The sequence below is a fragment of the Crinia signifera genome, chromosome 19 (assembly GCF_055691185.1).
Source record: "Crinia signifera chromosome 19, ASM5569118v1, whole genome shotgun sequence".
Taxonomy (NCBI): domain Eukaryota; kingdom Metazoa; phylum Chordata; class Amphibia; order Anura; family Myobatrachidae; genus Crinia; species Crinia signifera.
Genome location: NC_139226.1, coordinates 15,435,670 through 15,579,848, shown reverse-complemented (window position 1 = coordinate 15,579,848; position 144,179 = coordinate 15,435,670). Strand labels below are relative to the sequence as shown.

At 46.9% G+C, this 144,179-nt stretch overlaps 4 protein-coding genes across 6 annotated transcripts in view; all 4 read left to right on the top strand.

Moving 5' to 3' along the window:
• The first annotated feature begins 47,772 nt into the window (after positions 1-47,772).
• On the top strand, positions 47,773-77,673 carry LOC146042179 (uncharacterized). Of its 3 annotated transcripts, none has more exons than XM_083162106.1 (6): positions 47,773-48,010; positions 65,059-65,193; positions 69,756-69,902; positions 71,796-71,954; positions 75,390-75,446; positions 77,295-77,431. In XM_083162106.1, exons 1-5 carry the CDS (start codon positions 47,959-47,961, stop codon positions 75,431-75,433), a joined length of 537 nt encoding a protein of 178 aa, XP_083018232.1. In that variant the 5' UTR covers positions 47,773-47,958; the 3' UTR covers positions 75,434-75,446; positions 77,295-77,431. The 3 variants fall into 3 exon arrangements, 2 of the variants coding, with proteins under 2 accessions (XP_083018232.1, XP_083018231.1); XR_014463776.1 differs by having other exon boundaries at positions 47,775-48,010; positions 75,327-75,446; positions 77,295-77,380; XM_083162105.1 differs by lacking the exon at positions 75,390-75,446 and having other exon boundaries at positions 47,775-48,010; positions 77,295-77,673.
• A 1,573-nt stretch (positions 77,674-79,246) lies between these two features.
• LOC146042178 (uncharacterized) lies at positions 79,247-95,721 on the top strand. Its single transcript, XM_083162104.1, has 5 exons — positions 79,247-79,440; positions 86,805-86,924; positions 88,662-88,808; positions 93,311-93,448; positions 93,858-95,721. Exons 1-5 carry the CDS (start codon positions 79,386-79,388, stop codon positions 94,040-94,042), a joined length of 645 nt encoding a protein of 214 aa, XP_083018230.1. The 5' UTR covers positions 79,247-79,385; the 3' UTR covers positions 94,043-95,721.
• Positions 95,722-98,162: 2,441 nt separating this feature from the next.
• Positions 98,163-128,368, top strand: LOC146042172 (phospholipase A2 inhibitor NAI-like). The gene is made up of 5 exons (XM_083162097.1): positions 98,163-98,274; positions 112,377-112,496; positions 114,002-114,151; positions 117,223-117,363; positions 126,278-128,368. Exons 1-5 carry the CDS (start codon positions 98,178-98,180, stop codon positions 126,469-126,471), a joined length of 702 nt encoding a protein of 233 aa, XP_083018223.1. The 5' UTR covers positions 98,163-98,177; the 3' UTR covers positions 126,472-128,368.
• Positions 128,369-138,179: 9,811 nt separating this feature from the next.
• LOC146042174 (phospholipase A2 inhibitor and Ly6/PLAUR domain-containing protein-like) overlaps positions 138,180-144,179 on the top strand; it is a 7,597-nt gene continuing 1,597 nt past the window's right edge. Inside the window, exons 1-4 of the mRNA XM_083162100.1 lie at positions 138,180-138,244; positions 139,869-139,988; positions 141,072-141,221; positions 143,521-143,661. Of these exons, the coding sequence (XP_083018226.1) occupies positions 138,190-138,244; positions 139,869-139,988; positions 141,072-141,221; positions 143,521-143,661 (466 nt within the window). The 5' untranslated portion in view covers positions 138,180-138,189. The remainder of the gene's footprint in view (positions 138,245-139,868; positions 139,989-141,071; positions 141,222-143,520; positions 143,662-144,179) is intronic.

Sequence of the window (144,179 nt, the reverse complement as noted above, 5' to 3'; positions counted from 1 at the left end):
CCAGTGGCCGTGTCTGAAATAGGGCAACAGAGGAACCAACCACCAGAAACATGGCATTCGAAGCGCAGGAGCTTGCCATTCTGGTGCCCCGCGCACGGGATTGGATCGAGTGTCCACAGGACCGGTTGACACACACAAGGAGATGGAAGATCTGGGAGGACATAATGGCGGAGATTAATGCAGTGGCTCCATAAGTTCGTGAGACGGAGCACGTTAAGAAGAGGCAAGTTCATGTGTGTTACATTTGAGCAGTACAAGACCAGTAATGTTTACATTAGATGTTAGATGGAGTTGGTCAATGGGCGGTCACGTTGCTTGGAGGCACAGACATGTTTGCCATGTAATTTAATTGCTAGTTATTGTAGGGTGAGTGTGAGTGTATCTTCTAAGGGTTGGTTTTCAAATATAATATAATGTAAGTTTGGTGTAATGAGGCACATGTTGTAATCTGTTGCAGATTGCAATGGGTGCTACAGCAAACATGAGGAGTCACATGTATTAATATGTAAACTTTGATTGCAGGTGGCACAACTTCAAAACGAACCTCAAGAAGAAATTGACCCAGCGGTGGGAACACAGCCACACCTCTGGGGCTGGCCCCATGCCATCAAAGCTGAAGATCACCCCCCTGGAAGAGATGGCAGAGTGCTGCATTGCAGTCGAGGAGGTCCGGGGGGTGAGCACCATGGACAGCGAGTCCCCAGCGGAAGTCATGGCTTCTTTGCTTGAAGGTAATTATTTGCCATGCCATAAGTAGCTGGTTCTAATTTTGCATGGAATGTGTTGTAATTGTAATGTTCTCTTTCACCAGCATCCCCACCGCTTGGTCAAGAATCTCTTGAGGAGGTTGAGGAGTCTGTGCCACCTGCCACCAGTACCAGGCCCGTGCAGCAGCAGCAGCCACTGACCGAGGCTGAATCGACCAGGTGGGTGCAGGTGCTTTCCCATATTCAGCAGCAGGGAGAGTCGGCATCAGAGCGGGTGCGTAGGACCGAGGAGGTCTTGCAGGGTTTGGGGTTTGGTCAGCAGCCACCAGAGTATCGCTGGGAGCCTGCAGGCTATGGCTGCCACCCAGCAATCAATTGCTGCTAGCCTGCAGGTGCTGGCTGATCAAGCCCTGCCGCAAAATGACCTCCTCCTCCACCATAATGAGCTTATGGTGGAGCTAGTTGCCAGCAATAGGGTCCTAATGTCATCTGTTTCTGGTGCATTCCCACCATCAGCACTCCCTGCTGCCAGAGGGGGAAGACCATCCACCCCCTCACCAGCATCTGCTCCACCTGGGCCACCATCTGACCGTGGCCGTGGTCGTGGCCAAAGAGCTGCTGCACGTGGCAAGGAGCCTGCCAGGGGCAAACGTGCCCGCAAATGAACTTCCCAAATCTTTCATTGAGCTGTGTGTGTCAGCTTCCTGTGTCCAATTCCGTGCAGAGGGTACCCACATTTGCCCTCGTTTCGAATGTCATGTTTGGTTCCCCTGTTGGCCTCTTTTTGGCTACCATTACTGTCTGCTGTACTTGAATTGTTGGTGCTATACTTTTGTTGTGAAGCCACCTGAAGTGTTCCTAATGATTCTGCTGTGGCTATGTATGTCAAAAAATCATGTCTTTATGATATTTTTTATAATTTTATTCCTGGCATGGTACCTTTTAATTTGTTACGGTTTCCATTTTATTTGTTAAGTTCATGTAATAAATATTTTTTTGTTTCCCCCAAATGTGTGGTTTAATTGATACATGTAGAAGTGACATGTGTATTTCTAATATTAATATTAAGTTGTGTTCATTATTTGCAGTGTAAAGGGTGTGAAAAGTGCAGCATATATGTGTGTGCTTACTAATGGTCCATTTAAGCTGCAATGGTTCCAATTGAAGCAGTGACAAGCGTGTTATTAACAAGTAATGAGTAAAAGAGTGGATTGTATTGTGTTCAGCTGACAATGGTTTTAGTGATTAGGCGTAGCGATTGCCTAGCGCATGACCGAGTGGTGTCCGCAAAGCAATACTTGCTTATGGACACCGCATATTTCTTGCCTTTTTGTTCGCGTGCATTCGGCGTGCTATCCGAATGCACGCCTACCAAAATAAGTGCACTCCCCCGTGTCCGCCCATGTTTCCGCCCTGTTTAGCCCACTTTGAAAGTACGCCCCTGTGTATTTCCGAATGAGGCCCATAATACGCCCATATTTCACGAGTGTTTGCGGTGCACATTTCTGTACGGTATTAGTGAGAACAAGTACGGAGACCATGCGTGGCACATGCGCATAGCGTTCCCCACGCATGCGCAGACGGCTAAAAAACGCCATCCGTAAGAATTTGGAAATATACGCACCAACCAGAATAAGGCCCAGAGTCTGCCCTAAACTGATAACAATAAGCAGCTGGAAGTTGCATCAGGTGCACTTTTAATGACTGTTCCCTGCGGCTGCCTGGCGTCCCCGTTGCCTAGGCCACCGCTGGGAAGAGGAGGTCCTGGCGGGGGGAGGCGTCCTGAATGCCAGTCGAGGCGATGCCGTCCCTCACAGGAAGTTTGGGACCGGAAGTGCTGCGTCGTCCCTGCTGCCTAGCGACAGCCGGGACTTGCGCTCCAGGACCCGGCTGAGGCAGGTTAACGCCGTCAGTGCGGCCTCTAACAGTTATATGGTTTAAAATCATTACACATAGTAATAATGGTAAAACATGTTCTCCCTTGGACATATTTAGTATCTGTGTATTCTATCTCTCAACCGCAGTGCTCCGGTGTTTGTTTGAAGTGCGCAACATTTACCAGTCAAGAGTTATGGACCAAATACATATGTTTTACATTGCCATGAGGATGGTATAACTGAAAGATCCAGTTGAAACCGGAAGCACAGCATAGAAACATAGAAACATAGCAACATAGAATTTGATGGCAGATAAGAACCATTTGGCCCATCTAGTCTGCCCCTTTATTTACCCTTCAGGTAATCTCAACCCTTTTTAATCCTTATTTCTTTGTAAGGATATTCATATGCCTATCCCAAGCATGTTTAAATTGTTCTACTGTCTTAGCCTCTACCACCTCTGATGGGAGGCTATTTCACTTATCCACTACCCTTTCTGTGAAGCAATTTTTCTAACATTTCCCCTGAACCTACCTCCCTCCAGTTTCAGTGCATGTCCTCGTGTTCTATTACTTCTTTTCATTTGAAGAAAATTTCCCTCCTGTACTATGTTAAAACCCTTCATATATTTGAAGATTTCTATCATGTCCCCCTTTTCCTTCTCTGCTCCAAACTATACATGTTAAGATCTTTTAGTCTATCCAGGTAAGTTTTGTGATGTAGGCCATGCACCATTTAAGTTGCCCTTCCTTGTACACTCTCTAATGTATTTATATCCTTCTGAAGATATGGTCTCCAGAACTGGACACAGTATTCCAGATGGGGCCGTACCAATGACCTATAAAGTGGCATTATTACGTCTTTTTTTCTGCTACTGATTCCTCTCCCTATGCAACCAAGCATCTGACTAGCCTTCCTTATTGCTTTGCTACATTGCTTTCCTGCCTTTAAGTCACTTGAAATAGTGACTCCTAGATCGCTTTCCTCCTCAGTAGTTTCCATTATAGTACCCTTGATACTATATTGAGCCTTTGGGTTTTTGAGTCCCAAGTGCATAATTTTACATTTTTTTAGCATTAAACTGTAGTTGCCATGCTTTTGACCAATTCTCAAGTTTACTTAGATTATCAGTCATTTGATTTACCCCTCCTGGTGTGTCTACTCTGTTGCATATCTTTGTGTCATCTGCAAAAAGGCATACTTTCCCTTCAATACCATTTGCAATGTCACTAACAAAGATATTAAAGAGCACTGGTCCAAGTACAGATCCCTGGGGTACTACACTGGTAACATGTCCCTCCATAGAATGCACTCCATTTACTACAACTGTCTGTTTCCTATCCTGCAACCAGGTTTTTATCCATTTAATTGTTTTATAATCCAATCCCACACTTTCAAGTTTATTTAGCAGCCTGCGATGTGGGACAGTGTCAAATGCCTTACTAAAGTGTAGATATGCCACATCTACAGCCCCCCCCTTCATCTAGTATTTTGATCACGGAGTCAAAAAAGTCAATGAGACTTGTTTGGCATGATCTCCCTGCAGTAAAACCATGCTGTTTTGGATCCTGTAAGTTGTTTAATTTAAGATATTCCACTATTCTTTCTTTTAATAGTGTTTCCATTAATTTCCCTACTACTGATGTAAGGCTCACTGGTCTGTAGTTACTTGCTTCTTCTTTGCTTCCGCTTTTGTGCAGTGGAACTACATTTGCTCTTCTCCAATCCTCTGGAACTGCACCTGTATCTAGTGACTGGTTGAATAAATCTGTTAATGGCGCTACCAACACATCTTTTAGTTCTTTTAGTATCCTTGGATGCACTCTGTCTGGCCCCATTGATTTATCCACTTTCAGTCTTGAAAGTTCTGTTAGGACTTTCTCCCTAGTAAATGTACTTCCATCTACCTTATTTTTATGAATGTCCTTGCAACTTAACTGTGGTCCCTTCCCTTCTCCTTCTATAGTGAATACAGAGCAAAAGTAATTATTTAGATGATCTGCAATTGCCTCCACCAAATTCTCAGTGTCTGTCCGCAGTCTTATTATTTCTCCATTTGATTTTCTCCTTTCACGTATATACTTAAAAAAAGTTTTGGTTCCTTTATCTACTGACTGAGCCATTTTCTCCTCAGCTTGTGCCTTGGCAAGCCTAATCACGTTCTTAGCCTCTTTGCGTCTGGCAAGATACACTTCTTTGTCATTATTATTTTGAGTCTGCTTGTATGTCCTAAACGCCATCTTTTTTGCTTTTACACTAGTTGATACCTCTTTAGTAAACCACACTGGCTTCCTTTTCCTGATACTTTTCTTAACCCTTTTGATACAAAGGTCCGTTGCCTTTAGTATTGTACTTTTTATTTTTTTCCACCTCTCCTGCACTCCTTTCAAGCTCCTCCAATCCGCTAATGAGTCACTTAAACATCTCCCCATTTTTGCAGTCAGCCTTCCTAAAATCCAACACCTTAGTTTTTGTGTGACTGGAGTTGGACCCTGCCTTGATACTAAACCATACTGCTTGATGATCACTGGATCCCAGGTTCTCATCCACATATATGTCTGATATCCTGTCACCATTTGTGAGTATAAAATCTAATATTGAGTCTTTGCGAGTATGCTCCCTCACCAATTGCTTGAGAGATGCTCCCTGTAGGGAATTTAGAAATTTTCCACTTGTAGATGATCTTGCAAAAGACTCCTCCCAATTCACATCAGGTAGATTAAAGTCTCCCATGATTATGACTTCTCCCTTTAAAGCCATTTTAGTGACATCAAGCAATAGGCTCCTGTCCAAATCCTGCCCCTGGCCTGGTGGCCTATAGATGACACCAGTATGAATAATGTCCTTCTCCCCCATTTCTATAGTCACCCAAATGGCCTCAGTTTTTTCTTCAATGTTTTGTATTAAAGTAGCATTTATGCTTTTCTTTACATACATTGCTACCCCTCCTCCGATTCTTCCCATTCTGTCCTTCCTAAATGAATTGTATCCTGGTATAGCTATGTCCCAGCCATGGTTCTCATTACACCATGTCTCTGTGATAGCCACAATGTCTAGGTCATCCCTGGTCATTATTGCAATTAGATCAGGAATTTTGTCTCCTAGGCTTCTAGCGTTTGCACATATAGTTTTAAAAATTTAGCCTGTGCATCTGTTATTCCTAGCCATGTTCAGACAGTACAAAATCGAAGTCTAAAGTTGAAATTACCTGTTTGATGATGTTGTTCAATGTCTGTTTTTCTTTTTTTTACAGTTCAGAAAAGCTGCAGGTCACTAATTCTAAGAATATAGTGAGTATGTTCAGGTCAGGCTACACCTGAACACTAATGGCCAAATAGTCAAAGGAGATCATTTGCACTGTGTTTGAGTAGACATCAGGCAGAATGCAACACTAAACTATGCTTCACTGAACAACTTCCCCAAACAAGTAATAACAATTACAATCAATTCATTACATGAGAACTTTTCAAAACATACAAGAGTTTGCATAACACAGAAATGAAGAGAGCATATTGGAGATGAATTACATACTCTTGAGGTATCAATGCAGTCCATGTGTGTTTTTGTTGATTTGTAGTAGTTTGCCTTCAGTTTTCCTTCGGTGTAACGCAGGTATAATGCTCATATTTGTGACTCCGTTTTCCCACTTTAAAACGGCCGACTTCATTACAGGGCCACAGTTAAGCTATGGCCACAGCCTATCAGGCCACAGCATGAGCCCTAGACCTATGCTTTGGACAAAGACACAGCTGTACATCTTTACTGTACCAATCAGGAGAAGCTAAATCTAACCTCTTGGCCAATGGAGAACTTTACTGTACCCTATTGTCTGGACCCTATATAATGTTGTGCACAGGATAAGGACTCTCTCTATTTTCTATCTTCTATTTTGGACTGTGCTCTGGATAGAATACAGATACTTGGACCGAGTAGCGCCTGCGTGTTGAGAGATGGTAAATGTTCTTTTCTTTTGTATTTGTAGTTGTACTGTGGCTGATTGTATTTATATCTGTTTTTCCCCTATTTATTAGACATTGTTTGTATTGTAATGTGATTTGTATATTCTGTTATTGCTTTCTTATTTCCGTTACCCCCTTTGTCCATCAGGGACTCAAAATATACGGCTAAGGACTTTGTACCCTTACTCCGGAATTTATACCAAGTCTCATGTTATTAGTCGCAATAAGCTGAAGAGTAAAAAAGTGAATTATACCTGGTGTATTTACGTGTGTTCAAGTACTTAGTACTGCGAAATTATATCGACATTAGAGTATCGGTTTAGTGTGTGAGATACACAGATCAGGTTCACTACGTGGCGCTACACTTTAGTTGGCCCATAGTTAGGAATGAAGGTCATAAGTTTACAAACACAGTACGTAAACTGCGCACTTCACTTATTTTTCCATCAGTTTGGTATTAATTGGACATTAACAATTGGTGTGCTCATCCGGTCGTTTCATACTTTAAAGCGGTCGTTCCATACTTTAAATACTTTAAATGTGCAGGACTTGAGTTTACCAGTAAAAGGGTGGAGAGCAGGGGCGGTGCAAGGCTTGTAGATGCCCTAGGCAAAGCTGCCCCTGCCGCCGCCCCCCCCCCCCCCCAAAGAAATCTGAAGGAAGCAATTGGGTGGGGTGCCGAGTCGCGTGTACAGTAGAAGTGCTTCATTGACAGGGGCATTGACAGGGGCTGCTGTGATTGGACAGCAGATCCAGCTGCTGTCCAATCACAGCAGCCTCTGTCAATTAAGCTTTTGGAAGTGCCGGTTTGTCTACCCCTTCACCGGCTTTCCCATCCCCGTGTCCCGTCCCGGCTCCCCACTCCCCTAGTGAGGTTAGTGTAATGTAATTTTTTTTTGTCGGAAAGGGGGGGCGGAGGTTAGGACGTCAGCTGCCATGCCCTTCGGCAGTGGTCAGACTCAGGTGTTGCTAGCGGCTGGGGTGGGGGTGCAGTGGTGGCTGTGACAGTGACTCTTAGAGCCACCTCCGCACATCACTGGGTGTGTGTAATAACACGGAGCCCAGACTCACAGAGATAGCAGCACTCCCCAACTCCATCCACGCCTTGGCCCACCACCCTGTCACCAGTCCCCGCTCTTCCAGCCTTACCTATCAGCCTCCTTTGCAGCCAGCACTGGCTAGGGGCTGGCGTGATTGCCGTGGCTCCCCTCCATCAGTACCCCAATAAATTCCCCGATGCTGGGCTCAGGCTGTTCACACAGGGCGACTGCCGCTGCTTCATTCCTGCTCCTCACTCCTTGGCAGCGTGCGGTGCCGCCCTCCAGTGGCCGGCGCCCTAGGCAAATGCCTAAGGCTGCCTAGTGGTGGTGCCGGCCCTGGTGGAGAGTGATGTCATTTAACCCTTGCTGGAAAAGTGAAGTCTGCGTCGGTACAGAGCTTGAAAGGTGCTAATGTGAACATGCGAAAAATAAGTAAAGTTCCAAAGAGAAATACATGTGGTTAAGTATATGCTGTGATAACATTGGGTTTGTTACACTTCTGTTTGCCACAAGTAATTTAATGGGGTATAGTGTTTGAAATGCTTGAAGTTGCTAGTACATGCCCACGAGCGACATCTCTGCACACGTGTAGGCAAAATCCTGTTTTTTTGTTTTTTTTTAACATTAAATTTTTATTGTGAATTTTTCAAGAACATAAACAGTGTAGCAGGGGAGTACAGAAAGAAAAAAAGGGGGGGGAAGAACAGGAGAAATAATACATAGCAAACGTCATTGTCTCACTGCGAACTACAAGTCAGAATAATACGCCGATATTATAGCCTGCATCTGTTTTAGCCGGAAAACATCTCTAGACAAATTATCAGGGAGCTACTGGGAATTTAGCACAGATAAATCTAGGGTGCTGCTGTGTATGTTCGGATGGTCCATCCCTTCTAGGAAGACAGACCAACCGAGCCACTTCATGCATATTGAATTTGTAGAGGAGGAGTACTTGGCGTTGGTTGTTTCATAAATAAAATGTTTGTGCACCTTGTTTTGAATACATTCTATAGACGGTAAAACCTCTGATTTCCACCCTTTAGCTATACAGGCCTTGGTTGCTATTAGGACGTGTCCCAGGATATACCTGTCTGCAGCAGAAAGTTGTAATGGGAAAACATGAAGAAGCGCAATAGATGGGTCAGGAAGAATGGGTTGATTCGCAATTGAGCTCATAAGATGAAACACTTCCCCCCAGAGAGACCGCAGTAGAGGGCATGCCCAGAATATGTGGAAAATGTCCCCAATATTACCGCATTTTCTCCAGCATAAGTTAGAGGACGTAGGCCAGCTCTTGTGTAGTCTGGCTGGGGTAAAGTATGCCCTATAAATGAGTTTAAAAAACATTTCGGAGTGGTTAATGCAGCGAGAAATCTTGAAACAGGTTCTAAAAATATTCTCCCAGACCTCTTCATTGAAAGATTTGTTCAAATCTCTCTCCCATAGGATTTGAGGTTTCAATTTGGACTTACTGTCTATGGAGAGTAAGTAAGAGTACCACCATGATATGCCACCTTTATTTGAATAGTCTCAAGTCTTTGTTTTAAGAAAGGCTGGAAAATTTGGCTTTTTAGTAGGTGTACTAAGGTGTGAGTGCAACCAGCTTCTGATTTGTAAATAAATAAAAAAAATCCTGTTTGGGGATATTACATTTCTGTTGTAGGTAACTAAAGGGTACGAAATTATCCTCAACATACAGGTCCCCCACTGAGTTGATTCCTTGGTTAATCCACCTCTGTAGCGGTAGATTGGGAATTAGGGATTTCAGAGCTTTAAAAGATAGAAAGGGAGCCGGAATGGCTATCTTAGCTATGGAGGCTATCATTTTATACCAAACATCTAAGGTCGCTTTGATAGATTTGCATAAAACTGAGGGTTTCCTGGACTCACTTGGCCATAATAGGTCCGCAACAGGGGTAGGGTGGGCGAATGTACTCTCCAGTAGAACCCAGGGTTTGGGCTCTTTAAGATTGAACCAATCCCTAGCCTGGTTTAACACACATGAGGCATAATAAAGTTCAATGTCTGGATACGCCACACCCCCTTCTGTTTTAGACCCAGTTAATACTTTCTTTGCTATTCTAGGTTTTGTCCCTCTCCAGATATATTTAGCTAAGAGTTGATTGAATTTATTAAACCAATTTGGGGGGGGGCTCTCGGGATGGAACAAAATAAATACATCAATTTCGGCAAGAGGACCATCTTGGCTGCAGCAACTCTCCCCAGCCAAGATACATCCTGCATAATCCAGTCTCCAGTCAGCCCTGCAAATGCCCTCAACAGGGGGCCGTAGTTGCAATCAAACAAGTGTCGTTCTGTCGCCAGGTTTATGCCCAGATATTTAAGTGACCGAGTTTGCCACGAGTAATTGTACTTTGCTTTTAATCTGTCTACAGCCTCAGAGGAAAAACTCAGAGGGAGGGCTTCTGTCTTACTAGTATTTAGCTTATAAAATGAAATTTCAGAGTAGTCCTGCAGCACTCCATGAAGAGCTGGCAGGGAGACGTCAGGATCTAAAATATTCAAAAAAACATCATCAGCGAAGAGACTGATTTTATGAGATGAGTTGCCCACTATCGGGCCTTTGATACATCCATTGCACCTAATATGCTCAGCCAGAGGCTCGACCGCCAGTGCAAAGATTAAAGGAGAAAGCAGACATCCCTGTCGGGTACCGTTAGATATCTTGAACCCCGAAGAAGTACAACCATTTGCAAACACCCTGGCTGAAGGAGACGAGTAGAGGGCTAAAATGGAGTCAAGTATCCGGCCATAAAAGCCAAATTTTTCCAAGGTAGCTTTCATGTACCCCCAGTGAAGTCTATCAAACGCCTTTTCGGCATCCAACGATAGGAGTAAGAGGGGAATGTTCTTTGAAGAGCAGAATTCAATGACACCCAACTCCCTGCGTGTATTATCTGGGGCCTGTCTGTCCATGACAAAACCAACCTGGTCATTTTTAATGAGGGAGGGGAGTAGAGGACTAATGCGGTTAGCTACTAATTTGGCATACAGTTTCAGGTCAGAATTAAGAAGTGCAATAGGTCTATAATTCTGAACTGAGGTTGGAGGTTTTCCCGGTTTAGGGATAGTAATGATACGGGATTCTAACATTTCAGGGGGGAAGCTTTTGGCTAAAGAGGCCTCATTAAAGACTTTAAGTAGCACCGGAGCTAATTGGGCTTTAAAATTCTTATAGAAGTTGGAAGGAAACCCATCTGGCCCAGGGGCTTTATCGGATGGAAGGGATTCAATACCGGTTTGGACCTCTTTCAGCGTCCAAGGGGCATTGAGGGACAGATGGGACTCTGGGGATAATCTAGGAAGGTTGATTTTATTCAGAATGGGGCTGGCAGATGGATGGGTCATCTTTCAAGTTATAGTTTTGAATAGTAGTCAGCAAAGGCGTTGGCTATCTCGCTTGGGTCATATATTTTTAATCCCCGATCAGAATGGATCATATGTATTTTTTCCTTTACTCTCTTTCCTCTCAGTTTCCTCGCCAGTAACCTACCTGCCTGATTTCCAAGTTGATAGAATTTCTGGTTTAGCCTGTTTACATTGCGCTGGACTTCTGCCATGTAAAAGCTTTTCACCTTATCTCTTGCTACATTCAATAGCTTACACAAGGCTTTATCTGCTGGGTTAGACTTATGCACAGCCTCTAGAGTAGAAAGCTCAGATTCAGCTTGTGCTAAAGATTTTGCATACTCCCTTTTCAACTTGGCTGCTATTTGTATGGCAGAGCCTCTAACCACCGCCTTAAGGGCACACCAATGAGTGAAGGTTGCAGTGTCCTCGGGGGAATTCTCCTGTAGATAGTAGTCTATTGACGAGCATATAGCCTGTCGAGCCTCTGGCTGAACGAGACACTGACGACCCAGGCGCCACAGGCCCGGGGCAGTTGTCCTACGCATTATTTCCCACTCAATATATATAGGGGAATGATCGGACCAGGATCTGGGAAGAATTCTGATTTTCTTAAAGGAGTCTAGAGAACATTTATCAGACAGGGCTAGATCGATTCTTGAGTAAGTGCCATGCATGTGGGAGTAAAAGGTATAATCCCTTACTGAAGGGTGTCTGACCCGCCATACATCAAAAAGATCATATTCCACCAGAAGCTGGCGAAGACCTTTAGAAGGGCCGCAGGGCTGACTGGAAGACCGAGACACTTTACGTGAGCTATCCAGAGATGGGTCTGGGACCAAGTTGAAGTCACCTAAGAGCAGCAGGGCTCACCTGGCCAGTTGTTGAATTTTGGTACAAAGTTTTCTACAAAATTGGAGTTGCTTAGTATTAGGGGCATAGCACGACACGATAGTCACTTCTCGATTTTCGAGAGAACCAGTTAAAACCAGGTATCTACCTTCAGGGTCCGAGTATTGGGATGAGAGGGAGAAGGCACAGTGCTGCGATATGAGAATCGCAACTCCGGCTTTTTTAGATGGACCGTTAGTCATGTAGCAGTGCGGGTAGTTCCTATCAGAAAATGACAGGGGAGCTGAGTCTAAAAAGTGTGTTTCTTGAACAGCAGCAATTTGAATTTTATGTTTGTGGAAATATCTAAGGGCCAACCTCCTCTTATTGGGAGAATTAAGACCCTTGGCGTTTATAGAGATAACATTAACCATTATCGTCTATTTGGAAAACAGCTTGACACAACAGAGACAGACAGAAAAATGTACTAGAGACAATGCGTGAGAGGATCCAATTATGGCCTGGGGAAAAAACAAGAAAAGGAGATGGGGAAAGGAGAGGGGAAAGAGAGAGGGAGGAAAAGAGTGGACCCCCGTATGGGGGTAAAGTTGGGCGCCGTACCATGACGGCACACTAAGGCAGTGTGGGGGTAGTGGTAACATACTCACACCCGGAACAGTAACCAAACATAACTACAACCCAGGGTAAATAGTATCGATGGCCATTACTCTCAATATTTTGTCCCATTAACCCCCAAGAAAGCCCGGGGGGACAGAACCCAAGAACCTCTCAGCTGATAGTGATTTTTCTAGGCCCGAGAGTACATACAAAGTAAACATACCCACTATTCAAACAGTAGAAAGACTGACAAAACGGTAGGATAGCAACCTGTTAGGGATATATATATATATATATATATATATATATATATATATATATATATATATGGATAACTACAAAAAAAGAACATTTGAGCATCTTCAATAGCGAAAGCCTTAAATACAATTCTCTAGACCGCTTAATATGTCGGTTTAAATCTAGATGATATCATTTAAACTGTAGACAAGCGGTGTAAAGATAAATATAAGTTTTCTAAACATAACAAGATCACTGGTCAGACCCTGATGCAGATCAGTCCCGCTGGAGTCCGCGCTCAGGTGACGGAGCAGTTGAAGAGCTCGCTGAGGTTAGTGTGGACAGGAAGCGTTTCCCTTCGTCGACTGAAGACAATACAATCGTAGAACCCTCTCGATTGATTAACAACTTTGTGGGGAACCCCCATCTGTACAGAATATTTTCTTTACGTAGGGCCGCAGTTATAGGGTAAAAGGAGCGTCTCTTGGCCAAGGTAGCTTGGGATAAGTCACCGTATATTTGGAGCTGACCTAAAATTCTTGATGTATCTTCGGACGGTCTGGCAGCTTTGAGGATCGCCTTTTTCACATGGAAGAAATGTATCCTCATTAGGATATCTCGCGAGGCATCTGTGGGGGCACCGTTGGCCTTGGGCAATCTATGGATCCTGTCTATCAAAAAGTCTGCGGAGGGTCTGTTAGGAAGAAGCTTTTGGAAGATATTTACAGCAAAATCGTTTAGGCTGCTATTTGAGACCGATTCTGGTATTCCCCGCATTTTAACGTTGTTCCGTCTCAATCTGTCCTCCAGGCCTGAGACTTTATCTCGTAAAGCAGCAACTTCCGCTTCCAGGGCCTCGTGAGAAGAGATTAGATGGTTATTAGAGGAGACAACCTCTCCCATCTTGGATTCAATATGACCAGTGCGCTCACCGAGGTCATCTATTGACTTCTGGCAATCCCGAAGCGTCGCTTTAAACTCCTCTGCAACATCCTGTTTAAATTGTGACAGAAGTAGCTTCATAGAACCCACAGTAAGTGCTTGATTATCTTCTACCGTATTAGCGCTTGCTGCAGGACTGTTAGATGGCGATGCCTCTAGCCTCGAGGGGTTAGGCAGGTTCTTCTTGGGTGGCTGTTCACCAACCTCGTCCATTTTTTTGGATCTTGCCTGGGAAGGCTTAAAAAAGGCCACCTGGGGGACTGGTTTGGGAGTTTTGGTGCGTTTAGTAGGAATAATTCGGACAGGAGCCTCGCCAATATCAAAATGCAGATAAATAATTTATGCGGCCAATCAATCGAATGAGGGTATTGTTGTTTTGATAAGTGTCAGTCTGCGCTGGTCACATGTCCAGGTGAATAACGTGGAGTGTGTATGGCTAGAGGCCACAAGATGGAGCCACAGGCGCTGTAATAGTTTATAGGCATGTAAAACTCCTTTGAGTCAGGTCAGGTATTGAAGTGAGTAACAGGGAGCTGGAAATGGCTGCAGCCTTTCTATATCCTCAATTTCACCACAGCTCTAGATGATCTGCTGCAGGGCAGCCCAGCAGGTAATTATTAAATATATTAGAAATAGTAATAATATGGCTGCCTCAGAATTCTCAAGTAGCTGAGGCAGGTCAACTGAGAGCAGTGAATCTTCAGGGGTGCCTGGGTCTGCTAAAGCTGTGACCCCTCTGTTGTGGAGAGCCAGGGGCCCGCAGTCTCAGCCCCGCAGTGCAGCACCCAACTCTTCCCAGGGAATCAGACCCAGTGACAGGCAGACTCCAGGCTACTCAAGGGGAAAGGGGACACTGCTGCAGAGGGACCTCAGATGTTAGTGCACGGGGGTACTTACAGGGTGGGCTGCGGGCAGCGGCTGGCTCCAGACACCCCGCCGGCTTCATCGCAGCTGTCTCTCACTGGGGCTCCGGAGGAGGTAAGATGGCGGGCGCCACTGCCTGAACAGCGGCCAGGGAGTCCGTCCTCCGGCTCCGGGCTGCTGCACGGGAGCGCGTCGGTCGTTCCCCCAGTGGGAAGCCGCCGGATCTGGATGGAGGTCATGCTGCGTCTCGGGAGGTACCGCCCGTATGTGTGGCCGGGGCCGCTAATCAAGGTCCCGGCTTGTAAGGCAGGGACAGGCCGCAACCCGCAAGGAGACCTAATGTCTCCTCCGATTCCGCCGGCTCTGCCCTGTTTGAAGTCGGAGCGTGCCTGGGACTCCGCCGATGCAGTGGGGAGTAAATATTCTGCCAAATAGGGTGGATTTAATCAGGGTAAGGCTGAGGGGTTAGGGAGCTCACAACGAGTGCGTCTTCCACCATTGCCTACCAGGCCACGCCCCCCCAAAATCCTGTTTTTTATAGTGCATGGAGGATTCTTTCTGTGTAAAACTAGGACCTGTATTATTGGTTACTGCAAGGCTAAAGACTCTGCCATGTGGCAACAGGCTTTAGGCCCATACAGTAATGTAAAGAATCTGCAGTGTATTACGTAAAGAACACACACACGTTAAGTCAAGCACACACGTGCTCACGTTGGGCATTTGGGCCTTTGTACGTAATTTACGGAAAAAATACGGGATTCGTTTCACATGTTTTGCAATCGACGCATTCGCGAAACACGATCACAAACTTGAAATACACTGTAGAATACAGGCGGTTGATCATTCGGCGGCCTGTGAAGGGATTAAGTAACAAAAACACGTGAATATATGTGGCTGTTCACAAGCACTGCATACGCAGTGCACATAGTAGCCCAACGGTGGGTGGTATTAATTACAAGCACTATTAAACAGTATACAAGTATACTGTTGATAGGATGGTTAATTAATACAAACATTTAATGTTGTCATTTTCTTTCTTTGGGTTTCAAAGCAAGCAATTCAAACAGTATTTTAGTAAATTCGTGCATTACTATTTCAGGGGTTTCTACTAGAGATGTGCGGGCACGGATTCCTCAGATCCGAGCCAGCACGGACGTCATCAATCCGGGCCCGGATACGAGCAGCGCTCGTCGCTTCCCGCCTGACTCGAATCCGGGCGCACAGGCAAAACGTCATCGCCCGGCGTTGGATTCTCGCGAGATCACGGAACCCTTAAATTCCGCAACCTCGTGCCGCCATCTTCACTCCAATCTCGGAGAAGGGTAGGGAAGGGTGTGCTGCTACTGTGTGTGGTCTCTGCTGGGGCCTGTGCTGCTGTGTACTGTGTCTCTGCTCAGTGATCAAGACATCACCATTGCAAGGATGACTGGTGCTGTGTTCTGTCTCTCCTTTGTGCTGGGGCCTGCCTCTGCTGAGTCTGCTCCTGTTAAGTCAGTCACAGTGTGATAGTCCACTGGTGCTGCTAGTGCCACTGCCTGCCCTGCACTGCCTAGTGTCTGCTGCAGTCTGCTCTCTGCTGTTGCCACTGGCTAGTGCCTACCAGTACCTATTGCAGTATATAATTCCAGTGTGCTGTTGCCCCTGGCTACCAGTACCTATCACAGTATATAATTCCAGTTTGCTGTTGCCACTGGCAGTGGCTACCAGTATTTTATTTATTGCAGTATATAATTCTAGTCTGCTGTTGCCACTGGCTACCAGTATTTATCGCAGTATATAATTCCAGTCTGCTGTTGCCTCTGGCTACCAGTATTATTTATCACAGTATATAAATCCAGTCTGCTGTTTCCACTGGCTACCAGTATTTATCGCAGTATATAATTCCAGTCTGCTGTTGCCGCTGGCTACCAGTATTATTTATCACAGTATATAAATCCAGTCTGCTGTTTCCACTGGCTACCAGTATTTATCGCAGTATATAATTCCAGTCTGCTGTTGCCGCTGGCTACCAGTATTATTTATCACAGTATATAAATCCAGTCTGCTGTTTCCACTGGCTACCAGTATTTATCGCAGTATATAATTCCAGTCTGCTGTTGCCGCTGGCTACCAGTATTATTTATCACAGTATATAAAAATCCAGTCTGCTGTTTCCACTGGCTACCAGTATTTATCGCAGTATATAATTCCAGTCTGTTGCCACTGGCTACCAGTATTTATTGCAGTATATAATTCCAATCTGCTGTTTCCACTGGCTACCAGTACTATCAGTCCAGGGGTGCCCACATGTGTGCTGTATCCATCCAGGGGTGCCCACATGTGTGCTGTATTTGTCCAGGGGTGCCCCCATGTGTCCTGTATCAGTCCTGGGGTGCCTGCATGTGTGCCGTATAATTCCAGGGGTGCCCCATGTGTCCCATATCAGACCAGAGGAGATGCCCTTTTTTTTAATGAAAATAAAATTAAGGTGTTTTTTTTTTTTTTTTTACTGCAAGGGCTGTTAAATGCACTGTAGTCCAGGGGTGAGCCAAGAGTGCTGTATAATTCATGAGGTGTTGCTAAGTAAGGTGTGCTGCTCTTTTTTATAATTAAAAGAATACACATTTTTATTTTTACTGCAGGAATTTGTCTGCCGTATAATTCCATGCCTGCCGCCATGTGTGCCGTAACAGTCCAGGGGTGCCGCCATCTGTGCCGTATAATTCCATGTGTGCTGTATCAGGTCAGGGGTGCCACCATCTGTGCCGTATAATTCCTGGGGTAAGCCAAGTCTGCCGTATAATTCATGGGGTGCTGCCAAGTGTGCTGTATTAGTCCAGGGGTTATGCTAAGCATGCCATATCAGTCCAGGGGTGATGATAGGTGTGCCGTATCAGACTAGGGGCGATGCTAAGTGTTCCATATCAGTCCAGGGGTGATGCTAAATGTGCCGTATCAGTCCAGGGGTGATGCTACCTGTGCCATATCAGTCCAGGGGTAATTCTAGGTGTGCAGTATCAGCCTAGAGGGGATGCTAAGTGTGCCATATCAGTCTAGTGTTTGTGCCGCACACTTGTGTGGCTTATCATAGTTATCCAGCTACCTCGGTGCAACCTTTTGCCCTAAAAACAATATTGTAAGGTGTGAGCTGTTCAGAATAGACTGTAAATGAGTGGAAATGAATGTTATTGAGGTTAATATAGCGTAGGAGCAAAAAAAAAAAAAAATTATGCGATTTTAGCAGTTTTTATGCTTTTTTACCAAAAAAAATCAGAACACAAAACCCAAGAAATCCAAACACAAAACACTTGGCAAAACCCATTAGAACCCAAAACCTCAAGGTAATCAGAACGCAAAACCCGAAAAGTGGCCGGTGCACATCTCTAGTTTATACTCATAGAATGGGTTTTAAGGTGACACTATTTGCGTACTATTTGAGCTATGGAAAGCCCTGCTGCCCTCTGCTGACCAAAGAAAAGAGCAACACTGACTCTTGTAAAATCGACCAAATGTTTTTAGGTTAGCAGCATAGGCAAATCTAGAATTATGGTAATGGTGGTCCTAGATCTAGATATAATAGCAGGGGGACCTTTGCGCGGCGTAGCTGCGCGGCAAAAGGGGCGTGGCCTCATGGGAAGGAGGCGTGGTATCACAAAAAGGGGTGTGGTATTACACTTTAGACCATACACAGTAATGCCCATTACACATTTTAGCAAACTCCGTAATACCCATTACACATAAAGCCACATGCCAATTACACATAAGGCCACACACCATAATGCCCATTACACATTGTGCCACACATCATGATGCCCATTACATACTATATAACAAACCGTAATGCCCATTACATATTTGCCGCATAATTGCTGCTTACCTACGTGCTCGTTGCTAGGGTGTTCTTGCTTGATGGCACCATAGTACCCATTACACATGATGCCGCACATCACATTTTTGCGTTCCAGCGTACTCTTCCTTGCGTTCCAGTATTCTTATTTCCGGAAGAGTATCGGCTAGTACTTCTTTCTTACATGTCAAATGTTGCACTTTTACTTTCACAAAGGGGATCTTCATAGTCGGTATTTATTTGTATTTCTTATGTCATACCATGGTTTTCAATCGTTTTTTCCCCTTTGGGCATATGAGACTTGTTCCGCCATTTTGAAAGAGGGCACATCTGGCTGTATAAAACGGCTTTCAATACAGATGACACAGGGCCTGACAAATAGGATGCCACATCTAAAAACTAAGCCCTACTTTATGTTCAGGCTGTGTCCATCCCTATATGTGGCATCCCCTTTTCCAAGTGGGTTAACTCTTGTATAAAATATATAAAAGAAAGATAAAAGATTGCATTAATAACATGAATAAGAAAAAATATTTTTAAGACAAAAAGAGAATGTTAAACGCATTAAAAATTATTCTAAAAACCATTTGAGTTCAAACTCTATATTTAACCCATTAGGGACCAAACTGTCTAGTGCAAAAATCCAACGCATCTCACTTTGCGCTAAGCGTTTTTCCATTTTCCTATCCTTCCAGTTGTTCTTTATAATTTTAATTCCTAAAAATCTTTTTATGCAATTTTCTTTGCTATTGTGCTTCATTTTAAAGTGCTCCGATACTGAGTGACTAATAAGTCCTTTTCTGATGTTATAAATGTGTTCGGCTAATCTTACTTTTAGGCTTCTTAAAGGTTTTGCCTACATAGATATAGCCGCAGTTACATTCAAGAAAATAGATCACAGTTCTTGAGTGGCACGTGATGAAATCTTCTATTTTATAATTTTTTCCTTTTATCTTAAATTCTGTGCTTTTTCTTTCAATATTAGGTTTTGTTGTTGTTTTGCACATTAAGCATTCTCCACATCTGTGGAAGTCTAGATTTCTGGTGCTGGGTACTTTTTCTTGCAGAGCACTTTTAACTAGTCTATTCTTCAAGGAGTTTGCTCTCCTATAGATGAAGGAAGGCTTTTGAGGTATGATCTTTCCTATTACGGGGTCATCTCTTAATATGTTCCAATTTTTGTGTATAGCATATTCTAGTTTTTTTATAATGACTTCTGTATTGGCTTATGAAAGACCACTCATGTTTTTTACTATTGTTAGTGGTTCTTTCCCTTTCTGTGAGAAGGTGGTCTCTTTCCACTTTTTCCAGTTCTGTGATGGCCATGTTCAGGTTTTGTTCCTTATATCCTTTCTGTTGGAAACACATTTTCATGTCTCCCAACTCTTTCTCTAAAATAGCTGGATCTGCACAGTTCCTTTTGAGTCTCTTGAACTGGCCTAATGGGATGTTGTCCAGCCATCTTTTGTGATGTTCACTTTGAACATCTATATATGAGTTTGAATCTGTAGGCTTTTTATATGTTCTGGTACATATCACATTTTCTTTGATATATATGGAAAGATCTAAAAAATTAATTTCAGTTTGACTGATATTAAAAGTTAAATTGATATTAAAATCATTTTTGTTTATGGTTTCACAGAACATATCCAGACTTGTATTGTCCCCTCCCCAGATAAAAAAGATGTCATCAATGAACCGCCACCAGCACACCAGATTCGCCCCACAAAACCTCAAGAAGCCTAAAAGTAAGATTAGCCGAACACATTTATAACATCAGAAAAGGACTTATTAGTCACTCAGTATCGGAGCACTTTAAAATAAAGAACAACTGGAAGGATAGGAATATGGAAAAATGCTTAGCGCAAAGTGAGATGCGTTGGATTTTTGCACTAGACACTTTGGTCCCTAATGGGTTAAATATAGAGTTGAACTCAAATGGTTTTTAGAATAATTTTTTATGCGTTTAACATTCTCTTTTTGTCTTAAAAATATTTTTTCTTATTCATGTTATTAATGCAATCTTTTATCTTTCTTTTATATATTTTATACAAGAGTTAACCCACTTGGAAAAGGGGATGCCACATATAGGGATGGACACAGCCTGAACTTAAAGTAGGGCTTAGTTTTTAGATGTGGCATCCTATTTGTCAGGCCCTGTATCATCTGTATGGAAAGCCGTTTTATACAGCCAGATGTGCCCTCTTTCAAAATGGCGGAACAAGTCTCATATGCCCGAAGGGGAAAAAACGATTGAAAACCATGGTATGACATAAGAAATACAAATAAATACCGACTATGAAGATCCCCTTTGTGAAAGTTAAAGTGCAACATTTGACATGTAAGAAAGAAGTACTAGCCGATACTCTTCCGGAAATAAGAATACTGGAATGCAAGGAAGAGTTAGATGATCTCCGGAAGGGGAAGACTTTGACGGAGACACTAAAAGAACATCACTTCCGCTGACACGGAAAATGCGGAAGTGTTACACATGTGTATGTAATAGAGATTAATTGAAAGGGTTTAAAAAACAGAATCTTCAGCGTAGTGGCATCCAGCAGTCCGTCTGTCCCACGCCATCGCCATATTTGTTAGTGGCAGCAGGTCCACAATGCATATTTACTGTATGGGCAGGGTTGCCAAGTCTTCAGACAGTTTCATGATCCCTACCAATGCAGCCTAAGGTCAGCTCAGGTGTGCGAGCTGCACTGGCGGTGGCCACCCGGCTAGGACTGACATGTTTATTACTGGCTGCCTGCCTGAGCTGAGATCACTGGGTAGCAGGTAGCACAGTGCACTCAGTATAGCTTATGTTGCATCGGGAGTAAGCGTTGGAGCTAGTGCAAAGGGATCACCTGCACTAGCTCCGGCGCTGCCTCCCGATGCAGTGCAAACATATCTCAACTGTGTGCGCTGCCTCCTGATCTCATCTCAGGTAGGCAGTGCCAGCAGGTGTCCCAAAAACCACTAATATAAAGATGAGCCGGCCCTTAGGTATTGCAAATGCCCTAGGCAATTACTTGGTTTGCCTATGCCTATCCCCAGCACTGAATTTACCCCACACACTGGAGAAGCCCGGAGAGGCAAAAGCTATTTAATCCTTGCACACTTCACCCACAACACTTTCTGCCATAATCATTTTTGCGTTGCCTGTACTGGTAGGAAAGTTGGGCCACTTGCTTGAGTCTGCCCCCAGGCTGAAAGTTGGCAGCTAGCCCCTGGGATGGGTGGTGAGGTAGCTTGCTGGCTGTGAGGAGGCTACTGGCAAAAAATACTTGTGGCAGATTATAGGTTTGGGATTTAGGGGGCCCCAGAAATATTAGCGTACAGGTCCCCAAGATTTCTGTTGCCGGCACTGAGGTCTAAAGGAAAATTTGAAGATCAGAGTGCAAACTTTTTTTCCTAATTGGAGAGGCATGAGAAACTCAGAGAACTGCAGACTAAGAAAATGATGACTGTTAGCATCCAGGCTTTCAGTAGTGCCCCAATCAAACAATACACAACACCTAGGGATTTAGGCCAGAAGCAAATGGTGTGCTTCACCTGCAATAAAGAGAGACACATAGCCAGAAACTGCAGGTCAGGGAACCCCAGTAGAAAAGACACACATAGAAGGGACTGGGAACCACACTGAGGGGAGACACGTAGGTATCCATCACAAAAACAATGGGAGGAGACAGATAGTTTATGCCACATGCCTCTGCCCCCCGCCGCCTCCCCCGCCATCGCCACCGGTCCCCCTCACCACCCGACCCCCCCAAAACTGGGCAGGGAGACGCTGCCCAGCCGCTGTTTACTGGGACATGCATGCGCGTGAGACACATGCACGTCCCAGTCTCTATGGGACAGATGCGCCAAAAGCAAGCAGTTCATACGTGTGTCCTACAACCTGTTAGACTGACTCAGCATCTAAAGGAAGAGCCTCAGGTGCAGGTAAGTGTAGCAGTAAAACAAACATTTAGGTTGATACAGGGGCGGCCAGGTCAGTTCTCAACACTCTTAATTTAGGTTGTACAAATCAAACTGTAGCAGCAATTAGGGTAACAGGAAAAGTGCAGCATTACCCATTGATGAGACCAGCAGAGGTTACCATCGGGCCCTTGCATACCAAATATTCTTTTCTGTTGGCTGCATCAGCTCTGACAAACCTTTTTGGTAGGGACCTGCTCTGTAAGATGGGCTGTGTCATTTACTGTACCCCAGAAGGTGTATTCTTAGATACACCATACATTCTTAGATTCTAATCAATCTAGGGTAGCTGAAATTACAGCTCAAATACCGAGTTCCCTTTGGACTAAAGATGGACAAGATGCTGGGTTGATGGCGAATGTAGCTACAGTAGAAATTTGTTTAAAAGAGGGCAGGATAGTGTCCAAAATACTACAATTCCCTTTAAAACCCGAGGTCAAGCTGGGGGTGTATCCAGTGATACAGCGATTGTTACAAGAAATCCTGGTTCGAACCTCTAGCATGGCCAATAGTCCCATTTTTCATGTTAAGAAGAGTGGGGGGAGGGTCTATAGATTATTGCAGGATTTAAGAGGAGTAAACAAAGTAATTGAGAGCCAATTCCCCATAGTGCCAAACCCAGCTGTCATCCTGACGCAAATTCCGCCTCACTGTACTCATTTCACTGTCATTGACCTATGCTCTGCTTTCTTTTCTGTCCTGTTAGACCCTGACAGCCAATACCTTTTTGCTTTTACATACCAAGGAGTGCAGTACACCTGGACCCGCCTCCCCCAGGGATTCTTAGACAGTCCTAGCATCTTCTCCCAGGCCTTGCATGATTGTTTACAGTCCTTTCAGTCCTCAATACTGATACAATGGGGGAAATTTACTAAGAATACGAAAAATCGTATTCGTATTCTTAATACGAATGAATACGAATGAATACGACTGGTATTTTAATTTATATTCTGGAGGATAATTTACTAATCAGTCGTATTTGATTGACTTGTATTATCTGATGGCATACTGATCCATATTTTTGACAATACGAATTTGTACTTTAAATACATATTCGTATTGGCAGCCTGCACTTAGTCAGATCCGTGCAGGCTTCAGTGTGTAAAAAAAAAGAAAGAAAAATAAATTTAATAAAACTAAAAAAAGTTGTGGTGTGTCTCCCCCCCCCCCCCCCCCACACACACACACACACACACACACACACACACAGCCACAACCAGCACCAGGCTGAAAGAGCCGGGGCTGGTTTTAGAAAACAGAAAACCGGCCAAATAGGGGTTCCCTGTATTTTTTAAAACCAGCCCCAGGCCCAACCAGCCAGCAGGGTAATGCCACAGCCAGGGGGAGACTTTTTATATAAGTCTCCCCCGGCCAAAGCATTCATCCCTCTGACCGGTCAGCCTAGCCAGGGATCCTGGGGAGTGGGCACCCCCAAATAAAGCCCCCCCCCCCTCCAGGACTTACCTGGCCAGGCTGAAGCCTGGTGCTGTCCCCGGTGGCCCTGGAGCGGTGTTCACCGGGCTGATAAAGTGTAAAAGATTGATGAAAACCATTGGGTTTTGTTGTGGAACTATGAGGCCCAGCAAGCCTGGAATGCATACTGGGACTTGGAGAACCACAAGTCCCAGCATGCAGCCCATTAATGGGCTTGCTGGGACTCTTAGTTCCACAACAAAACCAATAGTTGAATTAAAGCACATTGACACATAAGAAAAATAAAACTTTAATACACACAGAGCCCATTAATACATACTTACCTATCTTGAGCCCGTAGTTAGCTCTCGGTCTGGGGTCCGGTGTCCTGGTCCTGGGTCCGGCATCCTGGTCCTGGGTCCAGTGTCCGAAGAAATCCATAGGGGACCTGTGGAAGAAAATTATACTCACGGTCCCCTCCGGCGGAGATCACGTCCTCTTCTTTCCTAAAGTAGTCCCCGGTACTTGGCAAAATAATAAAACGCAGAAACCCGATCCATCACACAGTGACAAGCACTGAATGTTTACAATGCCGCTATTGGCCTCTAGGCGGCCAATCAGGAGCCGGGTTTCCGAAACCTGGCTCCTGATTGGCCGCCTAGTGGCCAATAGCGGCATTCGGAGTGACAAGTACTGTACTGAATGCTTTCTGCTCGGAGACCACTGTGGATTATCTGGTTAGCGATGCATGCTGAATTAAGCCATGTATGCTAATTTAGGAAAAAACTTACCTGCGCAAAAAGAGCTCCAACTGTGATGTCATCGTTTGTGTACTGCACCCATAATTGCCAAAACATCACTAACATTGTCGATCATTGGGTCACCACATAGAGGACCTTATTCTGGTCCATTCAATCCCCTGAATATTCGCACAGGGGACCATTGTTTTGCAACTGCACATAAACTTTAATGTGCATGTGCAGCCGCTTGGTGCAAGCGGGTGCGATAAATTACTTATTCACCGGCCCATTTTACCTCAGGAAAAGCAGAAAAAAAGACCACAGCATGGTATGTAATGTAGAGTAAGTGACCCAGAGGGCTGGATACCAACATTATGTTGTATAATATTACATAGTTATCCTATGCAATTCATTGCCCCAGAGAACCAAAACATGTTCCTTGTTCCACTACTCATCACCCCCCTTATATTCTACTCACATCATCCTGAGGCGTCATAGATGACAGGTAGACAATTACTTACATTCACTGGTGGAATGTAGATGTTTGAAATTAAGAGACCAATTATGTTTTTCCTAGGGGCCAGATTCTCTAAGCTTCAAAAGTGATAAAATGCAGAGTGATAAACAATCAGCCAATCAGCTCCTGTCTGACATTTTTCAAACACAGTCTGTGACATGGCAGGTAAGAGCTGATTTGCTGGCTGTTTATCACTCTCCATTTTATCACTTTTGAAGCTTAGAGAATCTAGACCAAAAACAGTAGAAAAATAACATTGCTCGTCTTACACATTTTTTTAAGATCTCTTTCACAACTCATTGAAAACATCCGCAACACAGAGGAGTGCTGGTGCGACAGCTGTGTCTGAGCACTACACTCATCAGGTGGCTGTGTAGACTAGTTGGGTCTGGAGTGGTCGGTTCATGGCGCCGATACTCATGGCCCAATGGAGATTGCATAATCTCCATCGGTTACATGGTCTGCATTATCATCAGTACCATTATATAGAAACATATATACATAGAATTTGATGGCAGATAAGAACCACTTGGCCCATCTAGTCGGCCCCCTTTTTAAAACATGTTACCTCAAACCATATTTGATCCTTATTTTTTTTGTAAGGATACCAATATGCCTATCCCAAGCATGTTTACATTGATCTACTCTATTTGCCTCTACCACCTGTGATGGGAGGCTATTCCACTTATCTACTACCCTTTCTGTGAAGTAATTCTTCTTCAAATTTCCCCTTTACCTTCCTCCCTCTAGTGTCAGTGCATGTCCTCGTGTTCTGTTGCTCCTCTTCCTGTGACTAATGTCTCCCACCTGTACCTTCCTCCCCCTTGTGTCAGTGCATGTCCTTGTGTTCTGCTGCTCCTCTTCCTGTAACAAATGTCTCCCACCTGTACCTTCCTCCCCCTAGTGTCAGTGCATGTCCTCGTGTTCTGCTGCTCCTCTTCCTGTGACGAATGTCTCCCACCTGTACCTTCCTCCCCCTAGTGTCAGTGCATGTCCTCGTGTTCTAATGCTCCTCTTCCTGTGACAAATGTCTCCCACCTGTACCTTCCTCCCCCTAGTGTCAGTGCATGTCCTCGTGTTCTGTTGCTCCTCTTCCTGTGAACAATGTCTCCCACCTGTACCTTCCTCCCCCCAGTGTCAGTGCATGTCCTCGTCTTCTGCTGTTCCTCTTCCTGTGAAGAATGTCTCCCACCTGTACCTTGTTATAACCCTTGATCTATTTGAAAGTTTCTATCATGTCCCCCCTTTCCCTTCTCTGCTCTAAAGTATACATATTAAGATCTTTTAGTCTTTCCTGGTACGTTTTGTGATGTAGGCCATGCACCATTTTAGTTGCCCTTCTTTGTACAGTCTCTAATGTATTTATATCCTTCTGGAGATATGGCCTCCAGAACTGAACACAATACTCTAGGTGAGGCCGTACCAATGACCTATACAGTGGCATTATTACTTCTTTCTTCCTACAGCTGATATCTCTCCCTATGCAACCAAGCATCTGACTTGCCTTCTTCATTTATTATTTATTTATTAATTAACAGTTTCTTATATACATAACATATTACGCATAGTTATGAGCAAAAACACATACCGAATTACAGTACAAGACAGTTTAGGACAAGTACATGGTAAATATGGATAGTTGCATCAAGGGACATTACACTGAAGCAATCATCAGGGTGGCATACAGGAAGTGGATAGTGGGAGAAAAACCTCTTAGCGCACTTGGTGTCCCTTAAAAAGATTTTTATTTCATCATTATTAAAACATCAAAACATTTTTTAGAAATTTCACAAGCATCAAAAAAATATCTGGGTTTCCTGACAATGAAAAAATAGTACAATCCTCCTTACCCAGATGGCGGGGTGGAGCCAAAGGGATGGTATAACAGGGTGTTTCCATAAACAGAGGGATCACCCTGTAGGCTCCACAAGCTTCTGGGTTGGAGTAAGTCCTCCTGGGTTAGTAGCAATCCTGGGCCAACGTGTTTCGAGTCCTGGAGACTCTTTATCAAGGCTACTGGACTGCTGCCCGATTCCTTTATTTATAGCTGGAAAAGTGCGGGAAAGATGGAGGGGCGGGGAGCGTGTCACCTCCTCCCGCCCCGGAAGTGGTGGTCCGGCACTTTAAACTTCCCCCAGCCAGTCACTATTGTTTACTTCCGATACCGGAAGTGAGCTTCTTCCGGACCCGAAACCGGAAGTACACGTCATCGGCGGCATCTAGGCCGAGTTTGTTGTTTTAGACGGGAGAATGGACGTCACATCCTGTGCTTCGTGCCGGAAGTCAGCGTCCATCATCTGCCGCCATCTTGCGAGAGGAATCGCCGCAATTCGCGGCACTTGGAATTTAATTATATCGGAAGCCTGGGCGGCCATTTTAAGTATGGTATCCGGGCACCTCTTTCCATTCCGCTCTTTTCAATTTGTGCCTCAGATAAAGGAAAAATAGAGGAATTAGAGACATCGTGTATTCCGGACATAATATACCATAAAAACATTATTGGCATCATCATAAATAGTATACATAACATATTATTAAAAAGCAGATAAAAGACAATGAAAAAGGGTAAAGATAAAAGATGATAAAAACATTTCATAGAAAAGTGATCACAGAAACCATTTAAGTTCAAAGTCTTTGTTGAGACCATGCGGTGTTAAAGTCTTTAATTTAAAAATCCATTCCATTTCCTTCTTCGCTAACATGGTCTCAACATCTCTGTGTTTCCAGGTGGTTTTTATACTTTCTATCGCCATGAAATCACGGATAAAATTGCTGGAGCAATTATGTGTTGTACTAAAGTGCTCTGATAAGGAGTGTGTTTGTGCACCGTTTTTTATATTACGCAGATGTTCCATCATCCTTGTTTTCAAGGCTCTGCTAGTCCGTCCAATATAAATCATGCCACACATACACTCAATTAGGTAGATGACATTTGGTGTGTGGCAAGTTATGAACTGTGCAATCTTGTATTTCTTTTTGTTCATTTCAAATGATGTCCTTTTGGACATTTTGGACTTGACTGCTTTGCACATTCCACAGGCACCGCATCTGTGGAAACCCTGTGTTCGTATGCGTGATGTTTCCATGCCTGGGAGGGCACTTTTCACCAACTTTTTCTTTAAATTATCGGATCTCCGGTAAATAAACTTGGGCTGAGTGGGAAGGATATTCACCAGGATGGGATCCTTTCTCAGGAGGGACCAATGTTTTTTGAAGATAGCTTTAATTTTTTGTTGATGGGGACCAAATTGGGTGATGAAGGCAAGGTCTGTGGTACCATTTTTCTCTTTTTCAGGTTTTCCTTCAATCAGGGACTGTCTATCTATGGTGGCAACCTCCTCTCTGGCTATACTGATTTGATTGGACTCGTAGCCACGGGCTCTAAAATTCGTGGCCATTTCTGTTAATTGTTCTTCGCATATCTCCTCTTCCGTGCAATTTCTCTTCACACGTAAAAATTGACTTTTTGGAACACTGTTAAGCCACCTCGGGAGGTGTTGACTTGCTTTGTGAATATAGGAATTTGTATCCGTCGGTTTCTTGAAAGTTTTTGTCTGTATTGCATTATTTTTGATATATATAGTCAAGTCCAAAAAGTGAATTTCTTGTTGACTCCTCATGAAGGAGAAATGGATGTTCAATGAATTTGTGTTGAGGTAGCTGCAGAAAGCATCAAGTTCTTCTTCTGGTCCCTTCCAAAAGAAGAGTACGTCGTCTATATAGCGGTGCCAGGATACCAGGTATTCCCCCCAGCTATGATTGGCCCAGATGTTATCCTCCTCCCACTTGGCCAGGAAGAGGTTGGCATAGCTGGGGGCAAACCTGGTACCCATGGCCGTCCCTACCAATTGTAGGTAGTAATCACCGTTAAAGTAGAAATAGTTGTTTTTTAGAATAAACGACATTCCTTCCATTATGAAATTTTTCTTCAAATCTACTAGTGTGGATTGGTCAAGGAACCACCTGTTTGCCTCTAATCCGTCTTCATGCCGGATAATGGTGTACAGAGAGGTAATGTCTGCAGACACCATGTACATGTTTTCACACCATACCACTTCCTTAATTTTTCCCAAAGTATCAGTTGTGTCTTTTAAGTGGGATTTGGTATTTTTCACTATAGGCTGCAGGTGATGGTCAATATATTGTGACAGGTTGCTTGTTAGGCTGTTCGTTCCTGCCACTATGGGACGTCCGGGAGGATTCGTTGAATCCTTATGCACCTTCGGCAGTACATATATAGTAGGTACTGCAGGATGTGAAGAGTGAAGGAAGGCTTTCTCTTCCTTAGTGATTGTTCCTTTCCCAATGTTCTCGTCCAGCCATTTTTCATAAGCATTGTTAATCCTTACAGTGGGATCATTTTTGAGTTTTTTATAGGTTGCACTTTCTAATTGGTTACAAATTTCCTTCTCATACCAATCTCTGTTCATAATCACGACGCTTCCCCCTTTATCAGAGGGTTTGATGATGATAGTTTTATCGTTTTGTAACTCTTTCAAAGCAGACCTTTCTTTCCGTGTGAGGTTCCATCTACGTATGTACTTACTCTTATTCAGAGTTTCCAGATCGTCCAAAACCAGCCGTGTGAAACTCTCCACATAAGGTCCTTTAAGATGTGCCGGGAAAAATTTTGATTTCCCTCTAAACTTGCTATGCTCTTGGACAGGCTGTTCCTCTTTGTTGTGGAAGAACTTTTTTAGAGTCAATTTCCTTATGTATTTCTGTACATTGATAAAGGATTGGAAATGATCCATCTGGCCTGTTGGTGCAAATTTTAGGCCTCTCTGTAATACTGATTCCTCTTCTTTGGTTAGGACTCTCGAACCTAAATTAAAAACATGGCATGGTTGTTCTGGAATGGGATCATCACCTCCTTCATCTCCAGATGGTTTAGGCCTTTTGTGTTTTCTCCTTCTTTTCCTATTCTTGTTCTTCTTGCCCGCCCTGGTTCCCCTCTTTGTCTTTTTTGCTTTTAGTAGACTTTCCTCTGGGGGCCTCTCTCCCCTAAAACAGAGTGATGTCTTCGATGTGGGATAGAGATATCATCCCTCGGATGTTCATAATGGTCCCTTCTGTCTTTTTCTCTCATAGGTTCATCTCTCTAAAATCTCGGTCTCATGGGTGTTCTATCTTCATGACGCCAATTTCTTTCCGATTGGTTTCCACGGTATCTTGGTTTCTGATAGGGTCTCTCTGTATTCTTTTCCGGTCTTTGTCTTCTGAACCCTGTTTGTGTGGGGCGATGCTGTCTATTCTCATCCTCTCTCCATTGGGTAATATTTTCATATTTTCCCCTATTTTTTATTGTGTTCTTTTTGGGGTTCTTTTTAGAGTTCTTTTTCAAAGGTTTTCCAGCTTTTATAAAATCGGTCTCTTTGGAATTTCCTCCATTTTTTATTGACCAACTTAAGAGTGTTTTTCTCGATCTTATCTTCAATCACTTTCTGTAACTCTATGCACTCCTCTACCTCCTTGAATGGTCCTATCAATCTTTGTAGGATTTGTATCCTTTCATTGAGGACTTTTAGTTCCCTCTGTCTTTCCTTAATAATAAGGTTAATTAAGGACATTGAGCACTGAGTTAGAACTGTATCCCATTCTTTTTTGAAGTCTTCAGAGGCATCAGAAAAGGTGGGTATCTTCTTTATCCTAAGGCCCCTCGGGACGACCTTTTCTGCAGCATACTTCTCTAAGGCTGCAATCTCCCACCAAATCTTATTCTCTTTAAGAAGGCTTTCTTTTAGGGAAGTCATGACGGTCTCTATATTGTCATCTGAAATGTCCTGTTCTTTCGGATTGAAGTCAAAGTAAAAAGCTGATTTGACCATGTCCTCTCGTTCCTTGAAGTGTGTGAACATGGTGCTGCTGGGGACAAAAAGTTTGTGGGAAAGTGGGTGATACCAAAAGGAAAAAATTGAACTTAGAGTGCCCCTGCACACCCCCTTTTGCTGCTAGTGGTTTTTCTACCTGGTGTTTTCCCGAAACACCGAAGATAGATACAGGAATTGGATAGTGGGAGAAAAACCTCTTAGCGCACTTGGTGTCCCTTAAAAAGATTTTTATTTCATCATTATTAAAACATCAAAACATTTTTTAGAAATTTCACAAGCATCAAAAAAATATTGGGGTTTCCTGACAATGAAAAAAATAGTACAATCCTCCTTACCCAGATGGCGGGGTGGAGCCAAAGGGATGGTATAACAGGGTGTTTCCATAAACAGAGGGATCACCCTGTAGGCTCCACAAGCTTCTGTGTTGGAGTAAGTCCTCCTGGGTTAGTAGCAATTCTGGGCCAACGCGTTTCGAGTCCTGGAGACTCTTTATCAAGGCTACTGGACTGCTGCCCGATTCCTTTATTTATAGCTGGAAAAGTGCGGGAAAGATGGAGGGGCGGGGAGCGTGTCACCTCCTCCCGCCCCGGAAGTGGTGGTCCGGCACTTTAAACTTCCCCCAGCCAGTCACTATTGTTTACTTCCGATACCGGAAGTGAGCTTCTTCCGGACCCGAAACCGGAAGTACACGTCATCGGCGGCATCTAGGCCGAGTTTGTTGTTTTAGACGGGAGCAGCAAAAGGGGGTGCGCAGGGGCACTCTAAGTTCAATTTTTTTCCTTTTGGTATCACCCACTTTCCCACAAACTTTTTGTCCCCAGCAGCACCATGTTCACACACTTCAAGGAACGAGAGGACATGGTCAAATCAGCTTTTTACTTTGACTTCAATCCGAAAGAACAGGACATTTCAGATGACAATATAGAGACCGTCATGACTTCCCTAAAAGAAAGCCTTCTTAAAGAGAATAAGATTTGGTGGGAGATTGCAGCCTTAGAGAAGTATGCTGCAGAAAAGGTCGTCCCGAGGGGCCTTAGGATAAAGAAGATACCCACCTTTTCTGATGCCTCTGAAGACTTAAAAAAAGAATGGGATACAGTTCTAACTCAGTGCTCAATGTCCTTAATTAACCTTATTATTAAGGAAAGACAGAGGGAACTAAAAGTCCTCAATGAAAGGATACAAATCCTACAAAGATTGATAGGACCATTCAAGGAGGTAGAGGAGTGCATAGAGTTACAGAAAGTGATTGAAGATAAGATCGAGAAAAACACTCGTAAGTTGGTCAATAAAAAATGGAGGAAATTCCAAAGAGACTTCGATTTTATAAAAGCTGGAAAACCTCTGAAAAAGAACTCTAAAAAGAACCCCAAAAAGAACACAATAAAAAAAATAGGGGAAAATATGAAAATATTACCCAATGGAGAGAGGATGAGAATAGACAGCATCGCCCCACACAAACAGGGTTCAGAAGACAAAGACCGGAAAAGAATACAGAGAGACCCTATCAGAAACCATGATACCGTGGAAACCAATCGGAAAGAAATTGGCGTCATGAAGATAGAACACCCATGAAACCGAGATTTCAGAGAGATGAACCTATGAGAGAAAGAGACAGAAGGGACCATTATGAACATCCAAAGGAATGATATCTCCATCCCACATCGAAGACATCACTCTTTTTTAGGGGAGAGAGGCCCCCAGAGGAGAGTCTACTAAAAGCAAAAAAGACAAAGAGGGGAACCAGGGCAGGCAAGAAGAACAAGAATAGGAAAAGAAGGAGAAAACACAAAAGGCCTAAACCATCTGGAGATGAAGGAGGTTATGATCCCATTCCAGAACAACCATGCCATGTTTTCAATTTAAGTTCGAGAGTCCTATCCAAAGAAGAGGAATCAGTATTACAGAGAGGCCTAAAATTTGCACCAACAGGCCAGATGGATCATTTCCAATCCTTTATCGATGTACAGAAATACATAAGGAAATTGACTCTAAAAAAGTTCTTCCACAACAAAGAGGAACAGCCTGTCCAAGAGCCTAGCAAGTTTAGAGGGAAATCAAAATTTTTCCCGGCACATCTTAAAGGACCTTATGTGGAGAGTTTCACACGGCTGGTTTTGGACGATCTGGAAACTCTGAATAAGAGTAAGTACATACGTAGATGGAACCTCACACGGAAAGAAAGGTCTGCTTTGAAAGAGTTACAAAACGATAAAACTATCATCATCAAACCCTCTGATAAAGGGGGAAGCGTCGTGATTATGAACAGAGATTGGTATGAGAAGGAAATTTTTAACCAATTAGAAAGTGCAACCTATAAAAAACTCAAAAATGATCCCACTGTAAGGATTAACAATGCTTATGAAAAATGGCTGGACGAGAACATTGGGAAAGGAACAATCACTAAGGAAGAGAAAGCCTTCCTTCATTCTTCACATCCTGCAGTACCTACTATATATGTACTGCCGAAGGTGCATAAGGATTCAACGAATCCTCCCGGACGTCCCATAGTGGCAGGAACGAACAGCCTAACAAGCAACCTGTCACAATATATTGACCATCACCTGCAGCCTATAGTGAAAAATACCAAATCCCAATTAAAAGACACAACTGATACTTTGGGAAAAATTAAGGAAGTGGTATGGTGTGAAAACATGTACATGGTGTCTGCAGACATTACCTCTCTGTACACCATTATCCGGCATGAAGACGGATTAGAGGCAAACAGGTGGTTCCTTGACCAATCCACACTAGTAGATTTGAAGAAAAATTTCATAATGGAAGGAATGTCGTTTATTCTAAAAAACAACTATTTCTACTTTAACGGTGATTACTACCTACAATTGGTAGGGACGGCCATGGGTACCAGGTTTGCCCCCAGCTATGCCAACCTCTTCCTGGCCAAGTGGGAGGAGGATAACATCTGGGCCAATCATAGCTGGGGGGAATACCTGATATCCTGGCACCGCTATATAGACGACATACTCTTCTTTTGGAAGGGACCAGAAGAAGAACTTGATGCTTTCTGCAGCTACCTCAACACAAATTCATTGAACATCCATTTCTCCTTCATGAGGAGTCAACAAGAAATTCACTTTTTGGACTTGACTATATATATCAAAAATAATGCAATACAGACAAAAACTTTCAAGAAACCGACGGATACAAATTCCTATATTCACAAAGCAAGTCAACACCTCCCGAGGTGGCTAAACAGTGTTCCAAAAAGTCAATTTTTACGTGTGAAGAGAAATTGCACGGACTAGGAGATATGCGAAGAACAATTAACAGAAATGGCCACGAATTTTAGAGCCCGCGGCTACGAGTCCAATCAAATCAGTATAGCCAGAGAGGAGGTTGCCATCATAGATAGACAGTCCCTGATTGAAGGAAAACCTGAAAAAGAGAAAAATGGTACCACAGACCTTGCCTTCATCACCCAATTTGGTCCCCATCAACAAAAAATTGAAGCTATCTTCAAAAAACATTGGTCCCTCCTGAGAAAGGATCCCATCCTGGTGAATATCCTTCCCACTCAGCCCAAGTTTATTTACCGGAGATCCGATAATTTAAAGAAAAAGTTGGTGAAAAGTGCCCTCCCAGGCACGGAAACATCACGCATACGAACACAGGGTTTCCACAGATGCGGTGCCTGTGGAATGTGCAAAGCAGTCAAGTACAAAATGTCCAAAAGGACATCATTTGAAGTGAACAAAAAGAAATACAAGATTGCACAGTTCATAACTTGCCACACACCAAATGTCATCTACCTAATTGAGTGTATGTGTGGCATGATTTATATTGGATGGACTAGCAGAGCCTTGAAAACAAGGATGATGGAACATCTGCGTAATATAAAAAACGGTGCACAAACACACTCCTTATCAGAGCACTTTAGTACCACACATAATTGCTCCAGCAATTTTATCCGTGATTTCATGGCGATAGAAAGTATAAAAACCACCTGGAAACACAGAGATGTTGAGACCATGTTAGCGAAGAAGGAAATGGAATGGATTTTTAAATTAAAGACTTTAACACCGCATGGTCTCAACAAAGACTTTGAACTTAAATGGTTTCTGTGATCACTTTTCTATGAAATGTTTTTATCATCTTTTATCTTTACCCTTTTTCATTGTCTTTTATCTGCTTTTTAATAATATGTTATGTATACTATTTATGATGATGCCAATAATGTTTTTATGGTATATTATGTCCGGAATACACGATGTCTCTAATTCCTCTATTTTTCCTTTATCTGAGGCACAAATTGAAAAGAGCGGAATGGAAAGAGGTGCCCGGATACCATACTTAAGATGGCCGCCCAGGCTTCCGATATAATTAAATTCCAAGTGCCGCGAATTGCGGCAATTCCTCTCGCAAGATGGCGGCAGATGATGGACGCTGACTTCCGGCACGAAGCACAGGATGTGACGTCCATTCTCCCGTCTAAAACAACAAACTCGGCCTAGATGCCGCCGATGACGTGTACTTCCGGTTTCGGGTCCGGAAGAAGCTCACTTCCGGTATCGGAAGTAAACAATAGTGACTGGCTGGGGGAAGTTTAAAGTGCCGGACCACCACTTCCGGGGCGGGAGGAGGTGACACGCTCCCCGCCCCTCCATCTTTCCCGCACTTTTCCAGCTATAAATAAAGGAATCGGGCAGCAGTCCAGTAGCCTTGATAAAGAGTCTCCAGGACTCAAAACGCGTTGGCCCAGGATTGCTACTAACCCAGGAGGACTTACTCCAACCCAGAAGCTTGTGGAGCCTACAGGGTGATCCCTCTGTTTACGGAAACACCCTGTTATACCATCCCTTTGGCTCCACCCCGCCATCTGGGTAAGGAGGATTGTACTATTTTTTCATTGTCAGGAAACCCCGATATTTTTTTGATGCTTGTGAAATTTCTAAAAAAATTTTTGATGTTTTAATAATGATGAAATAAAAATCTTTTTAAGGGACACCAAGTGCGCTAATAGGTTTTTCTCCCACTATCCACTTCCTGTATCTATCTTCGGTGTTTCGGGAAAACACCAGGTAGAAAAACCACTAGCAGCAAAAGGGGGTGCGCAGGGGCACTCTAAGTTCAATTTTTTTCCTTTTGGTATCAGGGTGGCATACGTTTACATATTCTAAGAAAGGCACATGAGGAGAGAGGGCCCTGCTTGTGAGAGCTGACATTCTAAAGAGGAGGGTTAGACAGACAGACAGGGGTAACACAGAAGGGGAAGAGGTGAGCATAAACAGTAGGTTAGGATGAGAGAAGGTCAGGTTTTATGCAGGAGGGTGGGAAGAGGTCAGCTTAGTCTTTGATATTTTAAGTCTAAAAAGCACTGGGTCATCCAAGAGTAGACAGCAGAGAGACAGTTGGAGATATGAGTGAGGATATAGGGAGAGAGATCAGGAAAGGATCGGTAGATTTTAGAATTATCAGCATAGAGGTGAGAGTGGAAGTCAAGTGAGCAAATAAGCTCACCCAGAGAGGACGTGTAGAGATAGAGAAGAAGAGGGCCAAGAATAAAATGTTGGGGGACACCTACTATCAATGGAAGAGCAGGAGAGGTGAAGTCATTAGAGGTACAGCTGGGCATTTTCAAAACAGACAGTGCATATACACAGTGGCGTAACTAGCTTTTGGGCGCCCCCCCCCCCCCCCCCCCGCCGTTAGGTCGCCCACCCACGCACCCAGCTGCACCAACCCCCGCCCGCACCGCCACACCAACCCTCGCCCACCCCGCCGCACCAACCCCCGCCACGCCGCCCATGCAATCCCCCCCATCCCCCACAGTCTTACCTACGCTCAGTACGCGCTGGTCCCGGCTCCCTTCTTCTGCTATGAGGACCACCACAAAATGTCCGCCCCCATGCAGCAGACAGTTTCACAGAACTGTCTGCTACATGGGGACGGACATTTTGTTGTGGTCCTCACAGCAGAAGAAGGGAGCCGGGACCAGCGCGTACTGAAGAAGACACTGACAGGTAAAGACTGCGGGGGATGGCGGCGGGGCAGCGGGGTGTAACTATAGCACTGCAGCCCCCGGCGCCCGCACATGCACAGCGCCCCCCCACGGTCGCGGGGGCTGCGGTGCTATAGTTACGCCCCTGCATATACAAGCATAGCATAAAGAGTGATATTCAAAGTTTTAGCAGTTGTAGAAATGGTGATATTACAGATTATGCAGCCAGGAGTTGTATGTTGTGAGTATGAAGTGAGCTCACTCAAAGCAGTCCCTTGGTTTTCTGAATTGCTGTTGTTTTCTGTCTTTCTGTGTCACTTTGATACCAAGATGTCAAGTTGGTTGGCAGTTTCTTTCCAGTTGTTCCAGGCTAAGTCCAGGCTTTAAGCTATGTAACTGTTTTCTCCCTACTTATTTTACTTATTTATTTATTTATTTATTTATTAACAGCTTCTTATATAGTGCAGCATATTCCATTGTGCTTTACAAAAGGAGACAGTGCTACAACAAACAGGGTATTTACAGACAGTCAAAAGGTAGGAGGGCCCTGCTCGCAAGCTTACAATCTAAAAATCTACCTACTTTAAAATCTGACAAAATATCAATAGTCAGCTTTCAATGGTCAGCCAGGCTGTGGTCAGCCTGGTATCCTCCACAAATACTGAAAGCTGTTTCTAAGTTAATTGATTGAGACCCCACCCAGCCAGAGCCCCTCTCCCACTAGCAATAAAACTAAAGCTGCGTACACACGGGGGCGATAGGGGCTTAAAGCGCTGGAAATATGGTCGCTGGCGACCATATTGCCAGTGATTGGAGTGTGCCCCAGCTTCCCGTTTTCAGCTAGAGGTTCCTTCTCAGCAGCGACCATCTCTGGTCGCTGATGAAAAGGAGAAACTGAGCAAAACAGTATATTGCTCAGCCATATATTGCTAGCAATATATGGCTGAGCAATATATCTCCCCCGTGTGTACGGGGCTTAAGATAAACAAATGGTAAGAGGTTACATACCATTCCAGCCAATAATATATTCTAACTCACTTTAATTCTTAATACAATTGCACAATTACCTATAATAATGCAGTATGCAAGGCAGAATGAGGGTGACTCAATACTGGCAATGGCATATAAAGTGAAATACCTGTAATGAGATAAATAAGAAGAAGACAGGCGTTACATCACAGTTGTTCCAGGCTAAGTCCAGGCTTTAAGATATGTTTTCTCCCTACTTTAAAATCTAACAAAATATCAATAGTCAGCCAGGCTTTGTTACATTGCCTACCTGCCCTTAAGTCCCCTGAAATAGTGACACTTATGTGGTGCACCGGATTACAAGGGAGGAATTCACCTCTTACCTCGCGTCTTCGGGGCGCTCCAGGTCCGTCGGATCTCTTGTTCTCCCGGGTGGGCAGTAGACGACTCTTCAATGAAGGGGACACTTGTTGATGGATTAACTCAGGTTTATTGCAAGGATGGAAGTCAACGTTACCCACCGACCCTCTCGAGCCACAATAGTGCAAACGTGAAAACACAGCAGTACACAACAATAATTATTCAAGTAGCGGTTATCACTGGACGCCAACTAAACATAAGTACTACCATACACTATCCCTCTGACTATGCAACATAAAGGATCGACTGACCCCAAGGAGTCCGAGCGGCCCTCGGACACTTCTTAGGTTACGAATACCGGGCGGTGTGCTATGGGGCAAAACACCCCCGCTTTATTATGACCAACGGATCGCCACACCGCGCCCGTACTATTAACTCAGAAGTATGCCGTACACTTTACACTAGACTTCACAGCATATGTACATAGCAATAAACATTTATCAGGTCACATAACACATTGACAGAATTTGCATAACAATACGGTTCCCGGCAATGTCCCAGAGAGTTGTGGGGAATAAGTCTACAGGGAGTCCTGAGATGGTGTCCTCTGCACTACCTAACGTGCAATTTCCAATAGCGGCCACAAGATGGCACTGTCTCCCTATTAACGACAGGGTGAATCAAGTGATGCTCCGGGGAGATTATGGCTCCAAATAGGAGCAGTGGCCCCGCAGAAGGGGGGGGGGGTCCAGTTTGGAGATAGGGGTGACTGCTGTTCCTAGAGGGGTCTCCCAGTATGGGGGCTGGCGGTCCGGAGTTTATGTCCCTGCAGACAAGGAGAGGGACGCTGGGGTGAAGCTGCTGGTTGTTTGGGGGGTGGCAGCACTGAAGCCACACTGTGGTGAGCAGGGAGGGTGGCGTTGTGGCCTGGTTCCCCCCTGGGCTGATCAGTAAGGGGGCAGTTCTGGAGCCTGACCTACTCGAGGTCAATATGAGGGGCCGCTCTGGGGCTGGCTGGTGGTGGTCTGGCCTGCGGGAGGGTACCTGACATCAGGATGCCGCTGCAGGCTCCTGCCCGTCACGATCGGCGGCTCCGCTCCTTCACCCCGCTGGCGTCTCTGCTGGGCCGGTCCTCTTCGCCGGGGCACACTAGTGGGGGCACTGCAGGCGCAGCGTTGCCCCACTCCGTGTCCCCGCCGGCTCTCCTGGCTCTGTGCGGCCTGTCACGCTGTCTGCGCTGGGGTCTCTGCAAGCTGGCGGTGATGCTGGCGGGTGCCTTCCCTTTTCCTCAGCCGCCCGGTCTTCTCCGCTCTGCTACACGCTCCGATCTACCGACGGTCACGCTGCTCGGCTCTCTCCCTTCACACACGTGGGGCTTCCCTGTTCTCTCCCTCGTCGTCCTCCAGACTCCTCCTCTCTGCCAATCCCCTGCTTTCCCTGCCTGCCAATCACCTCCTGAGGCGCGAATCCCCGGGGAACAGTTAACCCCTCGCGTCCTGCAGGGGTTTTGAACACAGTTAACCCCTTGCGTCCTGCAGGGGTGTTGGGGCACCACATTCACCCCCGCTTTTCCGGATGCGTGTCCCTGCGCATCATAACACAACGGAGAATTGTCCTCCTTCACTTTACACTTACAATGATAACGACAACAGTACTTTCAGTCTACAACACTTACAAACAATGGGTTACAGGAAAAGATCTAATCCTGGTATCGCCGGGGAAGTGTACCCCGAGTACTCCTCTCGGAGCGTCTTAGCTCGGGCTCGGGGGCCACTTCCACAGCTGCAAAAGGCATGGGTACTTCAACTGGCGGCCTAGGCTGGGTCTGCCGTGGCATAACGGACCAGCCCACCGTCATTAATAGCTCGAGAGGATCAGTGGGCAGCGGAGGCGAGAGGACCGCTTCACTCTTCGGCTCTTCATCCCCACCATCCTTTGGTGCTTCTTTTAGCTTCTGGTCCTGTCTTAGGCGGAGCCTACGCTGACTTCTATGGGCCGATGCTGGATGGGCGCCGTCGAACTCCGAGGTCTGGCCACCCGCCACTATTAACATGGATTCAACTGCGCTCGAGTTCAGCCCCCGTTTTGAGTTCACTTCGGTATGTGACCGCTTCCTCCTCATTGGTTCGCCCTGTACTCGAACCTGTGAACTCTGTTGGCCACATCCGTACGCTTTCCTGTTACTTCTTCCTACCCCATCTTCTGTTCCTTCGGGGTATACACCACTCTGTTGGGGCGGATCTTTCGGGGGGTAGTACCGTCGATGACTTCTGTGGCTTGGGTAATTCCAACGGCGATCTCTTCTCGCGGCATATCGGGTGCCTCTGACTGGAATGCCACCAGGGCCAGTGACGTCGACTGCCCGGAGGCCCTTTCTTCCCCTGATGATGTCGAACTCCACCGGCTCCCCGGCTTCGAGGCTTCTGTAAAGATCTTTCACATTCTTCTTTGGGATAGCTGTGAAGTGGACGAAGACATCCCTTTCTGTATCAGCACAATTGATGAAACCATACCCCCGTCGTACATGGAACCAGACTACCCTTCCCTGGTTCTTTACGCGGGCTGAAGAGTAACGATCCGATGTGGCAGGTGATTCGCTCGCACTGATATAGCATTGTCTGCCATAGCAAGCCTGCCCATCTTCTGGGGCTGGACCTAAGCTTCCCGTGCTCCCCGAGGTTCGGCCCTCGACCTCGGGGTGTCGGTGTTTAAATCTTCGTCCCGGTTGCCGTCTCTCCCTGTGCTTCCGGCCTCCTGGCTTTGGTAGTACGTTGGACGTCCCTGCCCCTCCAACTGGTCGGGAGGCTGCCGCACATACTCTCGGGGCGGTTCCCACCTGCTTCGGGCCGGACTTCGTCTTTCGGTTCTCCATCTTGGTTCTACATAGCTTGGTGCCGGTGCACTTGCCATCCGACGCATTTCTCTCTGCATCTCCGCCATCCCAACGGCCAGTTCCTCCATTTGCTTCTGGAGCGTCTGCATCGCATCTCTGTCGGGCTGCTGGCCACCTTGCGCCGCCAAGCCTTGGGTCCGTTTTGCCCTGTCAGTGGAACTGGCTGTGGCTCCGGTTGAGTTCGCTCCTTCTTTGAAGCCGATCAGTTCTGGATACCCCTCTTCCCTATTTTTAGGGTTACCAATGATAGCGAGGGCCGCCGTCTTGAAGTCCCGGAAGGTCTTGCCAGGTATCTGTGACCTCAGCAGCCGTAACTGGACCTTGACATTTTCTTGGGCCACCCCTTCGACAAATTGAACTGTTAAGGCCTCGTCGGCGTTTCGCACCTCCTCCGGGTCCACTGCTTGGATAGCCTTTAACGTCTCCTGTAGGCTCAGGGCGTAGTCCCGTAGGGACTCATTTGGCTGTTGCTTGCGAGCATACAATTTCATCTTCAGCTCAGGGATGGTCTTCGTTTCAAATGTCGTGAAGATTTTCTTTAGCATGTCTGTCGCACTTTTTCTATCTTCCGTTGACCATGAGGCCACTTCTCTGCGCGCCGATCCAGTCAGCTGCCCCATTAGCATTTCCACCTTCTGCCGTTCGCTAGGCTTATACATCCGGAACGTGGATTCTATGTTGTTCCTGAAGTCCGCAAATGGGGTCTTCTGTAGCTGGTCATCGTCTCCGCTATAGGTCAGGAGCCACGGGGCTCCGAAATAGTACGGTAGGGTGATGGCCGCGGCCGGTGTCGCATCTTCTACATCTTGAACGTCCTGTTCTTGATTCTGTGGGTTTGGCGGCTGTGCCACCCCTCCGCCTTGTTGCTGCTCCATCTTTCCCCGAGCTGTCACTCTCCTGATGCACCCGGATCCTGTTCTGTGTGACGCCAAATGAGATGTGGTGCACCGGATTACAAGGGAGGAATTCACCTCTTACCTCGCGTCTTCGGGGCGCTCCAGGTCCGTCGGATCTCTTGTTCTCCCGGGTGGGCAGTAGACGACTCTTCAATGAAGGGGACACTTGTTGATGGATTAACTCAGGTTTATTGCAAGGATGGAAGTCAACGTTACCCACCGACCCTCTCGAGCCACAATAGTGCAAACGTGAAAACACAGCAGTACACAACAATAATTATTCAAGTAGCGGTTATCACTGGACGCCAACTAAACATAAGTACTACCATACACTATCCCTCTGACTATGCAACATAAAGGATCGACTGACCCCAAGGAGTCCGAGCGGCCCTCGGACACTTCTTAGGTTACGAATACCGGGCGGTGTGCTATGGGGCAAAACACCCCCGCTTTATTATGACCAACGGATCGCCACACCGCGCCCGTACTATTAACTCAGAAGTATGCCGTACACTTTACACTAGACTTCACAGCATATGTACATAGCAATAAACATTTATCAGGTCACATAACACATTGACAGAATTTGCATAACAATACGGTTCCCGGCAATGTCCCAGAGAGTTGTGGGGAATAAGTCTACAGGGAGTCCTGAGATGGTGTCCTCTGCACTACCTAACGTGCAATTTCCAATAGCGGCCACAAGATGGCACTGTCTCCCTATTAACGACAGGGTGAATCAAGTGATGCTCCGGGGAGATTATGGCTCCAAATAGGAGCAGTGGCCCCGCAGAAGGGGGGGGGGTCCAGTTTGGAGATAGGGGTGACTGCTGTTCCTAGAGGGGTCTCCCAGTATGGGGGCTGGCGGTCCGGAGTTTATGTCCCTGCAGACAAGGAGAGGGACGCTGGGGTGAAGCTGCTGGTTGTTTGGGGGGTGGCAGCACTGAAGCCACACTGTGGTGAGCAGGGAGGGTGGCGTTGTGGCCTGGTTCCCCCCTGGGCTGATCAGTAAGGGGGCAGTTCTGGAGCCTGACCTACTCGAGGTCAATATGAGGGGCCGCTCTGGGGCTGGCTGGTGGTGGTCTGGCCTGCGGGAGGGTACCTGACATCAGGATGCCGCTGCAGGCTCCTGCCCGTCACGATCGGCGGCTCCGCTCCTTCACCCCGCTGGCGTCTCTGCTGGGCCGGTCCTCTTCGCCGGGGCACACTAGTGGGGGCACTGCAGGCGCAGCGTTGCCCCACTCCGTGTCCCCGCCGGCTCTCCTGGCTCTGTGCGGCCTGTCACGCTGTCTGCGCTGGGGTCTCTGCAAGCTGGCGGTGATGCTGGCGGGTGCCTTCCCTTTTCCTCAGCCGCCCGGTCTTCTCCGCTCTGCTACACGCTCCGATCTACCGACGGTCACGCTGCTCGGCTCTCTCCCTTCACACACGTGGGGCTTCCCTGTTCTCTCCCTCGTCGTCCTCCAGACTCCTCCTCTCTGCCAATCCCCTGCTTTCCCTGCCTGCCAATCACCTCCTGAGGCGCGAATCCCCGGGGAACAGTTAACCCCTCGCGTCCTGCAGGGGTTTTGAACACAGTTAACCCCTTGCGTCCTGCAGGGGTGTTGGGGCACCACATTTAGACATGGCTGGCAACAGAAATCATGGGGCCCTGTACACTGATATTTCTGGGCCCCCCGCCTAATCCCAAACCCACACAACACTTCTGCAGTAGTACTCAGGAAGAGGCACAGGAATAAATATTGTGGTATACAGGAGGGCACAGGAATACAGACTGGCTTGCTTGTATAGGAGGTGCTGCTGCCGGGCCCTAGCAGGAAGCTACAGATGAATGGGACACAGCGTTAAGTGTGCAAATGTCCCACATTCCTAACGCAGCAATCCTCTCCTCATGCACTATATACAGATGGGGCCCCTCTCATTTACTGCCTGCACTCGCCAGATCTCCCCCCTGGCAAGCGCTGGCAGAGAAGAACTCCATCAGATTGGGACTTGCGTGCGTCTCATAGTGTGTCCCAGGCTCTCGACGGCGGGACCCTGCCCATCTCCGCTTCAGGAAGGTTAGGGGGGTGCGGGGAGGCAACGGGGACCGGCGAGCGTCTTGTGTGTACGCATCCCCTTCTGACAGGTGGCGGGGCTTGACGGCTGGTGAGGGTTGGCAAAATTTATATAATATATCCTGCATTTGTGACACTAAGTTTAATAAAACTTACTTTTTACATGACTGTGGAGTGCTAGTGTCACTGTGTGCCCCCAGGATGCCCTTCCACTTGTGGCTTGGTCATGGATGGTTGTGGCAGTGGGGGATTGAAATCTTCTGCTTGCAGCCATGGAGTTAGACTCTTCAAAGGCCCATGGGAAGAGGAACTGCTGTGTCTGGGCATGTGCAGCAGCTCTCCTTCAGGACCAGCGGCCATATTTGTTAGTGGTAGCCAGCCTGGCCTGGTGGTCTTCTCTCTCCCCCACTGCAATCCAGCAGCCTCAGTGTGATGCTACACCGTTTGGGAGCCCCTGCCCTGCTGTGCACTCAGGTCAGTTTTTTAATTTGCCCTCCTGGCAGGACCTCCAGCGCGGCATGTTTGTGACTGGCAGCAAGCCGGCTGTCAGTCTGTGCAGCCGCAGCGGCCCTCCCATTTGTTCCAGTAATGCTCTGCATGGGGTGGGCTGTGGTGGGTGCCGGCGACTATCATGGCGCGCTGTGTGCTGCCAAAGGGGGTGAAACAGAAGGCACACACAGACAGGGGCGGACGGCGCAGCAGACAGCGCAATGTCCGGGTAGCGGGTGTCACTGACTCACAGTTAATACAGGCGGCCGGGCTGGAGCACAGACATTCTGGGGCACCTCAGATTGCCAGGGCACATCACACTTGTCGCCCTTGACCCCCCCCCCCCCCCCCCCCCCGGGCCTGCACCTAAATCCCTCTCTTCCTCAGTAGTTTCCATTATAGTGCCATTTATACTATATTTAGTCTTTGGATTTTTGAGACCCAAGTGCATGATTTTGCATTTTTTGGCATTAAACTGTAGTTGCCATGATCTTGACCATTCCTCTAATCTACCTAGATAATCAATCATTTGTTTTACCCCTTCTGGTGTGTCTACCCTGTTGCATACCTTTGTGTCATCTGCAAAAAGGCACATTTTACCCTCAATTCCATTTGCAATATCACCAATAAAGATATTAAAAAGCACTGGTCCAAGTACAGATCCCTGGGGTACTCCACTTGTAACCTTTCCCTCCTTTGACTGTACTCTGTTTACTACAACTCTCTGTTTTCTGACCTGCAACCAAGATCTTATCCATTCAACTATCTTAGAATCCAATCCCAAGCTAACAGTCTGCGATGTGGGACAGTGTCAAAAGCCTTACTAAAGTCTAGATAAGCTACATCTACAGCCCCACCTTGATCTATTACTTTAGTCACCCAGTCAAAAAAGTCAATAAGATTTGTTTGACATGATCTTCCATTGATACAATCAGTTACCTGTTCTGCATAACATCAGTAATTGATACCATCAGTCATTCCATTCAACATACAGTACCTTGATACCGCTGTTTGGTCCCGGTTGATCCTGCTCTCCACTGGTCCCAGCCAATCCTGCTCTCTACGGTCCATCTGATCCTGCTCTCTTCGGTCCCATCCGATCCGGCTCACCATCAGTTCCAGCTGACCCTGCTCTCTACGGTCCCATCCAATGCTGCTCACCATCAGTTCCAGCCGACCCTGCTGTGTCTTCCTATCTACTGAACCTAAGTTTTTCGTGGGCTCACCATCAAAGGATTTTTTCCTTCCTTGGTAAATAAAAGTAAGTATTTACTTACTTTTATCCTGGATGGAGACGGCCACGATGGCTGCAGGCTCTGACATCATGTGACATCAGACGCTCACCCCAAGCAGGCATGTACATGCCCGCATTCTGACGAGCCCGCCCAGCCTTTTTATTGGGTGTTCTCACCTTTTTCTTGGGTACGCCCATGAAACGTTGGGTGGACCAGGGCATCCTCCCCCTGCCAACCTATCAGTGAGAAAACACTCTGGCGAGTGTGAAACTCACAGGCGTTCACTTCAGGGGCTTGGACATGCGCATATGGGCACACAACCATTGGCCGGGGTAGCGATTTCGGACCTGAGACCCTATATCACAGGTCTTCAACCTGTGGCCCTCCAGATGTTGTGGAACTACATGTCCCAGCATGCCCTGAGGTTTTTTGGCATGCTCTTATAAAAAAAAATGTGGCAATGCATGTTGGAACATGTAGTTTCACAACATCTGGAGGGCCACAGGTTGAAGACCTATGCATATATACTGAAATAGGCCATATATGTTGTACTGTCACATATAGGACAATGCTGCCTTCCAGTTTCTCGTGTTATTACCATACTGAGATTCCCGATAAAGTGGATGCATCACGATGACTGTCCACTCATTTCCTTCTGTGCATTGTGTGATATTTCTCACTTTGCTGATGGTGTATTTGGCCGGTTTTCTAGAGCTGAATAATTTATTACGTTTTTGAACATTTTATGTGTCTGGAACAAATTTCAAGGGAAGTTTCCTCTGGTGTCATTGGATTGCATGTTTCATTATCACAAATGGCCCTCACTTACTGCAGACTGAAATCCAGCAAAATATGGGACACACTTTGGAGTTGGACAAAATATTTACAAAACTATAGTAGATCAATACTTCTATTACCTAAAACAATTTAGAAAACTTTTATTTCTGGCTCACCTTACACACATGCACATACAGACGCACACACGTACACAGACGCATGCACACACAGACACATGCACATACACACACACACACATACAATATGGGTTTGATTCAGAACATAATTCCGTAATCATAATCTTAAACCAGACCTCCCAACTTTATCTGAATTGTAAGGTTGACACTGCATGTGCCGAAGGCGTGCGGGCAAAATGGGGTGGCGTGGCCTAGCGAAAAGGGTGTGGCATATACTCGTGAGACCACGCACCAGTTTTCGCCGCTGGGGGGCATGGCTAGCGGCTCTATTCACGGTTGACAGGGTGGACTCCCAACTGCTCCCACCCGCAGGACACTGCCAGCCCTGGACGGGATGCGGGTACGTCCCAAAGACCCGGGATGGTCCCGCGAAGGTATACTCAAACTGTTGGGAGGTATGCCTGTTTGCATGGTGTGCATATAACACAAATAATACGATGTATGACAATATAGTAATCAAAATATATGATATCAATGACCCAGAGACCATCTTTTTGCAATTTGGGCCCGAGAAATCATGTGAAATTTTCCCAAACAGCATGTTTCTGATAGCCGATCCGATACGTATCGGATCAGCATTCCTCCCAGCATGCCCTTCTCCAGGAGGGACACAATGCTCTGCTCCTGGACTTCCCTCTTAATGTATGATTACCATCACCTGTGTTGAACAGGTAAATTGCTAAGAAAGGTGTTTCACCACAGGTGCTGGCAATCATACATTAAGAGGAAAGTGCAGGAGCAGAGAATCAAAATAGGGGTATTTATTAAGAAATGTATAAAACGTAACATGGAAGGTTGACACAAGCATTAAGTCGACAATGGGAAGGTCAACAGTCAAAAGGTCTACATTTTATTGTCTCGAATGTCAATGTACATTGACACTATCAGCTCTGCTTCGGGAACATTCTCTTTTTCCCTCCATGCCTCAAAGCTGTACAATAATAGTTAATCTTTGACAGCACTGTAATCACATACTGTATGTATACTGTGCATAAATCTAAGTATTAATGAGAACAGTTTGCAGTACTGTGACCCTCTGAACCCATTTCCAGCAGACGTGTATGACAGAGGACGGATATTCCGACATCCTGCCTATAATTAGCCCTATCAGCGACTATCAGAATCATACAACTGTTGCTGTGATTGTTCTCCTCTCGCCAACAGAGAAATAATCCCAGCACAGTCCATTCGCTGACAGTTCAATCACGTCTGATGTAATACTGAACCTTTCACTGGTCTGTAAGTAGCTCTCATCCACTTCCATTGAATTTATCCCCTCCCTACAGCATTGCCTTATGAAGCCAACGCCCTGTTATAAAGTAAATCCGAACACAGGCTTGGCAATGTATTGTGTATCTCTCAGCATCCTCGAGTAGCCTTGTAATCAGCATGAGCTCATCGCTCCTCTTCACCTGCATCCTATCAGTGATCACAGCTACAGGTGGGTGATTGGCTAGAATTTGTTTTTGGAGAGGTACCTTAATGTTCCAGGACTGCTATAGCACTGTATATACCACTGGGGAGCTTTGGGAGGGATTAGAACAATATTCTGCACAGAAATTAGACAGAATTAGGAAACAAACACAGGAAAAAAATAACAAATAATTCTGAATGCAAAAAATAATTTAATTTGTGCTCCAAAAAAAAAAAAAAAAATCACAATTTTACTAAATTAGATTACATCACAGATCTGGTCCAGTCTTTAGGACAATGTAATATTGTTGCAGATTGCAAGCATGGATAAAATGTATGAAACTATGTCACACATTGTGATATGGCTTTAACCCTTTCAGTGCCAACATCTCAGTGAGAGATGTTTAAAATATCCGCTAAAAATACCCCAGCGTCGCTCACATTTGTTATATAAATTCAAATAAAAAATGTGTTAAAAGATGAAATTTCCCATATAAGGTAACAAGGTCAAATATAGATAAATTACTGTCGGAGATAAATATATTACAGGTTGAGTATCCCTTATCCAAAATGCTCGGGACCAGGAGTATTTTGGATAACTGATTATTCCGTATTTCAGAATATTTTTATATTTCAATGATGTATCTTGAGGTATCTTGCATTTATGTTGTATAAACACATCAAACACATGAAATACACACAAATATATTTTATTTATACATAAAACAAGGTTTCAAAACATGAACCAAAGTTTGTGTACTATCTCAGATACTGAATTTGAATGCCAAGCAATCATTTTCTTGCAGATATTTAGTCCCAGTTACATAGCATGTCCCCAGTAGTGCCAGTTACATATCATGTCCCCAGTAGTGTTAGTTACATATCATGTCCCCAGTAGTGCCAGTTACATATCATGTCCCCAGTAGTGCCAGTTACATATCATGTCCCCAGTAGTACCAGTTACATATCATGTTCCAGTAGTGTCAGTTACATATCATGTCCCCAGTAGTGTTAGTTACATATCATGTCCTCAGTAGTGCCAGTTACATATCATGTCCCCAGTAGTGCCAGTTACATATCATGTCCCCAGTAGTGTTAGTTACATATCATGTCCCCAGTAGTGTTAGTTACATATCATGTCCTCAGTAGTGCCAGTTACATATCATGTCCTCAGTAGTGCCAGTTATATATTACATCCCCAGTAGTGTTAGTTACATATCACGTCCTCAGTAGTGCCAGTTACATATCATGTCCTTAGTAGTGCCAGTTACATATCATGTCCTCAGTAGTGACAGTTACATATCATGTTCTCAGTAGTGCCAGTTACATATCATGTCCCCAGTAATGCCAGTTATATATCACGTCCTCAGTAGTGCTGTTACAGATGTCCCCAGTAGTGCCAGTTACATATCATGTTCTCAGTAGTGCCAGTTACAGATGTCTCCAGTAGTGCCAGTTACATATCATGTTCTCAATAGTGCTGTTACAGATGTCCCCAGTAGCACCAGTTACACATGTCCCCAGTAGTGCCAGTTACATATCATGTCCTCAGTAGTGCTGTTACAGATGTCCCCAGTAGTGCCAGTTATACCATGTTCTCACTGCCAGTAAGAAATACACGGCAGGGACTGACCTCCGTTCTCACTGCAAGGCAAATTACCAGGTGAAGAAGTTCTACCCGGTAATTTGCCTTTTAACGCGGGTTCTTCTGCAGTGTGAACGGGTCAACCCATGTCTGCAAACCCGGATCTCAAACACGGGTAAAAGGAAGGGTTTTACCCGTGTATGAGATCCGGGTATGCGACCCATTCACACTGCAGAAAAACCTGTGTTAAGAGGCAAATTCCCGGGTCGACATGATAGACCCAGGAATTTGCCTGCAGTGAGAACAGGGTATAACATATCATGTCCTCAGTAGTGCTGTTACAGATGTCCCCAGTAGTGCCAGTTACATATGTCCTCAGTAGTGCTGTTCCAGATGTCCCCAGTAGTGCCAGTTACATATCATGGGCAAGATGTATCAAGCTTCAAAAGTGATAAAATGGAGAGTGATAAACAGCCAGCCAATCAGCTCCTACCTGCCATGTTACAGGCTGGGTTTGAAAAATGACAGGTACAGTAGGAGCCGTTTGGCTGGCTGTTTATCACTCTCCATTTGATCACTTTTGAAGTTTGATACTGGCCCCTAGTCCTCAGTAGTGCTGTTATAGATGCCCCCGGTTGTGCTTTTAGCAACCCAACATTTTTTTCCCACTTTCGTATAATGCTGCGTTCTCATTGCCGCCCCTGCAAAATCCTGGGTTTTTGTTCCCGTGTTTTTGGCGGGGCACAGAGCATCTCAGCTCTACAGACCCCATTCATACTGCACCTTAGACCTGGGAAATTCCTGTGTCTGCCCCGTTCACACTGCTTCCCTTGGTATGTCTGCCATCAAGTGTGTGGCATTTATGAGCAGCTTTGATTGGATGTTTAAAAAGTATCTTTGATTGGCTGTTTAAAAAGCAGCTTTAAGCAATGCAATGAACTTGCTTTTTTTGCATTTTGTGAGAAAAACCTGGGTCTAGCCTGTTCACACTGCCACACACCCGTGTATTACCCAGGTAAAACCCTGCAAAAAAAAGTGTGTAATTCCTGGGGCATAACACCCGGGAATTTCACAAAGACCCTTTCACACAGAGACGGACACATTAAATTACTGCTTGCCCTGGCAAATACAAGGGTTTTTGCGCCAATGAGAACAGGGTATAAGGGATACTCAACCTGTATATTCAGTTCTGTAGAAATTTTCAGTCCGCGGTTGGCTCATTCAAAGATGGAAAGTTTGGATTAATTTGGGTCAATTGACTTTAATAGTTAATTTGCATTTCTTGAATCATTAAATATAATTGTAAGTATTACAATTAAAATTGTATAACTTTAGCGTGTGAACTAATACATTTAAGAACTGAGGTGTGAATTTACTAAATCTTCTAAATAATTAAATGGGGTGATGTTTCCAATAGCACAGGGGTTTCCAATCTTTTTTGAATACCCTAGAGCACGGGTGTCAAACACAAGGCCCGCGGGCCAAATCCGGCCCGCCAGACCTCGTCATGTGGCCCGCGCGAGGAGATAGCACGCAGGGCAGTGTGTCCCAGCTCCTGCCTAGGCCACCTCCTCTCACCCACCCCACCGCGGCCGCCTTACCTGTTCCTCCACTGTCGGCGGCCATGTTCCTGTAGGCACATATGTATGCGGCTACAGAAACATGGCCGCCGGCCTCCACGGCTACGTGGAGGAGGGCCCGGCCGCCTGTTCCCTCTGATGCCCGGCAGTGACAGACACTGGGTGGGGACGTCATGACGATGACGCCGCCCGCCCATGCGTCTGTAGCGAAGTAGGAGCAGGCAGGGAAGCTGGACCGGGAGTCGGGGACAGTGTGGCCGCAGCAAGCAGTGAAGAAAAGCTGGAAGCCGCAGCAGCTGCAGGACAGACAGAGAAACAGTAAGTGAGGATGAGGATCACACTCACAATAAAAAAATATATATATCTGCTGTTTCCTGAGGTGTCCCTGTGTATAATAATAATAATGCCATGACACCACAGGCTGCTCCTCCTGTATAATCATTTATGTGTCATGGCATTACTTTTATTATATTATACAGGGGGAGCAGTCTGTGGTGTCATGGCATTATTATTATTATACAGGGGGAGCAGCCTGTGGTGTCATGGCATTCATTTTATATTATACAGGGGGAGCAGCCTGTGGTGTCATGGCATTCATTTTATATTATACAGGGGGAGCAGCCTGTGGTGTCATGGCATTATAATTATACAGGGGGACCTACAGATACAACCGGCCCTTTGAGGGTGACCAAACTGCTGATGCGGCCCCCGATGAATTTGAGTTTGACACCCCTGCCCTAGAGTATCAGAATTTTTGCTTTAGATTCTATGTTAGATTTGATTTTCTATTAGATCTGGCATTAGATCTTCCCATTCAATTTGGCATTAGATCTGTACTTTTGCATTAGATATCGATTTCGATATCGAATTCGATTTACATTCATGGTACGTTGTACACATTCAATTTACCGGATCAAATTCGATATTTCCTTTGCACAGTCTATTTCTCTTTTCGATTTTGTGAAAACGGGAGCGCGCATCGAATCGAATGCAGATCGAAAGTGTCCTAAAAACCATTCGATGTGGATACGATATTGCTTCTGTAAGCAAAATCGAATCGAAAACAGGGAAAAATCGAAACGTGTGAACACAGAGAGGATAATTCCTGGCCCTGTTCATCCAAAGTCAGCGGTAAAGTGACTAAGATGGGAGTTCTATTGTCCATAGCAACCAACCAGATTCTATCTATTATCTTCTAGAAAGTGCTAAAACAATATAAAGTAGAATCTGATTGGTTGCTACGGGCAACATCCCATCTTCAATAGAACTCCCGTCTTATGCTGGCCACACATCAGAGAAACTTTCCTCCAACCATCCAACTAGTTGCTTGGATGGAATAAAAATATGGTACTGGATGGGAGCAAATTTAATATTTACTTCAGAAATTTGCTCCCAAAATCTGGAAAAGGACAAAAACTGTTGATCAGACACGGTACTGTAGTTGATTTAAACAATTTGACTGAATGTTTTTGTCCATTTTCCTGGGTTTCTGAGCACATTTTTTATTGTCCTTTGCTCCTTTCCAGTATCATATTTTTATTCCATCCAAGCAACTAGTTGGATGGTTGGAGGAAAGTTGGTCTGATGTGTGGCCGGCATAAGTCAATTTCAAAATCCTGATGGTCTAGACCAGTGGTTCTCAATCCTCAACAATTTATATTATATTGATTTATTTAATCAAGGACAGGTGAGATAAATCTATGTTGTTGGGTCAGTCATTATCCCACATGTTTCCATGGATGCAGAAACCCTGAAAACATGATCTGTTGGGGATATGAGAGGGTAAAGGTGGCCATACATCAGAAAGATATTGTACCCAATCATACAATCTAAATTGATTGTAAGATGGATTGTATGCACATCTTGTGTACAAAATCATACAATCAATCAGCAGATGGATTGTATGACTGATTGTATTATGGATTGTATGCAGATTGTGTGCACATCTTATGTACACAATCATGCAGCAGATGGATTGTATGATTGATTGTATGATGGATTGCGAGTAGATTGTGTGTCCAAAAACCACCAAGGACTGCCGGGGATTTCAAGGGAAATTGTATACAATCATGAGCGCAATTGATCTTAACCCCTTCACGACATTTGACGTATATATACGTCATGGCCGGGAAGTACTTCCCGACCGTTGACGTATATATACGTCATGGCTTAAAACTGTCACTGCGTCTAGAGACGCAGTGACAGAGGGACGATGTCTGCTGTCCCTGACAGCAGACATGTCCGTGCATGCCCAGGGGGGGCGGCGATGCCGCCCCCCCCGTCGGCGATCGCTGTGATTGGCTGTTCATTGTGAACAGCCATTCACAGCGTTTTCTGTGTCACCGGCGAATAACGTTCGCCGGTGACACGGGATCGGAGGTGATTGGTGCTGTAAAGTACAGCACCAATCACCGCGGGGTGTAAGGGTGACACTGGTGTCACCCCACCTCACCCCTCCCGCCCCCAAAGGCCGTGATTGGTTCGTCGGACCGACGGACCAATCACAGCCATGGAGGGGGGTTTAAACTAACGGTGACTGCACTGCAGACGCCATTCCGGTCTGGAATAGCGTGCAGTGCGGTCACCGTGCCCAGCTGCCGCCTATACTGACCAGAACCCATCCAAAATACTTACCTGATCATTGATATTGCTTATGCTTGTGACATCTTGTGACATCCTGTGACATCTTGTGCTGCTGCGATTTATTAGATAGAGAGAGAGTTAGAGAGAGAGAGATAGAGAGAGATAGAGAGAGATAGAGAGGCCTAGTGCTATATTTTGTGCTGCTGCAGTGTGATAGAGCTATAGATAGAGAGATAGAGAGAGATAGAGAGAGATAGAGAGAGAGAGATAGAGAGAGAGATAGTGACAGATTGTGCTATATATTTTTTATATAACTGAAAGAGATAGAGAGAGATAGAGAGAGATAGAGAGGCCTAGTGCTATATTTTGTGCTGCTGCAGTGTGATAGAGCTATAGATAGATAGAGAGAGATAGAGAGAGAGAGATAGAGAGATAGTGACAGATTGTGCTATATATTTTTTATATAACTGACTGCTGCCCCCCCTTTTGTGCTGATCAGTATAAATTAACTGATCAGCAACTTTTTGGGGGCGCAGGTTTTTTTTTATATATAGATATACCTGTCAGTGCTGCTGCTGCAGTGTCATAGAGTGATAGATAGTGAGAGATAGAGAGATAGAGAGAGATAGTGATAGAGAGTGCTAAATTTTGTGTCTGCTGCCCCCGCCTTTTGTGCTGATCACTATATCTGAGGTGATCAGCAACTTTTTAGGGGTGCAGAGGTTTTTTTTTTTATATATACCTGTCAGTACCACCAAAGGTTGTGCACCTGCTGCCCCTCACTGGTAATCAGTGTCGCATCACTGATCACCTTTTTTTTATTTTTTGTGAGTGCTGTGGGGTCTTTTTTACATTTTTTTTTTTTACACACACTGTGATTTTGTGTGTGTCCTGTGGCCACTGTGCGCTGATCAGTGACGTACATCACTGATCAGCTTTTTCGGCACAGGGTTGATCTATTTTTTTTTTTTTTTGGATCAAATTCCTGTTGCCTTTGAGCGCTGTTCAGTGACGGACGTTACTGACCAACATCTGTGCTCAATTTTTGGCGCAGGACCTTTTTTTTTTTTAACCCCTTCCATTTTTTTTTTTTTTTAACCCCTTCCATTTTTTTTTTTAACCCCTTCCATTTTTTTTTTTAACCCCTTCCATTTTTTTTTTTTTGAACCCTTCAATTTTTTTATTTTTGTATTTTTTTTTTTCTGCACTACATACATACACACTACACACTACATACCCCCCGGGTTGAAATAAAGTTTGTACCCCCCCCTACACTATACACGTGTTGAAACATTTCACTACCAGTAACACAAAAATATAAATGGCATCCCAAATGTCATCCCAAATGTCGTCCCAGTCATCCAGGAGAATGTATTCGGTGGAGGAGGCATATGCCATGCTTGCCTCTGACTCTGACACAGCCAGTGAGGCAAGCGGGGAATTTGAAGGATTTGTCTTAAGCTCCTCTTCCTCCTCTGATGATGAGGGACCCCCTCAAAGACGCCCCCGTAGAGCAGCTGAGACCCCCCCCCCCAATAATTGATCTCGTATGGACCCCACCACCAGATAATTTTGAGCCCCAGGTTCCTGAGTTTTTGGCCATCCCAGGAATCCAATTTGATTCAACAGGTCTCAGAGAAATTGACATTTTTAAATTATTTTTCTCTGATGATTTTATAAATTTAATGGTGGACCAAACTAATTTATATGCCCAGCAGTTTATTGCTCAAAACCCCACGTCATCATTTGCTAGGTGGACCCCTGTAGATGCAGTAGAGATGATGACGTTTTGGGGTCTGGTGTTACATATGGGCATAGTAAAAAAGCCACAAATTAGGCAATATTGGAGTACAGATGTTCTGTACAGCACCCCATTTCACCGTATGACCATGCCCCGGGCTCGTTTTGAGGCAATCCATAAATTTATACATTACACCGATAATGCACAGTGCCCACCCAGAGATGATCCCACCTTTGACAGGCTATTCAAAGTCAGGCCGGTCATTGATCATTTCAGTGCCAAATTTGCAGAGCTATACATCCCTGATAAATGTATTAGTATCGACGAGTCCCTTATACATTTTAAAGGAAGGGTTAAATTCCGCCAGTACCTTCCCAGTAAGAGGGCAAGGTATGGCATAAAAATGTATAAGCTGTGTGAAAGCACCACAGGGTACACCCACAAGTTTAGGGTATATGAAGGGAAGGATTCAAGAATTGAACCACCAGAATGCCCCCCCTCCCTCGTAGGTGTTAGTGGAAAAATTGTCTGGGATTTAATGCACCCCTTCCTGGATAAGGGTTATCACCTCTATGTGGATAACTTTTACACCAGCATCCCCCTGTTTAAGGCCCTTGGTTCAAGAGGTACAGCAGCTTGCGGTACTGTGCGCAAGAACCAAAGAGGCCTCCCCAAAACGCACATTGCCCAAGTAATGAGAAGGGGTGAAAGCAGGGGAATATGCACCGAAAATTTGTTGTTGGTCAAATATAAGGACAAGAGGGATGTCCTTATACTGACAACAATTCATGGAGACAGTACCACCTCCATCCCTGTACGAGGTACCAGTACCCACACCTCAAAACCAAATTGTATCCTAGATTACAATAAGTACATGGGCGGAGTGGATCTTTCAGATCAGGTACTGAAGCCGTACAGTGCCCTGCGGAAAACAAATATCTGGTACAAGAAGCTGGCCGTGTATATCATCCAGATGGCACTGTATAACGCTTACGTGCTATTCCGTTCTACCGGCCAGAGGGGGACATTTATGCACTTTCAAGAGGAAGTCATAAAGAGCCTAACATTTGGGAATCAGCAGGCAGAGGGCCCCAGTACTTCTAGTACTGGCCCCCGTATTGTACCAGGGCAGCATTTTCCCAACGAAATCCCCTCCACTGCAAGAAAGGGCAGGACACAAAAAAGGTGCAAAGTTTGCTATAAAAAGGGAATAAGAAAGGAAACTATTTTCCACTGTGAAACTTGCCCCGACAAACCCGGCCTATGTATAAAGGAGTGTTTCAAAATATACCACACATCTATGGATTATTAGGTTCATCATTTCACCGTGCTTCGGGGGTCTTGCTAATGCCACATAGCACCCACCATTCATTCCACCAGAATCTGAGCTGCAAAAAACAAAAATCACTCCTTCCCTTCTGAGTCCTGCCATGCACCCAACTGGTATTTTTTGGTCACATGTGAGGCATTGCCGTACTCTGGAGAAATGGGGGCACAGATTTCGGGGTGCTTTGTCTCCTTCATTCCTTGTGAAAATGAAAAATTTTGAGCCAGAAGTACATTTTTGTGTAAAAAAATGTATTTTTTTAATTTTCACTGCCCAGTTGTACCAAAATTGATGAAACCCCTGGGGGTTTGAAATGTACACTATACCCCTAGATGAATTCCCTGAGGGGTGTAGTTTGCAAAATGGGGTCACTTGTGGGGGGGTTCCACTGTATTGGTAATGCAACATAGCACCCACCATTCATTCCACCAAAATCTGTGCTGCAAAATCCAAAAATCACTCCTTCCCTTCTGAGTCCTGCCATGCACCCAACTGGTATTTTTTGGTCACATGTGAGGCATTGCCGTACTCTGGAGAAATGGGGGCACAGATTTTGGGGTGCTTTGTCTCCTTCATTCCTTGTGAAAATGAAAAATTTTGAGCCAGAAGTACATTTTTGTGTAAAAAAATGTATTTTTTTCATTTTCACTGCCCAGTTGTACCAAAATTGATGAAACCCCTGGGGGTTTGAAATGTACACTATACCCCTAGATGAATTCCCTGAGGGGTGTAGTTTGCAAAATGGGGTCACTTGTGGGGGGGTTCCACTGTATTGGTAATGCAACATAGCACCCACCATTCATTCCACCAAAATCTGTGCTGCAAAATCCAAAAATCACTCCTTCCCTTCTGAGTCCTGCCATGCACCCAACTGGTATTTTTTGGTCACATGTGAGGCATTGCCGTACTCTGGAGAAATGGGGGCACAGATTTTGGGGTGCTTTGTCTCCTTCATTCCTTGTGAAAATGAAAAATTTTGAGCCAGAAGTACATTTTTGTGTAAAAAAATGTATTTTTTTCATTTTCACTGCCCAGTTGTACCAAAATTGATGAAACCCCTGGGGGTTTGAAATGTACACTATACCCCTAGATGAATTCCCTGAGGGGTGTAGTTTGCAAAATGGGGTCACTTGTGGGGGGGTTCCACTGTATTGGTAATGCAACATAGCACCCACCATTCATTCCACCAAAATCTGTGCTGCAAAATCCAAAAATCACTCCTTCCCTTCTGAGTCCTGCCATGCACCCAACTGGTATTTTTTGGTCACACGTGAGGCATTGCTGTACTCGGGAGAAATTGGGGCACAGATTTTGGGGTGCTTTGTCTCCTTCATTCCTTGTGAAAATGAAAAATTTTGAGCCAGAACTGCATGTTTGTGTAAAAAAATGTAATTTTCCATTTTCACATCCCAGTTGTACCAAAATTGGTGAAACCCCTGGGGGTTTGAAATGTACACTATACCCCTAGATGAATTCCCTGAGGGGTGTACTTTGCAAAATGGGGTGACTTGTGGGGGGGTTCCACTGTATTGGTGCTTTGGGAGTCTTGCTAATGCAACATAGCACCCACCATTCATTCCACCAAAATCTTTGCTGCAAAATCCAAAAATCACTCCTTCCCTTCTGAGTCCTGCCATGCACCCAACTGGTATTTTTTGGTCACATGTGAGGCATTGCCGTACTCGGGAGAAATTGGGGCACAGATTTTGGGGTGCTTTGTCTCCTTCATTCCTTGTGAAAATGAAAAATTTTGAGCCAGAAGTACATTTTTGTGTAAAAAAATGTAATTTTCCATTTTCACATCCCAGTTATACCAAAATTGGTGAAACCCCTGGGGGTTTGAAATGTACACTATACCCCTAGATGAATTCCCTGAGGGGTGTAGTTTGCAAAATGGGTCACTTGTGGGGGGGTTCCACTGTCTTGGTGCTTGGGGGGTCTTGCTAATGCGACATAGCACCCACCAAAATTCCACCAGAATCTGAGCTGCAAAATCCAAAAATCACTCCTTCCCTTCTAAGTCCTGCCATGCACCCAACTGGTATTTTTTGGTCACATGTGAGGCATTGCCGTACTCGGGAGAAATTGGGGCACAGATTTTGGGGTGCTTTGTCTCCTTCATTCCTTGTGAAAATGAAAAATTTTGAGCCAGAACTGCATGTTTGTGTAAAAAAATGTAATTTTCCATTTTCACATCCCAGTTGTACCAAAATTGGTGAAACCCCTGGGGGTTTGAAATGTACACTATACCCCTAGATGAATTCCCTGAGGGGTGTACTTTGCAAAATGGGGTGACTTGTGGGGGGGTTCCACTGTATTGGTGCTTTGGGAGTCTTGCTAATGCAACATAGCACCCACCATTCATTCCACCAAAATCTTTGCTGCAAAATCCAAAAATCACTCCTTCCCTTCTGAGTCCTGCCATGCACCCAACTGGTATTTTTTGGTCACATGTGAGGCATTGCCGTACTCGGGAGAAATTGGGGCACAGATTTTGGGGTGCTTTGTCTCCTTCATTCCTTGTGAAAATGAAAAATTTTGAGCCAGAACTGCATGTTTGTGTAAAAAAATGTAATTTTCCATTTTCACATCCCAGTTGTACCAAAATTGGTGAAACCCCTGGGGGTTTGAAATGTACACTATACCCCTAGATGAATTCCCTGAGGGGTGTACTTTGCAAAATGGGGTGACTTGTGGGGGGGTTCCACTGTATTGGTGCTTTGGGAGTCTTGCTAATGCAACATAGCACCCACCATTCATTCCACCAAAATCTTTGCTGCAAAATCCAAAAATCACTCCTTCCCTTCTGAGTCCTGCCATGCACCCAACTGGTATTTTTTGGTCACATGTGAGGCATTGCCGTACTCGGGAGAAATTGGGGCACAGATTTTGGGGTGCTTTGTCTCCTTCATTCCTTGTGAAAATGAAAAATTTTGAGCCAGAAGTACATTTTTGTGTAAAAAAATGTAATTTTCCATTTTCACATCCCAGTTATACCAAAATTGGTGAAACCCCTGGGGGTTTGAAATGTACACTATACCCCTAGATGAATTCCCTGAGGGGTGTAGTTTGCAAAATGGGGTCACTTGTGGGGGGGTTCCACTGTCTTGGTGCTTGGGGGGTCTTGCTAATGCGACATAGCACCCACCAAAATTCCACCAGAATCTGAGCTGCAAAATCCAAAAATCACTCCTTCCCTTCTAAGTCCTGCCATGCACCCAACTGGTATTTTTTGGTCACATGTGAGGCATTGCCGTACTCGGGAGAAATTGGGGCACAGATTTTGGGGTGCTTTGTCTCCTTCATTCCTTGTGAAAATGAAAAATTTTGAGCCAGAACTGCATGTTTGTGTAAAAAAATGTAATTTTCCATTTTCACATCCCAGTTGTACCAAAATTGGTGAAACCCCTGGGGGTTTGAAATGTACACTATACCCCTAGATGAATTCCCTGAGGGGTGTACTTTGCAAAATGGGGTGACTTGTGGGGGGGTTCCACTGTATTGGTGCTTTGGGAGTCTTGCTAATGCAACATAGCACCCACCATTCATTCCACCAAAATCTTTGCTGCAAAATCCAAAAATCACTCCTTCCCTTCTGAGTCCTGCCATGCACCCAACTGGTATTTTTTGGTCACATGTGAGGCATTGCCGTACTCGGGAGAAATTGGGGCACAGATTTTGGGGTGCTTTGTCTCCTTCATTCCTTGTGAAAATGAAAAATTTTGAGCCAGAAGTACATTTTTGTGTAAAAAAATGTAATTTTCCATTTTCACATCCCAGTTATACCAAAATTGGTGAAACCCCTGGGGGTTTGAAATGTACACTATACCCCTAGATGAATTCCCTGAGGGGTGTAGTTTGCAAAATGGGGTCACTTGTGGGGGGGTTCCACTGTCTTGGTGCTTGGGGGGTCTTGCTAATGCGACATAGCACCCACCAAAATTCCACCAGAATCTGAGCTGCAAAATCCAAAAATCACTCCTTCCCTTCTAAGTCCTGCCATGCACCCAACTGGTATTTTTTGGTCACATGTGAGACATTGCCGTACTCGGGAGAAATTGGGGCACAGATTTTGGGGTGCTTTGTCTCCTTCATTCCTTGTGAAAATGAAAAATTTTGAGCCAGAACTGCATGTTTGTGTAAAAAAATGTAATTTTCCATTTTCACATCCCAGTTGTACCAAAATTGGTGAAACCCCTGGGGGTTTGAAATGTACACTATACCCCTAGATGAATTCCCTGAGGGGTGTAGATTGCAAAATGGGGTGACTTGTGGGGGAGGTTCCTAACTTTTAGCACTTATGGTGCCTAGAAACCTACATGGTGCCTAAAAAAAAATCTCATAAAAAGGAGGCTCCAAAATCAAGTAGGTGCTCCTTCTATTATGAAGCCTGTGGTTTGGTCAACGTGCACACTAGGGCCACATATAGGATATTTTTGAAAACAAAAGAATTGGGGGAATCAATTTTTAGTCACATTTCTCTAGTAAAATCTACTGTATTCGTTAGAAAAATGTATTAAAATTGAAACTCTGCAAAAAAAAAGAAATTTTGAAATTTCACCTACACTTTGTTTTAATTCCTGTGAAACACCTAAAGGGTTAACAAACTTCCAAAATGCTGTTTTGAATACTGTGAGGGGTGCAGTTTTTGAAATGGCATCATTTATGGGGGTGTCTCACATACAAGTCCCTCAAAGTCACATCAGAACTGAACTGGTCCCTAAAAAAATCAGTGTTTGAAATTTTCATGAAAATTTGAGAATTTGCTATTCATATTGTAAGCCTCCTAGTGTCCAAAAAAATTAAAAGGAAGTTGAAATAATGATGGAAACATAAAGTAGACATATGGTCTATGTTAGTTATTAACTATTTTGAGTGGTATGATTATTTGTCTCACAAGCAGAAAATTTAACATTTTGCAAATTGCTAAATTTTCCATTTTTTCACGATATTTTGGTATTTTTCACAAAAAAACACAGACTGTATCGACGAAAATTTACCACTAACTTGAAGTACAATGTGTCACGAGAAAACAATCTCAAAATCACTGGGATAAGTAAAAGCAAAAAAAAGTTATCCCGACTTAAGTGATACATGTCAGATTTGAAAAAAAGGGCTCTGTCAGGAACGCAAAAACTGGCTCTGTCAGGAAGGGGTTAAGATCGATTTTTCTGATGTATGGCCAGCTTTAAGGTTGAGAACCACTGCTGGAGAGGTTATTCCTCTGGACACCATTTATTTATGATTCTCATACACATGGGGGTTATTCTGGTTCACTCGGAAAGGCAGAATCTCTAATGGACACAACCATATGCAGTGCAGGTGGGGCTGATGTAACATGTGCAGAGAGAGTTAGATTTGGGTGGGGTTTGTACTTCAAACTGATATCTATATTGCAGTGAGTGTAAAAATAAAGCAGCCAATAGTTACCCTGCACAGAAAGAAAAACCATAAAGCACCCGAATCTGACTCTCCCTGCACAATTTTACATCTGCCCCCCCCCCCACTACCCCACCCTGCAGTGCATATAGGGCCTTATTCTAGTTCACTCTTAGAGGCAAATTCCTTCTCGGATGGACAAAACCACGTGCACTGCAGGGGGACAGATGTAACAGGTGCAGATAGAATTATATTTTGGTTAGTTATATTGTTTCTGTGCAGGGAAAATACTGACTGCTTTATTTTTACACTGCAATATATATCTCACTTTGAAGAAAAACTCCACCCAAATCTAACTCTCTCTTCACATGTTACATCTACCCCACCTGCAGTGCACATGGTTTTGTCCATTTGAGAAGGAATTTGCCTCTAAGAGTGAACTAGAATAAGGCCCATAGTTTTGTCCATTAGAGAGTGATTGTGCCTTTGCGAGTGAACCAGAATAACCCCCATGGCTTGAGGAAGAATGACCACCAGGGCACCAAAGAAGTCAGACTCTGTTCCATGGCTGAATTCCTCACCCCATTAGGTAATCTTTGCAGAAGCTGCTGCACCAAGGAGCATAGACACCTGATTTAGGATCTCATGTGTATGGGCCCTGATGCTTTGTATCCACAGACCACCGTTTGTCAGTCCTGAGCACTAGAGACCAACAGGTGATTTATTCCCCGTAGTTTGGTTGGTGATGTATTTTGTTGTTGTGCCTTGTACAAGCTCTCTTCCTGAGACCAGCCCATTCATACAATTTCATTTCATTTCATTAAGTCTGAATCAGGTTTAACTGTGTATTATTTGCTTCAATTAATAATACTGTATAAAAAAATTTAAAATTTTTGAAATAAAAAATGTACTATTTGTGCACATCTGACAAGTGAATTTTTGCGGAATAAACGATGCGCAGCATTGTGGCTTTTCCCACAAATCACCATCTCAAGTTCACCTTCACACACTATCATCTAATTGCTTCTATCGTTAAGTTTAAAAAAAAAATTAATAAACAAGATATAGTTAAAAAGTAATAAAAGTAACAATAACATGTACATAAGTATTTTCGGTACTTATATGTTAGTTGGGTGCCCACTAAGCTATTTGCTTATTGGGCTATTCTGCGTAGGAAAATCGCATTGCATCGCATGGGCCATTTTAAGGGCCATGCAATTCGATTTTCCTATGTAATTTATTCACTGCTCTCTTAGCCCTGGGGGATCGCATTGCACCTCCCACAATGCGGTTGTATAGGGTGTGCGATGCCATGACAATAGGTATACAATAATAGCATTGTATGACATACATTTTGTCCCCCCCCCCCCCCCCCACACACACACACACACACACACACTATCCACACCATAGGAGTTGATTTTCTATAGTGTGTTGAGCGCAGCGAGCCACCGAATACATGTACGTGGAATGCATGTAAAGTAATCCGCGTCCGCTCGCCTCGCTGTGCTCGCCACGCTATATAAAATAAACTCCACGCTGACGTGGATAGTGGGGGTATGAAAAGGTCGGAGGATGCGTTCCGCTGCGCTCTCCACGCTTCGGGGGGGCATGGATAGTGGGGGTGCCTAAAACCTCATTGTTTGTCGTACAATGCTATTATTGTATACCTAATGTCATGCATCATACACCCTATAAAATCGCATGCGATTGATGCGATGCGATCCCCCGGGGCTAAGAGAGCAGTGAATAAATGACATAGGAAAATCGCATCGCATGCCCCTTAAAATGGCCCATGCCCTGCGATGCGATTATCGATACCGTACGTATGCTAATTGGGCACCCAACTAACATATAAGTACCGTAATTTCTATTAGATACCAGACATTTTAAAGGTACTTGCGAAGAAAAAAGACTGGTATCTCATTTTAGGAGGTCGGGTATGGGGGTTAGGGTTAGACCAGGGTTGCCGACTTTCGAAAAATCCTCTCCGGGAGAAGCCCGGAGAGGAATCTTGCATTACACTGTTTGGGGGCGGGGCTTAACTGTGACGGCATTAAGCCCCACCCCCATTCCGGCAAATAGCCGCAATAACTGGTAACCATGGAGGGGGCGGGGCTAAAATGACACGATTGTGCCTTTTTAGCTCCGCCCCCTCCCCTGAGACCCGCGGATTGCGGCATATAAATGCCGCGATCGGGGGGCTCAGTGGGGGTCCCCCTGATTCCGGGAGGGTTGCCCACCCTTCCGGGGGCCGGGAGGAAGGACCCGATTTTCGGGAGACTCCCGCAAATTCCGGGAGGGTCAGCAACCCTGGGTTAGACACATTAGTGGGAAGAGTTAGGGTCAGGCAGCAGGGAGGTGGAGGATTATGCTTAGGATGGTGGAGAGAGGATTAGACACTAAGAAGGGGTGATTAGGGTTAGGCTGTGGGGAGAGAGGGTTATGTTTAGGAGGCAGGGAGCAGAGGGTTATGGTTGGTGGGGGGCAAGTGAGTATACTTACCTAACCCCTGTGGGGATTCCCTCCGTCAAAATGCCAGCATCAGTATTGTGACTACCAGTCCGTAAATACCCTTGTTGAAGGGGCCTGGTGGTCCGAGGCCACATACTGAGGTGGACAATTTCCCTATTTTCAGCATGCGGCATTGCACACAGTATTCTATTATGGAGATGTCTGGAATAGGCATGACCACGCCTCCTTGGTTAGGCCACACCCCCTCAGAAACGGCTTCAGTGGCTGCATCAACAGCCCTAAAAAAGGGACATGGGCCATTGGCAACAAAGGGTTAACTTTTTATGTACAACAATAGCTAGAGTGCTTCCTTTATCACATTAATTACAGATTCTTCCAATTCACAGTACCGTATATCTTGTTGTAGGTTTCTCTCTGTCATGCTACAACTGTGCAGTAAAAAATGAGGAGGTGAAGGATTACCACATGTGTAAAGGGGAAGCAGTACAATGCCCGTCTCCGGATGATGTGTGCGTCACAGTGTACGAAAGGACCACAATCGGTAAGTGCATAGATCTGGTATTGGAGTTCACAACCAAGGTTTTTACAGTGGATAGGTTATCTGCTCTGAACCATTGGGGAAATGGTGGCAAAGAATTCAATCATTCGATGTTGAGCGGTTGGAAATGGATTTGCAGCGAATCGCAGGGCTGCAATATTTTTGCAGGATTGCATGGTATCTGGACCGTGGATCGAAGGGTTGGAGCTCGACAATACCATGGTCGACCACTAGAGGTCGACGGCGTCTAGTTAGAGTTCTATACTTGGTCATAGAAACATAGGGTGACATTTAATAAGATGCTAATTTTGATCACTTTCCAAAATCGCACCTTATCGCACTTTTCAAAATTGCATTTTTTTCTGGAATACATATATTTAATGAGATGCGAAATCCAGGCAAAAAGGTGCAATAAGATGCGATTTTTAGTCATGAAAATGTGCGATTTTAGTCATGAAAATGTGCGAATTTGAGGAAATGTGCGATTTTGTGTTTAAAAAATGGGAAAAAAATGGTGTGATGTCCCGACTCTTGAGCATAACCAGCCCCGGGCTCATTGAGCCGGACCTGGTACCAAAAATGTGGGGGACAAAAAGCATACGGGTCCCCCTGTATTTCTGAAACCAGCCCCGGACTCTTGGACCGGTCTTGGTTCCAAAAATACGGGGGACAAAAAATCTGGGGGTCCCCATGTATTTTGCCCGTGGTGTCATGCCACAGCCGGGGGACACTTTTTACATAAGGTCCCCCAGCCATACCATGAGCACCGTGGCTGGTCAGCCTTGGATGGGGGACCCCCCCCCCCCCCCCGTCCCTGGCCATTGGACGTCGGCCTGATAGTGTTAAATCATTCATACATAACATTGCTATATACAGGTGCACTACAAGTACCAGCAGGCCTCCCCTGCATGCTGCGACTTGGCGAACCACAAGTCCCAGCATGCAGGACATTAATGGGCCCACTGGGACTTGTAGTCCACCTGTAAAAAGAATGTTAAAATAAAACACACACACCTCACTTTTACACCAATATACTTACCGAACCAGGGTCCAGTGCTTCTATAGTGCTGTCAGCATAGGTGCCGATTCTGTGGGTGCTCAAGGGCCCGAGCACCCATGGAAATTGATGAGCACCCACGTCGGCGGATAACTCCATGTCGGCGGCGTCTGTGTCGGCGTCCATCCGGGTCCGAAGAAATCCATGGGGGACCTGTGTAAGGAAATCCAACTCACCCAGGTCCTCCTGTGAAGATCTGTAGTCTTGATCCGCCGTAGTCCTGGACTTCGGTCACCTTCTGTGACACGCCGGCGACTCCATCAGCTCCCCGCATCAGACTGTCAGAGTCGCAGAGATGTTTCATCTTCCGCGCCTCTCCATAGAATGATTCTATTGGCCCCGAGGCGGCAAATCAGGAGCTGAGAAAGTCGGCTCCTGATTGGCCGCCTAGCCCTGGAGTGGCCACCGCTCCAGGGCCACCGGGGACAGCACCAGGCTTCAGCCTGGTCAGGTACGTCTTGGAGGGGGGGGCTCTTCATTGGGGGACAGCCCCGGACCTGGAGCCTGGGGCTGGTTTTAAAAAATCGGGTAACCCCTATTTGTCGGTTTCCTGGTTTTTTATTACCGGCCCCGGCTCTTTCAGCCTGGTGCTGGTTACAGCTGTGGGGGGGACCCCACGCTGTTTTTAAAAAAAATGTATTTACTTTACAATTTTTTAATCTCTAAAGCCTGCACGGATCTGACTGATCCGTGCAGGCTAAAGCCGAATACGGCAGGAAAATAAAGTGTATTTTCCTCCCGTATATTCGCGGCCGTTTCACGCCAATTAGCATTAGTATTTTCAATACGGCTGCTTAGTAAATCAGGAACCACCATTCTTTTGAATGGTGATTCCTGTCGTATTCTATCATTGGTGTATGCATTCGTATTTGTAAATACAAATGTCCCATCAATATGAATATGAATATTTGTATTTTTGGCATAGTAAATGCCAAAAATACGAATACACCCCCAAAATTTGTATTTTCCTAGGAAAATATGAATTTTTTCTACGAAATCATATTAGTAAATTTCCCCTTGAATGTCACCCATTACCTCAAAAATCTTCCTCCCTCTAGTTTCAGTGCATGTTCTCGTGTTCTGCTGCTCCTCTTCCTGTGAAGAATGTCTCCCAGCTGCACCTTGTTAAAGCCCTTGATATATTTGAAAGTTTCTATCATGTCCCCCCTTTCCCTTCTCTTCTCTAAAGTATACATATTAAGATCTTTCAGCCCTTCCCGGTACGTTTTGTGATGTAGGCCATGCACCATTTTAGTTGCCCTTCTTTGTACAGTCTCTAATGTATTTATATCCTTCTGGAGATATGGCCTCCAGAACTGAACACAGTACTCTACGTGAGGTTGCACCAATGATGGGAGATCGACGGAAGGTAAACATCAAACCTGGTCAACATGGGTTTACATTTTTTTTTTGGTACAGGTCCACTTGGTTCCCATCTCTTATATATTTGGCTACATCTGTCACTCTAAGTGTGATTGTGTCTATAACGCTGGGTGGAGTCATAGCCTATCACAGCCTCTGACTCCGCCCACACACACTCACATAGTGACAGAGAACCAGCCCACAGTGCCAGACACCCTCTGCCTCCCCATGCTGCCAGGCAAAGACACTGCTACTCCACAGCCACCAGGTGAGCACCACGCCCCCCCCCACGATTGGCGGGCCCCCCAAGCAACCGCCCTCCCGCGATCCCCCCCCCCCCCGGAGATTTGCGGCACCCCCTCGATTCGTGGCACCCCCCCGCGGCCCCCTCCCGCAATTCACGGCACACCCCCCCCCCGCGACCCCTACTCCTGCGATTCGCAGGCACACCCCCCTCCCTCGATTCACTGACCCCGCAACCCCCCCTCCCGGAATTCACTGACCCCCACAACCCCCCTCCCACAAATTGCGGACCCCCCTTCCCGCGAGTCAAGCCCCCCCGTGCCTCCCCTCCCGCGATTTTCGGACCCCCGTACCCTCCCGCAATCGCAGACCCCCCGCGCCCCCCTCCCGCAATTTGCAGACCCCCCTGACCACCTTCCGGCAATTCCACCCCCCAGCTGACCCCCGCAACCCGCTCCCACATTTCACATACCCCCGTGAGAATGGGGGATCCTGTACCGCCACAAGCAGGTGCCGCCCCTAGGTGGAATATCCGGCCCTGGCTGCCGCGCTGCAGGTTCCCCCACTGCCAGAAGTGACCCCACAGTCCTCTGCTCCAGCGTCACAACTTTTATCAATGTCTTGCCCACATACCACTATTATACAGCCTCCTGCTCTCATGCACGCTCACTCCCTCCCAGTGGGAGGAGACGCTCACCCACTGTCGGGAGCTGCATACTGTCCCCCACCCTCCTCCAGTTCTAGGGATGCCCATCGACCATCAATGATTTCAAATCATCGATGGTTTATGGCCGATGATGAATACTTTTGCCATCGATGTGGGATGACTAGATGGTTTGCCTACATCAATGGCAAAGGAGAACCGATCAAGTTTCAATTTTTTTTAAGGTGCTGGGACACGCAGCATAGCTCCGCCCCCCCACACCCGGAAGTCCCGCCACCGAGTTCTGATTGACCCACGGCCTATTCAGTCAGATATAATGGATGACCATGGATAGCTACAACAATCAATGGTTATCCAAGTAATATGTTACTACTATCGATGGCAGGGTGCAAAATCGTCATCAATGCCATACATCGATGCCGTCTGCACCAATGCCCATTCCTACTCTGCAACAGCCAAAAACCTTTACTACCCCTCATGCCCACACACCAATATCACTGCCCTGCCTCCTGTTCTCCTGCCCTGTAACTTCCGCCAGTGGGAAGCCGCTCACCCTGTGTTGCCCACATTTCCCTATCATGCTTTACCCCCCAGCATCCTGCTCTCATGCACTCTAACTCCCACCCAGTAGGAGGAGACACTGACTCAGGCCCACCGTCCTGTACTCCTGCACTGCCACGCTGGACCCTCACCCACTGGCAGAAGCTGCACAGTATCTCCCACCCTCCACTTTAGTCCCCCTTATGCCCACACACCCCTATCACTACCCAGCCTCCTGTTTTCCTGTGTCGTGACCTCCGCCAGTGGGGAGCCGCTGACTAAAAAACACCCTACTATACTATTGCACACACACACACACCTCAACAACATGCACACACAGCCCCCCCCCACACCCACAAATGTCACTGTACCCTCCACACTATCAATGTACATCTTACTCTGTAACCGCTTTTTAATTAAACAAAACAATACGCACCCCCTTCCACATCATATGCTCTCTATTTAACACATTTCACCTATAACTCAAGTTGCAATACAGGCATCTTTCATACAATTCTAACCATCTTTCTCACAATACAAACGTTCACAAATTAAGGGGGCGCAGCCCCTTACGCCGGTGTGAAGAGCGCCCGTAGGGCGCGATGAATCACCTAGTTTACTAAACATTCTCCTGACAAATGAGATTCTCTGTCTAATAATGTACTGTACGTCATTGGAAATCGCTCTCTTCCATTACAGGATCATCACTGGGAACATCGCTGTTTATGAGGCTGTGCGGAAAGTGCGAGCACTACAAGAATGGCACTGTGCGCTTCTTCAAAGGCAGACTCAGGGTCAACACAACCTGCTGCCACCAGGACGACTGTACACCTCCCATCCCCACCTGTAAGTGCTGCATTCCCCAATATAAGTGTGTAAGCTAACCTACCTCTACCAACATCGTGTCATGTGTGTACTATACAATGTACACATGGGACTAAAGTGACCAAGATGGGAGTTCTATTGAAGATGGGATGTTGCTATTGGCAACCAATCAGATTATATCTATTATATACTACATCAGTGATTTTCCACCTTTTTACCTTGCGGCGCACTAAATAAGATGTTAAAATTGCCAAGGTACACCATGAGATCCCCACAGGGCAAAACACATTGGCCCTCACAGGAAAAAAAAAGAAACATATTGGCCCCATATAAAAAAAACAATCACACTGGTCCCCACAGGTCCCAAAAATAAAATACATTGGCCCTTTACACGAAACAAAGAGACCAGTAAATAACAGTCGAACTGGTGGTGGCTGTAAACTGGTTTAGGCATCTCTAGATATGGGGGCACACTTAAAAACAGCTCAAGGCACACTGGTTGGAAAACACTAGAAGGTGATAAATAAATAATAATAAGAATATGATTGGTTGCTATGGGCAACAATAGAACTCCCATCTTAGTAAATGTAGAACATACAGTAGTGTTCAGTCTAATGAAATAAGTGATTACAGCCCATTGCTTTCTGTGTGGTATTATTCCATAAATCCCACTATAATGGGCGTTTATCAGTAACCATTTTGGCAGTACCATCATCAGTAAGTGGCTAATACCCCTTTCAGACAGAAAACATTCACTGTTTAGCTGCAGCTTGGGATGCGTGTAGAGAATGCTGAACTCTGATTGGTAGGTAGCTCCAGACATCCACCAATCAGCATGCTGAAAGCCATTTACTGTTTAGCTGCAGGTTAGGATGCAGATAGAGAATGCTGAACTCTGATTGGTGGATAGCTTCAGCCATCCATCAATCAGTTTGCTCACAGCCATTCACTGTTTGGCTGCAGTTGGGAGGCATGTAGAGAATGAGGGACTCTGATTGGTGGATAGCTCAGCCATCTAGCAATAAACATGCTGAGTCATTCACTGTCTGGCCGCAGTGTGAGAAGCAGGAAGAGAATGCTACATGGTCGCACTGTATGTGTGTTATTTACAATCAGAGCGACCAGGCAGCATCCTCAGCTGCCTCCCAAGAAGCTCAGGAGGTAGAGGCACACAACCCAATCTTCCTCAGCTCGAAGGCCCTTAGATATAGGGGCCCTTGAGTAGCTGCCCATTAAGCTTTTACATTAAGTTGGCCCTGCCATTGATCGCACAGCAGGCGGATGGCATGTATATTATCCGATGCGTCCTATTCGATAATGAGCCTTCTGCTGCATTTCCATATTAGTGCTATGGCAGCAGTGATAGACACTCCAACCACATGTAAGTGAGGGCCCTGGGAGTCAGCTGACACCGGGCGGGATTCTCTAAAATCCACAGCCCTCTTCGCCCGGCATCGCATTTCTAATGACCGCATATTCTCTAAAATATGCGGTCATTAACGCAAGGGACAGCTCTTGCGGTAAGAGCTGTCCCTTGCGATGCGGCGCCGTTGCTGGACTTCCGGGTCTATGACCCGGGAGTCCGTCTGCGCATGCGCAGACTGACGCGCCGGCCGCAGGGCATGCTGGGAGGGATCTGTGACGGATCCCTCACACACCGCTGCGGTAAGAAGCCCATAGGCTTCAGCAGGGAACCGCCAGCTTTTGCTGGTGGTTCCCTCCGCAGCGCTGACACTGCGAAGGGGGGTTAGAGAATACAGAAATGCGGTAAAAACCCCGATAACAGGGTTTTTACCGCATTTCTGTGATAGAGAATCTCGCCCACCATGTCCAATGAATAGCATTGTTTAGTTGAGTAGGTTCTTCCATATAATCGTCTGTCTTTTAGTAATCGGAATTCTTCTTTATTATAAGTACCACCCGATAAATTTTCAAAACATGAAAAGGTCATTGGGAACGGACTTACGTGTAAAACCTGCTACGCCACCTACACCAAGACCTGTGAGTGTAACACCTTGATGGAATGCACCAAGGAGGAGAATAAATGTATCTTCCGCTACACAATTGGATCAGGTAAGATATGTTGTATAGTTCTGAAATTCCCAGAAATCCTAACAAATATTCATTCACCTAAATGTATCCATTCCAAAACTGTATACCTCTGCTACCAGCCATCTTATTGGCATATCTTCTCTTTACCCTTCCTCTCCACAACCTCATCCTACCCCTCATACACGGCAGCCGAAACCTAACCCATCTGCCCCTCAGCCTAAACCCAACCCCCCCTTTTTAAATCCCTACCCTAAGCCCCCTCCCCCCTGGTGCCCAAACCACAGTCATTGAAATGTGCTACCAACTAAACTTGTCTGTAAATGGAACTCCGCCCTATAACTCCTAGACTATGACCTCACCTAGCAGTCAATGCTAGGTGATTGTTCTGGCAACCTGAATTTGAATAGACATAAGCATCCGACTCCTGGGATTGCCTCTAGGCTGCTTTTCCTTTATTCTTTAATATTTCTCATATTATTATACTGTTTACTGATTTGACTTGTTTATTGACATTGCTTTGCAAAGCCCCTTGTTTGCTGAAACCACTGCTTGGTAATGAATAATGGTGCTGACCAGTGGCGACTCTTACCTCTATGGAGGAGGTGGCTGCCGCTGGCTGCGATGCCACCGCCCCTCCCCCTTCTGCTGACACCGGTTTCTGGTTCCCGATGCTGGTCCTGACCACCATCACTGTTGTGGGCCCGGCGCATGCACAGAAGCTTCTTTAGTGCTGCGCATGCACTGACCCCCATACTCTATGGGCTGCTTCAGCAGCAGTCCACAGACGCATATTAATGGTCCCAGGTCAGCAGCATCCTCATCGGTACTGTGGAACCGCATAACCGGTTTTTATGGGCAGAACCCGTTTCTATGGGCAGCCCATAGAGGCATCCCGGAGGAAGGGAACACCTCCCAATGGGACTGCCTTGGGTAACTGGCAGATCGGACTTCCAATAGGAAGTCACTGCCAGTCAACATGAAGTCAGTGCAGAGTGCGGTACTTGTGTAGTTACATGGCGGCAGTTACGTAGTTAGCGTAGCGCCCCTGTCAGAATCAGCGTAGTGTTCCCACGGCCAGTCTAGTCAGCGTAGTCAGCGTTATTGTCAGTATCAGCGTAGTGTTCCCGCCCATTCGCGGCTAGCCGGAGCTTACATAATTAGCGTAGTCAGTCAGCGTTATGCAGTTAGCGTAGTCAGTCAGCGCTTATTACATTGTGTGGGCACCATTGACCATTTTAACCTGCCTGACATGATAGGTGTGAATGTGTTCCTGAAACACCCCCAATATCCACGCCAGCCCGAAGTGTGCCGAGCGTAGCGAGCCCCACGAGGGCACGCGTCCTACCGACCTGTTCATACCCCCCCCAGGTCAGCGTGGAGTTGAGTTTATAATGTGTGGCGAGCGCAGATAGCCCGAAGCGTGGTAAGTGCTGGCTACGCTTCGGGCTTCGGGCTCGGTGGCTCACTGCGCTCGCCACACTTTATAAACTCCACGCTGACGTGGATAGTGGGGGTATGAACAAGTCGGGAGGACGCGTACCATGTCCCCTCGCGGGGCTCGCTACGATTGCCATGCATCGGGCTGGCGTGGATAGTGGGGTTTGAAATGGAGGCATTTCCCAGTATGTAACATGGAGCGAGGGAGAAGTTAGGGTGCTACAGATCCCCTGCCGGATTCTCCGTATTGGGATGCCGGTGTCGGACAACCTAAATGCCGGATATCACATGCATCCCGTATTGTGTTCTGTGGTATAATAGCTTGATACAGATGTAGCTGCTGTCATCTTTGCAGGGGCTGGCGGTGGATTTGCAACCCGCCAGTCCCGCCAGCCGCCGGAAGGAGAAACGTGCCCCCGACGCTCCTGCTTCTCAGACAGATGGAGCATCTCTCTACGCCGGCGCCCGCATGATCCCCTCTCCGCCGGCGTCCACCGGCACAGGCAGTGGCAAACGCAGGATTTTTAGAAGGGGGTTTTCAGAGGGGCGGAGCAAAGCACGGAGATGGACACTTAGGTGACCCAGTATATGCCGGGTCAGTTAAAGTATTATAGATAGACCAAATGTATATAAATAATAATAATAATATATATATATATATATATATATATATATATATATATATATATATATACATATATATACATATATATACAGTATATACATACAGGGGCATTAACAGCAGTGTAGACCCCTGGGCATAGCAATGTATTGGGGCCCCTACCGATCCTCCAGCGGTAGGGGTAGGGGGTGCTATGAGCGGAAGCTTTGATGTCGCGCGGGTGGTAGGGGGTATTATATAAAACGCTCAGCATGTAGGGCCTGGATCAGTAATTTCCACTAATTACCCCTTAACTGCACAGATGGTGGAAGATGAGGTGGGAGAAGAGGGCATTGGGCTGAATGAAAGGGCCCTGATACATAACTTCCAGGGTATTAGAGGATGTTTAATATGCAGAGGAGGGGTGTATAGTGGAGTGGGCTTATTATTCATAATTTTCTGGTGGGAGGACAGCTTGCTTGACTGCAGATATCTCCAGTTCCCAGAACTAGATTTTTTAGATTTTAATGGAATTAAAAGCTATAGAATCCCACCTACCAAATGGTATTGGAGACTAGGGGATCAGATTTCAGGAGGCAGAGCAATCTGCCAACGAGTATATAAAACTACATATTAGGTGTGTGGAGCTGGAGCAGTAACCAGCTGCTTGAAGGCTGATATCTCTGGTTCTGGGAATAGTAGAGACAAGCTACTAGTGTCCTTCAAAGGGGGAGAGTCCCAGCTTTTGGAATATACCCTCAGAAAAGCTCTACGTCAGACAGAACCTGAAATATCTGACTGGGAAGAGCAATTAACAGGCTTGGATGGGGACCACTGCTTTGAAGTCAGATATCTCCGGTTCCCAAAGGCCGATTTTTAAAATTCTTGTACCTATGGAAAGAGGGGACCCTCAGCTTTCAGTCTAGGGCCCTTAGACTCCTGGAGGGTTTTCTGGGTACTCAGAAACCCCCCCTGCGTGCGCTACTGGGCACAGGGGATCTGGCGGTTACCAGCGCTGTTTGAGTGGTGCTCACTAGGCTTACCAGGGACAGAGCTGAAGCTCCCGGGACAGTATGGGGACACTACGCTGACTACGCAGGGCTGCCCGGAGTCACTACGCTTACTACGCTAGGCAGCCGTTGGGCTACACTGGACACTTAGCGAAGCCTGCCGTCGTGAAACTACGCAAGTACCCAGACTGCAACTGGATTCACACAGTGGCGGATTTTACCTGGGCGGGAGGGGGGGGGGGGCTGCAGCCCTGCAGCCCATAAGTAAAAACCACCACTGGTGTTGCCTCTGGTTAACGCTTTTGTATCCTACCTGCTTGCTGCTATTGTCTTCCCATGCACCAGATAATTTTGCCTGTCATTGGACCTCCACTTTTGCCTACCCTTTGTCCGCTGATCTCTGCTAAGCCGTGTACCTGGACTGTTCTGACTACACATCATTTGTGGACTGATACTGCAAGATAGGTGAGCAAAACTCTAAAGGTGTGTACAGACAGTGCCATTTGGTCACTGAGCGATTTCGGCTTATCGCTCAGCAATATATCGCTCAGCGACCATATCGCACTGTTTTTCCAGCGACCGGCAAATTTCACTTCACTGAAAAGTCAAAATCGCAGGAGCATGTTTCTGAAACCAGCGACCAGTACAGGGCCAGTCGTGGGAACACGGTTCAAGGTGCAAAATATCTAGTTTTCAGATCCAGAATCAGCTGACACATTATTCATCTTCCCATTACCCACACAACATCCACTCAGCCCAATCGTAAGCAATCGTCACACCAAACTAGCTAACATTTAAGTCTTCACTTAAGTCTTCACTTTGGGAGAAGGTGGGTGGGGCTTGGCTGCCAGTCATTGGGCCCTGACCCCATGGGTCCACTGGGAGGGGGCAGAGATAAATATGCAAATTGACATCCTTCAGCCACACCTTCATTTCCAATGCCAAGATTTCCAGTAAAATCTCCTCATGCTGCCCGCTTCACTACTAAGCGTGCGGGCGGGAAGGGGGAGATGCGGACACTCTTCCAGCGAGTGACTTGCAGGAGAATATTCACGCATGCCTTTACTCTTTGAGTGCCAACATCTCTGTGGGTGATAGGCAAAGTATACGCTAAAAACGCCAGCGCCGCTCACCTGTGTTATATAATTTCAAATAAAAAAAATGTTTTGTAAAACAAAATAATATTTCCTATTTAATGTAACCGTTACGGGTCATCATGATGAAAACAAATGTCTGCTGGGCAATTCTCACACCTGCTTTGACAAATTCACTTGGCACTCAAAGGGTTAAACCTATATATTGTCAAAGTCAATTAATTAAATACACAATGAACTAGCCAGTAACGTAGATATAGTTCAAACATTATCCGCCAGTTCTAAACTGGGCCAGTGGGGAAGTTGCTCATTGCAACCAATCAAATTTGAGCTAGCATTTATCAAGTATGCCTACATTCTACAAAATGATAGGTTAGAGCTGACTGGTTGCCACGGGCAACTACTCCAATGGTCCACTTTTATATGCCGTTCACAGCTTGATACAACAACCCTTTTAAGTCTATTGCATTATGGGAAAGTCTAAGGGTAAATTTACTGGTTGGTTGCTATGGGCAATATCAACTCTTTTATTATTAGAAGCGTTACAAAATTTTCCCATAATGCTTCCCTGATCTCCCAGAATTCCACTAGGTACACAATAGTGGCCTGGTTGAGTGGTGGACGCACAAATGGTGATGTCTACAGACAGACTGCATTCATTGCCATGGTTACCACATGGAGATGCAACCCACCTCTGAATCAGTCCCTGTAGTCTAATTCTGTTAGACATTCATAATCCAAGTATACACTATGCTATCCCCTAGCAGATGGTCTACATTAAATACAGTACCATACATCTACTATACACAAACCCAACCACAACTGTCCACATATACCAACAATCCCGCTATAATCCATATAGCACCCCCAGAGAGCACCCCCACTGGTGAGCGGCGCTACATCTGACTGGGACATGCGTCCCCATTTTCCATCGGCTGGGGGACGGGAACCCTGCCCGTCTCTGCTTCAGGGAGACAGGTAGGGTTAGGGGGGGAGCGGGGAGGTGGGGGAATGCAGTGGGGACCCACGGCGAGCCAGTGGCCCCCAGGGACGGAACCCAAAGCCGATGTTCACATACAGTAGTTGAGCAATTGTTTTCAACTGTGTACGTGGATATGGTTCTGAAGACCTCTACGGCGCATGCGTTACATGTTGCTCGGAAAAACGCTCTTTCTGGGGAGAACTGCATGTAGCTAATTCATTGTTATTCTCTCCACAGACCCGCCATTCTACTATGCAATGGCGATGCGGGGTTGCACCACTGGCGAAATGTGCTCAGCACACAAGGATCAGAGCCCAAAACTGAAATATAATTTTACGTGTACAGATGGAAGTGCCGGTACCCACAGCAGCTTGTTACCGCTGGTTCTGACCCCGAGTCTCATTACTATATTACATCTGCACTTTGCTTATTGAATGTATTATTCTGTATTAAGTGTTATTTAAGCTTTCTGCGTGAAGTATGAATATGTGAGGGATCATGCAGAATGGCAATTAAAACTGGAATTCATTTTTGTGTAATATTGTACTCTATTAAAATGTGATTATCATGAGTCGCCCACAAATGCTTATAATTGTTTCAAAATACAGTATTTTTAATGCGGGTCCCTGTTTTCTCTCTGGTCTAATTTACTTTCTTTCTGTATTATTTTCTTAATACCTTGCATAGTTTTGTGTATGGTGGTACCAGTTAGGGTTCTGGTTCCTAGTGGGACACATCCCAGTGATTATCATCAGACTGTGATTGCACCACATGTCATGATGTCATGCTTAGGGGGCGGGGTCACCGCCTCTTACAAGTAGAGCTCCGCTTGGAGCATCCTAAGGATGCCTGGATGCCTGCAGTAGTGATGACCATCAGTATGGATGCCATCGATGGTTACAACATCGATGGTTACAATCAACAGCAAGTGGCTATCGATGGATAACAACTCTTTAACTGACTGGAGTGTGGGTCATTAAGAAACTGGGGGAGGGCTCTGTTGGTGACAGGGCGGAGCTATGCTTTATGTCCCAGCCTTGTTAAAAAAAATTCAGCTATGTTGTGCCATCGATGGACGGAAAACATCGGGTTCTCCCTTCACTGATGGCAAAAGCATTTGACATCGGTCATAGACCATTGATAATTATGATTCGTTGATGGCCATCCCTAATCTCTGGAGGCTGTAGAGTGCGGCCTGAGCTTGTTCCAGGCAGCTCTGCGGCACTTGGACCCTGGTACTGTTTATAAAAAGTATAATTATGTTTTTTTGCATTTATTTTGTCACTTAAAGAACAAAAACTATTATAATATAAATAAAAAAGGGGTTTATTTACTAAGATGGGAGTTCTATTGAAGATGGGATGTTGCTACGGGCAACCAACCAGATTCTATCTATTATCTTCTAGAAGGTGCTAAATAAAGAAGTAGTAGATTCTGATCGATAGAACGCCCATAGTAAATAAACTAGGTATGGCCAATGTTGCCATAGCCATCGATGAGTGCCATCAATGTCAATAGTGCAATTGGCCATCATAGTGCCATACTATGCAATGGATGACCATCAGTGTTTTTACCTAGCGATGGATCATCCGTTTTCTTTGACTGATTGGCATGTGTGCCAATCAAAACATGGGGGTGGGGCTTCACAGGTATCGGGGGTGGAGCTATGCCCCGTGTCCCGGTCCCTTGGGGGAAAAAGAAAAAATGATTAGTTTATGCTTGACATTGATGGAGGGCAACCATCTGGTTCTCCCCAATCAATAGCAAAACTATTCTACATAAACCATCGATAATTTCGAACCATCTATCTTCGATGGCCATCCCTAAAATAATTCCCAAAGAGACTACAGTGGGACTTGCCATAGGAGTGTGCGCTATTTTTAAATTCAATCCTTGGTGGGGAATTTACTAAGATGAGAGTTCTATTTCTATGTTGGCAACCAATCAGAATCTACTCCTTATTTATTTAGCACCATCGAGAAGATAATAGATGGTATCTAATTGGTGGCCCATAGCAATGTGAATTAGCACTCCCATCTTAGTAAATTCCTCCGCCGGGATTTAAGGTTTCTCCTGTGATATTACAGTACTAGCAGCATGCACGCTGATTCCCAGTATAGAGGCTTTCTTCCAGTACCGTTTCCTGCAGCATACTGAGCGTTTTGAGGTTAAACATGTGAAAGCAATGTAGTCCAACGCTGGTCCCTATCCCTGCCACCTCTGATCTAATTCCTTTCTCTGGTGAAGCCCACGCCCTAGCGTCAGTTATTAGAGAAAAGGCTGCTGCAGACGGTCCACCTCCCCTGCTCATCTGATCCACAAGTAATCATGGTTGCCTCGCTTCTCCTGTCCGCCGTCATCCTGTCTGCGCTGCTCTCTACAGGTAAGTGCTGTCACGGTATCTATGATGTTGTATTTACTTTAAGTTGCAGCCGTACAGAACGTGTAATGTTACTGAGCTGATTCTTTCCCTGCATGAAACCGTGACAAAAAAATGTAACCCTCACAAATGAAAACACATTTGTAATACAATTTTATTGTGTCCATCTGTCACCGAGACGTTTTTACAGTTGTGGGAAAAAAAAAATCTGTTTAAAACATAACGTCATATGGTACAGCTGAATATATTCCGATATACATTGATTATTAAGAGCTTTTCACCCTTTAAATGCCAAGATTTGTCAAAATAGGTGTGTAAATTGCCAAGCAAACATTTGTAACCATCATAATGACCTGGAGTGTTACCTGACGCAGGAAATATCATCTTTATTTAACACAAAAAAATGTATTTGAATTTATATAACAAACGTGAGAGACGCTGGCATTCTGTGCATGGTAAATACTGGATGCTTTATTTTTACACAACAATATAGATCTCACTTTGAAGTAAAACCCCACCCAAATCTAATTCTCTCTGCACAAGTAACATCTGCCACCCTGCAGTGCACATGGTTTTGTCCATCTAAGAAGGAATTTGTCAGAAAGAGTGAACCAAAATAACCCCCAAAGTACCAAACAATCAGCTTCTTTCAGTCTGTAACAAGTAAGGAAGAAGCTGATTGTCTGGTGCTTTATCACTCAAAATTTTATCTCTCTCTCTCTGAGCTGTAATAAATACCCCCCTTAGCGAGTCATACATTTTAAATAGTTTATATGTAGTGTGTAATACCATATAAATAACAGCATGCATTCAGTAATGTAATAAATACGAGTTACATTCCCTACTGAAACCGTTAGAGTTTGGAAAGTCTCCTCCGATGTAAAAGTTATAAAAGTCACTTTGTTATCAACTTCATATTGTGGGGAGTTCGGAGTCAGCCGCCAGCTCTGAAGACCGGTGAACGTGTCGCTTCTATTCTTGTAGGAGTTAAATTGAGTCCTTCTTACAGGGAACATTCCAGTGGAAAACTATCCAGACATTCATAGCGGTGGAAAACAATCCGCCTGGCCTACAGTGTGCAGAGTACAGCTAAGAGGTTCCACTATAAAGTGTGGTGCGGGGGATTGTAATAAGGGCATTTTGGACAGAAGCCCAGAAGGACCTTTATATGGACAAAAATGGTGACTGTACAGCTTGTTGTGTCAGAAACAGCCTCTGGTGCAAACCACTATTTGGGAACAGTTCCCAGAACCATGAGCATTAAATACAGAGCTCAATCAGAATCAGGTTTTCCCCAGTGCAGAATATATAGCTCCACATTGGGATTGCTGTGTTATATACAGGGTGTAGCTATAATAGGTGCAGGGGGTGCAGCTGCTATGGGGCCCAGAGCTGAGAGGGGCCACCTCCCATGTCACAGTTACATGTGTTATATACAGGGTGTAACTACCATAGGTGCAGGGAGTGCAGCTGCTATGGGGCCCAGAGCTGAGAGGAGCCACGTTCCCTGTCACAGTTACACATGTTATATACAGGAGTGTAGCTACCATAGGTGCAGGGAGTGCAGCTGCTATGGGGCCAGAGCTGAGAGGGGCCACCTTACCTGTCACAGTTACATGTGTTATATACAGGGTTGTAGCTACCATATTTGCAGGTAGTGCAGCTGCTATGGGGCCCAGAGCTGAGAGGGGCCACCTTCCCTGTCACAGTTACATGTGTTATATACAGGGGTGTAGCTATCATAGGTGCAGGGAGTGCATCGGCTATGGGGCCCAGAGCTGAGCGGGGCCACCTTCCCTGTCACAGTTACATGTGTTATATACAGAGGTGTAACTACCATAGGTGCAGGGGGTGCAGCTGCTATGGGGACAGAGCTGAGAGGGGCCACCTTCCCTGTCACAGTTACACATGTTATATACAGGGTGTAGATACCATAGGTGCAGGGGGTGCAGCTGCTATGGGGCACAGAGCTGAGAGGGGCCACCTCCCATGTCACAGTTACATGTGTTATATACAGGGTGTAGCTACCATAGTTGCATGTAGTGCAGCTGCTATGGGGCCAAGAGCTGAGAGGGGCCACCTTCCCTGTCACACTTACATGTGTTATATAGAGGGGTGTAGCTACCATAGGTGCAGGTAGTGCAGCTGCTATGGGGCCCAGAGCTGAGAGGGGCCACCTTCCCTGTCACAGTTACATGTGTTATATGCAGGGGTGTAGCTATAATAGGTGCAGGGAGTGCATCTGCTATGGGGCCCAGAGCTGAGAGGGGCCACCTCCCATGTCACAGTTACATGTGTTATATACAGGGGTGTAGCTACCATAGTTGCAGGTAGTGCAGCTGCTATGGGGCCCAGAGCTGAGAGGGGCCACCTTCCCTGTCACACTTACATGTGTTATATACAGGGGTGTAGCTACCATAGGTGCAGGGGGTGCAGCTGCTATGGGGCCAGAGCTGAGAGGGGCCACCTTCCCTGTCACAGTTACATGTGTTATATACAGGGTTGTAGCTACCATAGGTGCAGGTAGTGCAGCTGCTATGGGGCCCAGAGCTGAGAGAGGCCACCTTCCCTGTCACACTTACATGTGTTATATACAGGGGTGTAGCTACCATAGGTGCAGGGGGTGCAGCTGCTATGGGGCCAGAGCTGAGAGGGGCCACCTTCCCTGTCACAGTTACATGTGTTATATACAGGGTTGTAGCTACCATAGGTGCAGGTAGTGCAGCTGCTATGGGGCCCAGAGCTGAGAGAGGCCACCTTCCCTGTCACAGTTACATGTGTTATATACAGGGGTGTAGCTACCAGTGACGTGCGGTGAGGTCATTGCCTGGGGAGGCACTGACCTCACCGCACGTCACTGTCAGGGACTGTTCTGCACCCCCCCGCCGGTATATGCGCACCTCACCTGCCCTCCCTCCACCCGGCGAACTCATCTGTCCTCTTCTCGGCGATGACGGTGGCCGGTCCTCTCCACGGCGGTGACGGCGGCCGGTCCTCTCCACGGCGGTGAGTGTCATCGGCAGTCCGTCTACCAGCAGGCGCCGGACTCCCCGCTGCCCGCGCCCCGCGCTGCTGCATCCTCTCACGGGTCCTGCATGTGTGATTGGACAGCGGATCCAGCACTGGATCTGCTGGCCCAATCACATCTGGGGGCGTGCGTTTATACTGGTGCCCCTGTCATTGCGGCACCAGTATAATTGCCGCTTCCCCATTCATTTTCAATGGGCTTTTACAGCCCATTGCTGCACCCTGCCCCCCTGCCCACCCCTTCCCGCCCCACGCTGCCCGCAGGGGCGGATTTAGGGGTCAGGTCACCCCTAGGCACGACATTTTTGGCCGCCCCCCCCCCCCATTGGGGTGTGTGAGTCCTGCAGCTGCCACCCCATAGTAGGTGCCGGTCCTGTATGTATGTATATATATATATATATATATATATATATATATATATATATTTATACATACATATATATATATATATATATACATACATACATATATATATATACATACATACATACATACATATATATACACACATATATATATATATATATATATATATATATATATAGACAGAGAGTAGAACAAAGGGCACTTTGTTCTACTCTCTGTCTATACCAGGGGCTGCAAGGTCCCGATTGCCGGCACCGGGGCGTCTCTACCTATGTTTGGCTCCACTCAAGTCCTGCAGTGCCGGATCTTTCCCTGCTCTATATATATATATATATATAAAATCATTCAAATTTACCTGTAGCCCTCCTCAATATTTTTTCAAGCAGTCTGCACACTGTAAGGAGGACCCAGAGGGAGGGAGGCCGGGAGTTGAAGGATTAACTTTATCAGCAGTGTCTCAGTGACAGGTCTCTCACACTGACTGACTGACCGTGACCGACTGAGTAGTGCAGGCTAGGAACGGGCGCGCCACTCGGCTGAGTCGGCTCAGCTGCTGTACCCGCCCACTGGATACACATAGCAGCCAATAGGCTATGTGTATAAAGTAGCCAATGGGAGCCAGCGGCAGTGAGCCTAAGCCCTCAGCGGCGCGCAGCCATTCAACTCACCCAGCAAGCGGAGCTGTCCCGGAACGAAGCGATGCATGGCAGAGCGGGTGGGTAGCGGCGGGTGACAAGCGGCGCTGCCGCCGACATATGATGAATCATGTCGACGGCGCCGCCGCTCGTCACTCACGCTGCCCACCTGCTCTGCCATGCCGCTTTTAATTTAGCAGAATGTCAGCCTGCCATGCCGCCCATAAATGGTGCCGCCCTGAGGCCTGTGCCTCACGGGCCTAGGCACAAATCCGGCCCTGGCTGCCCGGAGTTTTAATGTAAACAGCGGGAGGCACCTCTCCCGCTGCCTCCCACCCTCACATGCAGCAGTGTAAGAGGGTGGGAGGCAGCCGGAGAAGTAGAAATTATGAAAATAATAAAAGAAGATATATAAAAATCTTCTTTTTATTATTTTCATCATTATGAGGCTCTGCCTCCCCTGCCTCCCCTGACTGCACGTCCCTGGTAGCTACCATAGTTGCAGGTAGTGCAGCAGTTGCTATGGGGCCACAGCTGAGAGGGGCCACCTTTCCTGTCACAGTTACATGTGTTATATACAGGGTGTTGCTACCATAGGTGCAGGGGGTGCAGCTGCTATGGGGCCCAGAGCTGAGAGGGGCCACCTTCCCTGTCACAGTTACATGTGTTATATACAGGGGTGTAACTACCATAGGTGCAGGGAGTGCAGCTGCTATGGGGCCCAGAGCTGAGAGGGGCCACCTTCCCTGTCACAGTTACATGTGTTATATACAGGGTGTAACTACCATAGGTGCAGGGGGTGCAGCTGCTATGGGGCCCAGAGCTGAGAGGGGCCACCTTCCCTGTCACAGTTACATGTGTTATATATAGGGGTGTATCTACCATAGGTACAGGTAGTGCAGCTGCTATGGGGCCCAGAGCTGAGAGGGGCCACTTTCTGTTAAAACACCAAAGCAGTTCAGCATTGTATCCAGTGTGGAGACAGATGATGTGAAGGTCTACTCTCCCTGAATTCTCTATCACAGCTACTTTGATAGCCGTGAGAATGGCACAAACACCCAGTGAAGGTGGCCGAACATGGACGAAGAGACCCAAAAGGACTCCTTTATAATGTATGTAGTGGCCACTTGCCAGGCTGTGGAGAAGGTAGAGTTTCTGTGCACCACCTCTTTGCATTTGCCTATGGGTAGGACAGTGTTTTTCAACTTCCGTCCTCACACTGACCCCTGCATTTATTACTGGACTAGCCAGAAGACAAATTCACTTGGAAAGATTTCTGGAATTTTGAATTCCGGAGCCACTGGGGTGTGTGAGGACGGGAGTTCACAAACCTTGAGGTTTCGTATGGACAGTAGGGCAATGGGTGGAGAATCCCTACACTTCAGGTTAGTTCAGCACATATACTGTTTTGTATTGTAGCGTGCTTTCTCTAATTACACCCTAGCCTTTTTACTTTATGCTGGTAAGGATGGACAAGAAAGTATGGTGGTCCAGTCCTCCCTAACCTAACCTAATCACACCACTGGACAAGTCAATGCTGAATCCTCTCCTACTGCTGTGCACGGGATGATGATTTCATTGGCTACAGGTGGTTCTATGCCCAACAAGCTTCAAGACTGAGAATTCCGATGACAGTAGTTGTATTATCCATTTCTAATTAGATAGTTACTGTAGGAGGAATTGGGGAATGACTACAAAAAAAAAGGCTTCTTTGTGCATTGGTGGCCTTAGCCTCAACTCTAAACTCTAGGACCCAAAAATACATTCCCTACAGTAGTAATGATGACTATTCACAGCAGATACCAGTTATGGGGCATACAGGGCCGGCGCCACCACTAGGCAGCTCTAGGCATTTGCCTAGGGCGCAGGCACCTGGAGGGCGGCAGTTCGCCCCTCACCCCCAGCGAACTGCAGTGCTGGGGTGGTCAGGGGTAACTGCAGTGCTGGGGCGGTCAGGGGTGTCCGTGCCGTAGGGGTACCTGCGGCACCGTCATGTGTATAAAGCTGGCTGCGGCCGGCAGGGTCCCTGTAGTGAATAGCAAATAACTAGCGCTATGCGCGCGGCGGCGCGGGAAGCGCTAGTTATTTGCTATTCACTACAAGGACCCCGCCGGCCGCAGCCAGCTTTATACACATGACGGCGCCACAGGTACCCCTACGGCACGGACACACCTGACCGCCCCAGCACTGCAGGGACGCCGGGGCAGCAATTTTTTTACACAGGTACCATTCCCCCCCCTCCCTCCCCCCGGCACCGGGGCGCCCCCACCCCGACTCGCCTGGGGCGCTCCGGTGCCTTGCAACGGCCCTGGGGGCATACTTGCCTACCTGACCCTCTCCATGCGGGAGAAAATGCTCTGTTCCTGGACTTCCCTGGTAATGTATGATTGCCATCACCTGTGGGGAGCTAGGTAAAGGTGTTTCACCACAGGTGATGGCAATCATACATTACCAGGGAAGTCCAGGAGCAGAGCATTTTCTCCCGCATGGAGAGGGTCAGGTAGGCAAGTATGGTTATGGGGTGGTGGGTGCCACCCAAGCAATAGTAACCAGCCACCACACACGATATTAACCCCTTCTGTACCAATGCCAATCAGCACCAGGTAAGGCTCTCTATACATTACCCCAGTTTTGGTCTCTGAACCCCTGGGTTTGGGCTGTCTCCGCAAACATCCATGATGCTGTAGCCCAAAAGTGCAGAAGGCACTACATTATGACATCACAGTGTTGTAATACAGCTCAGTATAAGTGTTGGGTAGTCAAGTGCTCCCTTTGCAAGAGGTTCCTGACTTCCTGGAACCAGCGTGGATAATAGGGTCCACATTAATTAATTTAGGACGATGGTGTCTGGGCTGACCACAAAAGACTGACATGCATTAGATCGACATGGGGAAAATGTTGGCCGGAAATCTTATGCACGTCCACCTTTTGCTTTCCGTCTATGCAACAACAACAAAGAAATGGTCGACACCTAAAAAGGTCAACATGAATTTTACATAATTTTTTGGTGTCAATTTGTAGACGTGAGTACGTGGACCCAACATACCCTTGCATGGCTCACTTCATGTTTTGCACCCCTTTACCGTTCCCAATTGTAGTCTACATGGATGTTAAAGTATGAAAAAATTAAGAAAAAAAACTTGACCTTTTCATTTGTCGGCCATGTTGAAATTTCGCAAAGTGTCGATCTACAGAATTGTCTATGTCAAAATAATGCATGTTGCACGATAGTGTGACCTGAGTCAACTCACAGTCCAGATCCCCTGGAACCCTACATATAGTACGATACGGAATTCCGACAACAAGCTTTCTCATCGTATTACCTGATTTATATTGCAGGTGCTTCTTTGTCCTGTTTGCAATGTCATGAACTTGGCGACCAATCCTGCACCGGAACTTCACACATGTGTCCCCCTGAATCTGACGTGTGCGTCTCCACTGTCGAATCTAGTTCAATAGGTAAGTTGAAGACAAAGAATATATTAAATATCAGAAAACATTTATTAATGTACCACAACCAACTGACAGTAATAAATTATACAAATAATTATGTTAAAAACATTTTTTTAAATAAAGATTAAAAAAATACCAAGAACCAACGTCCGAAATGTAAGCCGCTGATGACGCCTGTTTAGGTTAAGCAGCGGCCGTTTGATGCTTAGCAAGCAGCTTAATGCTGAAGGCCCGCCCCCTGCCGCCGAATCCCCTCATTAACATGCAAGAGATGTATGCAGAGACATCCCCTTGCATGTGGCAGAAGGGGACAGAAAGCATTCCATGGTCACCAAAGTCAGTCTAACCTGCATCCCCATTTTCTTAACGGCCCACCTGTGTCCCCATGGGAACGCAGTGACCAGCGTTTTCATGGGGACATCTATAAAACACTGGACGTTCCCCGGTTCAGCCCTGTTTCTGCCTCAGTCCCTCCCTCCCCGCAATGTATATAACCCGCCGAAGCAGTTCGGTGCAGGGGGTTTGCACATGCACCTAAATGTGCATTCGGATCACACCGAGTGATCCCGAATCGGCCCCATAGGTTGAGTGTGTCTACTGGTTTGGGTCTGCTTTGCTGTTTATGTATATGTTGCAACGTTTTTGTGGTTGATAAAATGCCATATCTTTATATGTAGCATGTATGTGAGAAGCGGGCAGTGGGTGTCTTTTACTTAATACCCCTTTCACGCCAGAAATTGCAGGGACTTACCCGGGAATATGGTCCCTGGATCATGCAGGGACATTCCCAGGTTGGCCCCTTTCACACCAGCCTAGGCCCTGCATTTTCTGGTGTGAGAGGGCAGGCGGCAGGAGGCGGGGTGAGTGGGATGATGCTGATGGAGCTGGCCTGGATTTGGCTCAGGGTGGAATTATACCCATCAGTCACCCGATGGCTTCCCGCAACGGTGGGAGGGGCAGGAGACCGCAGGAGACGCATGATGTTACTGATGGCAGTGGTTTAGCGCTCTCCACCAGGCCCGGCTCCACGCTCTCCACCAGCAACTACAGGCCAGACTCCCTGACTGGAACCCACACCCCACAGTCCTGACCTCCCAATCTTGCACCCTCACCACTCCTACATAGATGGAATCCCCTGGGTCCGGCACCGTGGCTGCCGCCATCTCAGACCGACTCCGGTGAGTAGAAGTCGGGAAGAAGGGTTGGCCTCTTTCACACCATCCAGTAACTCAGGCTGGTCGCGGGAGCAACACTGCTAGCTAGCAGGGTTAAAATTCTGGCAAATTTACCCGGGAATTTAGGCTGGTGTGAAAGGGGTGCAAGATGCCTCAATGTTTTTTTTTTTTTTTTATGTAGGGTTTTTCTTAATGTATACAAGCATCCATTTAACTCCGCCATTTTTGACTGCATCGAAGCTGGTGCAGATTCAATTTTTGAAAAAGTTGAATCTGCATGGTCAAAAAAACATCTGCTGGATTGTTGAATCCACGGCTGTTTTGACAAAATCCTTGTAGATTCAACAATCTACTTGTATTTTCAACTGTCGGAAAATGTCCAACCATCGGAAGATTGAGTTCTAACTGTAGAAATTGACATCAAATTGGTTGCTATTCCAACTGTCGGAAAGAACATTAAATTCCCCCTTGGTAGTACAAAAAAAATCTGTAAAACTATTCACTGATCTGTCCTTCACATTATCATTCCTCCGCTTAGGAAAATAAGTATTTACTTTTCTATTTGCAGGTGGAGCAGAAACAAAAACATTTAGAAGATATTGTGGAGTCAAAAATCTGTGTTCTCTATCTGGAAGTTACAGTATTCCCAGTGGTAAAGCTAAACTGAGCAGCAGCTGTTGCTTCACCTCCAACTGCTCCCCATCCACTCCTGTGTGTAAGTGTCTTATGTCTTATGTTGCAGCTATACACAATCCAGTGCCGCAAGTGATATCACACACGTGACCCATATTTGTGTATTACTTCAAATTTAGGGGGGTTTTCATCCACCCCAACAGTTTGTTAATGTACTGATTTCATTTTTAGTCCCCTGCACCATTCACCCCCAGAGGGGCCCATAGAAGAACTGTGATGCGGGTCAATGAAGAATTAATTATGAATGTGAGGTCACCGCAAAAGAAAACTGTTCACTTACTCCAGCACAATAAGCATATTACAATGATACATTGCAAAGGCCCTTCTCCACCAGCACAGTACTTATATTGGTTATACCGTAATATAGTTTACACTTTCCTTCAGCATAGTCTTAAGCCTCAATTTCACAGCCGCGAATGAATAGCATATACTGTACCAGGTGTTACTTGTCTGAGTCTCAGTGGTTCCACAGTATGACAGATCAGTCATAGTTACCTCCCATCCTGCATTCTGCAGGAGACTCCCTGACATAGCAGCAATCTTCATCTCTCCCTCATTAGTCTAGCAATCTCCCTCAAGTCACCTAGCCCACATTACACTGTTACATCATAGTTACCTCCCCTCATGCATTCTGCAGGAGACTTCCTGACATAGCAGCAATCTCCCTCTCTCCCTCATTAGTCTAGCAATCTCCCTCATGTCACCTAGCCCACATTACACTATTACTTAATAGTTGCCTCGCCTCCTGCATTCTGCAGGAGACTCCCTGAAATAGCAGCAATCCCCCTCTCTCCCTCATTAGTCTAGCAATCTCCCTCATGTCACCTAGCCCACATTACACTGTTACATCATAGTTACCTCCACTCCTGCATTCTGCAGGAGACTCCCAGACATAGCAGCAATCTCCCTCTCTCCCTAATTAGTCTAGCAATCTCCCTCATGTCACCTAGCCCACATTACACTGTTATATCATAGTTACCTCCCTTCCTGCATTCTGCAGGAGACTCCCTGACATAGCAGCAATCTCCCTCTCTCCCTCATTAGTCTAGCAATCTCCCTCATGTCACCTAGCCCACATTACACTGTTACACCATAGTTACCTCCCCCCCTGCATTCTGCAGGAGACTCCCTGATATAGCAGCAATCTCCCTCTCTCCCTAATTAGTCTAGCAATCTCCCTCATGTCACCTAGCCCACATTACACTGTTATATCATAGTTACCTCCCTTCCTGCATTCTGCAGGAGACTCCCTGACATAGCAGCAATCTCCCTCTCTCCCTCATTAGTCTAGCAATATCCCTCATGTCACCTAGCCCACATTACACTGTTACGCCATAGTTACCTCCCCTCCTGCATTCTGCAGGAGACTCCCTGACATAGCAGCAATCTCCCTCTCTCCCTCATTAGTGTAGCAATCTCCCTCATTACACCTAGCCCACATTACACTGTTACATCATAGATTCCTCCCATCCTGCATTCTGCAGGAGACTCCCTGACATAGCAGCAATCTCCCTCTCTCCCTCATTAGTCTAGCAATATCCCCCATGTCACCGAGCCCACATTACACTGTTACATCATAGTTACCTCCCCATCTGCATTCTGCAGGAGACTCCCTGACATAACAACAATCTCCCTCTCTCCCTCATTAGTCTAGCAATATCCCTTATGTCACCTAGCCCACATTACACTGTTACATCATAGTTACCTTCCCTCCTGCATTCTGCAGGAGACTCCCTGATATAGCAGCAATCCCCCTCTCTCCCTCATTAGTCTAGCAATCTCCCTCATGTCACCTAGCCCACATTACACTGTTATATCATAGTTACCTCCCCCCCTGCATTCTGCAGGAGACTCCCTGACATAGCAGCAATCTCCCTCTCTCCCTGATTAGTCCAGCAATCTCCCTCATGTCACCTAGCCCACATTACACTGTTACATCATGGTTATCTCCCCTCCTGCATTCTGCAGGAGACTCTCTGAAATAGCAGCAATCTCCCTCTCTCCCTCATTAGTCTAGCAATCTCCCTCATGTCACCTAGCCCAGATTACTTGTTACATCATAGTTACCTTCCCTCCTGCATTCTGCAGGAGACTCCCTGACATAGCAGCAATCTACCTCTCTCCCTAATTAGTCTAGCAATCTCCCTCATGTCACCTAGCCCACATTACACTGTTATATCATAGTTACCTCCCTTCCTGCATTCTGCAGGAGACTCCCTGACATAGCAGCAATCTCCCTCTCTCCCTCATTAGTCTAGCAATCTCCCTCATGTCACCTAGCCCACATTACACTGTTACACCATAGTTACCTCCCCCCCTGCATTCTGCAGGAGACTCCCTGATATAGCAGCAATCTCCCTCTCTCCCTAATTAGTCTAGCAATCTCCCTCATGTCACCTAGCCCACATTACACTGTTATATCATAGTTACCTCCCTTCCTGCATTCTGCAGGAGACTCCCTGACATAGCAGCAATCTCCCTCTCTCCCTCATTAGTCTAGCAATATCCCTCATGTCACCTAGCCCACATTACACTGTTACGCCATAGTTACCTCCCCTCCTGCATTCTGCAGGAGACTCCCTGACATAGCAGCAATCTCCCTCTCTCCCTCATTAGTGTAGCAATCTCCCTCATTACACCTAGCCCACATTACACTGTTACATCATAGATTCCTCCCATCCTGCATTCTGCAGGAGACTCCCTGACATAGCAGCAATCTCCCTCTCTCCCTCATTAGTCTAGCAATATCCCCCATGTCACCGAGCCCACATTACACTGTTACATCATAGTTACCTCCCCATCTGCATTCTGCAGGAGACTCCCTGACATAACAACAATCTCCCTCTCTCCCTCATTAGTCTAGCAATATCCCTCATGTCACCTAGCCCACATTACACTGTTACATCATAGTTACCTTCCCTCCTGCATTCTGCAGGAGACTCCCTGATATAGCAGCAATCCCCCTCTCTCCCTCATTAGTCTAGCAATCTCCCTCATGTCACCTAGCCCACATTACACTGTTATATCATAGTTACCTCCCCCCCTGCATTCTGCAGGAGACTCCCTGACATAGCAGCAATCTCCCTCTCTCCCTGATTAGTCCAGCAATCTCCCTCATGTCACCTAGCCCACATTACACTGTTACATCATGGTTATCTCCCCTCCTGCATTCTGCAGGAGACTCTCTGAAATAGCAGCAATCTCCCTCTCTCCCTCATTAGTCTAGCAATCTCCCTCATGTCACCTAGCCCAGATTACTTGTTACATCATAGTTACCTTCCCTCCTGCATTCTGCAGGAGACTCCCTGACATAGCAGCAATCTACCTCTCTCCCTAATTAGTCTAGCAATCTCCCTCATGTCACCTAGCCCACATTACACTGTTACATCATAGTTACCTCCCCTCCTGCATTCTGCAGGAGAATCCCTGACATAGCAGCAATCTCCCTCTCTCCCTAATTAGTCTAGCAATCTCCCTCATTTCTCCTCTCCCACTTTCGCCCTTATTCTGGTTGACTTGCAAGTCTGCGGATTTTGCAGGCTTACGAGTTCCCTAGTCACCGCCCGCATAGCGCCTGCCCACCCCCCTCGCACAGCGCTACTACCCACAGGCGTGCAAATGGATGATTTGCATAATCATCCATTCGCAGCCTTGCGTTCGGACACAAAATAATTCGTCTTAGATTTCACAAATCTAAGACACCGCTTTGGTGTCTTATTTCTGCGAGTGCCTTTACGGGAAACGGGGGCGGGCAGCAGACATCCGCTGATGTCAGATGCCTGCCCCCTGCACCCGTGTCATCAGTGAATTACCATGAGAATGCCCAGCGGGGGCCATCGGTGCAATCGCCATTGATGGCAATTCTGCAACTAGCCATAATTTAAGCTATCGATGCTTATCCATTCTCTTTGACTGACTGGCACATAGGCTAATCAGAACATGTGGGTGGGGCTTCACGGCTGTTGAGGGGGCGGAGCTATGCTCCGTGTCCCTACACCTTGAAGGAAAAAAAACCCATCATTTCTGCTGTGCCATCGATGTATTTGACATCGGCCATAAACCATCGATGATTAATAATCATTGATGGTTTATTCCATATTAATAGTGTGTGGTAGCCACTACACGCCTTTACCAAAAATTGGGGGTATACCTCCAGAACTATAACTAAGGCTCTGGGTATGGCTAAGGATTGGACCAAGCTTAATCCCTTCCATTACTTTTCCCCAGAACCTGGGCAGCGGATGTTCAGGACATCTGTGGGATTGCCCATTCCCTCTGCAAGACATGTGCATGAGATCCCTTTGATAAATACCCTCACCAACCTGGATACTTACTGTATATACAGTATATGGGATTGTGTAACAAAGTCCTATATGATACAATTGTATATACAAGGTACCAGTGGAGATGAAACACAATGATACATACTGGTATGGAATAAACTCTCCTTGTGATTTAGGAATGGCTGGAAATGACTGTATGGACATTGCATCTACTTGACATATATTTCTTTTTCGTTATAAGTGCCGGCTGATAAATCTGAAAAAAACAAGGTTTCCTGTAAGGGCTGTCCTACCAAAGAAGGCAAACCATGCCCTTCAGATGTTACAATGGAATGCACGGGAGATGAAGACAAATGTATCTCAGTGACTTCTGTATCAGGTACAATTCCTCAATTCTTTATTACCCAACAGTCAGGAAAAAGATACCGTAGGTCTGAAAAGGATTATTCATTAACGTTTGCTAAAACTTGCAGACCTGCATTAAACTATAGTAAGCGAACACCCAGTTAGCCATGACCACTCGCACCTAGCGTATGCACATTCGCAGAAATTACCCTGCGCATACGCCCTCCATCGGACCCCTTGCGTATGAAGGGGTCCGAACGAACCTGAATAAGGCCCTTTGATTGGGAATGGCATTGTGGTAGTGGAGTGAGACACCTGTCGCGAGGCATGGCGAGCGGAGCGAGTGGACCTGGTACACTAATTGACAGCCTACTGATCATCATGAGATATATATACGCAGTTAATGTACATTGTACTGATGTCACCTTATCTTGTGTTTACAGCCCAATCGGAGAAGACTTGGAGTGGGTGCTCCACACTAACCCTGTGCAACAGAACCTATGACGTGACAGATGGAAGCATAAAAACACAAGTCCGCATGTTATGCCCCAATGGGAGCATCGGCCTTCAGCAAAACTTCTCTCTCTGCCTTATTTCTGCAACTTTGCTATTAAAATTCATATGGTAGATCCATGACGTATATGCACAGCCTACAGGGACACCGAACGCAATTCCATGATGGAGTTGAAGGATCAGATAACCTTTATGTGTCACGACATGATCGCAAGACAGATGTCCAGTGTGGTTCCTTTAAAAGTGGGTGATAGAACTCTTCTCACTTTAATTTGGATACTTCAGTGAAGTCCATTGGCGGCTCCAGGGGTGGGGGCTGCAGAACAGTTTAAATTCAAATAGGAGAGCCACACCAACTGCTGCCAACTGCCATTCCAAACGGGCTCACTGGCAGGTGGTGTGTCTCCTCCCCATTTGTATTTTGAACTCTGCTGCATGCAGCCCCTCCCCTGGAGCCGTCAATGGTGTAGACTGTTATCAGCCACTTTTAAAGATGTTGCAATGCGCATCTGACATGTAGTGATACATAAGGCTGGTAGCACTGAGTTCCGAGTCTATGGAATTCTATGGCATCTCCTAGGTTTCTTAATTATTCTGCAGTGTGGCTATCAGATCAACAGGTGGAGTTTACTTTAGTTTGTCATCACCATCGGTACAATTCACAGTAGCATGTAAGCATTCTTATTGTCCATACAGGTTTATCTATCTATCTATCTATCTATCTATCTATCTATCTATCTATCTATCTATCTATCTATCTGTAAACCATGTACCTCCACTTTTCTATCTCTGTACTGACTGAAATTAATCTCACCCTTTTCCATACCTTCCAACTTTTGTCTTGTTGTAATCAGGACCCCTACCAAAGAAGGGGGTGGAGCCACTGGAGGGTGGGCATGGTCTCTGGTGTAATGGTTGTGGTGATCCTTGGCTTCCCTACTGGCATGGATAGTTGCCGTGAACTTGCTCTCGGGATCTCGTCAGTGATCACTGGCTGCTCTACCTGCTCTGTCTATCCCAACTGCCCCCTCCTTCTGTAGGATACGGTCACCCAGGGGTGGGAGAGCGGGACAGTCTCCAATTAGCAGAAAGTTGTGAGGAATGCTTTTATACACATCACTCTGGCTAGAGTATATTTGCTATAAGTGCAGAGCACTGGTGTGCAGAGATAAACCTATATATCTTCACTCATCACAGTACACTCAAAGCAACAGACCTGTCCCTACCCCAAGCTAACACTAAACAGCCCAGGGCCAATCAACTTCTCTGACTTGTCATTTCCATTTATTTCTGTTAAATGGTAAAGAATACATATATGTGTGTATATATATATATATATATATATATATATAATAATAATTAGGCAACTAGCACCATGTGAAGTCAACATTTCAGTTTTATTTCAAAAACTTTCATCAGGTCCTGATGAAAGTTTTTGAACTAAAACTGAAACGTTGACTTTACATGATACAATTCAACTAATTATTTCCAAAGTTACTACAAGTCCGAGTGGGTGCCGCCTCACCCTCTTCCCTACATTCGGACCAGCTGGTCGGTGGGCACCCGGACAATACACATACAGCTTTGGGATTAATATAGACTGTGTATTTACAGTATTTGTCTGTAGAGTAATGGTTTAATAGCATGCACAACGACCAGACAAAACAAAAGCTGCCCAATTGAAAGTAATGGAGTTGTCACTAAAACATTCAGAAATGTAAAACATACTGTACGTAAGATTGTATACTGTATGCAAGATTGTTTGCAGCTCTGGACACAAATAAAGTTTCTTCAAAAAAATGGCTTCAAATTATTATTTTTTTAAATAGAATGAAACATGCGTGTGTAGTAAGTGTTATAAGATTGTATAGCCAATCAGATTATTAGAATGTTCAACAACAACAGAGCATTTTAGCAGATGAATATGGTAATGTCGTGGCAGTTACTCATGTGATTAGGGGGGGGGAGAGAGAGTTACAAGTGACGGGGTAGAGAGGAGGGGGCGGGACATCACAGACTGCTAAGGGTTGATCATTTCTGTGTTATGTGCTGCTGCTCATTGCCACAATGCGTGGCTGCCGACGATCCTCCTTCTATAACGCCAGCTACTTCCATTGTACTTTACAATATACTGTTTGCATAATATCGCTAATTTCCCTCTGCGCCTCTAAAAGATACGAGTAAATATTGGAATTAGGTCAAAACTGGAAATCTCTGCTATTCTAGAGCTTGTAGTGCTCGCCCCCAACCGTCTCCACCCGGATGGTACCCTGTCTGCTGTGGTGCCTGTGATAACTGCCACCAGGTAGGCTGGGAGAGAGACATTATAGCCTCCACGTATGCAGGTCCATATCAACAGCATTGTAGGCCCCGGATAAAGCAATGCATTTGGGGCCCCTCCGCACCCATTCTCAGGAAAAATGTAAACCAAAAACAAATCATAACACGCCCCTCCTGTGGTTCCACACCTCTCCTGGGGTCTCCACTTGCTTTCACACAGTCAACACTCTAATTGGTGGATAGCTCCAGATATCCACCAATCAGCATGATGACAGCCATTCACTGGCTGCAGTTTGGAGGCAGGTAGAGAATGTTGTATTCTGATTGGTGGATAGCTCTAGTTATCCACCAATCAGCATAACTTACACTCTGTTGTGAGTTACTGTGTCTTTGAAATGTGTTCTCTCGCTGCAAAACTGGTGTACAAAATTAAGCAAAATAAGAATTAAACACAGTCTGAAAACTAAAGAAATAAGGATACTGAAGTAACTGAACATATACTTAATACATTTATTTTAAATAAATATAAATAAAAAACAATTATAGACATACAAAACTAGTCACACTTAGGACATAAGCATTGTAAAGCCCCTACCTACTAAACAATATCATTAACAATATCGTTGGAGCTTCCAAGTGAATGATATCGTGCATACACACTGAACAATATCGTTAAAGATATTGTTCAGTGATTCACTCCATGAGCGAGATAAAGTCAACGATTTCCTGCTGAACCCCCGGAAAATTGTATAGTGCATACACATTCAACAATATCGTTCAATGGAGTGACCCACCCCCGCTCAGTACATTCAGGCATTGACGATACCTCAGAATGTACGGTACTTGTGTATTGTCATGGTGCCCGATTTAATCTAAATCATATACAATATTGCATACGATTCGATCCGCGATTTAGCGTCCGATTTGTTCACGATTTGCTCACAATTTTCGGCGGATTTTCCGCGATTTCCTGGCGATTTGCATGCTATTCCATCCTTGCAAACCCCCACTATCCAAGTCAGCCTGAAGCGTGGTGAGCGGTGGCGCAACGCGTCCTCCCGACCTGTTCATAACCCCACTATCTACGATGGCGTGGAGTTGAATTTATAAAGCGTGGCGAGCGCTGCGAGCCACCGAGCCCGAAGCGTGGCGAGCGGACGCAGAATACACGTCAAGTAATCCGTGTCCCCTCGCAGGGCTCGCTGCGCTCACCACGCTTCGGGCTTGGTGGCTCGCTGTGCTCACCACGCTTCGGGCTGACTTGGATAGAGGGGGTGTGCAAGGATGAAATAGCATGCAAATCGGCAGGAAATCGTGGAAACTCGGATGAAAAATCGGCCACAAATCGGCCGCTAAATCACTTCCGATTTTTGCATGTGATTTGCAGACGATTTTCGGCCGTTTTCGCGGGAGCCGTGATAATGCACAAGTACCAAATGTACAGATGAAGGAAAGGGGGTCATTAATGATCTGCGGGAGTGTGCATGGTTCATGTGTTTGACATCCAATGCACGGCCCTGTGTGCACCGCACTGGAGTTGGAGGTTGGACCTGCTGAACTTCCAAACTCTGACTCGGCACCCCTCCAGGCGACGGGAAACAGGGTTGAATGCGATACATCACATGAAGGAGGAGCGCATGCAACCTGCACCGTGAGGGGGTTTATGCCGCCATGATGGTATCCAAAAACTTACTATAATTTTCCAGTTTTTAATTTTTTTTTTTTTTAAACAATCATAATTGCAGACTCTGAAATAATAAAAAGGGGTATTGTATTACTTTGTTATAAAGGTATGTCTTAATTAAAAAAAAATGTGCTGCCTGGTACCAGAGTAAAATAGTAGCAAATATTTTGCTAATCATTTTCTATTGTACTGTACTTTTAATGGAAGGTGTCGTCTTCCCGTGTGTTCCCCCTCCCTGTGCTAACTACACCCATGGATAGATTATACAGATCCCAGGCAGCTGCTGATGCACTTCTGTGCTTTCATAACAGTCTGGAACACTGGTGTTGCGATGAGCTCCTATCTCCTATTTACCTGCGTTCTCTCCTCAATTGCAGCCACAGGTAAATCCACTGAAGCTAATTTGAGTGCATTTTGTGGTTACTGGGGAAATAAAATCTAATCTAGACTCTGATCTGGAGTTTGTGAGCTAAACTGGGAACACAAATGACAATGTCCACTTACTGTATATGTCTGTCCCTATGGGTCCATATATGCCTTTCCTTACAGTATGTGTCCTTGTACGTATGAATTCATACTATAAGTGTCCATATATATGTTTGTTCACAATTTGTTGTGTATAGGTATATGTACACATCTGCTGTTAGTTTATCTAGTCCCCAGGCTCTCAAACTCGGTCCTCAGGACCCCCACACAGTGTATGTCTCCTCACAGAATCACAAGTGCAATAATTAGCTCCACCTGTGGATCTTTAAAAACATCAGTGAGTAATGAATGCACCTGTGCACCTGCTGGGTGACCTGGGAAATGGGAACTGTGTGGGGTCCTTGAGGACTGAGTTCTAGAACCCCTGATTAGTCATATCTACAAGTCTACTAATCGCAATTTGTCTGGTATAACATCAAATTGTTATGTGCAACGGAATATATAAGAAACTGTAAATAAATGTATATTAAAAATAATAATAATTATTACAGTATTATTATTGTATATACTTTTATTGGCAAAATTTGTTTTCAATTATTTTATTTTTTTTATTTATTTATTTGCCGATTACTATTTTATAAATCTGAGCACTTCATGACAATTTTGCAAAGTATGATATAAAAATTTTCAAAGGAGAGAAAACTATTTTTAGAACTTGTTCATCATAAAATGTTAGTTGAACCATTTCAGTAAAAATTATATAGAGAGCGTGTGATTTTGTAACCGCAAAAAATAATCTGTCAATATTTATCAACAATATGTAGTTTCAGCTGAATTTATCGTGAGCCTATTTTCTGCATCTAACTCCTCAACCGAAAATACGTAAAAATTGGAATTAATTCTGTAAATTTAATCTCGCAATTTAATTTAATAATTTTGCATTTTTTTTCTACATTACATGAAAATCTCGCAACTGCAAATTATTTAAAGGTAATGATTTAAAAAAAAAAAAAATGTAATTACATGAAATAAGCTTGTAGCTATTTTATATTATCCTACCTAGAAGTTTTAGCTGCGATTTCCAATATTTAGAGTGTTCAGATTGTCTTCTTTTCTTTTGCTTTGCATATATGAATTGCTTGTTTGTGCTCCTGTTTTGTAGTGTTTATTGACACTCAGATCAAAAAAAAAGAAGAAGACCGTTCTATTTACAGTACGATGTAGGTTCATGGTTGGCATCGCGGCTACGGCTGACAGGATGTCATTGCCAGCAGAGTATTGGATCTGGACCAGGTGTATCAGGTTTTACAGTCAAGCGACTAACCACATCTATCACGGTTCTGCCAGACATATCATGTATATTTAGATAAAATAGTACATGTGTTTCAACAATGCTAATGGATATATGAAAGATGAGCTAATCAGCTATAGTCAACAGAGGCTTAGAGGTATATTTACTAAGATGGGAGTTCTATTAAAGAGTTTATTTCATTTTATTTTCAATAAAGACATAACTTTATCCTAAAGTCATAAAATACCCCATTTCACTTATTTCAAGATCTGCAATTATTACTGGGAAAACATTCAACTTTTTTTAAAAACGGAAAATTACAGTAAGTTTTTTATAACAGTTTTTTACTCTACCTGTCAACGGGCAGTATTCAATGCTCCCGATTCACCGGGGTTTTTTTCGGCGAATCAGGCTTTTTTCTCTCCTTGGGGTAAATATTTTTCACTGGAAGTCCGATTCACCCTATTCAATGTTCACTGTTCGAATGTCTGCCAGTTCTCAGTTTCATGCTAGCTGCAATTCGCTGGTGTATTTAAATAGGGTTTTCACTGGGATTCGCTGAGAGTGTATTCAATGCTAGGATGGAGAACTGCTTTCAGCATGATTTTCGCCTTGATTAACCGTTTTGCATTCGACATCTTTTTAAGTTGAACTGGAAAGTGATCTTTTGAAATAAAGGCTATTTTTTTTTTTTGGTGTCAAAAATCTAAAATTTTATTCTGTGGAGGGGCATGCTATTTTTATTCATGTGCTTGCAATTTATATGTAATTTTTAATTATTATTTTTTTGTACACATTCGCCAGCAGGGGGGTAAGGAGCCGCTCATTACATATTCACTTCACACTTCCATCTCCCTGCCTGCTGCCTTCCCCCGGCTCCCTGCAGTGGTTAAACATCGCTGTCAGGGACAGCGAGCCCCTGCGGTGTTGAATAGGGAGACAAGGAGGGCCGGCAGCGGATACTCCAGCCCTCTGGAACGCGGCGAATGTGCAGCGAATCCTAAACAGGTATCGTTGCACATGCCAAAAAAGGGCATTGAATACTGTCCAACAACAGGGCCGGAATTACTGCCAGGTAATCTAGGAGCCCACCTAGGGCCTGGCAGGTCACAAATCTGGCCCTGAAGAGTGGGGAACCAGATTCTATCTATTATCTTCTAGAAGGTGTTAAATAAATAAAAGTAGATTCTGACTGGTTTCCCATAGCAACTCCCATCTTAGTAAATAAACCGCTTAGTATCAGCCACTACCTGACGGGAATGGGCAAAGTCACACTGCAACATGAAAGCCCAAATAAATTACCTTATGATCACGGAAAGCAGAAAGGTCATATTGAGTGGGTGTTGTGTCTGTATGGAAAATAATAGAAGTAAATTATGATCCTCTCAAGCGATTAAGTCGTGTTAGGAAGAGTAAAACTTTATATCTGTATAGGGTGAAATTAAAGCATTATGGTCATGGCCAGTGGTCAGGACATGTTAGAGGTGTAGTGTCCTGTATAGAGTGTAATAGATGTATTATGGCCAGTGGTCAGGACTTGTCGGGGGTGTAGTGTCCTATGTCTGTATAGGGTGTAATAGATGTATTATGGCCAGTGGTCAGGACATGTTGGGGGTGTAGTGTCCTGTATAGAGTGTAATAGATGTATTATGGCCAGTGGTCAGGACTTCTAGGGGGTGTAGTGTCCTATGTCTGTATAGGGTGTAATAGATGTATTATGGCCGGTGGTCAGGACATGTTGGGGTGTAGTGTCCTATGTCTGTATAGGGTTTAATAGATGTATTATGGCCAGCGGTCAGAACATGTTGGGGTGTAGTGTCCCATGTCTGTATAGGGTGTAATAGATGTATTATGGTCAGTGGTCAGGACATGTTGGGGTGTAGTGTCCTATGTATGTATAGGGTGTAATAGATGTATTATGGCCAGTGGTCAGGTCATGTTGGGGGTGCAGTGTCCTATGTCTGTATGGGGTGTAATAGATGTATTATGGTCAGCGGTCAGGGCATGTTGGGGTTGTAGTGTCCTATGTCTGTATAGGGTGTAATAGATGTATTATGGCCAGTGGTCAGGTCATGTTGGGGTGTAGTGTCCTATGTCTGTATAGGGTGTAATAGATGTATTATGGCCAGTGGTCAGGTCATGTTGGGGTTTAGTGTCCTATGTCTGTATAGGGTGTAATAGATGTATTATGGCCGGTGGTCAGGACATGTTGGGGTGTAGTGTCCTATGTCTGTATAGGGTGTAATAGATGTATTATAGCCAGTGGTCAGGACATGTTGGGGTGTAGTGTTCTATGTCTGTATAGGATGTATTATGGCCAGCGGTCAGGGCATGTTGGGGTGCAGTGTCCTGTGTCTGTATAGGGTGTAATAGATGTATTATGGTCAGTGGTCAGGACATGTTGGGGTGTAGTGTCTTATGTCTGTATAGGGTGTAATAGATGTATTATGGCCAGTGGTCAGGACATGTTGGGGTGTAGTGTCCTATGTCTGTATAAGGTGTAATAGATATATTATGGCCGGCGGTCAGGACATGTTGGGGTGCAGTGTCCTATGTCTGTATAGGGTGTAAAAGATGTATTATGGGGGGGGGTGCCGGACGCGGTCCCGACAGTCGGGATCCTGGCAGTCGGGATCCCGACAGTCATTTACCCGACATCGGGATCCCGACTGTCAAAACGCAGACAGACGGATGCCCGACGGCCACCCGCTATTTTCCCTCGTGGGAATAGGTGGCGAGCGTATCGAGCCACCGTGCCCACAGCGTGGCGAGCACAGCAAACCCGCAAGGGGCCTTGTTGCGCTCACCATGCTGTCTGAGTCCGGGCAGTCGGGATCCCGACGTCGGGCAAATGACTGTCGGGATCCCGACTGTCGGAACACTGTACCACACCCTTATGGGGCTGCAGTGTCTTTTGTGTGTATAGAATGAACGTACTGGGTAGCTTTCAGTTTGCCATGTGTCGTGTATAATTCCAGGGGTGCCCCATGTGTGCTGTATAATTCCAGGGGTGCCCCATGTGTGCTGTATAATTCCAGGGGTAACCCATGTGTGCTGTATAAGTCCTGGGGTGCTGCTATGTGTGCTTTGGAAATACCATGGGTGCCCCATATGTGCCATATCAGTTCAGGGGAGCTTGCTTGTTTCTTGTTACTGCAAGGGTACTCTTAAGGTGGCCATACACACACAGATTTATCTTCAGATCTGTCTGGTTGGAACAAAAACCTGGTTATGGATGAGAGCAAATGACAGTTGACCATTTGCTTGGAATTGCTGGAAAACTGACAAACTGTCACTCATCCATAACCATGTTTTTGTTTCAACCAGCCAGATCTGAAGATAAATCTTACTAGTGTATGGGCACCTTTACGTGAGCCATATCAGACAAGTGCTGCTGCCATATGTGCCGTATTATTCCAGGGGTGCCACCATGTCAGCCGTATAATTCCAGGGTTGCTGCCATGTATGTTGTTTAATTCCAGGGGTGCCCCTAGTGTGTCATATCAGTCAAGGGGCACGATTTTCTAAGTAAAAATGCTGTAAAACTCCCATTTTCTGTTTTACCACATTTTCAAATGTATTAAGACCCGGCCACTGCATTTTCCCTGGCCAAGGTATCGCCACCCAAAGGCCTATGGGCTTCTTATCACCGCCCGCCGCAACCTGCCGACCCTGCCGCAGACCATACTCCCCGGCCAGCATATCTCCGCACATACCCGTCAAACTCCTCCTCCCCCTAGCAACACAGCCGGAGGTCCTTCTGGCTGCAGGGGGGAGGAGGCGGTGCCCAGGACACCTGCTTCCCGTCCAGGGAGAAGAGCTGAAGAGGGAGAGCCCAGGGATGTGACGGAGACACCCCCGCATACCACATCACAGGTATCTAAGTGTGCAGTATCAGTCCAGGGGTGCTGCTAAGTGTGCAGTATCTGTCTAGTGGTGCTCCTAAGAGTGCAGTATCTGTCCAGGGGTGCTGCTAAGTGTGCAGTATCAGTCCAGGGGTGATGCTAAGTGTGCAGTATTAGTCCAGGGGTGCTGCTAAGTGTGCAGTATCAGTCCAGGGGTGCTGCTAAGTGTGCAGTATCAGTCCAGGGGTGCTGCAAAGTGGGCAGTATTAGTCCAGGGGTGCTGCTAAGTGTTCAGTATCTGTCCAGAGGTGCAGCTAAGAGTGCAGTTTCTGTCCAGGGGTGCTGCTAAGTGTGCAGTATCAGTCCAGGGGTGCTGCTAAGAGTGCAGTATCTGTCCAGGGGTGCTGCTAAGTGTGCGGTATCAGTCCAGGGGTGCTGCTAAGTGTGCAGTATCAGTCCAGGGGTGCTGCTAAGTGTGCAGTATCAGTCCAGGGGTGCTGCTAAGTGTGCAGTATCTGTCCAGTGGTGCTGCTAAGTGTGCAGTATTAGTCCAGGGGTGCTGCTAAGTGTGCAGTATCTGTCCAGTGGTGCTGCTAAGTGTGCAGTATCTGTCCAGGGGTGCCACTAAGTGTGCTTTTTCAGTCATGGGGTGCTGCTAAGTGTGCAGTATCATCCAGAGGTGCAGCTAAGAGTGCAATTTCTGTCCAGGGGTGCTGCTAAGTGTGCAGTATCAGTCCAGGGGTGCTGCTAAGTGTGCAGTATCTGTCCAGTGGTGCTGCTTAGTGTGCAGTTTCTGTCCAGGGGTGCTGCTAAGTGTGCAGTATCAGTCCAGGGGTGCTGCTATGAGTGCAGTATCTGTCCAGGGGTGCTGCTAAGTGTGCGGTATCAGTCCAGGGGTGCTGCTAAGTGTGCAGTATTAGTCATGGGGTGCTTCTAAGTGTGCAGTATCAGTCCAGGGGTGCTGCTAAGTGTGCAGTATCAGTCTAGGGGTGCTGCTAAGTGTGCAGTATCTGTCCAGTGGTGCTGCTTAGTGTGCAGTTTCTGTCCAGTGGTGCTGCTAAGTGTGCAGTATCAGTCCAGGGGTGCTGCTAAGAGTGCAGTATCTGTCCAGGGGTGCTGCTAAGTGTGCGGTATCAGTCCAGGGGTGCTGCTAAGTGTGCAGTATCTGTCCAGGGGTGCCACTAAGTGTGCTTTTTCAGTCCAGGGGTGCTGCGAAGTGTGCAGTATCATCCAGAGGTGCAGCTACGAGTGCAATTTCTGTCCAGGGGTGCTGCTAAGTGTGCAGTATCAGTCCAGGGGTGATGCTAAGTGTGCAGTATCTGTCCAGTGGTGCTGCTTAGTGTGCAGTTTCTGTCCAGGGGTGCTGCTAAGTGTGCAGTATCAGTCCAGGGGTGCTGCTAAGTGTGCAGTATCTGTCCAGTGGTGCTGCTAAGTGTGCAGTATTAGTCCAGGGGTGCTGCTAAGTGTGCAGTGTCTGTCCAGTGGTGCTGCTAAGTGCGCAGTATCTGTCCAGGGGTGCCACTAAGTGTGCTTTTTCAGTCCAGGGGTGCTGCGAAGTGTGCAGTATCATCCAGAGGTGCAGCTAACAGTGCAATTTCTGTCCAGGGGTGCTGCTAAGTGTGCAGTATCAGTCCAGGGGTGCTGCTAAGTGTGCAGTATCATCCAGAGGTGCAGCTAAGAGTGCAGTATCTGTCCAGAGGAGCTGCTAAGTGTGCCATATCAGTCCAGTGTTTGTGACACCCACTTGTGTCGCTTATCTTAGTCATCCAGTTACCTCTTTTGGCCTAAAAACAATATTGTGAGGTGTGTGGTGTGAGGTGTTCAGAATAGACTGGAAATTAGTGGAGATGAATGTTATTGAGGTTAATATTTCTGTAGGAACAAAAAAAAAAAACACGTGCTTTTAGCTGTTTTTATGATTTAAAAAAAAATACAGATCCAAAACCAAGAGATCCAGTTCCAAAAGGGATACGGTTAATGGGTCAACCTTAAGATGGTCAACAGTCATTAGGTCGACACCGTTGGGTCGACATACTGGAAGGTCGACAGGGGTCTAAGTCGACATGGGACAAGTTCGACAGGTGTCTAGGTCGACACATGTGTTAGGTCGACATATGTTAAGTCGACAGTCAAAAGGTTGACATAGAGATTTTCACAGATTTTTTGAGCCGACATGTGCCGACAGGCTGTATTTCATGCCCTACCATCCACTAGGGCGTGTTGGGAGAAGAAAATAGTGTGCCCAGCGCAGCGAGGCACCAAGCCCGAAGCATGGCGATTGCAACGAGCCATGCAAGGGGATGTGGTGCACTTAAAAGTGTGTCCATGTCAACTGTGTCTACATTCAGGTAAAAAACCTGTGAAAACCCCCATGTCGACCTTTTGACTGTCGACCTAACCCATGTCAACCTAACGCATGTGTCTGTCAACCTTGTTCCATGTGGACCTAGACACCTGTCGACCTTGAGCCATGTCGACCTAGACTCCGGTAAACCTTCCAGTATGTCGACCCAATGGTGTCGACCTAATGACTGTCAATTATCATTTGGTCGACCCAATGATCCCATTCCGATCCAAAACCAGAACACACAAAGTGTCCGGTGCACACCCATATATTGGATCAGTTACCACGTTCCAAGTCTTCTTCCCTGGTGACCTCAGGTGACCCTTTGTACACATACCAGACACGCAGCAATGGACACTTCCAAGCGTGGGATGAGGGTAAAGGTTCATCGTCCCTCTGAGGGAGACGAGCACATTGCTGTCATGATTATCATTCTCTATCTGCTACAAATAGTAACTGACACCTCATTTTAAATTAATTTTGACTTCATACCAACCACGCATAAGAGTTGTCCTATGTAAATATTCACAATTACTGCTGCATCTAGCATTAATAATCATTACTATGCATGCAATACTTGGCAGGATTTGTCACATGTAATACAGTATATGATGCAGTAACTATACAGTCCCCATGCCCACAATACTAAACCCCGTTACCACCAAACGCCCCCCAAATAAAGGGGTCCCCCCTCCAGAACACCCGAGACCAAGGCTAAAGCCCAAGGCTATCCCCTACTCCCCTGAGCTGTGGGTGCAGAGATGATAGTCCATTTGTGTACATTATAGTATTTTACAGTGGAACCAGCGGTTTCGGCAAGCCTCCCCCACATGCTGAGGCCTGAAGAACCACAAGTGTCAGAATGCATGGTATTAAGGGTCACACTGGCACCTGAAGTCCTCCTGTAAAATAACTTTTTATAAAAGATAAGTCACATGCACTGTAGATAAGACAAGTTTAATACACCACCTGGCCTTGGTGCAGCACAGTCCACTTGTCCAGTAGAATCTCTGTAATAAAAAAAGAACATACTCACCCGTCTCCTTGAGTTATGTCCTCTTCAGTCCATGTAGACATCCGAGGTCTTAAAACAAAATAAATAAGAATCGCAGACCCAGCTGACATAGGTCCTAATTCAGACTTGATCGCAAAGCACATTTTTTCTCAAATGGACTAATACCATGTGCACTGCAGGTGGGACAGATGTAACATGTGCAGAGAGTGTTATATACACCCCCTGTCTGCCGGGACCCAAGACAAAAGTACCTACAGTCCCCCCCTGATGGTGGGCCTGCATACTGGCTTTACTATAAGAGCCTACCATCATTTTTTGGGACACTTCTTGATAATATTAAATATTGAGGCAGATGTATTAAGCCTGAGGTGAAGTTGTAGGTGATAATGCACAAGCTAACCAACTCCTAACTGACATTTTTCAAACATAGCTGATAGGCTGTTGTGTTATCTCCACTTTATCTCTTCACCAGGCTTAATACATCTGCCCTATTCTTTTTTACTGTCTTAGTTTAATGGTTATATGTTGTGTACTGTTACTGTCTGGTGTAATATTAACAGTTTATATTGTGATGTACCATTGACCAATATATGCTCCTCACTAGTGCTTTACTTCTGTGCTTTTTACAATTTGAATTACTGCTTACCTGTATGCAGAAACCACTTCAAGGCATAGACCTACTGAAACTTCTAATAAGTTGTGGTGTTACCCTTAGCAACCAATCAGATTCATGAGCCAATCACGTTGTTCCACATAATAGCTCTTTCTTGATTGGCTGTGCTCCTTTGAGCTTAAGCGGAGCTCCTATGTTTCCATAGAAAGTATCTGTGGGAACTTTGTGGTTTGTGGTTAACCTCAAGGTTAATAGAGTACAACGTTCTGTCATCTGGGGCTCAGACAGAAGACGTACATTATAGCTGCATTCCCACTTAGCCCATAGTATTGCCTGCTCATCATTCTGTAATGGCTTGTAAAAGGAAAAAAGCTGTATAGACGAATAGTTACAAGGTCATATATTGCATTGACACATTGGGCCATTGGTGAGCCCAGGTGCAAAAATATAATTTGGGCCCCCTTCATCACCCCAACCCAAGCTCACAATATGCAACACAGCAGTGGGTGACAGAGAAAGGCAGAGGGTGACAGGGAAATGCAGAGGGTGACAGGGAGAGGCTGGGGGAAACAAAGTGTAGCAGTGAGAGGTAGTGGGTGACAGGGAGAGGCAGAGGGTGACAGGGAGAGGTAGGGGAGGCAGAGTGTAACAGTGAGAGGTAGTGGGTGACAGGGAGAGGCAGAGGGTGACCGGGAGACAGAGTGCATTAGTGAGAGGTAGTGGGTGACAGGGAGAGGAAGAGGGTGACAGGGAGAGGTAGGGGTGTCAGAGTGTAACAGTTAGAGGTAGTGGGTGATAGGGAGAGACAGAGGGGGACAGAGAGAGGCAGAGGGTGACAGGGAGAGGCTGAGGGAGGCAGTGTATAACAGTGAGAGGTAGTGGGTGACAGGGAGAGGCAGAGGGGGACAGGGAGATACAAAGGGTGACAGAGAGAGGCTGGGGGAAACAAAGTGTAGCAGTGAGAGGTAGTGGGTGACAGGGAGAGGCAGAGGGTGACAGGGAGAGGTAGGGGAGGCAGAGTGTAACAGTGAGAGGTAGTGGGTGACAGGGAGAGGCAGAGGGTGACCGGGAGACAGAGTGTATTAGTGAGAGGTAGTGGGTGACAGGGAGGGGAAGAGGGTGACAGGGAGAGGTAGGGGTGTCAGAGTGTAACAGTTAGAGGTAGTGGGTGATAGGGAGAGACAGAGGGGGACAGAGATAGGCAGAGGGTGACAGGGAGAGGCTGAGGGAGGCAGTGTATAACAGTGAGAGGTAGTGGGTGACAGGGAGAGGCAGAGGGGGACAGGGAGAGACAAAGGGTGACAGGGAGAGGCTGGGGGAAACAAAGTGTAGCAGTGAGAGGTAGTGGGTGACAGGGAGAGGCAGAGGGTGACAGGGGGAGACAGAGTGTAATAGTGAGAGGTAGTGGGTGACAGGGAGAGGTAGAGGATGACAGGGAGAGGTAGGGGAGGCAGTGTGTTGCAGAAAAGAAAAAGTGGGTGACAGGAAGAGGGTGTCAGGGACAGCAAGGGGGCTCCTAAGTCCCCCGGTGCACGGCCCCTGCTGCACCAATGGTAGTACCACCTCTGTTCCTTGTGACCATCTCTCCCCTGCACAGGAGGCACAGGGACAGGAGGCATGCCAGCAGCTCACAGAGCAATTGCATATGGACCGCAAGGAAAATCAATATTTGAATCATTCTGCTCCTGTCCCGGACACGTTATTCCACATTACCAATGCAGTCAGCCTGCTTCCTGAGCACCCTATTGCAGATCACTAGCACTGCTGACTTTACATGCCCATCACTCTGAGTGTATCAGCGCATCTGTGTGGCTTCCCAGCACCGTGCTAGCGCCCTCCTGTGGCACTCTTCATTACCATACATCAGCGTGCTTCTGAATGCAATAGTCAAATGTCTGCTGTTCAAGTTTTCTAGGTTTTAGAAGTATTCAACCACCAGCAGGCAGACCACCAGTGCCTCTACCTAGATTTAGGAGCCCATTTCTGTCCCTACAAAGTCTATTTCAATTTGTGAAAAATACCCCGACCATGCTCTGCACATGCGCCATCACCAACATAACTGTCTCTACCACCACTGCTCATAATTTACAACTCGGGGATCGCTAATCGGAGCTCCTGGAAAGCTGCTGGTCATTGGGCTTTCTGCTTCTCTTCTCTCCGGTGCTGTAAAGTGAGCTGCCATTTTGCAGCATCACTTTACTGCACTGGGGGTCACAGGAGATGCAGGGAGCCCCAATGACTGGCAGTGGCAGCCCACAGTGGAGCACCGCTCAGCAGACTCTGGGTAGGTGGATATCTTTTTTTTTTACACTGAATATTCCCTGTACTAGGTGATTCATCGCGCCCTACGGGCGCTCTTCACACCGTCGTAAGGAGCTGCGCCCCCTTAATTTGTGAACATTTGTATATGAGAAATATGGTTAGAATTGTATGAAAGATGCCTGTATTGCAACTTGAGTTATAGGTGAAATGTGTTAAATAGAGAGTATATGATTTGGAAGGGGGTGTGTATTGTTTTGTTTAATTAAAAAGCGGTTACAGAGTAAGATGTACATTGATAGTGTAGATGGTACAGTGACATTTGTGGGTGTGGGGGGGGGGCTGTGTGTGCATGTTGTTTAGGTGTGTGTGCAATAGTATAGTAGGGTGTTTTTGAGTCAGCGGCTCCCCACTGGCGGAGGTCACGACACAGGAAAACAGGAGGCTGGGTAGTATAGGGGTGTGTGGACATAAGGGGGACTAAAGAGGAGGGTGGTAGATACTGTGCAGCTTCTTCCAGTGGGTGAGGGTCCAGTGTGGCAGTATAGGAGTACAGGATGGTGGCCCTGAGTCAGTGTCTCCTCCTACTGGGTGGGAGTTAGGGTACATGAGAGCAGGAGGCTGGGCTATGAGGCATGATAGGGGCATGTGGCCAAAACAGCGTCAGCGACTCCCCAGTGGTGGAAGTTATGGTTCAGGAGAGCAGGAAGCTGGGTAGTGATAGGGGTGTGTGAGTATACGGGGGACTAAAGAGGGCTTAGGGGTGCTGTGAATTGTGGGAGGGGCGTGGGGGGTGCCGTGAATCAAGGGAGGGAGGGGGCGCAGGTGTCCGCGAATCGCGGGTGAGGGCGGGGGTCCCCAAAGCATGGGGAGGGCGTGAATTGCGGGAGGGGGGGTTACGAATTGTGGGAGGGGGGTAATGCGGGGGGTGACGTGAATCGTGGGAGGGGGCGTGAATCGTGGGGGGGGTGAGCGGGGGGTCCGTGAATTGCGGGAGGGGGGGGCACGGGGCGAGATAAATCACCTAGTTGGTTATATATTTTTGTAGAAGGATGGTAGGATGTTGCTGTCATTCAGAATGCATTTACATAAACAGTAATAGTAGCAGTAAAAGATCTGACTTAAAACACCTAAAGTAAAACAGAACAGGTGTTATATATTATACAAAGAAATGGTTGATGATGTGTAGGTTGACGTGCACATAGTTGTCACTGTAAAAAAATTGCTACAAGAAAAAATCAACACAGAAAAGTCAACACATGTAAATGTTGACATAAGTGTGGCACTTCATTGGTCTCCATGTCGACACATGAGAATGAATATGAAAACATTCAAAAAAGAAACATAAATCTTCAAAAACTCATGTCAACCTTTTTCATTGTCGACCATAGCTGTGTCAGTGTTTTGCATGTGCCATTTAATCCTGGGGTTGCCGTGAATCGCGAGCCGGGGTGGGGGGGGAGGGAGGAGGTGAGGTGTGTCCGCGAATCACGGCAGGAGGTGTCATGGGTGGATGCCGTGAATTGCGGGAGGGGGGGCGCGGGGGGGTGTGGGTGCCGCGAATCATGGGAGGGGGGACGCGGGGGGTTGCAGTGAATCGTGGGAGGGTCGGTCACAGGGGCGTGGGGTTGCCGCAATGACAGGGGGGGCATCACGGTAGGGGGGGTCGCGGGGGGTTGGGGGTACCGCGAGGAAGGGGGGGCCTGGGGGGTTGGCACAAATCGTGGGAGGGGGGGTCGCGGGGTACCACGGATTGCAGGAGGGGGTGTGTCACGGGGTGGGGCCGCAAATCGCGGGAGTCGCCGCGAATTGGGGGGGTGTGCTGTGAATCGCGGGAGGGGGGTCGCCGGGGGGTGCCGCGAATCGCCACAAGAAAAAAATCAACACAGAAAGGTCAACACATGTATATGTTGACATAAGTGTGGCACTTCATTGGTGTCCATGTCGACACATGAGAATGAATATGAAAACATTGAAAAAGTGAAAAATAAATCTTCAAAAACTCATGTCAACCTTTTTCATTGTCGACCATAGCCATGTCAGTGTTTTGCATGTGCCTTTTAATCCTGGGGTTGCCGTGAATCGGGGGGGGGGGGGGGTGAGGGACACATTGCTCTGTTTCTGGACTTTCTTCTTAATTTATGGATTGGGTCATGTTGGGAGGTATGGAGGTGTGGGGCGCTCACCTGGTGTGACTGGTGAGTAGCTGTGTCTTTGCTGTGTAACATGGAGAGGCAGAGGGTGTCTGGCACTGTGGGCTCACTGGGCTGGTTCTCTGTCGTGTGAGTCAGTCATGTGAGTCAGAGGCTCCACCCAGCTTTACAGCTTAAGACACACTTTGAGTGACAGATGTAGCCAAATATATAAGAGATTGCTTTCTCTGCCTCGAGGTATCATGAGTATCCTTATATAGGACTTTTTGATTTATCAAGAGGTGAGTTTTCCCAACTTTTGGTATATCTGCTGTATCTTCCATTGATGTCTCTGCCGTCTCAGTTGCAGCGGCCATTCTGACTGGCCATAGCAGTTGTGGGCAAAGTATCTGGTTGGCGCCTGTATACAAATCCCAACAGCTGAGCCATAAATTGCATCTGTAGCATCACTAGCGTACCACTAAGAACCAGGAACTACATTAACTTTTAGTTATTGTCTGTATGGTATGTATGATCCCTCCTCTGTCTTTCTTCTTCAGGTTATTCTCTGACATGTGTAGAATGTACATCACAGAATGATGAAATATGTAACGGATCATCAGTGACTTGTCCGTCCGGGAGCGACTCCTGCATTTTATCCTACGGAGTTACAACACTGGGTATGTGGGACGTGCTGAGGAGAAAACAAATAATGGGCCAGATTCTCTGAGCTTCAAAAGTGATCAAATGGAGAGTGATAAACAGCCAGCCAATCAGCTCCTCCCTTCCATGTCACAGACTCTGTTTGAAAAATGTGAGGTAGGAGCTGATTGGTTGGTTGGTTATCACTCTCAATTTTATCACTTTTGAAGCTTAGAGAATCTGGCCCACTATCTGTTGGAGGATAAGGGGTTATTCCATACGACCACTTACTGATAGCATGGGGGTTGCAGGGGGTGGCGACAACCAATGGGCAGCGAGGCGGCGTGGCCGACAGATGGCAGGCCTGGCTGCTGGCGGGGTCTGGCGTTTCTATCACCAGCCCCCCGCAAGCACTTGAGGCGCTCCATCTGCAATCATTACACCCCATATCCTCTTTTTTTGGCCGGTACAGTACCGTTTGTTTTTGTTTGTTTTTTTATGGCCTTCTCCATTGTAAGTATAGGAATTCAGAATTTGTACCGGTTTTTGCTCTTCCGATGTTAGTGGGTACGTCACCCTTGTCAGTCATATGGTGACCTATGAATCTCATGCCGCCTGAGTCTACCACACTTTTTCAGATATGATAAATTTGCACCAACCATTGAATTCCCTCCTAAGAGGCCGATTCGTGAACGCTCGTAGCGATCCAAATTCGTCCCCAGCCCGGATGGTCGGGGTTGCGTACGACCATTTCTATGCATGCGCAAGTTCCGGCATCTAACGGCCTTGGTGATCATTCCGTTTCGCTCATTGTGGTCAAGGAGGGCCAGGGTGGATGGTGGCGGAAACGGGGCTGGAGCAGGGGAACGGCCAGCGGGTGCCGGAAACGGGGCTGGAGCAGGGGAACGGCCAGCGGGTGCCGGATGGGGTTCCGACAGTCGGGATCCCGACAGTCATTTACCCGTCGTCGGGATCCCAACTGTTAAAACGCTGACAGACGGGTTCCCGACGACCACCGGCTATTCTCCCTCGTGGGGGGTGAGCGTAGCGAGCCACCGTACCCGCAGCATGAGGAGCGCAGCAAGCCCGCAAGGGGCTTTGTTGCACTCGCAATGCTGTCTGAGTCCGGCCAGTCGAGATCCCGACGTCGGGCTAATGACTGTCGGGATCCCGACTGTCGGAACCTTATACCACACCCACTGCCAGCGCGTTACGGGCGTCCTCATTAAAATGCTAGGCGTACCCCGGGGAATGCAGGTAGAACAATGCCTGCCGGGGGGGGGGGGGTGGGCTCTCTCCTCGGTAGACTCAGGTGGAAATAAAAGTCAGTTCAGACTGACTGTCATTTCCAAAGGGGAAAGAAATCATTCGATGGTCGGAAACCATTGAATGAAGGGCGAACGTTTGGCGGGAGGCGTTTCAGGGCTCGCTAAGCGGTGAACAACCAGACTTGCTGAATCAGCCCCTAAATATGGATACAGAATGAATTGCATCCTCGTTATTGGTATACGCTGTGTAACTTGTGGATGTTTTCCATTTGTAGGTGGAATGAAAGTTTCCAACATTTACATCAGACAGTGCGGAGACCGTAGGTTGTGTTCTAGATCTGGAAGTATGAGCGTTCCCGATGGTAGGCTGAAGACCAGCACCACCTGCTGTGACACCGATAACTGCACCCCTCCCAGGCCTGTCCGTAAGTTACACCGTCTCTGCTGTATCCAGAGGACAGAACCTCAGTGATACAGGGTACTCTCAGTTACAGGGTACTGTGCTGCCCAGCAGGTTCCTAGATTATCTCTATGGACAGGAGCAAGATTCTGAGGTTCATTTATTATTAATCCCATCTTTATTTAACATTCTGTACTGTAATGCATTGGGGATACAGATGAAATAAAATTGCAACTCATTTCCTATTCATGTACACGACAGAAACGACACACCGTACCTCTCAACTTTTGCTAGCGGTGGAGAGAAATTATTGGGCATGACCTGTTTCCGCTGCTGTCGGAGCATGTCCAGAGTTCTGCGCCCCCCACTAAGCAGAGCAGCTAGAGAGATAGAGAGAAGCGCCATGAACTTCCTCCCACCACAGGACACTGCTGCCCACGGGTGGGACAGAGACACAGTCCTAAAAAAAGGGACTCTCCCACCAAAATCAAGACAGTTGGGAGGCATGTAACCGCGGGAGGCTCCAGAGGGAGGGCAGCCGCATAGTTCAAACTAAAATAGGGGTGGCACACAAACTACCACCTACTGCCATTCCAAACTGACTCAATGGCAGTGGGTGTGGCTTCCCTATTTGAATTATGGGCTGTGCTGCTCCCACCCCTGGATCTGCCACTGTATGTATCTCACATTATCACAATGCTCTAAGGTCCTAATTTATGTCTGTATGCGCATCCTTTTTTTTTTTTGTATTCAAGCAATACTAGATAATGTGGGATTAATATTTTTATATATATACTCTAAAGGGTATATTCAATGCTCTGATAGCAAGCTATGATGGCGAGCAGTGCCAATAGCTCGCTGTCAATATTCAGCTGCCCCAACCTGCCCTCAAATGTCGTTTTCACCTCACTGGTTCTTTTCAGCAAGGTGGAACCGGCGAGTGCGGCCATCAAAATGATGGGGCTCGCCACAAAATGCAGCCGGCTCTCTATATTTGCGGTGAACCTCGCAATTTAAGGGAATCCTCGCCATCCTCTGACGCTGAGGATTTCCCTGGAAAGCTGAATACAGCGTGCAGCCAGCGAGGGGGTATGACGGCGAGGATGGTTTGGTTTTCGGCGATCCTCTCCAAAAACAAGCCATCCTCGCCGCACAAACCCCCTCACCGGTGAAATTAAATATCACCCTAAGTATGTAAGCACATATGAGCAGTATGCACTCTCTCTGCTCCCTCCCTCTTACTCCTTAGCAGGACCACACAGTAACCCTGGGCAGGATGCTCTAACATTCGCGCCCGCCCTTCACCGCACATCGCTGACATAATTATCGCATATGCTGTAACATATGCGATAATTATGGCAAAGGACAGCTCTTGAGTTGAGAGCTGTCCTTTGCGGTGACCCGGCGATGAGCGGCGGGTCCCGGCGGCTCCCTCTCTTACCCGGCCTGGATGCTGCTGCTGCTGCTCCGGGCAGCCTCTCCTCCTCCTCCCTGCACCCGGAAGATGATTTTCAGTGCAGGGAGGAGGAGTTTGCAGGTCCGGACACTGGTGAGGGTGGGCCGGCGGGGGTCTGTGCGGGGCGGCGGTGGTCCGTACGGGGTGGCGATGGGTCGCAGTAGAAGCCCATAGGCTTCGTTGCGGTAACCCGGCAGGGGATCTTTAGAGCATCCCACAATTCTGTAAAAACCCAGATAACGGGGTTTTTACCGCATTTTTAGTTTAGAGAATCCCGCCCCCTGTCCTGTGCCGGCAGCTTAGGCCATAGCTGTGACTGGGAGCGGCATTCAGCAACAACACTGAGCATGGCTGCTCTTTCTAGACACATGGGCGGACATTTACTAAGATGGGAGTTCTGTTCCACATGCATACCTCCCAACTGTCCCATTTTTGGGGGGCCAACAGTGTCCTGTGGTGGGGCGGGAAGTAGGGAGTCCCCCTGCCCAGCGCTGATGCAGCGATGAATAGACACTATGCGCGTACGCACAGCATCTATTCCCGGAGACAAAGGGCTGGGGGCAGTGAAAATGGGGGCGTGTCCACGTGGGAGCAGTGCAAGCACAGACCACGCCCCCTGTCTGCTCGGCCTTGCCTCCTAATTTTGGGCACTCGCCTTCACCTAGCACGGGGTTCTTCCTGACTTGCAAGTTGAGAAGGATTCTTGAGTGCATTTCGGAGTTCGGCATTGATGCAGCCGTTCTTGAAAGCAACGGGGGCTGTTCTTGCAAGGGGGAGTGGTCTATGATTATGGAACTCCTGCAAAGCCACGCCTCCATTTGTGCTGATGTGGGGGATGGTCAGCATTCTGTGAGCTGCTGGCCATGCCCTCTGCCCCTCTGTCTCCCACAATGTCCATTTAACATTGCTCTGTTGTGCAAAGCAGTAATTAATTGGGTGGACTTCGATCTACCCCCACCCACCGTGGGAGCTGCCAGCTGCTGATGGGATGTGGGACAGTCCCAAAAAAAGGGACTGTACTGCAAAAATCACTAGATAAATCGAGATTGACATTGACAGACAGATAGACGACGTGACTGAGTCCCCCCAGTGCCACCTCAGTGTCATGGACACACCCCTCTGATGTTATTGGAGGATATTGGAAGGTATAATACAAGGCAGCTACAAATATTCAGCCTATCCCTTCTCGAGAAATTAGTGACATCACAGAGTACAAAGGGCCTCCTACTCTCTGATGTCACTGATTCAGGTGCATTGATAGTCTGCAGTATTATGTATTAGTGAAATAATGGATCCCTGCCAATGTTGAACTGTAAACCTTTGAGTGCCAAGTGAATTTGACAATATAGGTGTGAATTGCCAGGAAAAAGTTTTGTATTCATTATAATGACCTGTAATGTCACCTTATAAAGGAAATATCTTTTTTACACAACATTTTTTACTTGAATTTATATAACAAATGTGAGGGACGCTGGGATTTTTAGCTGATATTTTGCGCATTTCTCACAGAGATGTTGGAGCTCAAAGGGTTAAAAGTGCTTCCCATGTTTCTATCTCTGGACTGTAATCCTAATGATAGTGTATGCTTTATTCCTTATCTCTTTTGGTAAACATGTATCTATTGTACTCTTCATTGTTAGTTTCCGAAGATATGAATGGTAAAAATGGTGTCACCTGCAAAGGCTGCTTCTCCCCACATTCGAACACATGCAAAGCCGAAGTTTTCATGGATTGCACTGGAAATGAGACGATGTGCGTGACCCAGCTCACTAATACAACAGGTATAATTGTCCGCTATTGTGTAACGTCAGTAATAACAATACACAGATCACTAATACAACAGGTACAATTGTCCGCTATTGTCTAACGTCAGTAATAACAATACACAGATCACTAATACAACAGGTACAATTGTCCGCTATTGTCTAACGTCAGTAATAACAATACACAGATCACTAATACAACAGGTACAATTGTCCACGATTGTGTAACGTCAATAATAACAATACCCAGCTCACTAATACAACAGGTACAATTGTCCGTGATTGTGTAACGTCAATAATAATAATAATAATACACAGCTCACTAATACAACAGGTACAATTGTCCGATATTGTGTAACGTCAGTAATAATAATATGTGGTGGCCGGTGCTCGAAGGGAACGGGTTCCCCTTACCTTGCTACGTCAGGGGCGACTCAGGTTCATCCGCTCTTCTGTTTTCCGGTGGACGGGAGAGGGACACTTCAATGAATAGGGACAACGTTCTGCGGTACAACTCGGATTTATTATGAGATAAAGGTAGCCTGTGCCCACTGACCCTCCCGGCACAGCAGCACTTGGGGTTTAAGGCACGTTAACAAGTAACAACAGTTATGGATGTGAACTGATGCTATTAGGGTTTACTGAATAGAACCATAAGGGGTGACAACCTAATCTCACCACGTATGAGCCCACTAGGGCCTACAGTCTCCACGTGTTCGGGGTACCGTGACGGCATCCTGGGTCAAACACCCCCGCTTTAAGATTACTACTGGGTCGATTAGTCGACATGGCACCCTTAACACTGAAGGCTACCTTTGACATATTCACACATTAAACCGTACAAGGTACACCACAACAATAATTATAACAGCAAGTAATAATCAGATAACTGGTGCACCAAACTAGGATCTTAACTATAGCCCTGAGGTGACGTCACCTTGCATGGGGTTCAGTCCCGGTTAACCTGTGCACAGGGGTTTAGGAAACGGCTGTCCATAAGAGTCATCCAGCACTAGCAATGAACTGCGTTGGGCCTGCGTCTTCCTGCTGGGCAGTAGCACGTGGGACAAGTGACCCACTAATCCAGGAGGGTCAACAATCAATGTATGGCGGTGCAGTACTTCAGCTAAGTCACAAGGTGGCGGTAGCTCCCCACTAATAGAGCAAGGTAGCTGTTAGGGAAGTGTGAGCCGACTGAGTCCCAGCTCGACTTTAGGAACCCCCTCCTCTGCTTAGGGGGTGGACTGTCTGTCGGTGGAGTGTACCCTGACGCGGGCACAGGCGGGTAGTCGGGGTGGCTACCCGGCAGGTCAGGGTCTGTGCACAAAGGAGTGATGGGGGTCACTGCCCCTGAGATCAGGTGCTGGGCACAAGTGAGATGTGGGTTGGCAGGTAACTGGGGCGGCAGGCTATGGGGCCAGGCGTTGGGCACTGGTGGGCAGGGGTGGCTGCCTGGCAGGACGTGGATACCTGTATACCGCTCTCTGGTGCAGGCTCCCGCCCATCGCGCTCAGCTTTGCGGGGGTGGCGTCCTCTCCTTCAGGGTGACCGCACACCAGTGTGGGCGCCACAGCAGTGGCGTTGCCGCACTCGGTGGCTCTTCCAGTCCCCTATCCACTCCCTCGATGAGGCTGACAGGCGGCGGGGTCAGCGGGGGTCACAGCCTCGCCGCGCGCTTCTCTGTGACTCTGGCCGCGGTGGTAAGGAGGCGCGTCGCGTCTCTCCTCTCTTCCCCTCTGGGAGGTCGGCGGGGGTCACACTGCCGTGCGCTGCGTCCCAGGTGCCCTCTCACTGGGGCTGCGGCAATTCTTCCGGCGCCGTCTCCTGCTCTGGAGGTCGGCGGGGGTCACGCCGCTGCTCACTTCTCTTCATGCGCTGCTCTCCTCCTTGCTCCACGCCGCTCCGTTTCTTCCTCCCAGGTCAGTTCCCTGAACGCTCTTCGCTTCCTCCTCCTCTTCCTCCTAGAACCGGCCAATCCCCAAGCCCTCACTCTGTTGTCAGTCAGCCTTGGCGCGAAAGTCGCGGGGAAATATTAACCCCGTGTGTCCTGCACTGAGGTGCGGGTTACTGTTAACCCTTGGTGACCCAAATGAAGGGGTTTTGGGGGCACCACATTCACCCCTGCTTTTTCGGATGCGTGTCCCCGCGCATCATAACACAATAACCATCCTTCTAGGCTCACATGACATTTATAGCGGTAACAATGACAATGTTTTCAGTTTACAATACATAAAAGTTATGGAAAGGCCTCTAATTCTGGTACCGCCGGGGAAGTGTACCCCGAGTACTCCTTGCGGAGCGCCTTAGCTTAGACTCGGGGGCCACCTCCTCAGCTGCGCAAGGCGTGCGCAATTCAACTGGCGGCCTAGGCCTGGCTTGCCGTGGCATAGTGGACCAGCCCACCGTCATCAATAGCTCGAGAGGGTCAGTGGGCAGCGGAGGCGAGAGGATCGCTTCACCATTCGGCTCTTCATCCTTTGATGCTTCTTCTAGTTTTTGATCCGATCCTGGGCGGACGCTGCCGAGCTTCGAGGTCCGGCTACCCGCCATTGTCAACATGGGTTCGACTGCGTACGAGTTCAGCCCCCGCTTGGGGTTCACTTCGGATCTTGAAAGCTCATCCCTCATTGGCTCTCTCAGTACTCGAACCTGAGGGCTCCATAGGCTACATCCGGACGGTTTCCCATTACTTCTTTCTACCCCATCTTCTGTCCCCTTGGGGTACATACCATTCAGTTGGGGTGGATTGTTCGGGGGGTGGTATCGTGGAAGGCTTCGGCGACTTGGGTAATTCCACCAGCGCTTTCTTCTTGTGACATATTGGTTGCCTCTGACGGGGACTCCACCAGGGCCAGTGACGTCAGCTGCTCGGAGCCCCTTTCTTCCCTTGATGATGTTGAATTCCACTGTCTCTCCGGCCCCAAGACTTCGATAAGAATCTCTTGCATTTTTCTTCTCGATAGCTGTGAAGTGGACGAATATATCCCTTTCTGCGTCAGCACAATTAATAAAACCGTATCCCCGTTGTACATGAAACCAGACAACTCTTCCCTGGTTCTTCATGCGGGTCGGAGGGTAACGATCCGATGTGGCAGGTAACTCGCTTGTACCTACATAGTATTGTCTGCCGTAGCAAGCCTGCCCATCTTCGGGAGCTGGACCTACGCTTCCTGTCCTCCCCGAGGCTCGGCCCTTGACCTCGGGGCGTTGGGGTTTAAATCTCCGTCCTGGTCGCAACCTCTCTCTGTGTGTCCGGCCTCTTGGCTTTGGTAGTGCATCGGACGTCCCTGCCCCTCAAACTGGTCGGGAGGCTGCCTGCCATACTCTCGGGGCGCTTCCCACCTACTTCGGGCCGGTCTTTGTCTTTCAGCTCTCCACTTTGGCTCCGAATAGTTCTGTGCCGGCGAGCTCGCCATTCGGCGCATCTCCCTCTGCATCTCTGCCATCCCTACGGCCAACCCCTCCATTTGTTTCTGGAGTGTCTGCAGCGCGTCCCTGTCGGGCCGTTGGCCACCCTGTACCGCCAAGTCGTGGGGCCATTTCGCCTTCTCCGTGCCGCTGGCTGTGGCTCCCGTTGGTTTCACCCCTTCTCTGAAGCCAATCAGTTCCGGGTACTCTTCCTCCCTTCCTTTGGGGTTACCGACGATGGCGAGGGCAGCCGTCTTAAAGTCCCGGAAGGTCTTGCCTGGCATCTGTGACTTCAGCAATCGCAGTTGAACCTTAACGTTCTCTTGGGACGATCCTTCAACGAATTTAATCGTTAGGGCTTCATCAGCGTTTCGTACTTCCTCCGGGTCTACTGCCATGATGGCCTTTAGTGTCTCCTGCAGACTCAGGACGTAGTCCCGTAGGGACTCATTTGGCCACTGCTTGCGGGCGTACAGTTTCATCTTCAGCTCAGGGATGGTTGTCGTTTCGAACGTGGTGAAGATTTTCTTCAGCATGTCCGTCGCACTTTTTCTCTCTTCCATCGGCCATGAGGCCACTTCTCTGCGTGCCGAGCCCGTTAGCTGTCCCATCAGGATTTCCACCTTCTGCTGCTCGCTAGGATTATACATCCGGAACGTGGATTCGATGTTGTTCCTGAAGTCTGCAAACGAGGTCTTCTGTAGCTGGTCATCGTCTCCACTATAGGTCGGGAGCCAAGGGGCCCCGAAGTAGTATGGCAGAGTTATGACCGCAGCCGGTGTTGTGTCTTGGCCGTCCTGTTGTTCTTGATTTTGCGGGTTTGCCTGCTGCACCGCTTCTCCGCCTTGTTGCTGCTCCATCTTTCACCGAGCTGTCACTCTCCTGATGCACCCGGATCCTGTTCGTGACGCCAAGTTTTATGTGGTGGCCGGTGCTCGAAGGGAACGGGTTCCCCTTACCTTGCTACGTCAGGGGCGACTCAGGTTCATCCGCTCTTCTGTTTTCCGGTGGACGGGAGAGGGACACTTCAATGAATAGGGACAACGTTCTGCGGTACAACTCGGATTTATTATGAGATAAAGGTAGCCTGTGCCCACTGACCCTCCCGGCACAGCAGCACTTGGGGTTTAAGGCACGTTAACAAGTAACAACAGTTATGGATGTGAACTGATGCTATTAGGGTTTACTGAATAGAACCATAAGGGGTGACAACCTAATCTCACCACGTATGAGCCCACTAGGGCCTACAGTCTCCACGTGTTCGGGGTACCGTGACGGCATCCTAGGTCAAAAACCCCCGCTTTAAGATTACTACTGGGTCGATTAGTCGACACGGCACCCTTAACACTGAAGGCACACCACAACAATAATTATAACAGCAAGTAATAATCAGATAACTGGTGCACCAAACTAGGATCTTAACTATAGCCCTGAGGTGACGTCACCTTGCATGGGGTTCAGTCCCGGTTAACCTGTGCACAGGGGTTTAGGAAACGGCTGTCCATAAGAGTCATCCAGCACTAGCAATGAACTGCGTTGGGCCTGCGTCTTCCTGCTGGGCAGTAGCACGTGGGACAAGTGACCCACTAATCCAGGAGGGTCAACAATCAATGTATGGCGGTGCAGTACTTCAGCTAAGTCACAAGGTGGCGGTAGCTCCCCACTAATAGAGCAAGGTAGCTGTTAGGGAAGTGTGAGCCGACTGAGTCCCAGCTCGACTTTAGGAACCCCCTCCTCTGCTTAGGGGGTGGACTGTCTGTCGGTGGAGTGTACCCTGACGCGGGCACAGGCGGGTAGTCGGGGTGGCTACCCGGCAGGTCAGGGTCTGTGCACAAAGGAGTGATGGGGGTCACTGCCCCTGAGATCAGGTGCTGGGCACAAGTGAGATGTGGGTTGGCAGGTAACTGGGGCGGCAGGCTATGGGGCCAGGCGTTGGGCACTGGTGGGCAGGGGTGGCTGCCTGGCAGGACGTGGATACCTGTATACCGCTCTCTGGTGCAGGCTCCCGCCCGTCGCGCTCAGCTTTGCGGGGGTGGCGTCCTCTCCTTCAGGGTGACCGCACACCAGTGTGGGCGCCACAGCAGTGGCGTTGCCGCACTCGGTGGCTCTTCCAGTCCCCTATCCACTCCCTCGATGAGGCTGACAGGCGGCGGGGTCAGCGGGGGTCACAGCCTCGCCGCGCGCTTCTCTGTGACTCTGGCCGCGGTGGTAAGGAGGCGCGTCGCGTCTCTCCTCTCTTCCCCTCTGGGAGGTCGGCGGGGGTCACACTGCCGTGCGCTGCGTCCCAGGTGCCCTCTCACTGGGGCTGCGGCAATTCTTCCGGCGCCGTCTCCTGCTCTGGAGGTCGGCGGGGGTCACGCCGCTGCTCACTTCTCTTCATGCGCTGCTCTCCTCCTTGCTCCACGCCGCTCCGTTTCTTCCTCCCAGGTCAGTTCCCTGAACGCTCTTCGCTTCCTCCTCCTCTTCCTCCTAGAACCGGCCAATCCCCAAGCCCTCACTCTGTTGTCAGTCAGCCTTGGCGCGAAAGTCGCGGGGAAATATTAACCCCGTGTGTCCTGCACTGAGGTGCGGGTTACTGTTAACTCTTGGTGACCCAAATGAAGGGGTTTTGGGGGCACCACATTTACACAGATCACTAATACAACAGGTACAATTGTCCGCGATTGTGTAACGTCAGTAATAACAATACCCAGCTCACTAATACAACAGGTACAATTGTCCGCTATTGTGTAACGTCAGTAATAACAATACACAGATCACTAATACAACAGGTACAATTGTCCGCTATTGTCTAACGTCAGTAATAACAATACACAGATCACTAATACAACAGGTACAATTGTCCGCTATTGTCTAACGTCAGTAATAACAATACACAGATCACTAATACAACAGGTACAATTGTCCACGATTGTGTAACGTCAATAATAACAATACACAGATCACTAATACAACAGGTACAATTGTCCGCTATAGTGTAATGTCAGTAATAACAATACACAGATCACTAATACAACAGGTACAATTGTCCGCTATAGTGTAACGTCAGTAATAATAATACACAGATCACTAATACAACAGGTACAATTGTCCGCTATTGTGTAACGTCAGTAATAACAATACACAGATCACTAATACAACAGGTACAATTGTCCGCTATAGTGTAACGTCAGTAATAACAATACACAGATCACTAATACACCTGGTACAATTGTCCGTGATTGTGTAACGTCAATAATAATAATAATACACAGATCACTAATACAACAGGTTCAATTGTCCGCAATTGTGTAACGTCAATAATAATAATACACAGATCACTAATACAACAGGTACAATTGTCCGCGATTGTGTAACGTCAATAATAATAATACACAGATCACTAATACAACAGGTACAATTGTCCGCGATTGTGTAACGTCAGTAATAACAATACACAGATCACTAATACAACAGGTACAATTGTCCGCTATTGTGTAACGTCAGTAATAACAATACACAGATCACTAATACAACAGGTACAATTGTCCGCGATTGTGTAACGTCAGTAATAACAATACACAGATCACTAATACAACAGGTACAATTGTCCGCGATTGTGTAACGTCAATAATAATAATACACAGATTGTTTAACGGAAAATCGCAAAATCAGAAAAATGTTCATTAACTATTTCATTAATATCACAGACCTGTGCAATGTATGATAACACAATCGCAAGAATACACACATAGACAAACAGATGTATAGCACAAATATATACACACACAAACACACAAACACACGGTATCCAGGCTTTAGGTAGACAATCAAAAGGTCAACATAGTGAAAATGTTGACAGTCAAAAGGTCGACATGTTCAAGAGGGTCGACGGTCGGCATGGTCAGAAGGTCGACGTTGTCAAAAAAGGCAATATGAAAAATGTCAACATGACTTTTTTCAAGATCGACATGAGTTTTTCATGATTTTTCTTATAAAAAAACGGACTTGTTCATACTGTACCATCCACGTGGACATAGAGTTAGATTATTATAGAGTGCCCGAAGCAGGGCGAGCGTAGCATGGGGACGCCGTACACTTAAATGGTGTCCATGCCGACCTATATCGACATGGACACCAAAACCATGAAAACTCATGTCGACCATTGTCGACCTTTTCAAAGTCGATCTTTTCAACATGTTCACCTTTTGACTGTCGACCTTTTGACCCTGTTACTATTTTGACCCTGTCCACCGTTCCCATCTCAACATTTTGGGGTAGACCTATTGATTGTCTATCTAATAATCCACCCTGTCAGGTTGTCACGGTGGACAGGGTTGGAATGTTGACACAAGCATTGGGTTGAAAATGGGAATGTCAACAGTCAATAGGTCTGCATGAGTTTTTCGTGTTTATTTTGTCCCGAATGCCGACATAGTCGACATGGACACCATCAAAGGGTACGGCGTCCCCTCGCATGGCTCACTGCGCTCGGCACACTGTAATATTCCTCCATCACGTCGTAGTGGATGGTAGGCATGAAATACTGCCTGTCAGCACATGTCTGCTCAAAAAAAGCGTGAAAAACTCATGTCAACCTGGGGGGGGGGGATAAATTACTTTCCCTGAGGTAAATACTGTGTAATACCCCTTTCACACCAGCCTAATTTCCCGGGTTGGGTCCGGGAACAACCTGGGACTAGCTCTGGTGTGAAAGGTTCCAGGGACAAATTCCCGGGTTAATTTGCCGGCAATTCAATCCTGCTAGGTAGCAGGGTTGCTCCCGGGTCCTTCCAGGGTTACTGGCTGGTGTGAAAGGTGCAGGGACATGTCCCTGCTTCACATGTTGCCTCTGCTAGTGCTGATTGGCTAGCAGGGCAACTTCCTGTTGTGGTAGACACTCACAGACACGCCCAGAGGCAGCATACAGTATGCAGGGAGACAGTGTGCATGTTCTGTGGCACCACAGACCCCAGAAGTTCATTTTAACCCCTGAAAGCCTGCAATGTGTGCCATGTCTTGGACAAATGAGGAGGTGAGAGAGCAATTAATCATTAGAGGGGAAGATGCTTTCAGATGCCTTTTAATTTGTTTTATACAAGTAAACAAAGGCTGAAACACTACAAATGTTTTGTGTCTTAATTATTAATAATCAATAATCTAATGTGAGCCTAAAAAAGGCCATTTCCAATGCTATTCTCATAGAAATACAGGGTCATTCCAGGTTCAGTGTGAAAGGTGCCGACCCGGGTTGTCCCTGCTTCAAAGCTTCAAAAGCATGTGTGAATGGGTCCCAACCCGGGAATGTCCCTGTTTGTCCTGGGAATGTAATTCCCGGGTTTGTCTCTGCATTTCTGGTGTGAAAGGGGTATTAGTGAAAAGAAACACACAACATGTATAATACAATGTACAGCGACAGCACTCATGCAGCGGAACACCGAGCATGTTCTACCATGTACATATCATTCTACAATATATTGCTCATTTCAATGCAAAACTGTTGCCCGCAGCAGCACAGCCGGAACTCATTTCTGTTCTCTTGTAGGGAGCATACTGTCCACAACGATATCACGTGGCTGTGCCACAAAGGAGATGTGCCAACCTACTCACCAAGTGTGGAACCTGGGGACGAAGGTGGTTAATGTCGAAACCAAATGTGCCAACGGTTGTGGTGATCTCCGCCAAAGTCTCTCTCTGCTGGTTCTGTCTGTCAGTGTATTTGTTAAACTTATGTGGTAAAAACAAAACCGGTCAATATTGGTTTTGCTGTCCATGTATATATTGTGCATGTATTATACAAATGGGGATTATGACACTGGAGCTTGCTTTAGCGCTAGGCCAACTGCTCTGCGCATACTGGTGTTTGCACACATTAAAGCAGTTTTAACAGATTTGTTATGGGGGATTTCTGCAATTTACTACCAAAGTTATGTCATTTACAGATGTAGCAGGCGTTGAATTGGTTTGGAGCGTTAGGTGAGCCTATAATGCAGTAAGGAATCACTTGTAGCTTTAATACTGAAATTCCCTGCAATACATTTCTCTGCCAGCAGGTGGCAACCTGAGAGAAGCCCGGAGAGGAGACCTAAATGATAGGGTGGGGGATGCAGGGGGAGGATGATGTCACTAAGCCCCGTCCCATTCCACAAAACACTGTGATTCGCGGGTCTCCGTGAAGAGGGGACAGGGATTAAATTATGTCAAATGACACAATTTACATTATTTTAGCCATGCCCCTCTCCCGGACAGCGCAAATTCAGGCATTTTTCCTTGCGGGGAAGGGGTGTGCGTGGGCTCTGGGAAGATTATGGGAGATAACTGGCTATTCCCATAGGGTGGGCAAGCATGCCATACTGTTACGCTGGGCACACACTGAGCGACAATATCATCCAACGATTTCCCTAGAACTCCACGGAGTCCCCGATGACGGATATTGAGGGTGCACACTAAACTATATCGTTGGGTGATATCCTAAACAACGGACGATACCAATAGTCTTGCAGAACTGGTGTTTCTGCCTGGGAATTGACATAAGGGGCAGGGACATTGATCATTGTTCGGAGCACATACGCTGAATTATATGTTCTTTATCGTCAATGACATAGCCAAAATGTAGCTGCCTCCAGTGTCAACAGAGGGGCTTGTTGTCAACCCGCAGCCACGCACATCTCTGACGATATATAGCATACACACTGGGCGATATACATATAATATCGGTAATAATATTGATATTGTCCATATCGTTAACGATATATCGCCCAGTGTGTACCCAGCTTTAGTTGCCTCCCCAAAACCCTTATTTAAACAATTTATTAAATCTAAATTAAAATATGTTATGTTGTCGTGGTCCAATGTAGTCTGGACCATCATAAAAGGAATTAGGCCAATAAAAACAACAGCACACCCACTTACAGGTGAAAGGGCAGTGGGTGTGGCTCCCTTATTTGCCTTTTTGAACGGTTTCCCCCACAACCCCACCCCCTGGATCTGCCACTGCTATTGACCTTTTTTAACTCTGATGAACTTTTGCATGTTGCCCGATTAAGGTCGAAATGTTGACTGTCTTTTACTATATGTATCTATCAACCGGATACCATAGTGGAGGGAGTTGGGTCGATTTGACACAATACCCTGACAAATTACCAATTTTACTAGGAAACTGGTGGGATGCAGGTGTGGAGACTTCCGTATTTTAATTCATTATTATAATTGTATTTAACCCGCTAGGCAGCCTCTGTGGTCTGCAGTTAACACAGGACAAAGGTTTGGCATTTACAGTGACATTAATATTACACATGAACCAATCATACTGCGCAGACCACGCAATGGCAGCACAATTACAAACGCTAACAGGCATTTTAGTTCTTGCTACATCTGTGCGCAAAAGAGCGACAAGAGGGGAGGGTGAGTCCTTATTAACCAGGACTGGGTATGGTTATGGTCCTGGCGGAGGCACTGGCCGGATGTCCAGGGGAAGAATGTCTGTTTTCATTTTTTTTTTACTTTGGGTAAATTAGAAACAACCCCCCCCCCCCCCCCAATTCTCATTCTGGGTCAGATGTACTAAGCTTTGGAGGGAGGTAAAGTGCCAGCCAATTAGCTCCTAACCTCCATGTTACAGACAATGGGTCAGATGTACTAAGTCAGGCATGTCCAAACTATGGCCCTCCAGCTGTTGTGAAACTACAAGTCCCATCATGCCTTGCTACAGCTTTGCAATTAGGAAATGCTAAAACTATGGCAAGGCATGCTGGGATGTGTTGTTTCACAACAGCTGGAGGGCCATTTTGGACATGCCTGTACTAAGTCTTAACAAGAGATAAATGCAAGGGTGATAAAGAGAGATAAACGTCCAGCCAATCAGCTGCTAACTGCCATGTTACAGGCTGTGTTTGAAAAGAGTAAGTCAGGAGGTGATTGGCTGGACGTTTATCTCTATGTATCACCCTTGCATGTATCTCTTGTTAAGGCTGTATACATCTGCTCCTGTGTTTGACAGTTAGAAGCTGGTTGGTTGCTATTTTATTCATACCTCCCAATTTTGACATCTTATAATTTGGGACCTGCCACGTGAAATGCATGGATGACCCAAAAGTGGGGTTGGGCATCAAGTTTGGTGGGTGGGGCTTCCAACAGAGGGGGCGTGGTCTAGTTCTGTGGCCCCCTTTTCCATCATTTGGGGGCGTACTCCATACCAACCAGTCTTTCTATGCATCTAAGTCAGGGGTGGGAATCTTTTTTGTGCCAAGGGCCGTTTGTATGGGGAAAAATCCTTCGGGGGCCATATGTGAAAATTTCTCTTACAAATTGTCCTGCTGCAGCCGTCCCACGCTCCGGTGGCTGCCGCTGAATAGGACTGACAGTCTCCGGCTGCTGTTGGTTAAGAGGAATCTCGTGAGAACTACCGACCTCTCGCGAGAATTCCCCTGTACTTTGCTCCCGGCAAAGCCGCCAGGCGAGTGGGAGGGCCACTCAGACCAGCTACGGGGGCCGCATACGGCCCCCGGGCCTGAGGTTCCTAACCCCTGATCTAAGTAATTGGCTTGGCTCAGATCCTCTAAATGAAATGTTAAATGATCAATGGCTAAATAGCTTTCTTGGTACTTGTGTATTATCTGGGCGCCCGATTTTGTCAACTCATGACACTACTTAAGGCATGCGATGCGATTTTTCATTGTAAAGACCCGATTTTTAATTGTATAGTCACCCATGGGTGATTTCATACCCCCACTATCCAACTATGCATGGAGTTGATTTTATATAGTGTGGCGAGCGGACGCGGATTACTTTACAGGTATTCTGCGTCCCCTCGCGGGGCTCGCTGTGCTCGCCACGCTTCGGGCTTGGTGGATTGCTGCTCTCGCCACACTATATAAAATCAACTCCATGCGTAGTTGGATAGTGGGGGTATGAAATCACCCATGGGTGACTATACAATTAAAAATCGGGTCTTTACAATGAAAAATCGCATCGCATGAATTGTATGCCACTATATTGCATGCGATGCGATGAAAAAAATCGGGTGCCCAGATATTACACAAGTACCGCTTTCTTTATAGCGGTTATTGTCAGGAGGGAAGGGATACAATACAGCGATGACGGGCCATGACCCTGCCAGCAGGGACGGGGGAGCTAGACATTGCATAATGGTTATTAAGGAGTATGGATGTGGTCACATTGGATTTCATTGCTGTGTCCGTGCGCTGGAGACAAATCAATTCTAAAAATAATAAATCATCAATCTTAAAAACAAAAGGTGTACGTGTGTTACTATGGTCGTCACGTTTATTTCAAAGCACCAAAACATCATTTTACACACAGTGAAGGTTATTCTGGTCAGAACCAGGGTTGAAGCAAGCTCTTACCCAGGTCAAGGAGCAGGGTGAAGGGGGGACCCTGGTCAAGGGACTCGGGTCTCCTTCACAGTATAGAGGAGGCAGCTCTGTCAACTCCAAGCGCTTCCGGTGGAGGTGGAGCCCGGCAGTCCCTGCATCCATCTGCACAGGAGGCTGCCGGGCACAGCCAGAGGGGGAGAGCCATGGGGACCCGCTTACTCCCTGGCGGCTGCTTTGCAAAGGAAATCTCTTAGCACAAGAGTTGCCCTTTGCGATACTAATCACATATATTAGTACAAATGCGATGTGTGGCGGGATGTCCAGCAATTGTTTGGTACATCCCGCAATATGAAACATGCAATATGTTTAACTGGAGCATACACTGGACTTGCAACTAAAAATCCTTTGTAACTACAAGGCACAGCAGAGATCCGCCAGTCATCCTGGCCAACATGATGATGGCAACTGATGTTTAACTCAAATCTGTCCTTTCATTTATGTCTTCCTAGAGTTGCACCGTATCTTACTGTAATGGGAGCTTTTTCTATTGAAGCTATGGAATGATTGCAGCAGATATCGCTCTCTACACTTGAATCCCATCATAGCCCTATCTGTGTGGAGTTTGTATATTTTCCCAATTTCCTCCCAGTACTCTGGTTTCCTCCCACACTCCAAAAATATACTGGCAGGTTACTGCGCTCATAAGAAAAGATAACCCTAGTGTGCATGAATGTGTCTAGAGCACACAAATTGGGCCAAGTGGTTCTTATCTGCCTTCAAATTCTTTGGGGTAAATTTCCTAAGATGGGAGAACAATTGAATATGGGATGTTGTCCATAGACCAGTCAGATTCTACTTCTTATCTATTTAGCAGCTTCTAGAAGATAATAGATGGAATCTGATTGGTTGCTATGCGCAACATCCATCTTCAATAGAACTCCCATCTTAGTAAATTTACCCCTGTGTTTCAAACTGCCAGAGTCCATCTATTTTGGCTACAAATGCAGCCCCTATAGCATGCCAGGTCTGGGCTCCAATGGGTCTGTCACTCCTGCTCCCATTAAAAATGTCCATCCAACAATGGCCGCCTCCTCCTCTAGCATCTTTAATAACTGTCTCATGTGAGGTAGCAGCCATTTTGGAAGGGACATATAGAATGGGGGCAGGTGCTGACGGATGTAGCAATAGCCCTGCAGACTCACAGTGCCCACAGCTACCTGGCACCTCCAACCCACCGTGGGGTCTGTGGGGGCTATTTCATCCCCACTGTCCCAGTAGTGTATAGTTGTCATCAGGTACTCAGGTACAGTGACTCGCCACGCATAGACCAAACAAGTCAGATGGGACCCAAAAAAGAGAAGTCAACTGGCCAGAGGTGGGGCACAAGGATGCAATCACATGACCATGCCCCTGACCAGCCAATCTCTCCACCGGCCACGCCCCTTCAGTGGTGGGTTTTTTAGGGAGCGCTCCCCACTGGGCAAGTTTTTTCTGGGCAGCGCTGCTGAATCGTCCTTCAACCGCTGCACGTCCCTGCGCCCCGGCACCCCGTCCCTGCATGCGGCTACCCGGCTTGTCATAAGCTGGCTCCGCAGGCTGTAATTGAACAGCCGGGGAAGGGGGTGAGGCGGAGGCACGGCAAAGAGGGAGCCGGCTGAGTTCAGCGATGAACTCAGCAGCGCTGCCCGGCGCTAAACAATGGGAGTCTCGAGAATTTTCCGGGCTTGCCAGTCTGGGCAGTAAGGCATAGCCCAGAAAATTCTCGGGATTACCAATGAAGGGGATAACACCGACCTGAAGGCGGCTCTTAAGTCAGAATGGTTGTGGAGAGGAGCCTACAGTAGGTAATTGTGCCCCTTCAGCACAAATATAACAACCAAAAATTATATTCGCAAAATTAAATCATGTTACAGAAACCACAATGACGGGTTCTTAGATTGGGCTATTTGTGGAATAATTACTGGCAGACCACAACTTTCACAACATCAGTCTCCAAATTGTTGAAGTGAATCTCATCAGTTTTCCTTCTGCTTTCTGGCATATCATTTACTTATGCAAATCATAAAACATTCCATATCGTTACACCCAGAAGACTGTAATCATGGCATGCTCCTGTAAACATGGCATGCTCCAGCCTCCTCTTCTTCTGCATCCTATCAGCACTCACAGCTACTGCTAAGTGACAGAACAACACTCACTTTTCTATATCACTATCCTATACTATAAAAGGCTGATGCTGCACCTCACCTCTAGGGGGGGGGGGGGTTCAGGTGTTTTGCACAGCCACTAATTGGCACCCAACGTAGCAATTCAAGTGTTGCTATGTTCAAGTCTGCATAGCCACCAGCACTGATATTACTGTTATCTCATTCCTCATTTTGATGGGCTGGGAACTAGTCATTTTACTTAGTGAGTGATATGGGATGCGGACATAATGGCGGTGTTCAGTGTACGGATGCTGGCATCTCAACTGCCATCTGAACACAGGCAGCGGAACCTCAAAAGACATTTGAATGCTGACACTGGAATACCGACAGCTGGCACCCCGAATATATAACACGATTCCTAGAGCTGCCACCACATCATGCAGTATAAGGGACAGAGCGGAGCTGCTGCACGTGCCCAGTGTACCAGCTTCTTCTACCACATTTACTGTATGTGAGCGTCTGAGTCCTCAATCAGTGCACTGGACCAGAGAGCAGCCACCAGGAAGAAGAGATGGGAGCCTTACCATAAGGTGGGAGAATGTGAGCGAAAGTGCAGTACTGGTTTTATTATATTTGTGTATCTATTATCTTAAGTTTAACCTTTTCCTGACCACTTATTTATATTATATAAATGCATGATACAGCCCATGTTATATATTATCTATAGTATTAGATAATACAGCATTTGTTGACCCCCCCCCCCCTGACGCCACTGTCAGGATTCCCTGTATTGGGATGTCAGGGTTGGTCTTCTGGCCGCTTACATCCCTACCACTCAGATATCGTATATATCACCATAATACATACACACACAGTGGAGGAACTATGGAGGGTGCAGGGGGTGCAACTGCTATGGGGCCCAGGCCTTTGAAGGGTTGGGGGGCCAGAGGGCTCTACAGGCACCACCTGCACACTTTTATTCTATTTAAGTAATGCTACCAAGGCACTGTCAGCGGTGCTGTCCCGTAGCCCCTTCCCTATCAGCGGCAGTTCGGCACTGTGTTGCATTAGTGAGAAGGGGTGATCAAGTTCCCCCCCTTTCCTTCCCTCCCCTCTCTGATGGACATAACTGTCTCATGTGAGGCAGCAGCCATTTTGGAAGGGACATATAGAATGGGGGCAGGTGCTGACGGATGTAGCAATAGCCCCGCAGACTCACAGTGCCCACAGCTACCTGGCACCTCCAACCCACCGTGGGGTCTGTGGGGGCTATTTCATCCCCACTGTCCCAGTTGTGTATAGTTGTCATTAGGTACTCGCCACACATAGAACAAACAAGACAGGTGGGACCCAAAAAAGAGAAATCAACTGACTGGTACCCCCCTTCAACTGGCCAGAGGTGGGGCACAATGATGCAATCACATGACCATGCCCCTGACCAACCAATCTCTCCAACGGCCACGCCCGTTAACCCCTTCAGTGGTGGTTTTTTTAGGGAGCGCTCCCCACTGGGCAAGTTTTTTCTGGGGAGCACTCCCTAAAAAAAACCTACCACTGTGTCCCTGAGTTCGGGCAGCGCTGCTGAACCGTCCATCAGCCGCTGCCCAGCCCTGTGCCCCGGCACCCGTCCCTGCATGCGGCTATCCGGCTTGTCATAAGCTGGCGCCGCAGGCTGTAATAGAACAGCCGGGGGGTGAGGTGGAGGCACGGCGCCGCAGGCTGTAATAGAACAGCCGGGGGGTGAGGCGGAGGCACGGCGAAGAGGGAGCCGGCTGATGGTGACGGGGCTTGAGGTCACAATCTAGTGACCAGCCACGGCGTGAATCATGCAGGACCCGTGCTGCTGCCAGCGCTGTCCGGTAGACATGGGAGCTGCCTGCAGAAATGATGATTTCAGAGCTGGGACAGTCTGCAGCAGCTGAAATCTGGCACCGACAAGGAGACATTCCCTCAATGCTGGAGGTATACATCAGCACCTGAGGGGATGAGGAGGTGGTGGAGGGGAGAGGATGAGATTAGAAGGTATATAGACAGGGCCCGCACCACCACTAGGCAGGATTAGGCATTTGCCCGTGGCCACTGGAGGGCGGGGGTGAGCAGCAGGAAGCAGCAGCAGCAACAGCGCTCCCTCCGAGGAGAGCTGGAAGAAAGCAGCTGGGAGCAGGTGAGTGACCCTGTCCCCCCCCCCCCCCCCCCTGGAGCCCTCCCCTCCCCCTGAGCCCACCCGAAGCCGCATCTCCAACTCCCCTCCCCACGTTGCAACTCCCATCACCAAGGCTCCCCCCCTGTGGAGCGCAGTGGCGGCGGCTGGATCACCATCCCCCCCGTGGAGCGCAGCGGTGGCGGCCGCATCACCCCCCCATGTGGAGCGTGTGAGCTCCGGGACGCCCCCCCCCCCTGCCCCCGTCTGGGCCGTATATAGGGTGGGATGTATTAATATACACTGCCGCCCCTCGCCATGCCCCCCACTGAGATGCCATCGCATATGTACTAACATATACAGCTAGCATTGCAGTGCGGTGACGGAGCCCCCCCCCCCCACGATACCTGTGATGTGGTTTGCGGGGGGGGGGGTCCGTCACCTCCTGGGCTCTGTGGCGGTCCCCGGTGTCTCCTCCTTCCCCCTGCAGCCAGAAGGACATCCCCGGGTGTGACATGCTGCTAAAGGAGGGGAAGCAGCACGGAGGATGGGGAGGGGCGTAAGAGTCTGTGGCAGATGTTGGGCGACAATAGAAGCCCATAGGCGATGACGCGGGGGCCAGGTTTTAGTACATTTGAAAATGTGGTAAAAAGGGTGTTTTACCTCATTTTTGTATTAGTACATCCCACACATAAAGTAACATCCCCCCCCCCCCTCCATCTAACCTCTCTCTCTATTCTGTCTCTCTCTCCTGCTCTCTCCTCTCTATTGTAGTGACAATTGGGGGGGGAGCTTTCAAGATTTTGCTATGGGGTCCAGAAGGTGCTGGTTACGCACCCCTGTGTACAATCAGATATGGGGGGGATGCTCTAACATCCGGACCCCAGCTCCGCCCCCTATCGCCGCCCATCGCATTCATAATTATCGCATATGCTATAACATATGCGATAATTATGGCAAAGGACAGCTCTTGCGTTAAGAGCTGTCCTTTGCGGTGAGTCAGCGGGTCCTAATCGGGACCCGGCGGCTCCCCCTCCCTCCCTTACCCGGCTGCTGGCTGCTGCTGCAGGGGGGGGGGGCTGGCTCTCCTCCTCTCTCTGCACCCGGAAGAGGATCAGTGCAGGGAGGAGGAGGTCACAGGTCCGGGCAGCACAGCTCTGTGCTGCCCGGACACAGGTGATGGGGGGGGGGGGGGGGCGCGGCGATGCGGGGCGGCGGTGAGTCGATGCGGGGTGGCGGTGAGTCTGTGCGGGTTGCGGGTGGGCGCGTTAGAAGCCCATAGGCTTCTATGGGGCATCGCCAGATTTTTTTGCTTAGTGCATCCCAAAATGCGGTAAAAACCCAGATAACGGGGTTTTTACCGCATTTTTAGCTTAGAGAATCTCCCCCATGGTCTGTTTGCATCAGTTTCTGCCCCAGGTTACATTGAATGGTACTTGTGTATTTTGGCGGCGCCCCCGATGTCCGTCGTACGACGAACAGATCGCATCGCATGCCATGCACCCGATGGCATACGATGCGATGCAACGCGATTTTGACCCCCTATACGACCAAAAATCGTATAAGCACCCAAAAGGGTGCTTTTGAGCACCCAAATGGGTGCTTACAATGTTAAATGCACCCCCACGCCACTCCCCCACTATAAACGTGAACCCAAAGCGTGGCGAGCGCAGCGAGCCCGCGAGGGGCGGCGGTACGCGTCCTACGACCTTTTCATACCCCCACTATCCACGTCGGCGTGGAGTTGAGAATAGAATAGTGTGGCGAGCGCAGCGAGCCACCGAGCCCGAAGCGTGGCGAGCGGACGCGGATACCTTCACAGGTAAACGCGTCCCTTCGCGGGCTTCACAGGTATCCGCGTCCGCTCGCCACGCTTCGGGCTCGGTGGCTCGCTGCGCTCGCCACACTATTCTATTCTCAACTCCACGCCGACGTGGATAGTGGGGGTATGAAAAGGTCGTAGGACGCGTACCGCCGCCCCTCGCGGGCTCGCTGCGCTCGACACGCTTCGGGTTCACGTTTATAGTGGGGGGGTGGCGTGGGGGTGCATTTAACATTGTAAGCACCCATTTGGGTGCTTAACATTGTATAAGCACCCATTAGGGTGCTTATACAATGTTTAATCGCATCGCATCGCATCGTATGGCATTGTATGCCATGTACAATGGCATACAATTTCAAAATTGTATGCCATCGTGCACTATCGTACGATATCGCGTCGCATCGCATACCATCGTATGCGTTATGGTATGCGATGCGATGGGCACCGCCAAAATACACAAGTACCCATTGAATTTCCTTACCCCAGACATATACCTGTGTTACAAGATGACCCCTGACCAGGCCACAGAGTAGGGTGACAGAATCTCAGTATATGACTGATCTTGTCGCCACATCCAGTCAGGAATCCATACTGCTTGGCAGGGAGTCCTGACACCTGTCACTATTCTGAGTGTACAAATGAGACTCCCTGTGCTGTCCATACGCCGCGCTGTGAGCTGATGAGGGGGCATGCGACATGGCCATGCAGTTTTTAAATTCCAATTCTGAAAGGTTCTCTCTCAGCCCAGGACTCAAGAATGTGTCACTCTGTCACTGGATATGTAGGGGGTAATTCAGGTTGGCTTGCTAAGCAGCAAAAATGTGCTGCTTAGCGAGCCTTCTAATTCCACCTGCCGGGTGCATGAATGACCCCCTCCCTGCCATGCTACACTTTGCTATGGGGCATATCATTTGATGGTTACGACCATTGAATTATATCTACCCTGGTAGCAGTCTGGGCTGCGGAGTTTGAGAATGGGGGGTCAGCTGCCTGCGATCGCATAGGGACGCCCAGGAAATGCTGGGAATCCCGATTCAAATGCTCCCTGCCCGCCTCCCTCCCAACATCCCACCCCCCCCCCTTCCCGTGTGAGCGCCACGGTGACTCCGAAGAAGCCGACATATAAGCCCTGCACATGCGCATATGCAAATATGGGCAGGGCAGCAACATCGGTCCCAGGTGCAAACACACCAGGGACTAAAAGAAATAGAATCAGGCCCATAATGTGCTGTATTATATGCAGAGGCGGATTGGCCAACCGGGAAACCGGGCCATTTCCCGTTGGGCCGGACCAGATTTCCCTCTGGCTGGGCCGCCTACCTTGGTTCTAAGCGGCCGCAGCCCAGCCTGGTCACAAACGGCAGCATTGCCCAAAACAAATATGGCCGCCGCATATATTCATATATTATATGCACATATGTGGCGGCCATATTTGTTTTGGGTTATGCTGCACTTTGTGAGCAGCTGCAGCCGCTGGATGACGACGGAAGCGCGGCGGTGGTGAGTAGTGTCCGCTGTAGCGTTAGCCCCCCTTCCTGGGCCGGATTGTGATCCCAAGCCGCCCCTGATTATATGGTATGGGTAATTGGGTCGACCATTGAAGGTTGACAACAATGGCTAGGACGACAATCAAAAGGTCGACATGTCAGCTAAAAAAAAAGTGAACAACTCAATTCAAACTTTTGACCTTCTAGAATGGAAACTACTGAGCACTCTTTTAGCATAATGAACAAATGATTTGCCTGCAGTTCGTCGACTGGATTTAGGTGGACATTTCCTACCCAACCCGACACCGTACAAATGTGCTTCCACGTCTCAGACACAAGTCGTTCATCATCACAGCTTAGAGTTATTGTTTGATTGCTAAACTTTTGCAGCGTTTCCCGGCACGTTCTCCTTTCCCTTCCTGGCAACTGAATTTTCTTACCAAGACGACGCCCCTAAATATTATAATACAAAACAAAGCGCAAATGATTTAAGATCTCATACCCCTGTATCCTGAAGCCTGAAAACATGGCACGCTCAGCTCTCCTCTACGCCTGCATCCTATTGTCTCTCGCAGCGACTGGTAAGTGACAACACCACATGGTGCCTAGAACACAGTTACTTTATTATATCATCATTCTTTATAAATGATGCCGATAGTTATGAAACTGACGACATGGTCCTAATGTCAACAATGTTATGTTAGAATGTTACCATATCGCCCCCTGGTGGCCCAGCAGTTATGTATCTGCTCCTTACCCTAACCCTTCCTTCAGTGTCTAACCCTAACCTCTCCCTAACCTATCTCTAACCTCCCCCAGGTTGTTAACCCTCACCCTCCCATTTTGCAGCCTCACCCTAAGGTCAGCATTCTGACAATGTTGACATTTCACATGTCAACAGTCTATTAGTCAACATTAACTGTAGCCTGACATACCAGCTATAGTTCGAGAACAAATAGCTCTCTCAGCCAATCAGGACCCGGACAGTCTTTTCACTGTATTTTTTAAATTCTGCTGCCTGCCGCATTGGAACTCTGTTGCCCTCTTCCCATCCCGCTCCCCAGACCTCTGCTGCCCGCTCCCTACCCTGCCACCTGGACCTCTGCTGTCCGCTCCCTGCTGCCCACACCTGCAGTGCTTCACTACTGGCACACACCTACGGAATTGGACGCAATACATCGCAGGTTCTAAAAAGCCCCCATTTATGTGCCGTTGATGGGTCCGATCCAATAATTCTTTAGTCCAGCAGGTTCATCTGTAGGGTCCGATCCGATGCACATGGGACTGCGCATCAGGTCTGATGGGATGTCTACAAATGTCTACACATGCGATTTGCTCTAAATTTATTGCAGTAGTGTATGGGGGGCCCTAATAGAATAGAGGACAATATTTCTGGACACAGGACTCAGCTTTAGGGAAGTTTTTGGCTGGGGAGGCACCAGGTAGTATCGGCACAGCCTCACCCTGGTCGCTCCCTGACAGTCCCTGTATTTCCAGCGGACCATTACACATTTGACGCGAGATATAACAGGGTGCAATTTTTTACACAAAGTCAGAATTTGAATGCTATTTAGTGCAATTTTTAGTAACGAAAATTTGTGTTTTTCAGTAATGATAATGTGCGATTTTTTTAGTGCAATGTTTAGTTTAAAAAAAAACAGCGTGGGTGTGTGGTCGCCGACCATCGATGATGAACCTAGCGGTCAGGCAGCCCCGAGTGCTCCAGACCACTCTGACATTTCTCCGTATGAAAGCAGGGATATGGGCGGGCAGCTGGCATCCGGCTATGTCAGATGTCTGCCCCCCACACGTGCGTCACGGCTGGATTACCATACGTGCGCCCAGCGGTTTCATAGGAACGCAATGAAACGCGGGGCGTACGCATATGGTAATGAGCCCAAACAGCCCTTCACGCCCCTCTCCACCCCCTGCTCGGATGGTTCCATACAATCATTTTCTGCACAGACCTCACGCCGTGTGCGAGGCGTTGGCACATGCGCAGAAATGCCTCTGCACATGCGCAAACACAAAACATCGGCCATCCATCCGCACACACGCAGCCGTCCGACTCAATCAGAATAAGGGCCCTTGCGCAGTACTGTTCTCTATAGTGGAGACAGAGACCCATTTTTGCCATTTTCCTGAATGTACCCATGTGAATGTATGGATTTATTATGAACGTTTATCTTTTCTCTAATCTTTAAGCTTATTCCTTATCCTGTGTAAAATGTACGAGGGAGAATGACCGACAGTGTTCCGGACCTGAAGTACCCTGCTCAGTTTTGGAAGATGTTTGTGTATCAGTTTACACCATAGCCTCCATTGGTAGGAATACCTATTATATTGGTCTACTACTGAATGTGTCATTTACAATAAAAGACATAAATTATAATGGAAGGTTATGGGGCCTATGTACAGGTGATGTTGGCCATAGCAACCAATCTATAAAATAATAGACAGAATCTCATTGGTTGCGTCCGGTGAATGCAGTGCGGGTTCACCAGCACTGGCTGCTAGGGGGAACCACCCCCAACATTCAATGGTCGCCGACCATCAAATGATGGCGAAGGTGCACGCATATCTAATGTAACTGACTCTGACGTCACTTAGATATGCGTGAACCCTCGGTGATGTCAGCTGTTCGTCCCCCACCTGCATCACCGGGCGATTTGCATGGGAACGCCCATTAAATGCTGAGCGCTCCCATGGGTGAATCGCTCGGCCCGCCACCGCACGCCCCCTGCCCGCAATCCTGGATGCATGCGCCTTGCGAACACCCTGTTAGCTGTGGCCGCACGCACCCTGCATCTGCACATGTGCAGAAATGCATCTGCGCATGCGCAGATGCAAGATGGAACTGAATAAGGTCCAAGGGACAGTCAGAGAAAATGTGAATTTCGGGACAGTTGGAAGGTACTATACCTGCCCCTATATTCCCTATCACATGTACACATACAGGGGGAGATTCTCCGCCCCCCTTTGCCTCCCATCGCATACATAATTATTGCTTATGTTCTAACATATGCGATAATTATGGCAAAGGACAGCTCCTGCGGGGCGGCGGGGAGGTCTGTGCAGGGTGGCGCTGGGTTGCGGTAGAAGCCCATAGGCTTCTATGGGGCATCGCCGGATTTTTCTAGCGATGACAGCCCCCCCCCCGGCCGCGGTAAAAATTGGGTTTTTACCGCATTTTTATTTTAGAGAATCTCCCCCACAGTATGCACATTAGTGTTTGGATTTTAGTCAGATGCCATCGAACCTACCAGTATGGAAACCCCACGAAAACACAGGGAGAGCATAAAATCTCCATAAAGACGATTAGGAATTGAACCTAGGACTGTGAAGCAGCAATGCTAACCACTGCACCATCTGTGCTGCTCATATATTTGATGTGCTCTGTATTTGCAGGTTCAGTGAAAGGAAATAAAATGATCATTAGAGATTGTGGGAGAAGCGTAATGTGTAATCATTACAATAGCTTTAGTAACCCTCATTTACGATCCCAGACCTCCGTCAGCTGCTGTTACACGGACGGATGTACCCCTCCTCAGCCGGCGTGTAAGTATACCCGTCATCGCATTCAGTTAGTAACTAAGCGGGGGCACGTGACTGACATCGGCAAAGCATCCGATTCAGAACCAGTCACGTCATTAGGATACAGTGGGGTAAATGTTCATAGGTTTCTAAAAGTGAAAATAGGTGATAGGTAATGTTGTCCATAGCAACTAATAAAATTCTGCCTATTATTTCTCTATTGCATCCTAGAAGATGATAGACAGAATCTGATTGGTTGCCATGGGCAACATACACCTCTTCATTTTTAGGAGCTGTAGTGCAATGGTTCTTAAACTCGGTCATGTCACACGCATAATGGAGAAGCTGAAGCAGGATAAAGGAAGAGAAACCAGCAGACACTGCTGCTTCCCTTGGCTCCGATGCATCCCAGGCCGCCCTAACACGCCCATCCGCCCGCCCATCCTGTACACAGTAGCCAATAGCCGGCTCTGTGTACAGTCATTTGAATTTGTCGTCTCTGCCATGGCCGCACCCGCGCTGCAGCTGACTCACTTCCGGTGCTCAGACAGTGGGCAGTGGCAGGCAGCAGCATGTCAGTGCGTCCAGCGGGTGCTGGCGCCCATATATACCCCACTGTGGCTTGCTCCCCCAAGCGGCAGCTGGGGCTGTATTACAGTAGTTACGCCACTGTGTGAGGAGACCTGGAAAACGTGCACTGTGAGAACCTGTGCTTTAGTGAATGTGCCCCTCTGAATGATGCACTCTGATTGGTGGATAGCTCCAGCCTTCAACCAATCACCATACTGACAGCCATTCACTGTCTTGCAGCAGGCTGTGAGGCAGATAGAGACTACATTCTGGACGTTGGGCAGCATCCGTTAACGCGTACACTAGGGCGGAGTGAAAAAACTGAAATTGAGAAATTCAAAATCGGCTAGTGTGGAAAAATTGTGACTTGACCTGAATAAGAAACGTGCAAAAGCTCGTCCATCCGCGTCCGTGTTCTGAGTCAACATCTTCTGTTCTGGCAAGAGGCCTGAAGTTTCACTTTTTAGGTGAAAATAACGAAACCTATGAAGATGCTCCGATCTAGTTATAATTATGTCAGGATGTCTTAGAGTGGTTCATTAATATACTTTAGCTTAGTAAAAGAGAGTATGAGCTTGTCCTAGTGCAAAGTGACTGACTTTGGCGGGAGAAAAAATCCCTGATAATTGACCCATTTTCATGGTCACAGTTGTGAACATGGTGTTTTCTCCTGAACGTGTTTATAATAGAAGAAGCACAAATACTCTAAATGGAATTTCAGTGACAATGTGTGAAATATAACACTGCATAATAGCCCTTAATCAGATCTGATCGCAGTACAAATTTGTTCTCAAAATGGGCAAAACAAATGCTGCATTGGGGCAGATGTAACGTGCTGAGAGAGTTACATTTGGGTAGGGTGTGTTGAAACCAAAATCTTTATTGCAGTGTAAAAATAATGCAGCCGGTATTTACCTTGCACAGAAACAAAATAACTCACACAAATCTAAAGATGGCCATACATCTACAGATCGATTGTCAGATTGGGCCGGTTGTAACAAACAGCTGGTAATATCTGAATGACAGTTTTCTAGCATTTCCAAGCAAATGGTCAACTGTCATTTACTCGCATCCATTAGGACAAGCTCCTACTGTCTTTTACTATGCTAAAGTATATTAATGAACCACTCTAAGACATCCTGACATAATATAACTAGATCGGAGCATCTTCATAAGTTTCGTTATTTTTACCTAAAAAGTGAAACTTCAGGCTTCTTGCCAGAACAGAAGATGTTGACTCAGATCAAAAAGTTTTGCACGTTTCTTATTCAGGTCAAGTCACAATTTTTCCACATTAGCCAATTTAGAATTTCTCAATTTCAGTTTTTACACTCCGCCCTAGCGTACACCTCCCCTCGCATGCGGGTGCCAGGCTGAAAAACAATTCGACTGACTTTTATTCTGTCCGCAAAGGGGGCGGTGCTTATGTCATGTGATGTCAGCTGCCTGCCCTGACCTGGCATCGCCACGCCTGCATGTGCAGGGGAACGCCAAGCAAATGCTGGCCGTTCCCTTGCTGCTGCCCCCTGCCAGTCCCCATGCCTCCATTCCTCGAGCAAACGGCCCAGGGAGTGTGAAACTCGCCGAAGCCATTTGCCCCCAGAGCTTGTGCATGCGCATATTCACACGTGCATAGACCCCGGCCGTCGGGGAAGGGGTCTGAATTGGCCACTTGATATTTATGTTGCATAAATACATTGAAATGTTACTAATATTATCTTTGCTTCTGTCAATTTATTTTTTAATAATTAAGTTCCGCCGGATAACTATACTAAGAATGGAGTTACCTGCAAGTCCTGCTTCAAAGTGGCCGATAAGCCATGTCAGTCCAACGTCTTCACTGAATGCTCTGGAGAAGAGACAAAGTGCATTTCTCAGGTTACGGATGGAAAAGGTCATTTCTGTTGTACTTATTTGTGTACAAATGTGTTTTCCAAGAATGCCACAGAGGGCTGCCACCAGGGGGGGAGGGCAGTGTACCGGGACTCAGGGCCTCCACCGGGGGGGGGGGGGGGGGCAGTGTACCATGGACTCAGGTCCGCCATCAGGGGGGGAAGTGTATCGGGACTCAGGGCCTCCACCAGGGGGGGCAGTGTACCAGAGACTCCAGTTCCAGGCCCAGAGAGAAAGGGATCCTGGGACTGGAGTATATCAAGTATAATTTGTCATTAAAAAAGTTCACTTTTCCCTTGAAGCAATGTAGAGGTAGAGTAGTGCCACCACTGCTGCAGATACCAGAGGTCATCTCCATGGTTCAACGGAAGACCTTGGTCTGGCTAGAAGAGTGATGGCCCTAAAGACAACCCAGTTAATCACCCATGTGTGAAAGCTGTAGCCCGGCTTCATCCCCTACTCTGTGTCCCAGATCCAAGCTGAGTAGAAAAGCTTCACACGAAGGCCCTCATCAGCGAG

Coding starts and splice junctions, on each gene's coding strand:
- LOC146042178 (XM_083162104.1), top strand. CDS start 79,386: ATGGTTGCCTCGCTTCTCCTGTCCGCCGTCATCCTGTCTGCGCTGCTC. Junction 79,441..86,804: donor GTCTGCGCTGCTCTCTACAG/GTAAGTGCTGTC, acceptor TTTATATTGCAG/GTGCTTCTTTGTCCTGTTTG. Junction 86,925..88,661: donor TGTCGAATCTAGTTCAATAG/GTAAGTTGAAGA, acceptor TTCTATTTGCAG/GTGGAGCAGAAACAAAAACA.
- LOC146042172 (XM_083162097.1), top strand. CDS start 98,178: ATGCACTTCTGTGCTTTCATAACAGTCTGGAACACTGGTGTTGCGATG. Junction 98,275..112,376: donor CTCCTCAATTGCAGCCACAG/GTAAATCCACTG, acceptor TTTCTTCTTCAG/GTTATTCTCTGACATGTGTA. Junction 117,364..126,277: donor CCAGCTCACTAATACAACAG/GTATAATTGTCC, acceptor GTTCTCTTGTAG/GGAGCATACTGTCCACAACG.
- LOC146042179 (XM_083162105.1), top strand. CDS start 47,959: ATGAGCTCATCGCTCCTCTTCACCTGCATCCTATCAGTGATCACAGCT. Junction 65,194..69,755: donor GTACGAAAGGACCACAATCG/GTAAGTGCATAG, acceptor CTTCCATTACAG/GATCATCACTGGGAACATCG. Junction 71,955..77,294: donor CCGCTACACAATTGGATCAG/GTAAGATATGTT, acceptor TTCTCTCCACAG/ACCCGCCATTCTACTATGCA.